At 39.2% G+C, this 141,107-nt stretch overlaps 1 protein-coding gene and 1 non-coding gene across 8 annotated transcripts; one reads left to right on the plus strand and one right to left on the minus strand.

Moving 5' to 3' along the window:
• Window positions 1–9,801: 9,801 nt before the first annotated feature.
• Mtm1 (myotubularin 1) lies at window positions 9,802–108,447 on the minus strand. Of its 7 annotated transcripts, none has more exons than XM_078034146.1 (15): window positions 108,373–108,447; window positions 87,050–87,122; window positions 83,966–84,038; window positions 81,807–81,901; window positions 67,640–67,750; window positions 62,884–62,985; window positions 43,758–43,841; window positions 41,485–41,634; window positions 36,905–37,093; window positions 32,810–32,995; window positions 26,216–26,422; window positions 24,631–24,723; window positions 23,946–24,059; window positions 18,651–18,827; window positions 9,802–11,549 (listed from the first exon to the last, which is right to left on the minus strand). In XM_078034146.1, the coding sequence occupies exons 1-15, from the start codon at window positions 108,441–108,443 to the stop codon at window positions 11,385–11,387; spliced, it is 1,890 nt and encodes a 629-aa protein (XP_077890272.1). In that variant the 5' UTR covers window positions 108,444–108,447; the 3' UTR covers window positions 9,802–11,384. The 7 variants fall into 7 exon arrangements, with proteins under 7 accessions (XP_077890272.1, XP_077890271.1, XP_005338574.1 ...); XM_078034145.1 differs by having other exon boundaries at window positions 9,802–11,552; XM_005338517.5 differs by lacking the exon at window positions 108,373–108,447 and adding an exon at window positions 104,450–104,510 and having other exon boundaries at window positions 9,802–11,552.
• Trnag-ccc (transfer RNA glycine (anticodon CCC)) lies at window positions 19,794–19,866 on the plus strand. The gene has a single exon. It is a non-coding gene; the product is annotated as a tRNA-Gly (tRNA).
• Window positions 108,448–141,107: the final 32,660 nt, after the last annotated feature.

Raw genomic sequence — 141,107 nt, forward strand, 5'->3', positions numbered from 1 at the left:
CTCTGGTGTGGTAGAGAAGTGCTCTACCACGGAGTTACATCCCCAGATCTGTGTTTTCTTTTAATGGATTCCTAATGAGAGACACTTAGGTTATGAGGGCTCCACCCTCATAAATAAATTAATGTCATTATTATGAGTGGAAAATTTATAAAAAGATGAGTTTAGCTCCGTTTTGTTTTTCTCTTGTTCTCTCTCTCTCTCTCTCTCTCTCTCTCTCTCTCTCTCTCTCTCTCTCTCTCTCTCTCTCTCCCTCTTCTACTTTCTGACATGGTGTGACACAATATAAGGGCTCTTGCCAAATGTAGGCCCCTCAATCTTGGATTTTCTGGTCTCTAGACTCATGATCTAATATATTTCTGTTAATTTTTATAAATTACCCAGTTTGTGGCATTTTATTATAGTGGCACAAGTGAACTAAGACACTCATCTAAAATACCTTCAAAACAATATCTAGAATGGTGTTTGGCTAAACAACTGGGCACTAATGGCCTAGCCAAATTGACATATGAAATTAACTAATCACAGTATACGAGGGTCCTTTGGTGAATTGAAATTCTCAATGATACTTCAAATAAGTACACCTAATTAAGTGGAATTATTAAAATTTTGCCTCCATCATCTCCATAGAAAACAACATAGATGACTTAAATTTGCCTTCAGAAGTTCTCTGGAAGGTTCTTGGCTAGAGGTTCAATTACTTTCAAGGTTGAAGGATGGCTTGGGAGGCTATTGCCATCATTCCCCATCATCTCCACTACCTATCTTGTTTTGACACTGAAATAACCATATCCTGAAATAGCCATATCCTCAGTCTTCTGTCAGGTGTTCTTCAAAGGCAGCATTCTTCAAAGGCAGCATCAAGCTGTCCTGCACACAGAAATTGCTGTGCAGGAACCCCAGACTCCAGAGGATATACTTGCCTTACTCAGTAAATACTTCCCTAAATTCCCTGAAGATAAACTTCTTTAAGCAGCTATATTATTTAAGCAAGGGGCTGAGGAAAACTCATCTACAAAGGAGTGAGAACATTCAGAAACACATGGAGGTCCAGGAGATGAGATTACTGTGCAAGACAAGGAAAAAGCATATGTCATTTTTAGATCACCAAAGAGCACTGAATCTAAGCCACAGTAGTTCCTTTAGAACTTCCATTAGGCTCCACTTTCCAGGCCCAGGGTACTTAGGAAAGTGATTTCTCTGTGCCTCAGTTTCCTCTTTTGCCAAAGTGAATGTGGACAATGTTGGGTCCTTGAGCAGATTCACTTTATCAGCTCTTCCCCATCCTCCAGCTGCTGTGAGTATTGTCTGTTAGTCCTTCTTTAGAGGGCTGCCCTCTGTGAAATGGGAGTCATTTTGCTAGAGGGTTACACATACCCGCCACTCTCTTCCACCTTGGGCAGCTTGCAACCAGTGACTGACAAGGAACAACAAAACCCTGTTCAAAACAAAACCAATCATGTGGCAGATTCCTGTTCCATAGCTCTTCATAGGAGCAGGTTGAAGTAGGACTCCTGCTGCCACCATGTCCTGGGCCAGTTCCTTCTTCTGCTCCTCTGTTGTCTCATTCCTTCTCTCCTGAGAGCCCTTTAGTGCATCTCATGTCCTCAGTCCCTGAGTCTCTGTACCTAGGGAACTTGATCAAAAACAGACATTAGTTGTCAGTGGCTTTTGGAGCTGGATGAATCTGGAAAACCATTGGCTCAAATGCTGAACTGCACCTCAGGAAGGAAAGGTACATATTGGAGAAATACCTATTGTCAGGCAGTAGGAAAACAACCAAGGTCTCAGCTTGTTCCTTGTTCTTTCTACCATATATTAAGGGGCCTCATTTTGAATACAGTGCTAGAAATACTAATATCAATATAAAAATATGAAGTCCTAAGGAAGTTCTAATTCAAGGAAATAAAACTGCAAAAATGAATTAAAAATTCAGGATCTCTTATCTGTTTCAATTTCTTCCTTCCATCTTGTCCTTCTTTTCTCTCTCTCCTCCTCTTTCTGGTTCTGAGGATCATACCTAGGGCTTCAGGCAAGTGCTCTACCATTTGGATACATTCCCAGCCCCTGAATTTCTTGCCATTAACATAGTATTATTTTATGAGAACTTTAGTACTGTAGCATTTTTAATTTAATAGAAATAGAAACTTATGCATTCATTCACTTAAATGTTATTGAAGAATTACTATATGCCAGACACTTTATTAGATTCAGTGGATGTACACAGATTACTTGCTTTCAACTGGACAGAAATTGAACTTCAGGAAATCCAGCAGATTTGGTTTGAGACCCACCAAGACCCTTATCAATGATAGAAAGCCACTCTGGTTTTGGTATCAGGAATAGATGTTTTTCTTATAACCACCAATTTAATTTGTATCTTGGAGAACACTGAATTATGTAACCATTATCATCTGTGCTTTGCTGAAAGCTTCTGAGACAAATGTATGGCACACTGCTGTAAAGTCTGCAGAATCTTGAAGCCTGGATTCTAGCTGATTACCTCATCTATTTTCCTACTTTCATTTTCCTAATTAACTCATTTATTGCTATCTTGTTTGTAGTTTGTAAGTTGCCTAGAACTTTTCTCTTTAATTATTTTGAAGATTATATATAAAGAAGTAAAAGTCACAGCTACAGAGTCTCTTTTGTTTCCAAAATCAAGAAAAACCCTGTTCTAAGATACAGGATACTGAACTAATATATAGACTCTACAGAGAGCATGCTATTATTCAGCTTTCAGTTAATCATGTGTGCCAAATATAAAAATCATCTTATAAAAATTTATGATCAGTTTTGGAATGTTTTAAATTCAGGACACGGATGCTCATCAAGTTCCACAGCTTTCTTTGATTCTTTTGTGCTTTATGGGGTACTATAATAGATAATTGGTTTCTACTGCAAACCACAACTTCCTCCTCTCAAACATTCCACAAAGAAAAGATGATTAAAATGATTATGAAACCTAGTAGACTGTCAGTCAGGGCTCAATCATGGGAAAGAGGAGTGAGAACATGCATCCTTTCTGTGCTTGGCTTATCTCAATAGCCTCTAGTATCATCCATGTCGCCACAGATGATATCGCTATTCTATCCATTTTGTGGAACTATAATATCCCACTATGTATATATACCACATTTTTATTGGTGAATATTTATTATGCAGAATGCTGAGTTTTATTGTGGAATCTTGATACATATATATAACATAATTTGATTGATTTCATTCCCCAAGGCCTCCCCTTCCCTTCCCCTCTCCCATCTCCCTGGACTTCTTTTTCTACCTTACTGGTCTCCCTTCTACTTTCAAGATGTCTTTTTTCCCCACTAGCCTTCACATATGAGAGGAAACATACAATATTTCCCTTTCTAAGTCTGGCTCACTTTGCTTGGCCTGATGTTCTCCAGTTCTGTCTATTGTCCTGTAAATGACCTAACTTTGTTTTTTTATGGCTGAATAAAACTCCATCATATATGTATACCATATTTTCTTTACCCATTCATATGTTGATAGGCAACCGGGCTGGTTTCATAACTTGGCTATTGTGAATTGTGGTATGATAAACATAGGTATGTATATATCTATAATTCTTTTAGATAAATACCAAGGAGTGGTATAGCTAGTTCATATGGTAATTCTGTTTGTGGTTTTTGAAGAACCGCCATACTGATTTCCACAGTTGGCATATGTTTATAGCATAGTTGGCATAATTTGGTAGCAATCAAGATACTCTTCAGGAGGTATGGATAGACAAAACCGTGGTGTATCCTGATAATGAAATATTATTAGGCCCTAAAATGAAATGAGCTGTCTATCATGAAAGCACAGGGATAAATCTTACATGCATATTGGTAAGTGAAAGAAGCCAGTCTGAAAAGGATACATACTATATAATTCCAACTACATGACATGCTGGAAAATGCAAACTATAGAGACAGTTAAAAAATGACTTCCAAAAGTTTAGGGAAAGGTTGGCAACATGTTGATAATAAGGAAACTGTGAGGAAGGGGAATGGTATCGTGGGGTGGGGACTCTCTGTACTTTCTGCTCTGTTTTTCTGAAACTTAAAGTTGCTTTTAAAAAGGAATATTAGGGCTGGGGATGTGGCTCAAGCAGTGGCGTGCTCGCTTGGTATGCGTGCAGCCTGGGTTCGATCCTTAGCACCACATACAAAGATGTTGTGTCTGCCGAGAACTAAAAAATAAATATTAAAATTCTCTCTCTCTCTCTCTCTCTCTCTCTCTCTCTCTCTCTCTCTCTCTCTCTCTCTCTCCCTCCCTCTCTCCCTCTCTCTCACTCTTTCAAAAAAAAGGAATATTAATTTTCAAAAAGGCACCTGAGTTAATTTTGTGCACTTAGTCCAACACCAAGTGTTTAGAGATGACTGTTTTAGACAGTACCTACATATTGGTCAAATTTCATCCTTAGGAAGATGTCATCAAAATTGTCAGTGATCCTGAGTCACATTTGTTTTAGAAGCCTTGTTATATTATTGAGACTTTGGACAGAAATTTGGTTAAAATGTAGAGTTTTCTTTCTTTGTGTCTACACCTGTAGAAGCAGTGCTTGATAGGATCTTACAAAGGACATTCAATCATCAAGTGGAATGTGGATTGGAAACACAAAAACACCTTGATTACCTCCACGTGTCTTCCAGTCCTGGAAGTCTATGAGACTCTGTACCAGTTATCAATGTATTGCATTTTTCCAGCACTTGGCTTCTGCAGAGTATGGTTTCTCCAGCTCTCAGTTTCTACACCATGTAGCAGCCAGCAGTGCCTCCTGGCCAGCAGCAGATTCCCCTGACATCTCCTCTGACAGTCTCCAATGGTATGCCACCAGTGAGGCAGCTCTCTGTGAATATCCACCCCCCCACCCCCCCACCCCCCCACCCCCCCCACCCCCCCACCCCCCCCACCCCCGCCATCCCCAAGGTCAACTTTATTATGAGTTTCAAGAAGAGCACCTCCCTGTGGTTGGCTCTGTTCAGCACATCAGAGGGCAGATTTCCTACAATCCCATCATTACAGGTACCTAAGCAATTCACCTTCTAGCAAGCCACAGAATTCCAGCCCTTGGGCTTGGGGCTGGGAGAAAACTTCTCCTTACTCACTCTATCTCAGCCCCAGGGGTAGCAGCTTCTCCCTATATCTGCTATTGCTCTATTCTTTTGAGTTTTCTTTACTTCTTAATATTCAAATTCTTGTTACTCTAATCTTCTGTTAATACTTCTGATTAAACTGCTGTTCACATGACTATGTAGTTTCTATACCTTTTCTAAAAAATAAACTGGCACGTACTATTAATACCTATTTATGGAGTACATTATTATCATTCAAAGCATGTATATAATGTGTAATGATCAAATCAGATTAATTAGCATTTCCATCTCCTCAAATATAATTTTTCTGTGTAGGTAGCTTCACTCTCATGTCCATTGGACTCACTGTTCACAATAGCCAAGATATAGAATCAACCAAGATTTCCATCAACAGATGAATGAATAAAAAAATGTGGTAAACCTGTACAAAGGTCACCTCAAAATGTATCAAGGTGTGAGATCAGAAACTTAAACTGTTAGAAGAAAACATAGGGGAAACACTTCAAGATGTAGGTGCAGGAAATGACTTTCTGAATAGGACTCCAAAACACAGGAAATAATAGTAAGAATCAACAAATTGGATTGCATTAAATTAAGAAGCTCTGCACAGCAAAAGTAACAGTGAACAGAGTAAAGAGAGAGCCTACAGAATGGAGAAATTTTTTTGCCAGCTGCTCTTCTAACAGGATTAACATCCAGAATATATCAAGAACTCAAAAACTTAACATGAGAAAAAATAAACAAATATCCCAATCTGTAAATTGGCAAATAATCTGATCAGACACCTCTCAAAAGAAGTACAATTGGCCAATCATTATGTGAAAAAAAAGTTCAACATTTTAGCCAGCAGGAAAATTAAAATTATAAACTACATTTTGATTCCATCTCACCCCAGTCGAAATGACAATCATTATGAATACAAATAACAATTAATGCTGGTGAGGATGAGGGGGGAAAGGAACACTGTTACTAGGAATGTAAATCAGTACTTTCCCTAAACTTTTGGAAGTCATTTTTTAACTGTCTCTATAGTTTGCATTTTCCAGCATGTCATGTAGTTGGAATTATATAGTATGTATCCTTTTCAGACTGGCTTCTTTCACTTACCAATATGCATGTAAGATTTATCCCTGTGCTTTCATGATAGACAGCTCATTTCATTTTAGGGCCTAATAATATTTCATTATCAGGATAGACCACAGTTTTGTTTATCCATACCTCCTGAAGAGTATCTTGATTGCTACCAAATTATGCCAACTATACTATAAACATGTGCCAACTGTCAAACATTTGTGTGAAGGTTTTTGCCTGGGTGCAACTTTTAAATTTATTTGGGAAAATACCAAGGTGTGTGATTACTGATCATATGTGAAGGCTATATTTAGCTTTGTAAAAAACTGCCAAACTGCCTTCCAAAGTGGCTGTACCATTTTGCATTCCCACCAGCAATAAATGAGAGTTCCTGTTGTTCCCCATTCTCACCAGTTTGGTGTTGCTGGTGATTTGCATTTAGCCACTCTAATAGGTGTGCAGTGGTATCTTATTAATTTGAAATTTTGTGATGACATATGAAGTGCAGCATGTTGTCATGTGCATGTTTACCATCTGTATAGATATTTTTAGTGGGGTGTCTGCTCAAAACTTTTGCACATTTTAAAATCAGGTTGCTGGGGTTATAGATCACTTGGTGGAGTGCTTGCCTTGTATGCACAAGGCCCTGGGTTCAATCCCCAGCACCACCAAAAACCAAACAAATAAAAACAACAACAACAAAACCCCTTACAATCAGGTTGCTTTCTTTCTTTTTTTTTTTTTTTTTTTTGGACACAATATCTTTATTTGTATGTGGTGCTGAGGATCGAACCCGGGCCGCACGCATACCAGGCGAGCGCGCTACCGCTTGAGCCACATCCCCAGCCCAGGTTGCTTTCTTTTTATTGAGTTTTAAGAGTTCTTGGTATATTTTGCATAACAGGATCTCATCAGACATGTTTTGCAAAAATTTTTCTCCCAGTCTGTGGCTCATCTCATCATTCTCTTGAAAGTGTTTCAGAGAAACTTTTCATTTTAGTATGGTCTACCCTACCAATTTTTTCTTCCAAGGATTATACTTTTGGTGTTGTGTCTGAAAATTCTTTGCCAAATCCAAGGTCATCTAGGTTTTATTCTTCAAAGATAATATTCATATTGATTTTATAACCTGTAGCCAGTGATGCTCTAGGGGAACTTCTGATTATCAGCTCTTTGAAGGGAAAAAATCCCCCAATCTTTGTAGTGCTTTCTGATTTCTGTGGCATAAATCTCTCTACCCTGGATCAAGGTGCCACCTTGATACCACCAAGTACAGGACTGGGAAGGGATGCTCATAGTTGGCCCATTATTCCAGGTGTGCCATCTCCAGCAAACTGACTACCTGTGCCTGATAATTAAAGTAATTTGAAGGAAGTCCTGAAGTCTTTTTTCCCGCCCTTGGCTGTTTTTCTGTGAGCTATTCATTTTCTTCAGAAAACGGCTTGTGAGAATTTTTAGAACTCTGGGGAGAAGGTGTGATACTCCAGAAAGCATCTGGGGGCATCATAAGCCTGGTGCCAGAGGACTTTGAACTACTTGAGGTAAAGTAAATTTGGACTACATGCCAGAGCTCACTCCCTGGTAAGCACCACTTCTTAGGACATTTTAATCTTCTTCCCTCTCTGCTCTGGGCCAGTGCAAATTTCCTACAGCCTTTGATGTTGGACTGTAGTGGGAGATATGTTAACAACATTGATGTCATCAGACCTGGGCCTGTTCACATTCTGTATCCTCCTTCAGTTAGTTTCTGTGGGTGCTTTAACAAATTGCTGCAAACATACCAGCTTGGACAACATAGAGGTCAGGAGTTGGAACACAGGTCTCACTGGGCTAAAATGCAGGTATCTTCAGGACTGCATTTCTTCAGGGGACTATGGAGGAAAATCTGTCTCCTGTCCTTGATTGGCATCTGGAGGCTGCTGTGCCCTTTGGCCCACGGCCAGGAGAGTTGGCACATAGCAAGACTCTTGACACTGACTGTCCTTCTGCCTCCCTCTGTTACTACTTTCTCTTCTTCCAAGTTATAAAATCCCACTGATTCTTTTTTTCAATCTACATCTCTACTTGTCTGTATTCCAGATTCAGTCCCTCTGGTGTGGTCAAATACAGTAGCTTCAAACTGGCCTTTCTGTCCCCAGCCTTGTTGCTGTATGACAGGCCCCTTCCTACCTCTAGCTCATCTTTCCCAGGCCTGGACACATTGCAATCCAAGAGTACCAACTTCCTTTGTGTTCTACACACACTGCCTCCCCTTTAATGGACAGATGCTTCTGCTCATACTGTTTCTTTCTCTAGTGGTGGTTTCTTTGCTTTTCATTGTTGTTTTGCCATTCATACATCCCTAAATGAGAATGTAGTTCATTTTTGAACTTATAGGAATGCAATACTATTGAATATATTCTTTTTAAAATCTTTTTTGTTGTTGACATTAGACCTTTATTATTTATTTATATGTGGTGCTGAGAATTGAACCCAGTGCCTCACACATGCTAGGCAAGTACTCTACCACTGAGCCACAACCCCACCTGGACATATTATTTTGTGCCTTATTTTTTTGAATCAAATGCTTTTATTTGTGTTATGTATAGCTGTGGTTTAATGATTTTTCCTGGTTGTGCAGTATTCTATTGTGTGAATATACCACAATTTATCTGTTCCACTGTAGCTAGATATGTGCACTTTGTTGTTACCTATGACAAATATGGTACCATAAATATTTGTTTACATGTCTTTTAGTGCAGAGTTTCTCATTTCTCCAGGCCATCTCTATATTTAAGAGTAGAAATGCTAGATACTATGGTAGGTATGAACTTCAATTTTACCACATAATGTCAATTATTCTTCAAAGAACTGTATGAAGTTACTACTGGTGTACAATCTTGCCAATGCTTAGGACTGCCGACTTTTAAAAGGATAGCATGGGTGTGGGGTCATATCTTACTGTGGGTCCAATGTATATTTCCCTAATTACAGATGTGGCTGAATTCCTATTTCTCCTCTCTACAGAATCTTTATTGTTTTGTTCTATATACTTAAGGCATACATGATATTTTTGATACACACATAGGGAATGTTATTATACTCAAGCAAATTAGCATATTCCTCATCTCATAGTTACCTGTTTTTAAAAATACCTAAAATCTATTCCTTGATCAAAAATACAGAATACAATATTATTAATTATAGTCCTCTAGACATCTCCATCCTATAACTTTTTTGCTCTAATGTAGAGGGACATAAAGCTCCAGAACATCCCTGAGTTTTCACAGCCAGGGGTTTCCTTTACTCACTTGAAGTGGTTACTCAACACACATACACACATGATTAGTAACTTCTTTAAATTGACTAGACTTGAATGATCCTGCCAAAGTAACTAAACGATTTGTGTCCTGTGGTTCAAGTGTCTGTACTAGGTCAGCTGTCACCAGAATGCTTTTTCCTGAGGGCCTCTACTTCTAAAATAAAGATATACTGGGTCTTCCAGTGGATAGGAAATTCAATTGGCCACTTACCAGTCAAAAATGGACACAGTGGTTGCTAGTAAAAAGAGTGTATGAAATAGATCAGAAAATAAGATGGGAACCATGCACATTTCAAACACATACACAGTCACATTCCTCAAAATAGAGTGTTAGGTTTTAGTTAATGTATTTATTACAGCAGGTCTTTAGTCATTTTTTTTTGCCATGAAAATGTTTTCATGAAATTTCACAATATCCTTTAAGCCATTAGTATTAGCTTTCTTCTTTGTATGGAGTGACACTTTGTTAATTTATGAAATATTTACAGCGTTTACAAAAAGCAAGAGAATGTCTAATAAAATTGCTTATACTTACAAAATTCATACATTATACCACTATATTTGAGATGTCTTATTTGGTAGACCAATTAAGCTATGACATAAAATAATTTACAAAGATATATTTAATCTCTTAATTCATTGAAAACAAAACCATATTAGGTATAAATAGTCCTTTACAAATCATTGTAAAACTTATTGTTTTATCTCTAGCTTTAGCTTTTACAAATATACTTACTAAATGAATTAGTTCATATATCAAATAGAACTGTGCATTTAAAATTTTACTTAATACAATAAAACAAAACAAAACAAAAAACCTGAAAAAGCAAACTTCCCGGTACTTCAAGTAAAAATTTGTAGAACCAGTTTTTATGCACACTTGCGGGGAGGGAAACCCAACAACATTTAAACCAAAATACATAAACATAATACTTTGAAGAATACGCTCAACAAATGTACATCTGGGGCATTTATCTCAAAGAATGATGCTCTAGTAGTAGCTTATATATCCAAGATGGTGAACCTACATTTTGGCAGATAAGCTGCATTTACTAGAGCCACGTTTGCTGAAATATTCACCTAAAGCAGCAGAATGCACCTGGCATTCTTAAATAGAGTTCTATATAGGATTTTCCACAACTTGAAACCCATTTCAGAATTTTAGGCAAGCTCATGAAAGAATTTAGAAAATAGAACTGGCAAAGTAAAGGAAAAATCAAATCATATTTAATGGGTCCCACTAGTTTTTTAAATATAAAAATACACTTCTCCTGGAAATTAGGGGAAAACCTTTAATATTTCAAAATTTCAGAATAAGGAAAAACTCATCTACATAGCTATTTCTTCTTAATTCACCATTTATGATGATATAAAAGTTGGCAATTATTTAAACACCTTACTTTTGAATAATACTGCGGAAGCTGAGCTCAATTTGGTTTTGGCAGTATACCCATCTTTCATATTTGGATTCATTTTGGATAATCCAAAGCAACTATTCTAAGCAGTCTGAGGAAAATCCATTTCACAAATCTCTCTCTCTCTGACTGAAAATAATGTTGTCCCAATTAAGATACATATTGTATATGTATCTTATGTATCAAAAATACATATTGTATATGTAGCATTTCTATAAAGGTAAATTAAATTTAAATTTTATCTTTCAAAAACTGCTTTTTAAAGGTGTCAGCATTTTCCAGATTTTCCTCCTCTTGGCTTTCTTCTGATTGCCATGTAGACACTGTAGTTTCTTGTAATATGTATTCTAGAAGGCACATATTCAAGAGTTTAAGATAATGTTAGTTTAAGTTCTACCTGGAGGCAAATATTTAAATCTACTTTGTACAGATGCCCAAAATGAAAGTCAACTAATTCCTTTATTCAGAGCTCAAAGGCAGTGCCAGCAGTGTTCCCCCTCAGAAGTGAGTCTGCACATGGGACATCATTTGTGAAGGACTGGACGGTGATGTTGGGGGATCAGAAAGCTTGGCAGAATTGGCAAGCTGCAATTCCTCAAGCCGCTTTATGTAATCATCACGCAAGGCCAAGAGCTCCATGTAACGCTGCTCCACTGGATTCGGCTGCTGGAGAGAACCACACACATTAGTATGCATTAGGCTGGCTACAGCACAAAAACTCATCTGCCTATACATCTGCCACAGCCACTGCCTTCTGAAGAAACCCTTATCTCAAGGGTTAACATACATGTGTACTTGATTTAAATGCTGCACCATTCACACATGCCAACAAGTAAACCAGAATCCTAAAAACACCCAGCTATTCACCACCACCACCAAGAAATAACTAATATACATATCTCCTCACACATGCATTGCCATTTAAATAATATAAACTTGGACAAAGCTCTGGCCTGCCATGTTGCTTGTCCCAGACCCACTGTCCTCTTTTGTTCTGAATGATAACTATTCTTCTTGTATGTGGCCTGCCTTCTTGTGCTGGTTTGTGACACTTTTCCTCTAAGTAAGCATCTAGATATAAGGTGCAGCAGGCATTACTTTATACTTATCAAAGGTTACATCACTGGTATTACTGTGTATTTATCAATTAACATTCTGATCCAACATTGTTTTTTTTTTCTTCTTTTTTTTTTTTTTGGTGCTAGTGTTTGAACCCAGGGGTGCTTAGCCACTGAGCCACATCCCCAATTCCTTTTTTATATTTTAAATAGAGACAGGGTCTTGCTGAGTTGATTAGGGCCTCACTAAGTTGCTGAAGCTGACTTTGAACTCTTGATCCTCCTGCCTCAGCCTCCAGGGCTGCTGAGATTTCAGGTATGTGTCACCGCACCTGTGTTTTTTTAATTCAAACTTTATTGAGTCCCTTGGAAGGAATAAACCAGTAGATCTATCCCACTGCTATGCTAAGGATTATCAGTGATTTAGAGGGCTCTTCAGTAGTACACATGATGCACATAAACAATTGTTTTTCTAAGGAATCTTTCTAGGTGTGGGATTGATGAGAAATAGAGTATGGTCTCCTCAACTTCATTGCCATCAAGTGGGGATATTACTTCTTCCTTTTGTGAGTGATGCCTGGCAGTTCGTATAGCTCAGTTTCCCCATCAGAACTTGGGAGCATAAGATTATTTTTTTGCCAACATGGGGACCAGAGCATGGTGTGTCATGATAGTCGAGGGGGTTTGCCTTGCTCTTGCTCCACTATCTTTCCACTTGCTTATTGCCTGTGTTAATACATGGCTGAAAGCAACAGCTCTGATGCTCCCCAGCAAAGCTGTGAATCCAGTTTGTCTCTTACCAGCTATGTACCTTAACATTCTGTGTGCTGTCGACCTACCTATAATATGGGGATTAAAAATAGTATGGTCTTCCAGCATTGTTGTGAGAGTAAAGTCAGTTAAATACAGTCTGTTTTGCTACATTTTCTTTAGTGAGCAAATAGGGGATCATGCTCATATAAAGGCAGAAGTCATGCTGAAGCATAATTTTATTCTCCCCAGCCTGAGCATTTTTTAAACTTTTGTTCTGAGCTATAAATCACACACAACGCACAAATCTTAAAATGTTCAGCACAATGAATTTTTATACAAGTATATACTTAGGTAATCAGTGTCTAGGTCAAGGTATACAACAGAAAAGCTTCCCACAAAGTTAATGTTTTCAAGCAATTGGAAGCAAGCTTTATAGAAGGCTTGAGCAACATAAGAACACATTAAGAAAAAGCCCCCAAAGTCTCTCAAGTATCTTTCTTTAGCATGTGTATTGGCTTCAAGAATTGCCCTACATTCCAATGCACTGAACTTTGTGCTGAAGCTGTGAGCACCAATGAGAAATCTGTGAAAGTCATGCAGTGACAAAGAAGGCTAAGGAGAGCAGTCTCTAGGAACAACATGCCTGCTCCAGGCCCTGCATACAGAGAAGCAAGCTTGGGCCTTGGGGGCTTAAGACTGCTATTAGTGTCCTGTAGCTGCCCTAACAAATTGATACAAATGTGAGAGCCTTAAAACAACAGAAATTGAGTCTATCATTGTTTTACAGGGCAGAAACCAAAAAATCAAGGTGTCAGCAGGGCCACGTGCCCTCTGGAGGATCTTCGGGGAGAATCCTTCCCTGTCTAATCCAGCTTATGATAGCTCCGGGGCTCATGAGAGCATCCCTATTGTTTCTGCCTCTGTCTTCTCGTGGCCTTCTCCCCTCTGTGTCTGTGTCTCAAATCTTCCCCTCTTTGTCTTATGAGAACATCATCACTGGATATAGCCCCCATGCTAAATCAAGGATGGATCTCACTTTGAGATTCTAAACTTAGTTATAACTGTAAGTACCCTAGCTCAAATAATTTCACGTTCATAGTTTCCTAGTGGATATATCTATTTTAGGGTGAGGCGCCATTCAATCCACTACTGACCGCCAAAGAGTGGATCCACTCAGACTAGGTGCAAATGTAACTGCACCCACATTTCTATTGGAATTTTTACCTCCATTAGTGCTCTGATTACAAAGGTCCAGAGATTTGCAGAGGTCTCCTCCTCCTAATCCTATTCTTCTCATAATCACTGCTATTTTTAGTCAGAGACTTTGCAATGTGAGGTTTTTCAGAAATGCATATATGGCCTTAGAGTAAGAATGTTTGGTGTAGCATGCAACACCCAGTAAATGCTGCTCATTAATATCCCTTGCCCACATTACTGTGTCCAATTGAGGTCCAGGTACTTGGATCAGTAAACTAAGTTTGTTTCATGGCATTTATCTTCCAGCAGGGGGAGACAGACAAGCAACAAACATAACAATCCTGTGAATTATTAGAGAGACAATGTTTGATGGCAATCAATACTAGGCATGAGGCGATAGATAATCAATACTAGGGAAAAGTAGAGCAGAATAATAGAGTGGGGAATGGGTGAGCCACTAGTTACACACTAAATTGGGTGTACAGAGTGAGTCACACTGAAGACAAAGATGACTTTGGGGGGAAAGTCTTGGAAGAGATGAAGGAGGGAGCCAAGTATATATTGGAGTGTCTGAGGAAGAGCAGGAGCCAGTGTACCTGAAGCATACTGTGAGAGAAAGAGCTCTTGTTGAGGAGGCTAGGAGATCAGAGAGGGACAATGAGGGTTACATAAGGCCCCAGTAGCCACTGTAAGGACTTTGGCCTTGACTTTAGGTGAGGTAAGCAGCTACCTGGCCAGTTTTGAATAGAATAATGGTATAGTCTGAAGTCTGCTTTACAAGGACTGCTTTGGCTGCCACTTTGAGGAGAGTCAAAGGAAGCAAGGGTAGCCTCAGGGAGTGCAGCTAGCTGCTAGAAGCCTACTGCCACCGTGTGGCCACACCAGGGTGTTGTTTAGACTCCCAAAGGGCTCTCCTGACAGATTGGACCTGGGGTGTGAGAAAGAAAAGGAGTCAAGGATAATCCTAAGGTTTCTGGCTAGAACAACTAGGATGGATGGAATTGCTCTCAAATGAAATGGGGAAGATAGGAGGAGGAGATCTTAGGGCAGGGCTTCAGGAGCTCTGGATTGTAGTTTTTGCAGTCCCAATACCATTTACTGAATGAATACTCTGTCCTTTCCTCTGTGTGCTACGATGCAACTTTTTTACTCTACCAAGTCACCACATCCACATGGGTATGTTTCTGGGCATAATTTTATTCCATATAAATCTTGATGTATAGTAGGACAAGTTCTTAATTTTCTCCCAAATTGTCTCAGTTATATTATTAAAGCCTCCCCTTTTCATATGAATTTAGAGTCAGTTTGAGGATTAGAATTAGTTTGTGACAAGTAATTAGATAAAAAAAAGAAATCAGCAGTAACGGTCATTTTTGCAGATGATATGACTGTATAATTAGAAAACCTGAGAGTAATCAGAAAAACTATTAGAAATAAAAAGATAATTCAGTCAAGTAATGGGTACAAAAGGTGTGGATGCCATTAGCCTAGAGATAAACAAAAACAACTTAAAGGACATAACAATTTAAAGACAGGTGACTTTAAGTATTACACTTCAATTTTCTTTTTGGTACAAGAGATTGAACCCAGGGGCACTAGACCGATGAACCACATACATCCTCAGCCTTATTTTGTATTTTATTTAGAGACAGGGTCTTGCTGAGTTGCTTAGGGCCTTGGTAAATTCCTGAGGCTGGGGCTGGGGCTGCGGCTGGGGCTGGGGCTATAGCTCAGTGCCAGAGCACTTTGCTTAGCATATGTGAAGCACTGGGTTCGATCCTTAGCACCACATAAATATAAACAAATAAAGTAAGATATTCTGTCTATCTACAAAAACAAAAAAAAATTAAAGCTGGGGATGTGGCTCAGTGGTTAAGCACCCTTGGGTTCAATCCCCAGCACCAAAATAATAATAATAAAGTCATTTAAAAAAAAAGAGGGGCTGAGGCTGGGGATGTAGCTCAGTCGGTAGAGTGCTTGCCTCACATGCACAAGGTCCTTGGTTCAATCCCCAGCACCACACACACAAAAAAAATTGCTGAAGCTGGCTTTGAACTTGCAATCCTTCTGCCTCAGCCTCCCAAGCTACTGGGATTACAGGCATGTGCCACCACGCCTGACTACGCCTCAACTTTTGACCTGGAAAATGAGTTATGAAGCAAAGTGTGCCAACTCAGCATGGTAAAGAAGACAGGCCATCAGCTAGTTATGGAAGTATTTTTAGGCTTCAAAATTTTTTCATTTTCTTTTTGAAGTCCATATGCCTTTTAACTTTCTAACTGAATTATTATTTTAGTATTTTCTAACTGAAAATACTATATAGGTCAGTCTATTAATATCTGACTGCTCCTGTTCTCATCCTTTAGTTACCACTACAAAATTTGAATGCGTCCAGTGGAACCCTGATTAACAGCTACATACAATGCAGTCATTCCTAAAGTACAGTATGAGGCTCCATTGGAGCTTAAATTCCAGGTTTATGTGACAAACTTTTACTTTTGCCATGAATAATTTTCTCATATCAAAAGTATCAAATCTTCTTATTGATAGCTCATCAAATGGAAGCACTGGGCTTTCCATAAGCTCTGCTGAGTTGCATGCACAGCAAGGGTTGGTGGATTTTGCTTTTAAAGACATAATAACCCTGTCTTTGTCAAAGTTAACAGCTAGGGAAAGGCTCTATATTATTTTGTGTCTTTTCAATGCTGATAGTACACCATTGTGCTGTGACTATTTTAGGTGTCCACTAATTATTGGTATACCTTCTGGGTCACACAATCAAATAATGATTTAATTTTCAAGTGCTTAAGTACGTTCTTATATGTTTATATTATATAATTTCAAAAGTCATGTAATTTTACTTTGATCTATTTCTGTATGTAATAATGTTCTACATAAGCAGATCTTTAAGAAAATCTGATGTTCTTAATTGATACCTCTATTATCAAATTCATCCTTGTGCATTATAATCATCAGCTTATGTTACTGGCTACCCCCGCTAACCTGAGGGTGTTCTTGGGGGCAGGGACCACCTCTTCCTAATCTCTGTATTACCACAGTGCCTGACACATAGGAATATTCCATACTGGGTAGATGAAAATATATATATACGTGCCTGAGAACATCAAGATGTATGTAGGATACTTCACATTCAGAAAATTACATAGAGGGGACATTTTCATTTTTGAGTAAATGTCAATGGAACATAATATAAAGCAATGATTGTCTCTAAGTAAAAACCTCTATCAGATAACATGAGCAATTCTAGCTGGCCCAGTTCCATTTTACTAAACCCTATGAAATAAAGGGGATGAATATATTATAGAAATTCTTCTAATGATATGCCTTCAAAGTTGATCTTTCAGAAAGAGGAAAAAAATAGCACCCAAAAACCAAACTTGACTTGTCATAAAATTATCATCATTACCTTTCTGTAGTGAGAAATGAATTGCTCTAAATTTCTTGAATTTCAAGAATTTTTCCAAGTACAAATAGATCAAAGAAGACTCTGTACAGAAACTGCCAATACTTTGTAACTGCCAATAATTTTTTAAAAAGCCATGACAAATATAGAAAAGGCTTATTTTATAGGACAAACACAGTGCTCATTGATTTAAAAAAGTAATAGGAAAGGAACATGTTCTCTGAACCAGCAGTTAGAACCCTGGAAAAAATTCCCATTTACCCTTTATTTGATATTCTAAACTCCAGAGCTACTGCTAAGTAAATTCCCTCAATGTACTTCTCAAATCCCAGACCAAACAAGTCAATGTTCTCAAGCCCTGGAAACTGTCACTTTTCAAAAGTATACACATTTCAACCATCACCAAATTGCAAAAGCCTTTCATGCAGTGGCAGAGAACTTGAAACAAGGGTGCGTCTCCCCAGTGAGAAGGGAGAGCACAGGCTGGCATGTGGCTAGTGTTTGAGTGGAATGAGCAACCTGAGAGACATGGCAGTCACTGGCCAGCTCCTAGCAGGGTTAAAGATTGTGCTTGTGCTAGGCTGCACTGGAGAACAGGTAGTGGACCATTCTAACCCCAAGAAAAAGTGCAGACCTTTACCAAGAGCCATCACAAACACTGAGTATTTATAATGCTTAGAACAAATCAGTAAGTGAAGGTATTTCTGAGCCTCTACAAACAGGCTTTTTTTTTTCCCTGTGGATTTGGGATGGAGTGGGAGAAAGGAAAGCCTAAATAAATGTCTTTAATAAAATACACAGCATTTCCCTTCAAACATCCTTATTTCTATTTTATGATTGACAAATGGCCAGCTGAATTTCCTATCCACTGGCAGACCCAGTATCTTTATTTTAGAAGTAGAGGCCCTCAGGAAAAAGCACTCTGGTGACAGCTGACCTAGTACAGACACTTGAACCACAGGACACAAAAAGTTTTGTTACTTTGATAGGATCATTCAAGTCTAGTCAATTTAAAGAAGTTTCTAATCGTGTGTGTGTGTGTGTGTGTGTGTGTGTGTTGAGTAACCACTTCAAGTGAGTAAAGAAAACCCCTGGCTGTGAAAACTCAGGGATGTTCTGGAGCTTTATATTGCCTTACATCAGAGCAAAAAAGTTACAACATTCACATCGGCAGAGGAATTTAATTGCAACATCCATGGTTTAGTAATTATATACAAATTAAACTGTATTTAAAAGCAAGTGTTTTTTCCCTTCATAATTATAACATCATTTAATCTCAGAAGTAAACATTTGGTTTCTAAGTCTATCTTTTAATAGTGCTACTTCACTTACTTGTTGCTTGATTCTGGGGTTCCATCTAATGTAGTAATTTACCCAGAGTTCCAAGTGACGCATGCTGGCAACTGGATATAAAACTCGATTGATTTCTTTTGTGTAGAAGGGGTTTTTGAATTTTTCTTTATTGACGTTGATTAGTGACCATAAAGAAACTGTTCTTTCTGTAACTTTCTAGAAGAGAGAGAAAGCAGACAGCCTAAGTAAACACGCACACAATCACAGAAACCATTTTGTAGCCCATGACAATCCAGTTCAGCATCAACTTGAATCGCACATTTACATTATCCCCATAATAGCCCAAAAAGGTCAAGGGCCAGTGAGTGCTCACAGCCACTTACAGACATTTGCATACATAATGGCCTGGCTTGAGAGCCACTATTTCTGCCAGAAGACAGGGGTGCAGGATGCTGCACCATTAAATGCAATTCACTGACCTAAGAAGACTATTCCTGGCTAGGTAAAACATTTATGAACAGATGGGCAGTACACTCTTTTTAATTCAGTGAAAATAAAAATAATCCTAAAATCCCACTGGCTTTTAAAATTTTTGTGTTTGTTAGAACTACAAAATCTTAACCTGTGTCTACTTGACAGCAGGCATTTAGACATTAAGTCATTTTATTATAATCAATCATCCAAATGCTTAATCCACATCATATTGACATGCAGACATTTGAAAACATCTGGATAACTGACCACAATGTCTTCACTTTTTAACTTGGTATTCATTATCTTATAAAAATTCTCATATTTTCATTGTTTTTTATAGCTTTTTACCAAAATTTGACCATCAGTTTGGGGACACAATGAAGCTGGCAAATTAAATATTTAAGAATTAAAATTACCATCAGTGAATTTTTAAACAGTTTTTAGTAATGACTTCAAATAAGGGAGAATAAATAAACTAAACCTAAAAACTAAAAAGAACACCCCTAAAATAAGTGACTAAAGGTTCCTTGGTATAGGTATTTCATTAATATGAATGATAATAATGATAGCATCACTTTGCCTTCTTCTGAATCTACCTAAAACTTCAATTGCATGTTTCTGGTACCAAAATGTATATTGCTTTGTGTTTATTTGAATTTTGTTTTTATTTTTATATATGCACATAGCTTAAAAAGCCATATACGGGCTGGAGATATAGCTCAGTTGGTAGAGTGCTTGCCTCCCATGCACAAGGCCCTGGGTTCAATCCCCAGCACCCCCACACACGTAGTTTGACAGTGTTGATATAAATAAAAGTCTCACACATTTATGTAGAAGCAATTATATTTTTCTCAGCTTTATTAAGGTATACTTGGCAAATATAAATTGTTTCTACTTAGGTTATGCAATTTATATATGATTTTTAATTTTTTTTTTTTTTTTTAAAGAGAGAGTGAGAGACAGAGGGGGACAGAGAGAGAGAGAGAATTTAAAATTCATTTATTTATTTTTTCTTAGTTCTTGGCGGACACAACATCTTTGTTGGTATGTGGTGCTGCTGAGGATCGAACCCGGGCCGCACGCATGCTAGGCGAGCGCGCTACCGCTTGAGCCACATCCCCAGCCCGATTTTTAATTTTTTAATATTTAATTTTTTGTCATAGTTGGACACAATACCTTTATTTATTTATTTTTATATGGTGGTGAAGATTGAATCCAGGGCCTCACATATGCTAGGTGAGCAATGTACTGCTGAGCCACAACCCCAGCCCCTTGATTTTTAATTTTTTAAATTTATATTTTTGAGAGAGGATTTCACTATGTTGCCCAGACTGGCCCTGAACTCCTAGACTCAAGCAATCTGTCTGAGCCTCCCAAACTACTGGGACTACAGGTATGCACCAACTTTCCCAGCCAACATAATATTTTGATTTGTGCACATTGTGAAATAATCACCACAATCAAGCTAATTACATATAGGTCACCTAACACAGTTACCATTTTTCTGTGATGAAAACACTTGAGATCTACCTTATTAACCAATTTCAAGTCTATAATATGCCATTATTAACTCTAGTTACCAAGCTGCACATTAGGTCTCTAGTACTACTCATCTCTTAACTGAAGGTTTACACCTTTTGAACAATATCTCCTCTTCTCCCCTACCCACCTTGAGCCCTTGGTAATTATCCTTCCATTCTCTGTTACTATGGGTTCAACATTTGTTTAGATTCCATACAGAAAAAAGATCATACAGTATTTTTTTTTCTGTGCCTGGTTTATTTCACCCCAGCATAATGTCCTCCAGTTTCATTCATGTTATTGCAAATGGTAGGATTTCATTCTGTTTTATGGCTGAATAGTATTCCATTGTGTATATGTACCACATTTTCGTCATCCATTCATCCATTGATGGATACTGAGGTTGTTTCCATTTCTTGGCTATTAGGAATCGTGGTGCCTGAACACGGGAATACAGATGTCTTTGACATATTAATTTAATTTATTTTCAATATATACTTCATAATGGGATTTCTGGATTATACAGTAGTTCTATTTTTACTTTTTAAAAAAATTAATCTTTACATTTTAACTGACACATAAAATTGTACATATTTATGGGGTTCCATGTGATGTCTTGATATACATGTATAATATATCACCCTTGAGACCCCTCTGCCTTTTTCTATTTAGGCCTATTGTTATTGTGGAGTGCATACATTTCAGTTGCTTCCAGAGAAATAGTATAGTATGGGAGGCACTCTTGCAGCTGTGTGTATCCAAGAATATTTCTGTTCTACCTTCAAATTTTGTTGACAGTTTGGTAGCTATAGAAAGCTAGGTTTAAGCCACTTTCTTTTAGAATTCTGAATGCAATGCTCTATGCGGTTTCTAACTTCCAATACTGCTGTTGAATAATCCAAAGTCTTCCTGATTTCTGTTTCTTTGCAAACACAGGTTGAGTATCACTTATCCAAAATGCCTGGGACTGGATTTATTTTGGATTTAGGATTTGTTCCAGATTTTTGGAATATTTGCATATACATACTAAGGTACGTTTTAGAGATGGGATCCAAGTCTAAACATGAAATTCATTATGTTTCTTATATACCAAATACACAAAAATTAAAATTAATTTTATACAATATTTTAATGTGCCCATGTTTTGACTATGGCCAGTTACATGAAAATAGATATGAAATTTTCCATTTGGGTCATGTAAGTGTTCCAAAACTGTTTAGAGTTTGAAGCTTTCACACTTTAGATTAGAGAAGCTCAACCCATAACTCATTCATTTTGTCTGAGAGAAAAGCTGTGGGATCTTTGTCCTTGGTGATCAGAAATGTCACTAAGATGTGCGTTAGTATAGGTTTCTTTTCATCCACCCTGTTTGGCACTTGGTGAGCCTTTAAAATGACTTATCTATTTCAATTCTTTGAAATAGTCTTAAATTATTATTTAAGTTAAACTTTCTTCTCTCTGGATTTCCTATTTTCTCTTTTTCCCCTGTTTTTCCTATTATTTGGATATTGGACCTTCAAGACTAATCTTTTTTTTTTTTTCCATTTCTTTTCTATTTTTCCTGTTTTTATTCCCTATTTTCTGAGATTTTTTTTTCAACTTCCTTTTCTACCTCTTCTTGGTTTTTCATTTCTGTTGATACCATGGCTTTTTTGTTTTGTTTTGTTTTTTGTGGGGGTGTTAACTAGGGATTGAACCTGGGGTTGCTTAACCACTGAGCCACATTCCCAACTCTTTTTATTCTTTATTTTGAGACAGGGTCTCATTAAGTTGCTCAGGGCCTTGCTAAGTCGCTGAGATGGTTCTTGAATTTACAGTCCTCCTGCCTCAGCTTCTCAAGTTGCTAGTGTTATAGGCATGCCTCACCATGCCTGGATGGTATCATGTTTTTAATTTCAAAGTTCTTTTCTGATCTCTAAATGTTGTTTCCAGATACTATCTCCTTATTTTCTGATGTTAATATTTTTCTTATTCTTCTGAGGATATCAGATAGTAGCTTCTTCTCTGTCTCCCTTCCTCTGTTATTTTTTCCAAGTTGTTTTTCTGAGAAAACTTAGTTTTCCCAGAGATAATTTTTTTAAACTGACGTAAAATTCACATACCATAAAACATTTTAAAACTATAGAATTCAGTGGCTTTTAGTTCATTCACAATGTCATGCAGCTATCACCTCTATCAATTTCCAAAACATTTTCCCATTTACACAAATGGAAAGCCCATACCCATGAAACAGGCACTCCCTATGCTCCCCTGCCTCTAGCCACTGGCAACTAATGTGCTTTCTGTCCCTATGGGTTTATCTAGTCTGGAAATTCCACACACATGGAATTGTATTTTATGTAATCTTTTGCATCAGGTTTCTTTTTCTTAGAACAATGATTTCAAGGTCCATCCTAATTGTGATATGAATATTTCCTTCACTTTTATGGCTGAATAATATTATAATAATATTATCATATGGATAGACCACATTTTGTTTTATTCATTCATCCTGACAGATATTTGGGCTGTTAACATTCTATTGTAAATAAATACATGTGTAGTTTTGGTTTCAACCCCTATTTTCAGTTCCTTAGAATATATACCTAGGAGCGAAATTACTGGGTCAGATGATAATTCTGTATTTCCCTTTTTGAGGAATCACCAGTTTCTCATAACAGCTGTAGCATTTTCCATCCCAGTTAGCAATTTAGGAGGGATCCATTGTCTCACCATCCTCACCAACAGAGATGGCTCTTTGGTGCTCCCATCTGAATGATGAAGACCTGGTTCCAGAACACTGGGAGGGAGTGAGGGAAAAGAAGTGGAGCTATCACAGTGCAGCACCTCTTCAAGCACCCTCTCTTGGCAGGAAACCTCTGCCAGAGTCCTTAGTTCCAGAGAGGAATGGAGGGAATTTGTGTAGCTTATTCTAAACGGCTCTTCAAGGTATCTTCCTCCTTCACCCCAGATACTTACCTGGTAGAGTTCAACCTGGAGTTGTCCAGGGTTCATGCAATTCAAAGTGGCTTGGTTCTTGGCTTCTCTACTGTTGGTGTGAGATCTTGGTTTTCTGAAGCTAAATTATTAATCACTTATCTATGGGCTTTCCAGCTTTTAAAATTTGTTGCTAAGTCTCTTTCTTTCCCCTATTATTACAAGGTTTATGACCTTTATAATACCATTCATTTCACCAACATTATCATGGATTTTGGGAGGGAAAACCTGCATGGCTTTAAAGTCATTCCTACTTTTTGTGGGCAAAGTCAGCATCTCACAAACTCTCATATTCTTCTTGATATATGGCACACTAGATACATCTTGGCAAACCTTTACAGAGAGATTAGCATTTTTACTCACCTGTCTTTCTCGAGCAGATTCACAGTTGAATAGGAAAGTACCAAATCGGCAACTGTACAGATGATCCAAAATTGTAATCAAAAACTGCTCATTGAATTCAAAAGCTGTAGGGAACTAGACAAAAACAAATAAGCAAGCAAGGCATGAATGGCTGAGACTAATATTTTATAGAACCAAAAAGACCTATGGTAGGAAGGACCAAATGCTGCCACACTGTAGGGTTCTGAGAAGGACAGCAGGGCCTGCACTTTACACAGAACTGAGAAATTTCAATATGCATCAAGTAAAGGGAGAAGATGAAAAGCTGTCAAGAGTTTCATTTTCTGGATTTTACTTGAATTCTTTAAGGCATTACACATTAGCAGACATGCCTACATCTAAATGCCCATATAGAATGATTATCAAAGACAGTTACATTGATCTTCCACTAGCAGAGATAATGCAGATAAAATTTAAACTTGAAAACTTTATTATGGGGGATTCCAGACATATGAATAGTAGTCACAATAATAAAATGAACTCCTGCATAGGCATCACTTGGATTCAACAATTATTCACACATGGCTGATTTTATTTCACCTTTATCTTGTCCTGCATATTTTGGGGGTAAAACCCAGATATTATATAACACAATATTCAATTTAAACATTAAGTTGACTGTGTTTTAATCTCACATATTCCTTACCTGTTTTGACATCTGCCATACACAATCAATAAACTGAAGAAAAATAGGAGATCGGTCAGCATCAGCGTGGTTTTTATCACCATGACCTATTCTCTGAAACGAATTGGTGAAGATGACTTGTTTAATTCATGGGTATAAAACTGAGAAAGCATATAAGCCACAAAATCTGACTATACAATTCAGCAATCTTCCTTCTAAATGCCAAGTTTATCATAGTTAATAGTATATATTTCTGTGAAAATATAGATAAATAATAGAAGGTTTTGTAATAATGGAAATTAGATATATAAACTATAAAATACCACTAAAATTGGTGAAACATCATAATCCTATGTTATTACTACAATTATTCTATATAACTACAGTTTTGTAGGAGTTGTGGACAGCTATAGATAGAACACAAGACTGGATTACCCTGAGCAGTGTGGTACAAGACATCTAACATAGTTATTTCTGTCATAAAGGGATTAAGTTCAAAGTTTCAAGGCTTGAAATCATATCCCAAACCTGTGATCATTAGAATTAAAACTTCTTTTGCTCTTAAAGATGAAATCAGCAACTTCACAATGCATTCACTTGTTAAATCACAATGTTTTCTACTTGAAGATGTTATTCATACATTCATACTACTGATAAAATGTGGCTGAAGGTTAGGAATGGTGGCACATGCCTGTAATCCCAGTGGCTCAGGATGCTGAGGCAGGGCGATCTCGAGTTCAAAGCCAGCCTCAGGAAGGGTGAGGCCCTAAGCAACTCAGTGAGACCCTGTCTCTAAATAAAATACAAAATAGGGCTGGGGATGTGGCTCAGTGGTCAAGTGCCCCTGAGTTCAATCCACAAGTATCGGGAAAAAAAAAGGTGATGTCTGGGTTCCCTTCCTGTGAATCAGTGGGAAGCTGGTTAAAACACTTATTCAAAGGACATCTTGAAGCAAGACCTGAGAATATGGATTTTAAGAGATTCTCTTGATGATTTTTAAATGTATATCAGAGAAGAATAATAAAAAGCCTAAACTAAAATCTGGCATTTCTGTAAAACACATTTGGCCTTATTAGCTATAATATTAGTTCAGAGTAAACTGTTATCTATCTTCTCTTTTTTGTAAAATTTCAATTTAAATATTTCTATGCAGACTCTATTACTTTCAAGTGAAACTATAAAGAGTGCAGATGGATAAACATGTCTCCTAAAACAACTTTTATCAACCTACGGCATCACACATTTTCAAACCTGTAAAGTGTTTCTTTATTTACATTTCTCAGATTTTCGTTTTGGTACTGAATACGTGGCTTAGCAACTAGTGTTTCAATCCCAAATGGCAGTGATTTGATTTTTTTTTTAAATATTAGTTTTATTGGCCAGGCATGGTATTGCTTGCCTGTAATCCCAGCAGCTTGGGAGGCTGAGGCAGGAGGATTGCAAGTTCAAAGACTGTCTCAGCAACTTAGCAAGGCCTTAAGCAAGTTAGTGAGACTCTGTCTCAAAATAAAAAAATAAAAAGGGCTGGGGATGTGGCTCAGTGACTAAGTGTCTGTGGGTTCAATCCCCAGTACCCTTCCCCAAATTAGTTTCATTGTTAACTTACAGATGCAAATTTATGTCCAAAACTTATCCACTCTTTTTGTACCAGTATTTCAAAGCCTTCGATGCTCCTGTAGTAGCTATCCAACATCAGCATGGCCAGGGATGTCAGCTGAGCGGTCCTGTCCCATCCGTCACTGCAGTGCACAAGCACTGAACTCTTCCCTGAAGAAACTTTGTCTGCAACTTGAATGGCTCCTGTCAGAACAAGCTGTCAGAGAAAAATATGTGATTCAGAAGGCAGTGCTAAGATACTGCTTAAATTTAAAATATGATGTTCTAACTATATACAAAGTCCTGCTTTAAAATATCCATCAGTGTCTAGAAGAGAGTGAAGAGGATGGAACACTGGGAACCAGTGGATCTGTTGATCTTCGTCTGTCTACACAGACTGCTTTTGGGTGTGTCTAGATGTTAAAAAACAGAGCCATACTGCATTTTGACAGTATTTCCATGAATGTGATTGTTATGTTTATCAAGGCTGCCATTACAGAGTTCTAAAACTGGGTGGCTTAAACAATAGAAATTGGTTGTCTCACAGTTGTGGAGGCTGGAAGTCTGAGATCAAGGTGTAAACAGGGCCATGTTGCCCTATGCAGGAGCTTGTTGCGTGCCACTCTCCTAGCATTTGTAAGTTCCTGGGCTTGTGGCAGCATAACACAAATCTTCACCTGGCATTATTTCTGTGTGCATGCCTCTGTGTCCAAATCATCCCTTTTTATGAGGACACGAATCATGTTGAAGTGGGGACTTACTCCTTAAGTCTCATCTTTTAAATCATCACAAGACTTTATCTCAAATAAGGTTGTCCTTTGAGGTACTAGGGCTCAGGACTAACATATAAATTTCATGGGCACCATTCAACCTATAATAATTATGGGATTAAATTTAATCATTGGCTAAACAGGTCTATTCTATACTTTAAAGGCCTGATACAATGGAAATAACCTTTTGGCCTTTGAATTGACAAAATATGGACTCTTATTTGGCTCCTAAGCTGCAGAAAGAATACTTATTCAAAAAATAAATATTTAATTTAAAGATATGTGTTTTAAAGATAAAAAATTGAGATTTAAAAGAACCACTAAATTTTATGAATAACCGCTATGATGTCGTTTTTGATGATGCAGGTATTTAGAGTATGACAAGATTCAGTAAATTAATACAATTGTGCTATCACCACCACAATCCAACTATTGTACTTCATCACCCCAAAAGTTTCCTTGTACCATGTGAGATCAATCCATGCTCCTTCCCTCAGGTCTAGACACCCACTTATTTGCTTCTTGACTCTACAGTTTTGCTTTAATAGAAATTTCATATAAATGGAATCATACACTATGCAGTCTTTGTTGTCAAGGCTCATCCATGTTGTAGCATGGATCAATGCTTCATTCCTTTTTATGGCATCTAATATTCCATGGTATGAAGAAACCACATGTTACTTTTCCTTCATCAGCTCAGAGACATTTGGTTATTTCTAGTATTTATTTATTACAAATAATGATGCTGCGAACTTTTGCAAACAAGTCTATGAAACGGCATAGCATTTTCATTTTTCTCAGGAAAATAGCTAGGAGTGTGATGATTGGAATCTATGGTAGAATATATGTGTCATTATCAAAGTAATTGACAAAGTATTTCTAAAAATAGTTGTACCATCTCACATTCTCACCAGTGTTTGAAGGTTTCATCTTTTTATGTGCTTATTAGCAATTTGTATATATTTGTCATTTTGACTTTTTTTTCTTTGTTTGTTTGTTTGGTATTTTGTGGTACTGGAGACTGCAGTAGTGGGTATACCACAGACTATTTCCTGTTAGCACTGAAGTACATACCTAGCCCTTTTTAAATTTTATTTTGAGACAGGGTCTAAGTTGTCCTTGCTGATCTTGAACTTCTGATCTTCCTGCTTCAGCCTCCTGAATAGCTGGGATTATAGGTGTATACAACCATGACTGGATGAAGTTAAGTTTTTAAGATTTTATGCCACAGAGCTTTCGAAATTCTAACAGCCATGCTTAGATATATATTGCTGTCATTTTAACTAATTTAAGGAAACTGAACTACTAATTTATTTAAACTAATTCAAGGAAAAGTCAGACCATGTAAAAATCTGACATGCAGAGAATTTTAAAACAAATGTAACTTTATTATTTTTACATAAACAGTAATGAGAGATAAGTAGACAAAGTAGTGCTGAGAAGGAAAGGTTAGAGGACCTAAGTATGAGAAGCCATCAATTACTTGTACAAAACTCATTGCTTATAAAACGACTGGTGCAGTCCATTTGTTTAGGCATATTGTATTCTCCATGCAATCCTGTTTACAATTTTAATTTGAGGTAATTCTGAAAAAAAAGGGCTGTTGAGAAGCATTTTCACAGAGGGCAACTCTCACCCCACATACTTCTCTCACAATAAAAGGGATTCAATCTCAGTTATATATATTATACACATGCCAGAGAAACTGCATGTCCAGCTGGACTCCCGAGAATCCTCAGATTTCCTCTTATTTCATCAGAGGACGGTGACAATTTTTAAATTTTTTTTATCCTCCTCACTGTGGACAAAACTATAAAATCTGACAAGGACTTTTTTACATTTCCACATTTCTGAAGTCCTAACTTCCCACCTTTATCTTTTGCAGATGGCCTTCTACCTAATTTCCTCAGGCAACTGAGATGTTCAATGGTCCCTACTTTGAACGAGAGTAGAGCTTACTCACCTTTCCAATAACTCCTATAACTGGACTTTCTCTTTTTAAAAAGTCTTTCTACAGGGCAGGGTTGTGGCTCAGTGGTAGAGAACTTGCCTAGTATGTGTGAGGAGCTGGATTCAATCTACAGCACCACATAAAAATAAATAAATAAAATAAATGTACTGTGTCCATCGACAACTAAAAAATATTTTTAAAAAAGTATTTCTACCTTCTTTACTGAAGTGATACGTAATCATGAAAAATGGAGCAAACAAAAGGACAAAGAAAATAAAAACAAACACAATCTTTTTAGTCTGAAAAAATACATTTTTACATATTGGTAGATACCTTTCTAAACTTCTCTATATACAAACATATCCCCTTGCCCTGTTTTTGGCATCAGGGATTGAACCCATGGGCATTTAACCACAGAGCCACATTGCCAGCCCATTTTATTTTTGAGACAGGGTCTAGGGCCTCACTAAATTGCTGAGGCTGGCCTCAAACTTGGGATCCTCCTGCCTCAGCCTCCCAAGCCACTGGGATTACAGGTGTGTACCACCAGGACCAGCCCTATCTTTGCTTTATTTGGGGTTTATGAAGCATTTTTCACTTTTATATACTGAGCATTTCCTCATGTACTATATACTAGATTACATAATTTTAATGGTTATACAGTATTTAATTATATAGATGTTTTCCTGCTTATTTAAGTACATTTATTTTATTTATTTATTTTTATTTATTTTTATTCCTATAAACATCCTGGTATAACCTTTTCAGATCTGTGTGATTATTTCCTTAAAAAAAAGCCTAAAGTGAATCTTTTCTTTTGTCCACAAAACAGGCTGAAGCTTCCCAAGATTTGAAAAGTCCTTCCCCTAATCAGATGATCCTCAACCCCCAACTATCTAGCTTTCTGAAAGAATAGTCTATGTTCACTATCACTATTTTTCAACTCTTGCCCCACCCCACTGCTAGACACCTGTGCAGGTCTACTTCCAAAGTCATCAAGGATCTCCCCAACAAACTTTGAAGTATCACTGTTTCTTCTTGGGTCCTTTCTTGACATTCCAATACGCTCTCTTCATTCCCTAGTATCTCTCTTTTGCCTCCTACACTGAGCTCTACTTCTCACCTCTTGTTCTGAATACAAATGTGATCAAGGCCCTGTTACGAGGATTCTAATCTTCTCATTCATCTTCTTCCTCAGCTTCCATACTAAAGGGCTTGACATGAGTACATTGCCTCACAGCTGATTCCCAAACCAATATGTCAGCCTTAACCTTGGAGTTCCACTTTGCATGAAAACTTGCCTATTAGATATCACCAGGGGATAACTGCCACTACCCCAAATGCACATATGCCGACCAAGGTCCTGATGAGGACTATCCTTCATTTGCAAATGGTGGCATCATTCTCTCAGCTAGGCTCACACTCTTGACATTGTCCTGCATTTCTTTAGGAGAATCACAAGTCCTTCCTTGGTGTTATGGTTTAGATAACAGGTGTCCCTCAAAAGCTCATGTGTGAGACAATCCAAGAAAGTTGAAAGGTGAAATGACTGGGTTATGAGGGCTAAACCTAATCAGCGACTTAATCCCCTGATAGGGTTTAACTTGGTGGTAACTGTGGGCAAGTAGGGTGTGGCTCAAGGAGGTGGGTCCTTGCAGGCATGCCTTTGGTGTGTGTGTGTGTGTGTAGTACTGGTTAAGCAGAGCTGTCTCTCTTTCTCTGCCTCCTGGTACCATGTCCTGACCTGCCTTCCTTTGCTACATTCTTCCGCCATGGTGCCCTGCCTTACTTCAGGTCCCAAGGAATAGAATCTGCAATGGACTGAAACTTCTAGAACTGTAAGCCCCCAAATATATCTTTCCTCCTCCAATTGTTCTTGTCAGGTCTTTTGGTCCCAGTGGGGGAGGGGGAAACTGACTAAAATACTTGGCAACATCTTGAGTCTATCCCTTTTCTAGTCCCCTCAGACCTGCACTGGTCATCATTACCCCTTATCTTTGCACTATTGAGATGGTTCTGTTTTCTCTGTCTTCATGTTCTTCCCTTTCCTGTCTATTCTATAAGTAGCTACCAGAACATTTTCGTAAAGTACACAGCTATTCTCAAACCTCATGAGTCTCCCCACAGTCTATGTTGACAGTCAAGGCCCATGACCAGGTCTCTGCATTCATAGAAATCCTCAATCTTGCTAACTTGAATTCAGCCATTTCTATTTCTGGATTTGACTGTATACTTTTTCTAGGATGCAGTCCCCTATTCCTCTTCAAGGACCAGATCCAGTCCCACTGAATTTCAAAGGGCCTGTCCCTTCCATTGACTTTGATGTGAAGGCCCATTTGGTGTGGAACACATGGTACGCTAGAATAGTAGAATATTATGCTCCTCAACCACACATGAACCTCCCTAGAAGCAAGAAATATATCTTCTCCTTGTTCCCATTAACAGGGTCTGAAACAATAAGCACATGAGCTCCACCTCCATGGGTTTTTTTTTTTTTTTTTTTGGTACCAGGGATTGAACCCAGGGGCACTCAACCACTGAACCACATCCCCAGACCCTTTTCATTTTTTAAATTCAGACAGGTCATATCAAGTCACTAAGGGCATTGCTAAATTGCTGAGGCTGGCCTTGAACTGTGACCCTCCTCTCAGTCTCTTGAGTTCCTGGAATTATACATGTGCAACACTGCATCTGGCCATATGAACCCTTTTACAAAATAAACATTTTAATTTTAGAATAGTTTTAGGGTCTGGTGATGTAGCGCAGTGATAGAGACCTTGCCTAGCAGGGCCCTGGGTTTGACCCCTAGTATCTCAAAAAAAATAAAAATAAAAGAAAGTAGAATAATAAATAAATAAATAGTTTTAGATGTATAGAAAACTTAGAAAGTACTATAGAAAGATAGTTTCCATATAGTCAACCCAATTTCCAGTCTTATTGACATAGTACAGATGTTACAACTATAGTGTATCATATAATATCATATGTTTGTCACAACAACTGAACCAATATCAATATACTATTAACTTATTATTAATGAGTTTATTATTAACTTATTTTAAAAGTTCATATTCAGATCCTCTTAGTTTTGAACCTTATGTCCTTTTTTGTTCCAGAATCTCATCCATATACCACATTACATTTAGTTGTTACAATTAATTTTTGTGCAATTCATTTTTTAGGAAAAAATTTTAAAACTGAAAATATAAGAGGTAAAATTTTAAAAATTTCTATTAAGTAGGAAAATATAATTTCACTAGAGAACAATTCATCTTAATAATTCACCTCTTTTTTTATAGAATTAAATGGCTTCAAGTGTTAGTTCCCTTAGATAGCTTCAAGTACTTTTTAAGAATAGAGGGTTTTTAGGGCTGGGGGAGTAGCTTAGTACTAGAGCACTTGCCTACCATATGTAAGGCCTCAGGTTCAATTGCTGGCAATGAAAAAAAGAGAGAAAAGGATCTTTGATGCTGTATCATGACGAAGAATTGGACTTTATAGAAGTATAAAACTAATTCTTTAAAATTATTCAATTTGAGATCATTTTTTAAAAAAATTACTTCTTTGGAGGTCCATGGGGGCCATACCCAATAATGGCTAGATAATAAACTGGTTATTCCTAAATAAGCATGCATGACAGACTGAACTATTTACTATTGACAAGACTGAAAGACACATCTTTCCAAACTCTAAAAATAAGCTAGAGTGATGTTATAAAATCTTTAATTTTGGTAAGCAAACTATAAAGAAACATAAAACTATCAAATGTAAAGTCCTCTAGTATGAATAGTTTCACTGTTCAGTTTTTAAATATATAAGGAATGTATCCTGTTCCACTAAACACGTTTTATTTTACATATACAAATTTTTAAAATATACTTGCCTTGATATGTTCCAACCAATGAGTAGACTCCAAACTGGACAACCAATGAGATTCTTCTATGTTAGGATAAACAATGTCTTTCACTTTTTTTAAAGATTCCCGCATAACATGAATATTATGAATGTCTAAGAAGGAAAGTTCTATGTTATGATATGCATCATCACTTTCATATCCTCCTCCTGTTGCCTAAGAAACAAGACATACAAAACAATAAGTTAGGTTTTATATTCTATCAGTTAAGTTGCACAACTATTTCAAGAGTTATTTTTCTTTCAAATCTCAACACAAACCCCTCCAATTTAAATAAATAATTGATGTGAATTGACTTCCTAACCAATAGGAAGCCTAAACATTAGTCATACTTTGAGTTAGAAAAAAAAAGAAAGCAAGCAATTTTCTGGGGATTTCATGAGTCAAAATTCTTAAAAGTACACTGTAATTACTGGCTGTTCTTCTAGATCTGGAAAGAAGTTCTGAAAGATCCTTCCCCTCTATTATCAGCTTTGTAGCTATAATATTACTTACTCGTCTGGGGAGGTGGAGGCAGTGAAATTGAGGTAGCAACAGGCACCCCTGGCTGTGTCACAACACTCACATAGGACAAGATAAGTTAGAGGAAGATGACAGGCTTTGAAGTCAAACAGACCCAGGCCAATAATGAGAAAACAAACTGAGAGATGCTATTTAAAGCTAGTGGAATTTAAGTCTAATGTACCTTCAAAGCTGCATCTTTTCTATTACATCATGACTACCTCTCTGCTATGCAAACATGAAGGACAGAGCACTGCATGTAGTGTGATCTCAAATAACACAAAGTTCCTGAAGGTGACAAGATGGCCTCTACCTAACATAGCACCTGCAAGTATTAACTTGTCAGGGGAGGCTTTAGTTCACTTCCAAAGCATGGTGAAGAGTGTCTGTTTTCCACATTGACAAAAAGAACAGTAGTGGTTTTGTTTAGGAACCTGGCTGTACTCTGCTTAAATGTTTTTAAATGCCATAGGACACATGGCCTCAGGCCCTTTAAGAAAAAGTTGTGAGACTTGAAAAGAAAGCAACATTATGCTAAGTTCTGACAGCTTCTAGAAGGAGAGCAGGGAAATACCTGCCTAGGGCCAAAGAGGAAAGAGGAAGTCCCCAGACAAATGTGCCTTCACTACAACATGGTTTTTCTTTTTCTTTATGACAGTGGAAGGAATATAAGCTTGTATCCAGGTTGGGAAGGGACAAAGTAACCTACAGTTTTGTTTTGGAGTTTGGGTAGTTATAGAAAAGGCTTCCTGCAGTAGAAGGAATGTTCCCACTTGAACTTCCAACATGGAGACCTATGTAGCCATCCAGAGGCCTTTGATTTCTAGACTCTAGGTGAGGAAATATATTCAGGCAAAAATATCTCTTTAGCACTTACTCTAAGCAGCATCAGTAGTAAGTAGACAATGAATCTTTGCCTTGCTGTTTTTAAAGAGTTATTAGCTAATAAATAAGCAGACAAATGGACCAATTTCCTGGCCTCTTGGTTATCCAGGCCTCAGGGAAGAGTGTAGGGAGAGGCATTCCTGTCCTCCTGGCAGTCACTTTTGTAAAATGCAGGCAGAGAATGTGGAGGAAGGGGCGGGCCTATGTTTTGATAGCTTTGAAAGTATATAAATACAATGACACATGTCAACCTCCCAGCAGAGGACTTGCTTCTTCTGCATGTGTGCCTTTTAAATAATTATGGTGGTTTTCAAAGAGATCCTTGACACTAGTGTTCCTTTCATAAATAACTGAAAATGTTATGTTAAAAAAAAGAAAGAAAAATACACTTTTTACTCATTGTCAAAGCTTCTGACAAAACAGACAGTAATATGCTTCCACTTTAATTCATCATGATGTATTGCCACAAAAATAGAAGTGGCTTGGTGCTACATCTTAGCAACACCTGAGTTTTGTTTGTTTGTTTGATTTAAAATGATGTGATGTTGGGGGCTACATCTTGGATTGTAATTTCTATATATCCATGAGGGAAGAGCAATTAGGGTCAAAGAGAACAGAAGTCAGAAAGGGTAAAAATCAATTAGTCAAGCAGAGACTGAGTTACCCAAAGTTCAAATTCTCCAACTCTGGTTACTTTTGAAACCTCTCTTTGGTTTTCCTTTCTTTGACAGAAAGAAACAACCTAAATTAAGTAGTACAATGGTATGAAGGTTCAAGGGCCTGTTACTATAGATGTACATAATAAGGGGACAGATATGGCTTGAGGAGGAGGGGAACCCAAGTGTGGTTTCTGAAAGAATGATCCAGAGCTCTTTAAGGCTTAGTTTTTTTTTTCTTAATATTTTGCTTCCATTCATTCCTAGGAGGACTAGAAACAGAGGCTCATTTCCCAAATGTTAAAAGGGCACTCAAGAATTCAGTTGTCATATAGTTAATATAATAAAAGCATGCATTTCACACATTTTAGTATCTTAACATATTCTTTCTAAACACTCATTTTAACGCTACATAATATCTGTTTCAGGCCAAATACATGGAAATATTGCATTTGTACATGTATTCAGACCTAATTATATATGAAAGCATTTACATTTAACTTCCTAAATATTTTGTGATTTTATTATAATTTATATTATATTATATTTTATTATAATTCCTAATTGACTTATTTAAACATCCTGATTGCTTTACATAAAAGTTAAAAATAATTTCTAAACAAAAAGTAACTGTGGTAACACTTATCTAAAAGTACATAAGAGGTGAAGGGTCTCCCCAGGACTAAATGTATAGGATAGATGATGCATGTGCAAATAATGAAGAGCTGAGCCCCACACTCAACCACAGTCTGGTACACCCTAGTGGAGAAAGATGTCACAGATTCCATTTAGGAAGCTGCTGATCAAAAACTTGCTTTGCTTTCAAGTTCTTGATGTGTGTTCTGAATAATTGAAGATGCCATATAAATGACCTTGGAATAAGCAAAGTATTAAAGATGATGAAATTTAAGCCTACAGCTGATGAGAAACAATAAATCTGAAAGGCAGAATGAGAGTGGGTAACTCAGGGCAGGCCCACTGTGAACATTTGTGACAGCTGGCAATGATAGGAGGAAAAAAACAAAAAGGAGAAATCAAAGGTAAAAGGGCCATTTAGTACAGAAGCAAACAGCCTTCCACCATGCAGCAGCTTCTGAGGTAATAACAGGCAGTTACTGATGTTCAATGATGACCCTAATCAATTTCAAGTACATTTGGCATATTCTGCTTAAGCAGGCAAAAAAAAAAAAAAGATTGACAAAGATTTGTTTGAAAATATTAAACTTGTATGTATGTGTGACAGGAAAAATTCATATGTGTGGATCTATTCATTACTTGAATTATATTAATAAGAATGTACATTTGAGTGTGTGAGTGTATGTGTATGTACAGTTTGGACAAAGCTACAAATTTATGATTTTAATAATTGCAGCTTTCCACAATTTCTTACAGATGCCCCACTAGTACAATGAGAGTGATAGACCACAGCCAAAGAGCACCAAGGACATTCTAACTTGGCTGAGATTCAAGACAAAACTCAAGTTCATTATAGTTTATAGTTCTAGACATGCCTATTTACCTAAAGTTTATTTTCCTTTGATTATACACACACACACACACACACACACACACACACACACACACGTGCGCGCGCGGTTGTAGATGGACACAATACCTTTATTTAATTTATTTGTTTTTATGTGGTGCTGAGGATTGAACCCAGTGCCTCATACATGCTAGACAAATGCACCATCACTGAGCTACAACCCCAGCACTTTCATTTGATTTTAATCTAACTTTTAATTAATATTATTTTCTATTTAAGAATACTAGTTTTCTTAACTACCAATTTAAACTCATGTGCTTATAGTCCCAGCTAATTGGGGGCTGAGGCAGCAGGATCATTTGGGCCCAGGAGTTCAAGGCTAGACTGGACAACATAGGATGACCCCAACTCAAAAAATAAATTAATTAAAAGTAACAATAAACTCATGTGTTGATATACCATTGCAAAACCATTCAAAGAAGACACTGCTGCACACTATGTGAGCTAAGTTTCCATCATATCATCAAATGCACTCACCTTGTTGGCCACTGCATTAACACTGGGTCTTGCATCATAGATTGTGAGTTTAGAAATCTGTCTATTAGTTTCCCTGATCACATCGAGATATTTCTCATCATCTTTATTTCGTTTACCACTCATACCAACAAGAGGCTGACTGCAACGCACAATGACCGTCTTGTTTTCTGGATGAATCCATGACAGCACCTATGGTTATTTCAAAAAGTTTAAACTATCAAGAAACCGAGTCTCAGGAAAATAATTAAAAATGAAAAAAATAAAATACTAACCATTATAAAGAAGTGAATCTGTTTGAAATTTCACTGTGTAAGTGCCCAGAAACACATGTTGAACACTGAGGACTATTTAGAATCAGACAAACCAATTGTCTTACTGGTCCCTTATTAATTAGCACTAAGAAGTTACATGTTTATCTCAAGAAAGTTTTATCACTTAAAGGTAACAGAAAGCTTCTGATATTATTTTAATTCCACAGCTTTCACTAGATTTGTTATCATATGGAAACAACTTCAGCAATAAGTGACAGAGGAAATAGTCTCTGTTATAATAAGTTGCTCTTGATTTTAATGCACATCTACAGGTCATTTCCCCAACAGTTGCAATTGCAGGAAGAAGAAAACTTAAGGAAGCAAAGATCTTGGACTGCCAAGAGAGCAGCCAGTCTTTACAATGCAGTTTGGAAGATTTCTCTAACCCTTTTGATGCCCAGCTTCCTAGCTTACAGCTCATGAGAAATGAAACACGTGAAAAGAGTTAATAGCATAACATCCTGAAAACTACTGAGCTGTACACCTAAGCTTGGGAATGCTCAGAGGAAAGTAGATCTCTTGAAAGTGGAGAGGCCTATTTCTAATGTTCTCTAGGACCACAGGCTAAATAAAATGGACAATAGTAAAATATTTCAAAATAGCTACTAGAGAGGATATCAAATGTTTCCAGAACAAAAAAATGATAAATTTCTGAGATGCCAGGCCAATTAGCCTGATCTCATCACATTCTACACACATATTGAAATGTCACACTGTATCCTCTAAATATGTACAATTACTATGTGTCAATTAAAAAGGAATTATATGTATAGATATAAATGGATGTGTGTATGTATATACATATTTGTATCTATACATATATACACACATGCATGTGTATATATGTATAGATACAAATATGTATTTACATATATGTATATGTATATATAAAAACAGAGAACTGCAGAAGTATGGCATAGTATAATATGTGGGCTTTGTGGGCTTTGGGGTCATGTGCCAGCTCTAAACTCAGGCACTTAACTCACATCCTCTCTGGTTTCCTTCTCCTCTTTGATTAAATGGGAAGAAAATCAGTGAACACAGAGGGCTACAGGGAAGACTGGAGAAATGCCTTTAAGGTATGCAATGTTTAAACACAGACTCAACATTAGCTTCCAGAGGCAGGGCCAGCAGCTAATAATGTCATGTCCAAATATGAAATGCAGACACAAGAATAAAAGAAGCATAATAATTTGGGCATACTTAATATAAAATCAAATACCAAGACATTTCTGAAGTTGTCTCCCTATGATGGCAAGTGGCAAATATAAATGTTCATAAAAATTGATGTTTTATTATGACAATGGGCTTCTAAGGGGAGATTATATGATGATAATATTCATTCATTCTCAGAAACAAATAGCTAAGTCCTTCCACGATGCTAGAGGCCATTTAGACACCACTGTATCCCCTGCCTAGAAGTGTGCAGAGGCTCAGGACCAGGGATCTTCAAGAAAGGCACTGACCTGCCCTGAACCTCCCCCTCCTAACCTACAGTGCGAACATGAGCCGAGCCCTGCCCTGCCTAACTCCTATAGCCCATGTAACAAGAGACGTAAAAGACATAAGACCTCCTTTAAAAAAGCAAATTACTACATATTTGAGAGATTTACTATTTGAGAAAATCTCTCACCAAGTTTGAATTTAACTCGGTCAAAGGTAATGGCACTGTCCTATGTCAATGCCTGCTTTTCCCCCCATCACACTTGTCTCTGTGGTGCAATGTTAGGAAATTCCACTCCCCAGAGTTGTTTTACCTCACAAATTCTTTTGGGGGCATTCTGATTAGATTTTTTTAAAGAACACTTATTATAGAGTTGAATGGGTACAAATAATGCTCATTCCACAGTATCACCTACTGTGTCATGTTAAAGTGTATGGTACTATATTATTCTTATTAAAATTAATATTTTGAATTCACAGATAACTAAAAATGTACACAAAAATTTATTGACTAAAAGATGTTTACCACAGCATTATGTTTTTTAAAATTTTAGTTGTAGATAGACATAATACCTTTATTTTCTTTCTTTATTTTTATGTGGTGCTGAGGATTGAACCCAGTGCCTCACACATGCCAGGCAAATGCTCTACCACTGAGCCACAACCCAAGCACATACCACAGCATTGTTTAAGAAGCAAAAAGTTAAAAAGAATCTAGGTATCTCACAATTGAAAACCAACTAAATAATACATCTACATACTAGAATATGAGCAGATCATATTTATCACTATGTAAAGGTCATCAGGAGATATTGCTGGGAAGAACAAGTAGATTGAGATATGAAGCATAGGACAATTCCATTTTTTGGATAAATAAATAAATGCATGGAAGGAAGCCTGGAAGTATATATAACCAAAATGTCATTGCTCTCACTAGGTGGCAGACTCCCTTTTGCTTATCAGTATCCTCTAAAATGTCTGAAATGAACATGTACTACCTATTAAAGACTTCCACAAAATCAAGACAAACGTGTTTGAGAACAAGGGAATATGTATTCCTAATGGAAAAACTAATGCATTTCTACAATTTCATTACCCACTGATATTTTATTATACTTTATATCTTATTTATATGCAAAAGAACAAGCTATTTTTCAACCACTTTATATTTTTATATGGGCTTTTAAAAAGAGCTATCAGGTCTGGGGCTATAGCTCAGTAGCAGAGGGCTTGACTAGCATGTGCAAGGGTTTGATCTTTAGAACCTCATAAAATAAATAAATTAATTAAGTAATTATATTAAAAAAGAACTACTAAAAACTAGTGATTTCACACTAAAGACACATAGGTTTTGAGTGAAAGCTCTTAGACTTACATTCAAGAGTCAGATAGTTAGCAAGAATATTGGAAAGGGCATATTACCAGGTAAAATAATACTTAATAGTAGAGCATTATAAATATGTAAAGGTGAGGGGCAGCATTGCCTTAATATTTGTTTTTAGGAAAATAAATGGGTAGCCACTATCCACAAAGTAAGAATAATTAATAAAATGGCTATATAAAAAAGGAGATTTTATCTGTTCTGCAGTGGAGTCCTATTCATTCATTATGATGGGGACCATTGGATCAAGATCACAGAACAGGTACAGTGGCTTGGGCACAGTTGTCTCATTTCGTCTCCTGCCCCATCTCCATGAAATGTACATAGATACATACACACAAATATTTGATATAGTGGATGTGAAATAAATACTGAATGAATAAGTGACAAAACCAATCCACATTACCCTTGCCTGATTGTCCCTATGGGTAAAGCATGTACCAGCAAGACAACAGGCTAGAGCTAGGATGTGGTCTATGGTTCTGGCACAGAAAAACATTTCCAAGCAGAGCATAAGCCTACTGAACCTGTAACCTTAGCTTCATGAGCACTGATTTCTAATAAAATAAACTGAAGAACATACTTTGAAGTATAATATATAACACAAAGATATGAATCCTCAGAGAATCAAGAGAATTTTAAAAGTTACGACTCATTTTAGGTTGACAATATACCAAGGTTTCTCACAAATAATCCTTTTAAGGACAAGAATGTCTAAAATTAGTAGTTTAAGGTAAGATGATATTAAATCTTAATTTCTTCAACCTTTGTTTCTAAAAATCTACTATTTTGAAACAAAACCCACTGTATTTATTATGACAGATCCTTACAAATTACTGAGGAAAAAAATCTCTAATTTTTTAGTGAACAAAATGTATGTACAATGGAGTCTGACATATCCATGAATATTTAAGGACTAAAAGGAAACTTTGTGAACAAGGTTCAATAATGTGTTACACAAATAATCTGTACTTGACTGTACCTTTAATAAGGGTACCAAGGCAGCCTACAAATGTGATAAGGACAAGCTCATCTTAGTAACCACATAAGAGGTTGAACTTATATACTCTACAACATAAGATAGTGTGTTCTTTTCATCATGATTCATCTGACTTTTATAAAGAGCCTATGACAGGTCAGGTATCGTGCTACAAAGAAGACACCACAAACAGCCTTTGTGTACATCCTTCCTTCCTTCCACACAGCACTTGGTTCATGTGCCCTCTCCCACATAGAGCTCTTTACCTCAGTTCCTTTTTAACCCTTGATTTCAAGGTGTTGTCTTGTATCTTTTTCCTGTTTGACAAGGTGTTTTGCATTCAGAAGGCACTTGATAATTATTAAATGAAATGAAATTTCAAAAAAGTGTTTGTCTGAATTACCTGATTACTGTTCTTACAGAATAAAAGGCATTCATTGACAGGAATGTTAATCAAAGTACTCACTGGAATCCGATTTCGGGATCTAAAAGTTGCAACCCTCCTGAGGTCTTCATCTGAGGCACGATAGGGAACCACCAAAAGAGCAGGGTAAGTATCACAGAGCTCATAACATTTATTAATAAAAGTTATCCTCCACTGGTGATTGGGCAAGCCCTGGAGGAAAAAAAAAAGCCTCAATCAGCACAGCATGACTTCATCTCTGGATTTGACTTTGGACCTCGTTTCTCCTTTCTAGCATTAGGTGCACATGCCTCTTTGATCACAAGATGATGATGACCTACCTATTATTGTAACAAAGGTGTCAAATCAATAATCTAGACAATGTAAGAACACAAGACAAAACACTGGTGATTTCCATGATTCTAAACTATCTTTTTTAAATACAGATTGTTTTGAATTTGAGGTCTTCCTTTATTTCATGACAACATATTCATTATTACTTAGAGAACCCAGATAAACCCAAGTTCATCCCCCACCCATGCATCCCTGCCCCAAAGAAAAGTACCATATGCAATATTAATCTCTGTCTAATTGATGAAAGAAAAGAAATCAGGCAACTTCCTCTCCCTGCTCAAAACAGAGAGAATACTTCAGTCTGCTCCCAAGAGAAAAGAGGCTGGGCTCATGAAGAAAATCACAGAGGGGAAGTAAAGGAAAACCTCTCTGGGGAGGCTCATTTCGCCACCTCCAATGAGTTTCTTAAATCAAGTTGTTTGGGATTGATGATTTGCGCTCTCTCTCTCTCTCTCTCTCTCTATATATATATATATATATATATATATATATATTGTGTGAGAAGCAGAGTCATCTGCATTTTAAGCACACTGCTAATGTGATAGGGAGACTCAAAAGACACCTCCCATCTATCATCTCCCCACAAAATTGTGTCTACTATGGACAAGATGCAGAGGTGGTGGAATATTCTCTCCCCATACTCACAAATGCACAAATACACACATGAAAGTGAGCTAGGTGGGTGTTTGCTTTGCGGACAGACATTGTACCTTTTCTTTAGGTCTGGCCCTATGTACCACGGACCAAACAGATGTTGAGTCTGATGCTGAGTCCAATTAGAGAGTTTTAAGTCCCATCAGAAAGTTATAAGAAAAAAAGATTGAATATAATGGCAGTCTAGAACAAAATATCTTCAACAGTTCATACATGCATGCAATCTTAAAAACAGGAAATGTTTTTTTTTCCAAGCTAGAAGCTTTGAACTAAAGAAAAGTCTTAATATTGTCAATAATGCTCCAGAAATAAGGTAAATTATTTTAATACTTAAAGAGGTTTCCAAAACATGCAAAATGTTTTAATGGTCTTCCTTCTACCTCAGTAGCTGGTCCAGAACATAGATCATTAATAAGAGGTATACACAGCTTTCACAAACTCAACAGTCTCAAACTGATCTATGGAAAGAATAGGGCATATTACCTCACCTGAATAAATAAAAAAATGGAAATCAACCCAGGTTCATGGTGGGATAAGTAGTGGTTAAAGGCTCTTCTCAAGCCTATGGCTCTGCAGTTTTGTTTTACATTCACTGCCTTTTCAAACAAACCATGGGGGCTTGATCTGATTCTTCAAGTTCATTCAACAAAATTTTCCAATTATGTGAAGAGCTTTGTAGAAGAACTATGAAAAAATCCATTGTGAAACTCCTAGCTACAGATTTGGTTATACCAGAGGTCAAATTGTGGCTCTTGTTACATAATATATTCCCGATCTTCACAAAAATGCTGAGAGATCTTTGTCCCTGAACAGCAGCAATGTAATATCATGCCTCTTTATTATAGAAAATAAACATACATGTAGGTGAGGTTTACATAGGAGAACAGTATGATAATTACAATATCTACTCATCAGTGTTCTTGTGGAAGTTAGCCTTATAGGAAGATAGTACGACTTCATTTGAATCTTTAGTTCAGGATGAATGTGATTTAAATCTAATGGCCAGTAATAGTTAATCTCCCCTAATTAGAAATACATAGCAACACAAATCCAAGTAAGGTATAGAAGTTTGATTTTTTTAGACTCTAAACATACAATTCATTTCATAAACAACAAAAAACTGATGTTCCTCATTTAGGGAAGGAAACAGTTGGAATGTGGCAGTGGAACAAGCTTATAAGTTACACAGTGATAGAATGAGCTACATGCCATTAAAAAGATATTTAGCAAGGATGTTATTGGTTCTCAGAAGGCATGACTGATGACATTGTGTCACTATGCATGTTTGAGATGCAAGACATACCAGATAACAGTATCTATCAACTTACCTGCCTTCTGTATTCTTCCACTGGATTATAAACAGTCCACCCATCCACATTAAACTTTTCTTCATTTAAAAATGCAAATAATGGCTAGAAAAGGCAGAAAGCAACAACAATAAAAAGAATTTAATGTTCAGTATGAAGGAGCAGTGTATTAATAGTACATCCTTTGATTTTTTCACAAAATAAATTTCACCAGATTCGTTGACCATGAAATTACAACCAAAACTGAGATATATAACAAACAACCATGAAAAATTCAGACCAGGCTTACACTATTTCTATCTTGAGTAACAATTACTTTTGAATCCTCAATTTTCTATGGCTGCAAATAGCTCTTTTGTTTTTTAATGCCACTCCAAAAAAAAAAAAAAAAGATTTCCAGACCAAATGTCCATATTGATTTTAAAGAGTATTAGCGATTGATCAGCAAAAGAAGAAAATGAAATTCAAAGTGAATTTTAAGAATTTTAAACAGTGCAACTGTCTCAAGAGTACACTGACACAGTTAGCTATTTAAAGAGAGATAGGACATTAGGAAAACTCTTAATTAACTGCTGACTGAATTTTGAATCAATGTGTTGGTCTCTGTGAAATGACAGGACACAGACCTCTCATCACTTCTCTCTCTATGATCACTCTCAAGGTGCTATTGATGGATTTCCTAGTTTCAAATACCATCTGTACCCTAGTGAACACTGTCTATTGCTCTCCAGCATCCCCTCTGAACTCTGGACATAGCTATCCAAGTGCCAACTTCACAATCTTCCAGACTGCCCTCAGAGGCATCTGGGGAATTCTGAAGCTAACACCCAAAGCCAAATTCTTGACTCTACCTTACCAATCCTGCTCTTCCCAGTTTCCCCCATTTCAGTCAATAACTCCATCTTTCTAGTTGACTGAGCCAAAAGCTGTCGAGTCATCCTTGTTCCTACTCAGCTACCAACCTGGTCTAATCCTAAATCATCTCTCACTCGGATTATTACAATAATCTCTAACTGTGCCTATCTTTATACCTCTAAGGTCAGAGTAACAGTGTCATAAGTCAGATCAAGTAATTCCTCTGCCAAAATCCTCCTGTGGCTTTCCATCTGGCTTAGAGTAAAAGTGGAAGTCCTTCCAATGGCTGACGTGGCTGTGTGCCATCTGGCCACCAACCCCCCGAAAGACATGGTTTGTCTTTGCTCATGACCCTATTTACTCACTCAGCTCCAGCCACATTGACTTCCTGTGCTACTCCCTTGAAGGACCAAGCACGCACCAGTCTCAGGGCCTTGGCACCCACTGTTCCATCTGCCTGGAATCCTTTTCCCTCATGGCTTACTCTCTTAATTCTTTCACATGTCTGATCAAGAGTGACCATAATCAAGACCTTCCCTGACATAGAAAACCAACACACTACCCTTACAAGATCAACCCCTATTATCCTTCCCCTGTTTTACTTTCCCCTATCACTTATGACCATTTGACTTATTATCTAAGTACTTATTTACTATTGGACCCCACTGTCCCCTTATGTGGAACATGGGCTCCACATAAGCAAACACTTGCTTTGTTCATCTCCTCTATGTCCAATAATGAGAACAGTATCTGGTCCCTGGTAGGCAGCACACATATGAATGAATGACAAAATGAAGCCCTTTCTCTAGACGTGCCAGGTCTGGGTACTTTTCCTCTAGGTATCTCCTTCTCTTTTCCCTGCTAGCCTATTGTTTTGCCTACCAGTATCCTCTCCCTTACATCACAAGGATTTTCTGGAAAACCATTACCTAGCAGCAAAAGTTTTCTATATTTGAATGACAAGCTTATGGTAAAAACTGATCAAGAACATGCTGGAACCTATTTTCTTCTCAAATACTCCCAAGCATGCAGCATCCTGAGCAGGTCTCAACTTGGGCAGTGCTAGACCTGAGTGCTGTGTGCTCCTCTGAGGCCCTCGCCTGATACCGAGTCCACAGCAATGCTCAACTACCCAGTACCACTGGGGAAAATAAAAGATTCCTGTTAACTGAAGTTTAACTCAGGGACTCTTGGTGAAAACAGCGCTAAAACATTAGATGTGCTTCTTTATTCATAAACAGAATCTATGGAGCACACCTAAACATTCTCTTGGTGACATACCTTTGCTTTGAATATTTGATAATCTACTGGTAAGTACCTGGAACAGGTAAATGCTCAAAACTGCTGAGTGCTATGCTGTTGACATAGTTGTAGATGGCGGATGGTTTGAGATATAAGGATACACAGTCATTCACTTTAGAAGACTTCAACATAAATTTTTTGTTCCTATGCTTTTAGTTATTTGCATCTTTGGCCTGGAACTCAGGAGAATATTGCAACCTTTTTAAAAAATTCCTGTTCCTAAATCAACAGCCTAGATAAAGGTTTTCTCCAGAAAAATCATCAAATATAGTAATGGTATCACTATTCTTTAACTTGCCAGCTGTATCTTCAAGGTAAATTACTATTTCTCAATTGCTCATAATAAAATGTGTTTGTATCCTGTAAGAAACTTACCAATAAGTTTACAAAACTGTTATCAGAAGATGAAGGCTATATGACCCAAATCAAAATTATCTCCATAATGTCCTTAATATGCTTAAGAGAACTTAAGCACAAGCAACATTAAATTGTTTTTGTCATTAGCATGAGAATGAGACAGTATCCCTATGGTACCTATGTATCAGGTGGCCTTTCTCAGGAGATTACTTCTACAATGACACTTCATACTGTGAATGAGGTTCACAGGAGGCAATGAACTGGCATCCTTTACCCCTGGAACATGCCTATTACAACTTGGTGACAGAAACAGCTCCCAGTTGACTCTTCATGCTAAGAGCCAGGCTTGAACCTCAATTATTTCAGGAAAATTTATGAGTCACATATCAAATATTTCTCATTGTGAAATAATATGACAATACATCTAACATTGCATCAGAGCTCAGGATGGAAAAGACCAGATGCATAAACCAATATTTCTACCATCCAAATAAATTCACTTCTAATTACTGAAAACCATTTTAAAAAAGCATTACTGGTTAGGGTTTACATGGTGGTTTTTCTTTAAAAACTAGGCTTTCCATACACTACTTGGCTCAAATGAAGCAAGCATTAACAAAGAAGTAATGCTGAGATTTTCTAAAGTAAAATGTACCAGATATTTTAATTTTCCCTCTTTTTCTTAAAGACTCAGAAAAGAGAACAAAGCAAGAATCTTCAAATACAAGCTGTCAGTGGAGTAACATAAAGGTGGATTATTACAAAAAACAAAACAAACATTAAACATTAAAGCAAGGCTAACAATATCCATTCATCTGAACCTCATTATTAAACAGTGCAAAGCTCCCTGCAAGTAGTGACTCGTGACAAGCCTAATTAAAGCTTCTGTCTGAAAACTATTCAAACCTGAAATTAATGAGTTACATGTCTTGAGGTTTTTAGCTGTCATTTATTTTCTTTCCAGACAAGACATTTTTAAGGCTTTCGGGTTTTTTTTTTTTTTAGTACTTTATGAATGGGTTGACATTCCAACAATTGTTCCTAGATATAGCCTCGGGTGGGTCTGTTTTGACCCTCAGTTCACATGGACAGAGCTGGTTCTAGAGCATTTTCCATTCCAGCCACCAAGCAGGAAGTCTTATTTGCCAAGCGGGTAATGGTAAAGTCCACCCATGAACCCTCTAAGCACTGATTTCATCCCCAACCTAGTAAAATCTTAGAATAGCGAGGGTGTTGGGTTGAGTGTTGGTGATCAGTAGATGATCAGTGTCACCTTTGAAACTTCCTTCTAGGGCCTACTCCTTGCCCACGGCTCTGCCTCAGAATTGGACTGGGGTAGGCCTGGTCCCTCTTTCAAGATGCCATAGGATGCCTGTGCCTTGCCTCACTCATACTGAATCAGAATCTCTAGGAGGTGACCTACCCATGCCCTGGACTTTGGATACACCAGAAACATTAGGAATCTGTAGTGAAGCTATTAGGGGGGGGGGTGCTGTTTTACTTATATTTAGAATGATTTTGAAGTAATCATAGATTTGCAGGAAGTTGCAAAAAAAAAGTATGAGAAGAACACATGCACCCTTCAGCCAGCCTCTCCCATTGTAAACATCTTTTATAACTAGAACACAGTATCAAAACTAGGAAACTGGCATCAGAAAACACATTCTCAAATGCTTAGCCCTTGGCTTCCTTGAGTGAGCAGGTCTTTCTTTATTTTGCTATTAATGTTGGGGTATGTCAACAATTATGATACTGGCTAGTGTAGAGATACCATGCATAGAGACTTTAAAAAAGCAATCATGTGCATTTTTCCCTGATTAAAAATAACACAATGTAACATTTGAAAAATGTTAAAGGACAAAGTTGAGATGAAAATCTCTGATTTCACACTAGGGATTAAAAACAGCTCTGACATAGGGAATATAGCTTGTCATTTCTATTTAGCTACATTTAGCATTGTTGTATCTTATAGGGGAAAAAACTCTGAAATGACAACAGATTTTAGTTTTTACTTAATTATCTATTATTTTTAAATAGCACCTTTATAAAGATGCACTGATTTGTTTAAACATCTACAGTGGAGTTTTTTGAATTTACAGAATCTTTAAATCTCAAACAACTCCTGAGTTGCCTTTGAGCAAGGAGAGCTATCTATCAGGATTATCCTGTCAGCTCAGGATTCCTCCATCTCACACAGCTCCTTCCTCAAAGACATGTAGTATGGGGTACAGAACTGGAGGTTTGAGAATTAGATTGGTAAAAAATCAATATGATTTCAAATGAGAGACAGTTCAGAAGAAAATCATTTTTATAGTATTCAGAGGAATAAACTGATCAGCTATGTACATTTAAAAGTGTTTTCTTTCAAGGGATGTTACCATCACATAGTAGCTACTCATCAATGGGCATGATTTTCAAGAGGAATATTACCCATTTTTCATGAACAAACAAACTTGTCTCTGAATACCTAACCTGAAATTTTCAGGGAAACACTCACTACTTCTTTTCTAATCAATCTTTGTTATATATGAGCAAGAATTTATGTGAGTTTTTTTCTAACTTAATTTCTCAAATTGGAGACATTCACCTTTTGAAAAGCTTCCATCTACAATTTAAAGGTGCAGCAATGTATAATTACCTCATTTTCATCTTTTAGATTATGCTTAAGAAACAAGAACATTTAATCTAAGAAAAAAATTACTTTCATTGAAGTTGAGGTAGCTAAAATTTTTAAGAACCTGAGGAGATATTGAATTTGAGAAAGTATAATTCTAAGATCTTAATGCAAGCTAATGCCTTCAGTATAAGTATTTCAGATGACTTGACATAGCAAGGTCATTTACATTAGTGTGATGCACTTATTCCAAAAATCTGACAAAAGTTTCATAGGTCAAAAGAAGCTAGCACATAAATTATCATTTATACTTCCATTTGCATAAATAATTCTCCTGATCCTATTTCTACCACTGACAAAATCTATAATCCTAGGCAAAGTGGTTTAATATTCCCGGTCAGTTACTTTAAAATATATATGTGTGTGTGCGTGCATATGTATATATGAAAGGACCACAATCACAAAAGTACATTTGAAATGTCACTTGAAAACATCTACAATCGTAATCATTTAAGGCTGACATTTATCAGGGTCTGCACATTGCACCTCTTCTCACTGTAATTCTCTCTCCTAGCAATTTTGGCTACATTTATGAAAATGTCAATGATTACATTCATTCCTTCCAAGTAATCCTCTCCCCATTTCAGAACCCAAGGTCTATGGAGTCACCTACCTCCTAGATCTGTACACCTGGTTGTCCCATAGATACTTGTGGCTCAGCAAATGTGAAAGGGATATTTCCCATCTTGGTCCCTGGCCCCACCATCAGCTTGGTTATCCAGGCTGGACTCTATCATTCCATTCCCTTTCATAACTATATTCAATCATCAAATTCTACTGATCTTACAATCTAGATCTTTCTGAAATCCAGTCTCTCCTGTTCCTTTTATTGTTCCATTTCATCACAGAGCAAGGTGACTAACAAAGATCCCCAGAAATGGTCTCTTTCCTGCCTCCATTCTTGTCCTTTAATAGACTACCCCTGCACATAGCAGCCCATGTAATCTTTTTGAAATAGAAACCTAATCATGTCATATTCTAGCTTAAAATCCTTAAATAGCCAGGAGTGGTCTGTAATAGTAGCAATTCAGGAGGGTGAGGTGGAGGATCTCAAGTTTAAAGTTGCTTCAGCAACTTAGCAAGGTCCTAAGGAACTTAGTGAGACTTAGTCTCTCAGTTAATAGGGCTGGGGATGTGGGATGTGGGTTCAACCCCTGGTACCAAAAAGAAACCAACCAATCAAAAAACCCTTAAATGGTTCCCTTCACCTTAAGATAAAAAAGCAACACTTCTTGATAAGGCAGGTTGAGCTCTGAAAATTTTGGCCAAGCCTTACTCTGCCCTATTTCTTTCTTTCCACCATGCACATGTGTGTCCCGGGCATCAAATCCCTTGCAGGTCCAGTCTGGCTTTTCACATTTGCACAGACTGCTCCTTCAGTTTGGCATAACATTTCTTCCTAGTGAATGCTCATTTTTCCCCCAGAATTTTCCTCCTCTAAGCTTTCCTTTAATACTCCAATGACATCCCATGTGCCACCATACCACACTGATCTGTTTGGCCACATCACCCAGGAAAATGGGATTCCTTGGGGATAAACAGTAGGTATCAACTCTAGATCCCTGAGTTTAATTGTAATGAAGGCTTTCTGTAAATGAAGGCTTGCCCTCTCATACAGTATAACATCTTATAAGACTTCAACAGTTGGAATAGTGCATGAAGAGAAACACTTAGAAATCAGACCAAATTTGCAGAGGAATTGTGTGTGAAATACGGTGTATTTTATATTAGTGAAGTAGTCAACAAATGTTGTCATAACACATGAGAAGAGAGAGGTCCATATATACATTTTAACTCTGAATAAATTCCAAATTGATAAAATATTTAAATTTTTAAAAAGAAACCAGAATACTATAGGAGCACAAGAGAATTCTTATATAGCTCTGATTGGAGAAGACTTTCCTAACTGGTATACAAAACCCAGAAGCTATAACAAAAAAAGTGTGCATAAAAGCAATAACATCACAGGCCTGAGACTGCTTTCTTTTGGAGGGCCTGCTTACATGATTGGCCCTTGGCTGACACCTGGGAATCTGGATTTTGGAACTGTTCCCATCATTCTCTGATAAGAGTGGTTTACTGTGCCTGAGCTGCTCATATAAACAATGTGGTTCATGATGAACCCTGCATTCCCTTCTGGAAGTCTGGAATTTAGGTTACGTGCAAGTCAGTGGGTGCCTATGTAACTAACCCCCAAGAGAAACCCCAGACACTTTCTGACAAGATTTCCTAGTTGGCAACATCTCAAACATGTTGCCACAACTTGTTCCTAGAAGAATTAAGTACATCTTGAATGACTCCACTGAAAGGGAATTCTGGAAGCTTAATCCTGATTTCTCCTTGACTTTGCCACATGTACTTTTTACCTTTGCTGGTTTTGTTCTATCATCTTTTGATGTAATAAAATATACCTGTGAGTTCAACTGTATGTTGAATCCTGTGAGTCTTCCCAGTGATTCAATGCACCTAGAGGTGGTCTTTGGGACCTCAATACTAACAGAATAAATTCTACCAAATAAATATTTCAAAGATTCTTCATAGCAAAACCACCACTGAGTATGGTCAAAAGGCATATGGGAAAATATTTGCAACACACAAGTCAATGTAGCTATTATCATAAAGAATATCTTTATTAACAAGAAAAATTAACCCCCTAAAATACCAAAAACCCTGAATAAAAACAGGCAGAAGATAGAGAATGTAGAAATAGAAATACAAATGGTTTACACCAAAAGATATTCAATTCTATTCAAATAAGATAAAAACAAAATAAAACTATGAATCTACATTTTCATGTATTAGACTGGCAAAGATCAAAAAAATTAGAAAATAGCCAGATATGGGGTACATGTCTATATTCTCAGTGATTTGAGAGGCTGATGCAGGGGGGTTGCAATTTTGAGGCCATAAGAAACCTGGTGAGACCCTTGCTCAAAATAAAAAAAAAATTAAAAGGGCTAGGGATGTGGCTCAGTGACAGAGCACCCCTGGGTTAAATCTCAGTACCAAAAAAACAAAAACATAACAAAACAAAACAACAACAAACAAAAAACAAACAAAAAACATTGAGTCGATATAGTAGGAAGAATAACAGCCTCCCAAAGATGTCCAGGTCCTAATCCCTGGAACCTGTTATGTTACTACACATAGCAAAGAAGAATTGAAGTTCCAAGTGGAATTAAGATTGCTATTAGTTTACATTGAAATGAAGAGAGTACCCTGGATTAGCTGGGTATGCCTCATGTAATCATAAGGTCCTGAAAGTGGAAGACAGAGGCAGAAAAGTCAGAGTTAGAAAAGAAGTGATGATGGAAGCAAAGAGTGATTCAGTTGAGAAGGCTTAGACCCACTACTGCTGGCTCTGAGGATGGGGCAAGGAACACAACTGGCCTCTGGAAGCTGGAAAAGGCAAAGGAGAAGATTCTCCCTTGGAGCCTCTGGAATGAATGCAGCCCTGTTGACAAGTTCATTTTAAACTAGTGAGACCCATTTTGGATTTCTGACCTACAGAACTGAAAAATGAGACTGAACCACTAAGTCTGTGGTGAGTTGTTAGAGCAGAAATAGGAAATGAATACCTTGGCAAGGATGTCTGGGAACAGGCACTCTAACTGCAACTGCAAACTATGAACAAAATATTAAGTAGAGAAAAAGAAAAGTAAGACATGGCTACCCTCTTTAAGGAGTTAGAAATGCTTCCAAGGAAAGAGACAAAGAGGACAAAACTATGGATCATGTTGAAAGGAAGGCAGTTAAGTGTCACAAGTGAGAGAGGAAAAGAATGTTGGGACTGTGCCAAGGTTTACTTCCTGACAAACAGGCCTAGGGAGACATTGATGACATTTGAGCTACTCTGAAGGATGTCATTAAAAGTAACTAAACAACAAAGAAGAGTAGTTTGGGGGGAATAAGAGAGAGTCATTTTAAATAAGCATTTGGTGTCACTTAAAGTTACATAGCAGCTATGGAAAAATATGAAGCTATAGATTTGGAAACCATGTTCAGAAAGGCAATGCTTATAGACATGAGAGTGAGAAGGACTATTGAGGGGGTAAGATGGGACAAGTGGAAGCACAGATTTTCTAAAAAAAAAAAATCACAACTTGAAGGAAGCAGGGGAACCAAAAAAGAAGTGAGAGGTAGAAGGAACATGAGATTAAGGTCTCAGAGACTATAGGGAAAGATAAGTTTAAAAAAAAAAAGAGGGAGAAGCATCTGGAAATATGATAGTCTAAATGGTATCTGAAGACTTCTGCTGAACACATTCAGAAGTGCTAGATACAACAGAAGTGTTTTTTTTTTTCTTTTTTTAATGCACTAATGGGTCTGTGATGGAGGAATAAACACCCAGAAGCAGGAATGTAGAGAGCAAGAGAACATACTGGCTTTCCCCTTCAGGGTACTCACAGAACTGGTTTTTAATGGCCTCTTGGGGTACTGGAGATAGGACATGAAGTCTCAGGCCCCCTAAAGATGGAGTCAAATTAGAAGCCTGGCCTCCTAAGTGCTACTACTCAGGAAAGGGATGAAGGGGGAAATAACCACCTTGAGGCTCCAAGAGAACTTACCTGTCTAGAATTTTGGGGGTTGAGGAAGGGAGGAAACAAATCTCTACCACTGTCTGCCACCAGGAATTTATAGCCACAAATCAGCCTTTAAGTACTTTATAGCCCAAATCATAAAACCTGGATGGACCCCAAAACATCAAATGTAGAGTTAATTTATAACCTTCCCAAGTTGGTGGTGCCCCAAAATGTCTGGCATAGAAAAACACCAATCTTCTTTCAGTAAAACTGCCTTCAATTTCAGCCTGTAAGTATTCTGCAGATAAAGTTCCAAGGAACAGAAGTTTCCAGGTGATAATCAAAAAACACACGAGGAAACTAAGCACCACTTTTTGTAGGAAAAGGCCATAAAGATATTGGGTATTATATTGATCAGATGCCTACCATAAGCTCTGTTTAATATGCTTGAAGAAATAGAAGGGTCAAGATTAAGAGTTTATAAATAATGGACATATAGATCTAAGAGAATCAAAAACAACTTTTATAACATAAAAACATAATAGTGGATTGTCATGTATGTAAGAAATAAAAATAAATAAATAAATAAAAACATAATAGTGGAATGAAAAACGCAATAGATCAGTTAGAGTTGTAGTAGAAGATAAAACCAGAAGAAATTACCCGGCATGCATCGCAGGGGTCAAAGGATGTTCCTTTAATCAGTATTCTTCATATTTTACATGTTTTGTAAATGTTCTTTGATGTCTACTCAACATTAAAATGATATAACTTTGAGAGGAAGGAGTGGTAAGAGTCAAATAACTGCACAGTTGAAGAGGGTAAAACAAAGGGACTAAAAGTTTTATAACTTTCAAGGTATGAATTCACATTCAGAATAGTTTCCCTGGAGCAGGAGCACTAGAGATCTGGTTCCAATGTGTTATGGAGTAGATTCTGTGGGGGTGAAGGTGGGCAGGGACCTGATGCTTCTGTGGACAAATGAGACAAGAGCTCCATGAGACAGGCAGTGAGGAGAAGAACCAATCATGTTCAAAGGCTTAGAGGGACACGGCAGAGGTAAGAGATCAGAGAATGGAGGGCCCAGCCTTGAAGGAGGCAGGAAGGGAAGATATTCAAAAGCATGATTAGTTCTTCAATTAGCCAAGTTCACTGCTTATTCAAGGAAAAAAAAAAGACCTGACCCCCAATAAAGCAGACAACTAAGACATGCTTTAGTCTTAAGGCCTCATCTGGGTAGAAAGAAGGAAGTGTGTGCAGGTACTTCTCATTTCAATCCCCATGTGAAAATGAGTTTTTTTCCATTTACCTATTAATTTGGTAATAAGCCCCAAAAGTAATGGTCCATTCAATTTCAGCTTCATTTATTTTTTAAAGATTATTTCCAGTATTTTATTTACTTATATATATATATGTGGTGCTGAGGATCAAACCCAGTGCCTCACACTATGCTAGGCAAATGCTCTACCACTGAGCCACAACTCCAGCCCTTTAGCCTCATTTAAAATGCCAGTGCAATCTTTAGTACTTTTCCCATTTCTCAGCAAAGCAACAAAGACACTGGAGGTGTGGAAGACTTCCCTCTCATCCTTTGGATGTGGGACACAGTGCAAAACCATCAGTCCCTGGAGGGCTACTTGGCACAGCAAAGGCCTTGCAACCCAGTTGCTTCTCTCCTGAAATTCAAGTCAGCAAGAACAAGGTCCCTCATGTAAAGGTTAAATGTACCACCCTCCAAAACAAAAACAAAAACACCACTTTCACGACTATAATCACCTTGTAGAAGATAATGAGCAGGAAATACTGCAACACTAAGGAACTCAATCCAGAATGTCACAGAAAAAGGCAAAGTGCATAAACACAAACTTGACCAAATCATGTTCCCCTGAAAGCACTAAGCCTGAATAGTCAAATATGGAAGGAGAAAAGGGAAAATTATTAGTGAAGAATTTTATCCATTATATAGCTCTGCTTCCCACATTTCCCATTTCTAATTCAGTTGTTTTCTGGACTTAATACTGTGAAATTGAAGCATTTCAACCAATACTTTCTCATAAGTACAACCTGTGGTTTATTTATAATACTACTAATCTTTATGTAGCATCTTTCCTTTGAAGGGCTTAAAGTGTTCCACATATTATCACAATTACTATATTAATAGTCTTGGGGGAAAGTATATTGAGGTAATCATCCTTATTCCTTATACCTGCTGGGAAAATGGTGTGCTAATAACAGAACAGCTGACATTTATTGAGCACTTATCACATAGCAGGTAGTGTCATAAGCACTTTACATTTAATCCTTACAAAACCCTATGGAATAGGGACTGTTATTATCCCCATTACAGATGAGAACACTGAAGTACATAAATATTATGGGATTTCCAAGGTTGCAAGCAGGGATGTGAGTGAACTGGATTCACACATGGGCCACTGGACTCCATGGTCCACACTAGTAACCACAAACTGCAAGGGCTCCTAAACAAGTCCCTTCAGGAGTCTCCCAGGCAGTGGCTGCTACTGGGTCTTGGGCTTCATTCTTCTAGCTCTAGACTTCCTGTATGTGAGTGTGCATCCCATATGTTTATTCACAAACACAATCTTCACTTCAAATTCAAGAAAATCCATGTATGCCTAGAGCTGTGAAGATAGGTTTGAGCTTATTAATGCTGATATTAACTTAAAATTAATGTTATTCTACCATTATCTGAAATAGTGTTTTTCAAACTTTCTTGACTATGATTAACAGTAAGCAATGCTCTTTAACACTATGAATATATGAATATATATATATATATATACACACACACACACATACACACCTGAAAGAAATGTTTCATAAAACCATACTTACCCATATTAGGTTATGCTCTTTATAGTTTCTACTATATTCATTTTAAAAATTCTGGTTGCAATCTAGGACACTGATGTTTTTTTTTAATTTTTTTTTTATGCTGGCAGTTGAACCCATAGGTGCTTTACCACTGAGCCACATCCCCAGCTCTATTCATTTTTTTTTTTAAATTTTGAGACACGGTCTCACTAAGTTTCTTATGGCTTCATTAAGCTGCTGAGGCTGGCCTTGAACTTGTAATTCTCCTGTCTCAGCCTCCTGAGTCACTGGTATTATAGGCAGGTGTCGCTGGGATTACAGGTGTATTCTGCCACACCTGGCTCTAGGACACTGATTTTATGGGTCACTAATAGGATGGTTTAACAAACTCTCATCTAGAATTTATACTATCTCTGTCCCATCTGAGTACAAAATGAGCAAACTATAATAAAGGAAAGCAATGAAAGAACTTTGCTCCTGAATACATCACCCCAACAAACTCTCTTTTTTTTTTGCAGTGCCATAAGGTCCTGCTCCTGTGTGCACAATTTTGGTTTATACCTTTATAAAATGCCACAAATCAGGATTTCAAAATTTCTTTTACCTAAAACTCATATTGAGTTACATGCCATTTATGAAAATTCAGTACAATTTCTGATTGAAAAGCAAAGCAAAGATAATTCAAGAAAAGAAAAGAAATGCTTTGGTTAAAATAGAAAATATTATCAAAAAAAATTCAACAATCAAGTTAATGGTTTGGAGTGGACTCTGTGTTGCTAAACAGCTCAAGTTCAATTTGGAGTTTAAGTTCTGACTCAAACATACTGAGTGGTGAAAATACTAATGGGGAAGGAGGCAGAGAGAGCCAAAGGGGTGGTCTGAAGTAAGAAAGCCCACTCACAATCCATTCATCCCACGGCTGGGTTTGGAGCCCAGCTCTCTTGGCCTCCAGACACCATTTCATGGATACAACAGCAAGTTTACTTCTGCCTTCAAATGGCAGTAAAAATCACTGCAATAATCTGCAGCTGGTATAACAGTTGCAATAATATTCATGTAGTGATATTTTTCATGCAGGGACTTTTGTATTGTTCAATGCAATCGGGCTTAGAGCATGCTTCCAGGAAATCCCTTTTTGGCACATTCTCACATTCCCCACTGTGGCAGTTTGGAAACTTTTCTTCCCCTCCTGTCTCAGAGGAATAATTGTCCCTTCTCCTTTCCAAAACTGCCCTACAAATGGGGTTTAATCCCATCCCCCTCTGCCTTCTCCAGGATCTTGTTTGAGAAAAGGTCCCTTCTCTCTTGCCTTGAAAAGTGGCAAGATTTCTTTTCCCCTTTCCACAAATACAGTCATTCACTGTTCTCAGATGCCAAGGGAGAAAAACTTCTTCCTTGGCTATGGCTGCTACCCCTACTTTTTATTTCAACTACCTACTCTCCCTTTAAGCCCCTGCAAACTGTTTGGCTTCTGTCCCCTCTCTGAGATCCTTTCCTGGAGTCCTAAAAGTTAAACAAACTTAAAGCAGGCCATGGCTGAGGCACTGGGGATACAAAGATAATGAAAGAACATTTCTCCTCCCTTCCATATGTTTCCCCAATTAAATCCTTTTCTGAACTCCCTACTGTCAACAGCCTCTCATCCTTCCTACCACTCAAGCTCCAAACACAATGACCAAGGCAAATTCATCCCTCTTCTCCGACCTCTCTGATGAAACTGCTGCCCAAGTCTGTGAAATCCTTGTCCTACCCCTTTCCACCTGCACATTGGTTCAGGCCCTGCAGCCCTCTCATTTGGATCTCTCAGGCATCTCCCCCACTTCCTTGGCTCTCCCTTCCCATGGGTTCTACATAATGTTGTCTTCAACAGTATCACTATTTCTGAACCTTCAGTATGTCTCCATTACTTCCTGAGACACAAGCTCCCCACTCTCACATAGCCTTTCATCAGGTGACTCCAAACCTCCCACTGCAGCCAAAAGCCATGTGTTTACCTTCTTAAACCCCTTGCAATGCTGTGAGCTCTCCCTCCACTGTGTGCAGAATCAGCTTTTGTCTCTATTGGAAATTCCACTTCCTCCACCTCCCCTGCCCAATGGAAATTATATCCATCCTTCAAGGCCCCACATTAACAACTATCAATCCCATGCAGGTTTTTCCAGTCTCCTTCCTGTGAGCCCCCAATGAACTTCCTTTCCATTTCTCCCACACAACTGCATGCAGAGTATCCTACATTAGGCCATGCGTATTTGTCATATCACTTTCCCTATACCTCACATCCCCAAATGGAACTAGGTATCATTTGTCCTGTACTACTTTCTCAAACGCCCTCACTGCTTCCTGACACAGCTCAACACAGAATTTCAAAATGGAAATCCATTTCTGAAACAGTTGCACCTGTTGACTCGCTTATCAGGGACTGGCATTCCCCAAACAGTGTCAATATCAATCTGTTTAGATCTGCATCTTGTATTGTTTTGGTGACTGGCTTAAACATTTTTTAAGCATGAATTTTAGTGGTTAAAACTTAAGAGAATGCAATTTCCAAAACTCTGTATGAGCAAATTGGGTCATTCCTTTTCTTTAGTTCATTACTTTATTGACATCCTAAAGGAAGAGACAGGGATTCTCAGCATGGATATGAAAAATATAGCCAAGTGCCACAGCCTGGAGAAAGCAAGCCCTCTGTGGAGGACTGCAGTAACAGCAACACAGAATCCCAAGCTCTGGTACTAGATCCACAATACTCAGAAACTGTCATCATCCTACTGGTTTCCATATGAAGATTTTCCATCATATTCTACTCAACATGAGTAATTAAAAAGCCATCATTATAAAATTCCCATGCAGTGGCTAGGTGTGGCTCAGTGATATATCACCTGCTTAGCGGGTCTGAAGCCCTGGGATTCTATCCTCAGCACTGCAAACAAAAACACCAAAAACAATAGCAAACATTCTTCCCATACAGAAGTCATTATGCTAAGTGTGGAAAGACAGATAAAAGGCGATCCCTGACTTGATAAGCTCACAGTATAGTGGCTGTTAGTGACAGCAATTACAACATAATTATTACATAAAGCAAACTGAGGTTAAGTGTTCCAACAGAAGGACCTGCAAACTCTAAAATGTGAGAGGTTAAGATGAACCCACCCAGAGGGTACACGCATGGCAAGGAAAAGGACCCTGGACTGAGCAACATATTGAAAAACTAGTGTGTGGAGGATGGGCATTTAAGAGACAAGGGGGATACAGGTAAAGGTAATAGCAAAATCCAAACTTGGAAAGCACTGTGTGTGCCCGAGGACCACAGGGCAGTCCTGCATGGCTGTAGTGTAGGATACAAGGTATGAAGAGATCACTAAGTTTTTGGAGGTAGTGGGCTGGGGAGGTAGGGACACAGAGACATGATTGTTTAAATTCAAAACAAAACAAACAGAAAAAAGGGAAACCAGGTGGAGAGCATTGCTAGATTTGGAAGCCCAAGGAGAAACAGGAAGAAACAGTTGAATTATTAATGAGCAGAATCTATAGGAGTTGGAATTGATGTGCCTATGAGACATGATGCAGAGCAAGAATGAAAATAAGTGACTTCAGATTATGGAACTTGAGCAATTAAGGATTCTTGAACTTGCAGGACTTAAGAGGACAAAGAGCAGGCTTCCTGAACTGCAAAGAGGTTAGGGCACCAAGGAGCTTACAATTCATATGGACTTCCTAAGGAATATTTTTTAAAAATTTTTTAACTTTATTTTTTTATGTGGTACTTAGGATCGAACCCTGTGTCTCACATGTGCTAGGCAACTGCTCCATCACTAAGCCACAACCCCAGCCCTTTGTATTTGGGGGGGCGGGGCTATGGAGGCCACTCAACCACTGAGCCACATCCCCAGCCCAATTTTGTATTTTATTTAGAGACAGGGTCTCACTGAGTTGCTTAGCCATTGCTAAGGCTAGCTTTGAACTCATGACCTTCCTGCCTCAGCCTCTGGAGCAGCTGGGATTACAGGCTTGCACCACTGCACCTGGCTCTAAGGAAGATGTTTGAAGGTTACACTAGTTACACTCACTCAAGGACTGTAACAGGGCAAGATTTAGAAGTCATCTACACAGCAGTGACAGCTTAAATCATAGGAGTAAATGAAGTCGTTGAGGTGCAAGTGGGTAACTCAAGAAGAGGGCTGAGAGTGGAACACTGACAAGATGTTTACATTTAAGGAGAAGGCACAAGCAGTAGACTCTATGAAAAATATTAAGATGGTGTGGGAACACAGAAGCCAAGATGTTCAGGAGAGTTTTCAAATTTGTTGAATGCTAAGGAGAGATGGCAGACAATTAGGATGGAAATGAGCCACTAGATTTGGCCAGTAAGAGGTTTTGAGCTTTAAGAAGATATCAGCAATACAGATGGATACTGATGATAAGGACAGGCTAGAATATTCTTCTCAGAATTTTGTCACTAAAGTGAGAGATGAGATAGTAGTTTAAAGAAAAAGCTAGCCTAATAGTTGACTTTTTTTAGGGGAAAAGATAGAGAACATGCCAGAGAAAGGGAACTGCTGATGATGCATGATTTCATGGAAGGTGGAATAAGGTCTCAGTGCCAAACCTGCTATGTGAGCCAGTCCTGCAATATCTGATAATGAAGGGCCAGGTATATATAAACCAAGACAGAACCTATTTCCTAACCAAACTTTCATAAATCTCATTCTCACTTTCAAAATAATTTAGAAGATGTGTTCACATAAACCATTATATCCTAATAAAGTTAGAAATGTTCCATATAGAAATATTTTAAATCATGTTAAATCAGAAACTTAGAGAAGGCTGAAAATGGATTCAGTGATAATGCTATCAGTGAATTTGTTTTCAAGCATTACATTTTTATCTACAATCAACATGAGACTCATGGTGAGTACTTCATATCCTTCTAAACTCTACAGCCTCCATGAATGGTTCCTCCTCTCCACCACACATGAACTTCCTGTGATTGGAACAACTGCAGGTGAAAGGGAAAAAGAAACCTTATCTCATTAGATTTGATAAACCTCTGACATTTATTGCAAGAAATACAATAATAAAAACTTAAAACAAAAATCCCCAAACATATTAAAAGACAGCTAAAGAGCTATAGGAAGAAAAGCTAGAACACAAAACAGCTCTTCTACATGATCTCTCTCATCACCTTCAGTTTAGTCTGCAGTGTAATTATCCTCTACTTAAAATATAGGTGTAATATATCCTCTACTTAAAATATTTTTTGAAGAATTATGTCCTTGCCCTCTACTTAGCAGGCATTCACCTCCAAGTGTGCTTAGCATCAACCAGAAGAGGAGAGGGATAAGAAGATGCAAGCAAGGCATGACAGAAAAAAGGAAGCCAAGACTGAGACACAATATAATGAAGAACTGAGGGCAAGACTCATGGAAAGGTTTAGCTCAGTCACATGGTCAACACAAGTGTTCCTGGATTGTTTGGTAAAGAAGTAGGAAATGTTTTAGGTAGACATAACACTGGATTTCTGTTATAAATTGAATCTAGAATGACCTCCAAAGGCTCAGGTATTGAAGGCCTGGTCCCCAGTACAACCATGTTCAGAGGTGGGACTTTTAGAAAGTGACTGGATCATGAGGCCTCTGACTTCATCAGTGGAATGTTAATTTGATTGAAAGTGGTAGAAGCTGTAGGAGGTGGGACCTAGCTGAAAAAGTGGGGCCTTGGGGGAATGTTCTAGGGAACTATATCTTGTCCCTGGTCCCTTCCTCTCTGCTTCCTGGCTGTCATTAGCTGAGAAGCTTTCCTTTACCACACTCTTCCACCACAATGTTCGGTTTTATCAAGGTTCAGAGCACAGGAGCTAGAACCACTAAAACATGAACTAAAATAAATCTTTAAGTTGTTCATGTCAGGCATTTTGGTCACAGTGATGAAAAGCTGACTAACACACTGTATTTCCTTTTGGACTAAGTCATAGATTATAACTAATTAAATGTGAAATAAATCCACCCTGCAAATATATACTAAATGTTATGAAATGACATTTGAAATGTCATTATTTTACAAAATAAACCTGTCTGCTTATTCAGGTGCTGGATGTAGTACCTATATAACACATATGTATTTTAAAAGTACATTTGTCTAAATGGCATTTGGGATCAGAGGATATGTTCCCATTTATAGGAGGAGCCACAAAAGCTTGATAAACATTCTCCATTAGCACCAAAGTGAGGAACAATGAACTCCAAGAGCAGACCTCATAGTGATACACAGAGCCACGCCATCCTCTATTCCCTACATTTAAAAGGGCATAGTCAGGGCTGGAGAGCACAAGGCATCCTGGGTAAAGCTCCTGTGCTCAGGCAGGGCTCCTATTGGCCTCCTGGCACTGAGGTTCAGTCACCTGGATCAATTCATCTTGCAGACTAGCAGGAGAGAGACTTACTCCTCCTGGAAGTGATTAAATCATATTTAATAAAACACCCCCACATATAAATCACACCAGGAAACACAAGGCAGTGAGTGAGTAAAAGAGAATCCCAGCCCACAGGCAGTTTACACAGAGAAAGCCTGAGAACCTTCTGATGCTTAGGAGAGCCCTAGAATTTACCAGACTGTGGGCCAGAGGAAAGGCGAATCTCGTGAGGATCTCAAACATATCTCTTCTGCTGTGGCCTTCCTGTTTCAAAGCAAACCTCAGGTTTCTCATATCCTAGGGGGCAAAGGAGAAATTTGACATTTCAGTCTACCAATAAAGTCACATGAATTAGCAAAAAATCTTCCATTCAATTAAGGGATTAGAAGATTCACTTACCTAAAGTGACAATGAATCTACACTAGTAAAAAATTACTTTACTTTATGTGGTATTTTGAAATAACTCATTTAAGAACACCTGAAAATATTCTATTATAGACATGAAAGTAAAGATAAGACAAAGGAACAAGCAGTAACAAGAAGACAGAGCTAAGCATCATTTGATTAAAAGAAGGAAAACAACCCCTGCACATCTTCTACCATGTCTACATTTACTGGTTTCTAAGAGAATTTTTAAATTATCAAACGACATTCTATTCATACAAATTTTCAAAAGAGTACCTGCTATCAAAGATAATCTCAACATTGTTAAACATGTCATTAAAATACAGAAGCTCTCTCCCTAAATGATTGGCATTTTAAGCTCTCATACAAGTAATGGAGTAATATAATTTTACTATCCAATACTGCTTTCATACAGTTTCTATATAACCACACTAAAGTATCTCATATTAGTAATAACTTTACTTTCAGGAATTAATAATGATAACCAGATTTTAAAGGTAGCTTCCCACTATGTGTAATTATAATGCACCAATGAAAATAATTAAAATATCTTCTAATACACATCTTTTTAACAGGCAGGAAAACCTTTTTTGAATCCAAATGAAATGAGCTACTTTAAATTTCAATTTGTATTATGTATAAAAATATAATACTCTTATCGTCAAGGCTGAATTGTTTTAAGGCTGTCTCTTTAAAACAATCAATCATGGTGCTGGGGATAAGGCTCAGTGGTAGAGCACTTACCTAGATACATAAGGCCCTGGGTTTAATCCCTAGTACTAAGAAAAACAAACAAGAAAAAAAAAAGCTTAACAAGCAGTCATGGTGACACTGAAAACATTATACTTTGCAATAAACTCTGAACTGTCATTTCAGAAAAATAAGCACTGTGCTACGCCCTGCAGCTACCTCAGGAGTGAGTCAGCCCCAATCCCTGCCCTATTGGGCATCGCAAACTTTATACTGTTCAGAGTGATTTTTTGTTAGTTATCCCCAGGTACTCTTAAAGATTCATAAGTTGTCAGTCTGAAGGACCAGAAAAGGCTTCATCATCTAGAAGACATCCCAAAGGGTAAAGGAAGTATGAATGAGACTCTCAGATCTCTAATGAATACCCTGAGATCCATCACTCTCTATACAATAACATCTACTGGGCCTTACCAGCTCCAGGATTTTGTGCTTTTTTTTCTCCTTTCTATCATTCTTGGGATGAAACCTACGGCCTTGCACATGCAAGGCAAGTGGTCTACCACTGAGCCATATCCCAGCCTTTACTTTCATTTTTAACAGCATGTAACTGAATAAAATCCAACAACCAATTTAAATCATGTCCCCAATACACTGGGATGTTATTGTCAGTTCATGACACAAAGCAATAATCATCTGAAGGGAAAAATCATTTCAATGGGATGAGATATGCTAAAAGGTACAGAAATGGAGACTTGCAAACTCTGGGCTCAAGGACCTGTGAGGAACTTTCTTCCTAATAGCCATGGGTCAATGATAACTCTGCAGCATCATACTTTTAACTGTTTGGTCAAGAATTAGACTATCTCTAACTTAAATATTTATTCTGCTCTCTCAGGGATTTAAACAAGTATTTTTCATGTGCCAAAGCACAACTGATTCAAGCAACTTCTTTTTGCCATCTGATTCAGATGTAATTAAAGACACTTTCTTGCCAACAAGAAAATTGAAGTGGAAAAGGCAAATGACTCACAGGCAGTAGATCACCAAATCTGTAACAGAAATAGGAGCATACACTAACTGCTAAGTTCTACCTGGCCTCCTCAGAGTTTGACTCATCAGGGCAACTGGGAAAGATCTCCCAGTCAGACCTTCAATCTATTTATTAACTGGGTCTTATGTTGATATGATTGATTTAATGAGATGCCAATTTCTAGAAAGCATTTCCAAAGAAACAACACATATCACTGCTGTCTTTGAGTCAAGTACATGAGAATGAGGAAGAGAAAGACAGAGAAGGCTCTGTAATACTATGGTTTTGCTCTATTTTTTTTAAAAAAGATTCCAAATATTGAGCAGGGGCTACTATGAGTCCTGCAGGGCAAAAATTCGTATATGCAGAGCTACCTTCTCCCCTGGTACTGGACAAGGTCCCCTAGGACTTATGTTCACCATGTGAACATTGCTATTGGCAAGTATAAACCCTTACACGCATAGTTGGGATAGCTAAATGTGTAGGGGTTGTTAGACTTGCTTTGGAAGACAAATGCAGTTGTACTATGGTTATTGAGTGCAAGTGCAAGAGAACCTATGAGTGAGTCTTGATACCACTGCAGCAGATTTCTCTGTAACAACATAAGGTCTGTTACTGACAATATGAGGTATTACTCTTGCAATTTTGGTGCATCTGGGAGATAATTTAGCTAAAAACCTATGCTACAACATTGTATACATATGTGTGTATGTTTGTGTGTATGTATGTGTGTGTATACATATATATTTGTATAAGTAAATGTAAAAATAAATTTTTTATATTTTATAAAAATATACATATATTTATCTGTACATATGTAAGATTTGAGAATTATGCCTAATGAGTGTTACTAAGCCTTTTGTTCTTATAATAAACAAAGGGTAAGAATGTGCTTTTGTTTTATTAATTTGGGGAAATTCATATTTAAGTAAGTTTTCCTATTGATAAGGCAGCAAATAAAAATTTTAAAAATTCCTCCTAAAATTAGTCACTCCAAAGTCTTCAAAATATCAACCATGGACTGGGGCTATGGCTCAGTGGTAGAGCACTTGCCTGGTATGAGTGAGGCCCTGGGTTTGATCCTCAGCACCATATAAAAATAAACAAAGTAAAAAATCCATTAGCAACTAAAAAATATTTTTAAAATATTTTAACCATATTTTTCCTTGAGTGCTTTAATGCATCACTCTACTTCCCAAAAATCCTTTTATGCAAAACTCAAAAAAAGTCCTTCAAAATAAATCTCCATACTTCTAGATTCCAAAGAGTAGACAGAAACCAGGATAATAGATGAGGCACAAAGGTAGTTCAGATAAAAACAAAAACCAGATAAGGTGGGGAGTAGTGGAGAATTTCAGTTCAAGCTTGTTTCTAGTAGAGTGCACTTGTTTTGATCATTTATAAATAGAGAGAAAAATACTGTATTGGATTCAGAGTCCAAACCTAAGGAGAAGAGGTTGGTCTTTAGAAATCACAATGCAAAAAGCCTTGGAATAGAAGACTTGGGTTTTCATTCTGGCTCTTCCATTGGCTCCTTGGACAACCCCAGGCAAGTCATGTTGTTGATCAAAGGCCTCATTTCCCAATTCATGGAATAAAGAACTTAGATTGGTCAGCAAACTTCAGCCCAGGTCACTTTTTGTATGGGTTCCAAGCCAAGAATGTTATTTTATATTTTAAAAGTGTTGGAAACAAAAACAAATTTAAAAAATTAAAAAAATAAAAGTGTTGGAGACAGAGAACACAAAAAAGAATAGGTGAAAAGAAATCCTATGTTGCCCACAAAGCCAAAAATATTTGCTATCTGGCCATTTAAAGATAAGGCTTGCTGACCTCTGTGCTAGAACCATGGGATGATTCACAGTCACCTGACACAGCTGGAAGCATTACAACCTTCCAGGTCCCAACCTTCAGAGATTATCTTAAAGTAGGATCTGGGGTAGAACTCAAAGACCTACATGTTTTTAAAGTTCCCTAGATTGTCCTGATGCATATCTAGGTTTGAAAACTACTGGGACAAATGACTTCCAAATCCCTTCCAACTCTTTCTAGAATTCGGCACTATGCTACACATAGTAGTCTTCTGATACCCAATAGCTGGAAAATGGGTTTCTTTGCCAGAACATTTGGCCTGCTGTTTACAAAATGATTGATTACCTTACTGTCTTTGGAGTCCAGGTTTGGCAATTTGGGGGAAATTTTAGTAGTCACCAAACTCTTTGAGCCTTGGGTTTGCCATCTGCAATCTATCCACCTCTATGTGCTATGCTGAGGACTGAATACAAATAACCTTGCCTGTTTTTGGATGGACATGGTTGCTCAATAAACAGTTACTATTTTATCTAAATTTCTCCCACTTACCACCCTAAAATTCAATAGACCACTATCTCTGAAAACTAAGCAAAATTAACAAAGTTCATTGGAGGTAAGGGCACATCCCATTTAAAATCTCTTGTATTCCTTTTTCCTTTCATGGTATAAAGATGTCTAAGCTAGTAACACATGACATGAAGGGTCATTCAGAACAGACTAGAGCAAAAACCAAAAATGTTTAGATTTCATCTACAAAGTTTTCTTCCTACTCAGTCACGCCAACAAACGGTCCAGTTCTTCTAGTCCTCATGCACGGTAACCACAGAGGGTCTCATAGATGAGAATGCACACTCAAGGCATTTCTGGAAATCTCAAAACATAAGGGGAGAACCATTTCTAGAACCTTACATGAACAAGAGATTTTGGAGTTTTAAGCCCACATTAAATTTCTACTATCATTTTCAACACTTATGTGTCTCTTTCTTTGTTTAAGAAAAGTACTGAATCTCTTACTTTACAAGTAATATCTAGACCATAGGAATTTTCTCCTCTACTTGTCGCGCCTCCCATTTTTTCAATTCTTGAGATCACACCCAGAGGAACATCAAGTATTAGAGCAGAATCCTGTAATGGACAAAAATACAAAAGTCAGTATTTCTGTTGGTATAATTAAAATATCAAAAACATGTAAAAATAACCATAAGATTTCAAGGTGGGTTTCTTTTTTTTTTTAAGAAACCAGGCCCTTTTACCACTTTCTGAACAAAAATATGACATAGATCACACATGAAAGAGCAAGCATTAAGATGGCCATATATGCAATCAAAATGCATCCCTAACATTCTCCATTGCACATTGCCTACTGGACAGAAACTAAAATCCTAGGTACATAATTCCAGGCCATGACATTACTCACAGTCTGTTTCTGTAGCTTCTCTCCCACAACATTCTGCCTCCAGCAAACTGAGCCCTCCCACATTATTCAGACACTCCATCTATCATCAAGACATATATATGCTTTGCTTAAGGCATTTCTTTTGCCTAGAATGATTTGTCTTCCCCAGCTACCAAAATTCTCCCTATGGGTACAGCCCTGGCTTAGTAAGAATCATCTCTAATGAAACCTTGCTACCCATTTAGATCAGGCACAATTAACCACTTCCTCCTTCAAAGTTTCCACAGCACTTGAGACAGACTCCCATCACATCATTTGCTTCGCGCTGTCTTGTTACCATGACTTTATGTCTTTATTTCCCCATTAGAACCTGGAAGCAGCACTTGTCTCAAGCATGAGTGCACTTCCCAAAGCAGAAGGGCCCAAATACACAGCAATGCTTCTCTAGCATTTGCTAACCAATGCTGGGTACAACTGGTCCATAAAACTGCAGGCATGATGGAATCGGGTTAGTGAAGTAATACCACAATCATAACAAGAGCAGCAGCCGCCACAGATGAAAACCTCATCTTGCCAAGTACTACCATAGGGACTGTTGTATGCATTTTCTCATTTTCTCCTTACAACCATCCCAGGTTGAAGATGGAGGAACCATATTTCTGGCTGTTGCAACCAAAGTTTTAAGAACCTTCAATAACTTGCTTAGTGAATATGGGGTAGGGTTGAGATTCATCAAAAGAGCCATAACAACAGCATTACACTTTGACCCAATCATTTCACTCCTAAGAACTATAGCTATCCTTCAACAGGAGGAGAAAAAGATACATGCATGAAGATGCTCTTTGGAGCCAGAGGTAGCTATCAGGGTAGAAAACGTTAATCAACTCAATGGAATGAGTTGTGGTACATGATCAAACAAGTCCAAGTGGAAAAATGCAGCATATCAGTATATAAAATTCACTATAACAATAACAATATAAAATCTATATTCATATGGTTGAAAGCATAAAGGCTACATAGTTTTTTTTTCAAATCTTCATATGTTACATAGTTTTTAATCCAAAAATTTATTTGATGTTGTGTTAAGATGACTTTGACAAAAAAGAAAAAAAATTAAAGTTTTTAAATTTTTGTTCCTTAAAAATATTCTTTTGTGGGATATAAAAAAGTATTTCTTTTATTTTAGATGCTTCTCCTTAAAAGATCATATAAACACTAAGTTTCTTCATAAAATATAAATATAGCTCTAGATTATCTGGATTATCTAGAAATTAAAAAAGTATAACACATAGTATGCGTTGCATCCATACTATGGAATGATACTCAGCAACAAAAATGATTGAATTAGCCAGGTACAATGGTGTACACCTGTAATCCCAGGAACATGTGAGGATGAAACAGTAGGATCACAAATTTGAGGCCACCCTGGGCAACTCAAATTTGCCTGTCTCAAAATGAAAAAAAAAAAAAAAGTGAAAAGGGCTGAGGATGTTGATCCATGGCAAAGCAGCCCTGAGTTCAATCCCTGGTACTGGAAAAAAAAAAAAAAGCAGCAGCAGCAGCAGTAGTAGTAGAAGAAGAACCAAAGATATATGCTTCTTGGATGAACTTTGGGGGCATCATGCTGAGTTATTAAAGTCAACCTCAAAAGATTACATACATAAAGTGAATACATAAAAAAATTAGTAAAATTCAAGTATGGTCAGAGTCTAGTTAACTGTATCATGACAAACAACTTCTTGGTTTTGATAAAGCAATATAATTATTGGGGGAGCTGGGTAATAGGTAGAGGTAATCTCTCTATACTCTTTTTGCAAGTTCTTGTGAGTTCATAATTATTTAAAAATAAAAAGTCAAAAGAAGTGTAAGTATAGTTATCATGTAGAGAAAAGAGCACAAGCTCTTAACATGGACAAAATTGGAGTTTTGACATTTATTAACTGCACAATTCTGGCAAATTACTACTATCTCTAGGCCACATTTACCTGTAAAGTAGGGATGATTAGAGATAATGGATTTAAAGTACCTGGCACAGTGCCTGTCAATGATAGCTAGAAAACAGTGGAAGTCATTATTATTATCATCATTATCAATGATGACAAAGAACATCTTAGTATTTGGAAAATGTAACTGTGCTCTGCAAATATAGCAGATTGGTATGCTCTAGCAAGCAACTGACAGATCTCTCTGTAGTTATAAGGAGGCATTTTAGCTATTGTCATGGGGCCAGACACTTCACCACATATCTTAAATCGAAATGCTCAAAAGGAAAAACACTACTTATTAACAGTGTGCATACACAGGTGCATATGATGCTGTATTTACTTCTCACTACAGTCTAGTTAATAAAAACATTTTGTTATGCTTAGATTATATTAAGATTTATGAGTGTGAACTGTATCTAAATGTCAAATTTACACACTAAATATATAGACTAGTTGCTAAATAAAAGTTTGATACTTTAATATCAACATGGAAACAAGAATGTTTAAAAGTGAAAGGAAACCTTGCTCTTCTCTGTCCTTTCCTAGAGAAAATTATATAGCTCAGACTGCTCTGGCCCTACACAAAAGGAGAAAACAAGACCATGAGGAGAACCAGCCAGGTCCTAACCAAAGGCACCTACAGTCTAATAAGACTACTTGCCACATTTTCCCTGAATGACACATTCAAGATCTGATAACTCAGCAGGCCAAACAGGAAAGTCCAGGAATAGGAAAATTAGCCTGTCTGGAAACCTGAGTCATCACTATCTAAATATCATTCAATATTAAAGAAGACTCAAAGGTCTGCTCTAACTTAAAATTCTGTGCCTCTATACTTCTATCTAAAATAGTTTAGAAACAAGTATAATAAACAAGCTAAAACAGTACATTAGTTTCCTCCCTCCCTTTCTCATGTACAGTAAGTAACAGGAATTGGGTAATGGGGCTCATGAGGATAAGCTGCACAATGTTATGGTTTGGAAATGTATTGTTCACCAAAAGCTCATTTATGAGACAATATAAGAATGTTCAGAGGTGACACGATTAAGTTATGAAAGGTATAAACTAATGAGTGGATTAATCCATTGATATGGATTAACTGGGTGGTTAACTATAGACAGGGTGTGGCTAGAGGAAGTAGGTCACTGGGAACAAGTCTCTAGGGTTTATATTTTGTCCCTAGTAAGCAGAGCTCTCTGCTTCTTGGTTACCATGTCCTGAGCTAATTCCCTCTGTCACATCCTTCCATCATGATGTTCTGCCTTACTTTGGGCACCAAGCCATGGAGTGTGTCGACCATGGAACCTCTAAAACCGTGAGCCAAAATAAACTTTTCCTCATCTACATTGTTCTGGTCAGGTCTTTTGGTCACAGAGATGGAAAGGTAACTAAAACACAGAATTGATCTCAAGGAACTCAGACCCTACCTCTACTTGTTATTTCAACAATGTTACATAAATGGAATCAAACAGCTTGTGACCTTTTGAGATTGGCTGAGCATGATGCCCCTAAAGTTCTATCAAGTAGAGAAGACGTGTGTATCCAAATACACATGATACAGTTTATATCCACACAAATTCCCTGGGGAGTATGGCAGGGTTAGGCTCACAGTGAGAACCACGGAATGCTTTTTATACCTTTTTTTCTTGGTAGTATGGATGAACTCAGAGCCTCACATATTGAAAGCATATGTTCTTGCACCAAGCTGTATCCCAGCCCTTACAGAAAGCTTTTTGAAAAGAGGAATGCCAAGATCAAATGGTGTATTATGAAGATAAGATTTATCTAGCAGCACCAAGCATTCTGGACTAGTAGAGAGAAGATGATACCCACTCCTTGATATCATAGAGGCTCATGCTTTAGTACAAGTGAGAGACTGAGGATCTAAGAGTGGAGGGCAACTGAGGTAGAAAGCAGAGAAGGAGATTAGCCTGGGAAAGAATCAAAATGACCAGAATTAGGCCCAGATCTCTGGGATGGATGAAAATGGTTCCACAAAAGATGTGAAGAACATAGGAAAGGGTTTGGCAGAAAGATTGAGATGATCAGATGTAGACACAGAGTTTGAGATTGTGATGAATTAACCAAATACAGATGATTAGGAGGTAGCTGAAACTATAGAACTGAAAGAGATCCCACAGACACCTCACACTCAAAATGTCCAAAACCAAACATATGATTTTCCTTTTTTCAAACAAGGTTTGGAGAAATCTTCTCCAAGGTATTCTACCTCGGTAGCTGGCACTACATCCCTTAATCTCACAACCACCGTTTCAAAAGCTACAAACCAGGGAGTCATCCTTGACATTCCTTTCTCCATTAGCCTTGACCTAATCACCATGTTTAGCTTGAATCAATCTCCATTCTGTCAAACTCTCTCCAACTCTGCAAGCAACTTCTCTGGACCACTGCAATAACCACAATGGTTCCTGAATCCATCATGGTTCCTATTATTATCTGCCCTGACATAGCATCCAGGGTGATCTTCTGGAGAAGCACATCTGATGCTATCATTACTCTGCTCATCCCCTTTAAAGCTTCTCATTGCTGAATTCTAAAAGCCTAAACCCCAGGATTGGGGGGGCTCTTGGTCCAAGGACTCAAAAGTTCAATTAGGTAGGAGGAATCAGTTCAAGAAATCTAATGTACAACATAGTGACAACAGTTAATAACATATTGAATTCCTAAAAAAAATCACTGAGAGAATAGATTTTATGTGTTTTCACCACACAAAAAAATAAGTTTATGAGGTAATGTATATGTTAATTAGGTTGATTCAGCTGTTTCACAATATATGTTCCAAAACCTGTTGTCCATGATAAAGGCAATTTTATCAATTTAAAAAGTAATTAAAATAAAAAATAAATAAAAACTAAAACAGAAATCCTTAAGATGCTTGGTAAGACCTAGGTCATCTGGCCTCCATCTACCTCTCCCATCTCATGCCTCTTGATTCTCCTTCCAGTGCAGCTACAATGTCATATTTCCGTCCTTCCTTTGGTCTCGGGTCCTCCCACATGCTGCTCTCTCAGCTTCTTTTCACCTTCCCAGACCCTGCCTTGAATCTAGGTTTAACTCGCATTCAGTCTTCAGACCATAAGTACAGTACTATTTTCTCTAGAAAATTTCCCAGGCTCCTCAAACTCACATGAGTTCCTATATTACTTTCACAAGACATGCTCACAGCTAGTTATTAGGCATTGCTGTGATTACATAACACCTATCAATCCCATTGGGACCATAAGCTCTGTGAGGGAGAAGCCACATCTGTTATGCTCCCCACTAGATCCTAGTGCCTGGCACAGTGCTCAACATGCAGCAGGCTCTCAAACTTTCCATGAATAAAAAATAAAAGGTTAGGACTGGAGCTACAGGATAGGAAAGCAACTGATAATTGAGAAAAAGGACAGAACTTGGGGGAACCTATAAGTTTAGGAGGTCAGAAGGAAAAAAAGAAGCTGTATAGAAGGCAGAAGTGGGAGAAGAACCAAGAATGCAAGGAACCAAGAATGCTTGGAGAAAAGAACAAGAAACGAGAAGTGAACCCTAAGGATCACTGCAGAGAAGTTAAAAAGTCAAGTACTAAACCAAGGCCTTTGGAACTGAACAGTGAACAAGTAGTTTCAATAGGGAACAGAGAAGCCAGACCACAAGAAATTCAGGAGTCAATAGTCCCGAAGTGGAAGTGGCATGTGAGGATTATTGTTTCAAGTTTGGCAAAGAAATGGAAGAAAGAGGATGATCATATCAGGAGTAGCATGGATATAAGAAGTTGATATAAAAATAAAGACTTGAGTAGACCTGCAGAGTTGGAGGCAGATCAAAAATGATGAAAACCAAAAAATGTAAAACACAGAATAACCACTGGTTACTACAGCTCCAGAGGAGCTAAAAAGAGAAATTTGGGCTGGAGATACAGCTAAGTAGAGACTGCCTGCCTAGCATGTACAAGACTCTGGGTTCAATCTCTAGCACTGTGGGGGTTTTGGGGGTGATTCAAAGAAAGGGATTTGCTATGGAAAAGAAGATATCTAGTTCATCCCTCTCAAATTGGAGGGAAGAAAATGTGGGTGCAAACAGATATCATAAGGTGGTGATGAAAGAATATATGGGAGCTCAGAGACTGATCTGTTCAGTAGTACAAAAGATGCGGTCAGCTACAGAGCAAGGAATATTTGTCATTGAAGTGATGCAGATGGTAGCCCATAAACTCTCCATTGAGCATAGGATAGGAACAAGGGCTAAAGGAATCCAGGGTATTGACAGGAAGTTTTTAAAAAACTTTTTTTAAAACATCATGACAGATTTCAAAGTATTTCAGATATTAGATTAGGAATGTTCAATCTGTAGCAAGGATCCTATTTTCTCAGAGAAGTGCCCATTTATGGACACATTAGGATGTCTTATTATTATAGTCTATCTAGCATTATTTCACTTCCTTTAAAATGAAAAGAGGTACCAAATCCACTAGACTGAAGAACCTAAAAAAGAAAATTTTTAAAAAGTTTTCAATGTATTTTCTGAATGAAAATTAATACAGGAATCCTTTTAGCTTATGATGAATGGGCTGGCCTTCTTCTGAGAAAAAATGTACGTCTGGCTTTTAAATTCCCACAATGGAAAATAAACTTTGCCTCCCCTCTTGGTCTTGGTGGTACCCAAGGCTTACAGCTCCAATGGCAGCCACTGAAGGCTATAAAGGAAATGAAGCTCTGCTGTGCTTGTTTGATATTTTTAAGTAGCATGATACCCAGCACTTGTTTGAAGGCTATTTTGAAACCAGGTATTTTAAAGACAGAGTTTCACATATATACAAGCTGCCCATCTTGATCCTGTAAGTTCTGTCTCTACACTGAAACCCAACAGAAAAGCAAAATAGTATGCACTGGCCTAGTCCTTCACTGAAGCAACTATAACAAGTAAAAAAAATAATGTTGTAAGCTCTGTTTTTATTGAGGGTGTTATTCACCTTTTCATCACCGTGACACAAATACCTGATGCAAACATCTTGGAGGAGGAAAGGTTTATGTGGGCTCATGGTTTTAGAGGTTTCAGTCCACAGTTGTCTGGCTTTATTGCTCTGGGCCAGATATGAGTTGGAACATCATGGGAGGACAGGGCAGAGTAAAGCTTCTCAGCTCATGACAGCTGGGAAACAGAGAGAGGGAGGGGAGAGGACCAGGGACAAGATGTAGTGCTCAATGGAATGCTCCCAGTGACATAGTTCCTCCAACCAGGCCCCACCTGCCCACAGTAGTCCATTTGAATTATTTATCCATCAAACAGATGAATCCACTGATGAGGTTAGAAACATCATGATCTAGTAATTTCTCCAGTGAACACTGGTTGAAGACTTGTCCCCTAATGTGAAATGGGGACCAATAACACGAGTGTTTTGGTGACATTCCAGATTCAAACTGTAACATAGGGTTAACAAAAGAACCACATAATTAAACATGATTTGAAACTCTTTTGGTAATACTCTACCTAAAGAATTGACTCACTGTATTCATCCTTTAAAGAAAAGTTAAACAACAAATTTCTCCTTGAATTTAGTCCAGGAAGAAAATGCTGTTTCTGACATTGTCAGAAAATGAAAGCTGTCTACCAAACATGGTTCTTATCTTGCCAGTAATCTTAAACATAAAGCCAAATTCTAGTGCCCAAGAGTAATAATCAGCTCATCTGGAAGGCCCCCAGTCCTTTCGTTTCCTACACATCTCCTATATTCCATTCTAGCTTCAAGAGATATTCGAAATAAATCTAGAGTGAGAAACACCAACTTTAGGAAGGTGATTACTTCAGGAATAAAAGGGAAGAAGAGGATGGCAGTTCTTCAGCTGCATACTGGATCTTTATAAGGAATGCCATGTAGGTGGGGCAACAGCACCAGAAAGGATGGGGCAAATACAAAGAAGACTGCAAAAAAATGAGGACTAGGATACAGATTTAACTCCAGGGTAACAGGATAAAAAGTAACACCATTAAGACAAATAAGAACACCTACGGAAGGAACTAGGGGAGGGAGAAAGAGTTAAATAGTTTCCACTTGACCCTGAGTGTGAGACGCCAGGAAGAAAGTCAAGAGAACTCTAGCAGGTGGTAAAAAGTGAGAAATTTGGGTAAAAAGGTTAGCACCAGGAGAAAAAGGAAGCCACAGGAATGAGCCCAGGTAGCATCTGTTTTGCCTGCCAGTTGTCAGGCTCAAATGAAAAAGTGCACAGAAAAGGGCTTGGTAAACCCTAAGGAGCTTTGTCAACACACAATTTTATATTCAGAGAAGTGACTGAAGTCAAGGGGAGAGATGAAGCCATAGGGACAAGAATCAATGAAGAGGAGCTTGCTGAGGCCTGAAAGCTGCACAAGCTTTACAGCAAGGACAAGGAGGAAAGGAGATCAAGAGAAACCAATTGGACTCCCCTCTGCATGATCTTTTCCCAATGGGGCTCCTCGGGGACACCCTCCCTGACCTATTCTCATTCTTTACCTTTCTGACCCCTGCTCCATTTCTGCTCCCTTCCTTCCTGAGATGCTAATCTCCTCCTGATTTCTACCACAGCCTGTTCTTGGGAGCTTGTCTGTGGCTGTCATGGCTCCTGCTTTGTTTTCTCCATGTGCTCTTCTTTCTTTCCTCACCATGGAAAAAGGTTTATTTAGGCCAGGGTTTTCAGCTCACCCACGTCCCTTTTCATGCTACTTACTCTTACAAAGTGATCTCACAGACTTAGGTCATTTTCTTCATTCCCAATATACTATTAACTTCTGAAGCTTCAGAGTCATGTTTCCAACTGTGACTGAGACATATTCACCTATAGCTATATAGCTGTAATCTTCACAACTATTTCACCACTGGGCTAATATACAACATACTCCTTTCTGCTGTAATGTCTTTTTTGATAAATGATAGCATGTCCAATCATTCAAGTGAAAAACCAAGGGAGTCATTCTTGATTGGACTCTTTCCTTCAACCTCTACCTTCAAATGGTCACCCACGTTTCCCATGGCTATTTCCTCCTTTATATCTCTACTACAACTGCATCAGGCCCTTCTCACTTACTTGGAAAACCAAAACAAATTCCTAGTGGGTCTTCCTGCTTTCAGTCATCCCTGCCACTATTCCGTTATCTATGCTTCAACCAGAATTCTCCTTCTGAAATGTGTATCTGGTATATCATTCTCCATACAAGATATATACTGCTTAACTATGACTTATGCCAGGCATGGTGGTGCACACCTATAATCCCAACAACTTGGGAGGCTGAGACAGGAGGCTTGCAAGTTCAAGGCCAGCTTCTGCAACTTAGCAAGACCCTTAGTAACTTAGTGAGACCCTGTCTCAAATTTTTTAAAAGATGGACTGGAGATGTAGCTCAGTGGCAGAGTGCCCATGAGTATAATCCCCAGTCCCAATGAAAAAAATTGTGACTTATGAGACTCCTGAGGTTGCCTCTTCTTCTAGCCTCATCTCCTGTTGTCCCCCACAACTCTCTCCTGAGTTTTCAGCTCCCATAGAGTACTCAACCATCCCCATAGTATAGATACCTGTATATCAACATGGAAAAAGCACAACATGGATACGGAAACCCTCTACCTGCTATGTTCATCCTGTTCAGTTGTTACCATTTTTCCACATCTCAGTTCAAATTTCACCCCCTCTAAAAACATTCCATGACTCATCACACTGGAGTGACCATCCTCTTCCTTGTTTCCTCACAGCATTATGTGTACCACTGTGGGTGGGTTGTGTTGTATTTCATGTGTCATCTCTATGTCCCATAAAGCTGTGTGGGCCTGAAGGCATAGTATTATTCACCTGGCACAGTATATGATTCATCATGATGCTCAGTGAATGCTACTGGTTGAACACATGAATATGTGAATGAGTACAGGGTTTTCTTTCTCATCCACTGCAGGACCTAAATCCAGTGTGTTCCTGTGTAGGAAATCTAGAAGCAATTTTTTTCATGCCAGTCTTCCAGATGGGTATTTTGTCCATAGTAGTCCCTTTTAGGGTCACAATATTAACCCAAAAGCAAGTTCCTTGGCACCTTCAAGGTCAAAAAATAGCTATGGGATTTCTGAACTCCAGAGGCAATGTTGGTATGCAAGATGCCACAATTTGGTAGGGTCCACACTGTGGTCATCCCAGTGACTAGTCCTTCACAAATGTCTCAGGAACACCAACAACTAGAGCATGTTCCCTTATGGGTTCACTTGAATATACATTTATTAAGCACCTGCTGTTTACTGAATGCTACACTAGCTAGGCCTGGAGGCCCAAAAGGACTAAGCATTTGGTAAGGCCAAGACAGATCAGCAAGCAAATAGAATTCATTTGTTCAACACATTCTGACTGAGCACATATGCCAGGCTCCATCCTAAGAGCAGAGAGAACACAGTGAACAAACAGATAAGCATCTCTGTCCTCAGACAGACAAACAATAAACAGGAGGAACCAGAGATATAAAATAGGAGGAAGTAACAAGTGCTCAGGAGAAAAACAACCAAAGATGAAAGAGGGTATTAAAAATGTAGCTAAGGTGGCCAGGGAAGGTTTTATAGCAATAAGTATTAACAGAGGCTGCAGGGTTGTAAAAAGGAAGTGAGTCCTTCAAGGAAAGCTGGAGAAGGCTCTAGAGAAGACAGGACTTTTGAGGTTGGTTCTCAAGGACAAATAACAGCTTTTGAAAGGGACAGAGAAAGGGACATCTGGGTTTGGTTAGAACAACACATGCATGATGGGGAAAACGAAGGGGCTTTGTAGGGTGGGAGAATAGTGTGTTTGGGGAGGAGGGACGTGAGTCAGAGCTACAGAAATGAGGATTTTATACCATATCAAGAGAAGTGATTTTATTCTATAGACAACAGGAAGCCAATGACAGTTTCAGAACTAATAAACCAGTTGGTTAGCCTGGCATAAAGGAGGATCACTGTGGAGGTAGTGTTCAGGGCAGACTATACAAGGAGAGCCAGGTAAAAAGCAGCCACTGTGGCAATAAAGCATGTACCACCATTCCTTGACTTCCCAGGGAAAAGGGAGGCAGGGAATCTGTCCGTTACACCTTACAAAATAGGAAAGCTGACATTGAAATCAGACTGCACACATCTGCACTCATCTCTCCCACTACGGTGTTTACATACCTGCAACAAACAGGTGTCCACTTCAAAATGCCAGTGAGATGACAGCTTTTTGTCAAACACACACAAAAAAAATTTTCACATTTTACAGCAGAATCCACAATTAACGTTCTTGTTTAGGACTTTAAATGAAGAAACACTATATGTTGATTCTTTTTAGGCATCGAAATAGCATTCATTATATGATGATTTTCCGCTATTAGCTGTTTTCTTTTGTACTTGCATTAAATGTTATGGCCAATTGCTTATAATGCTCATGTCAAACTTAGTGGAAGAAGAAATATGTTAGCAATCACTGTCACACAGGCATTTGATTTACCCACTAAATGCTAATCCTTATCCTGAAGTGTGCCATATGAAAACAAAATAAACAAAATTTGTTAAGTGATTTCCCAGCTAAAAAAGTGATACATACTCATTCTAGGTATTTTGAAAAATATTGACAAGTAAAAGGAAGAAAACAAATCATGTGCAATTCTACTCTGGATATCCCAAGTGCAGAAACTTTTGGTTTATTTCCTCTTAGATTCTTCTAGACATTACTTTATTTGTTTTATGTAGTTGAGATCACACTATAGTTACGATCCTGTCATAGCTCCACAGTTTAAATTAATTTTCTCAGTTTGTCACCAGTGGCAATATAAAATGGAACTAGGTACTGCTCATTTCTCTGTCCCTTCGTTAACCTGGTTCTATTTGTCTGAACTCTATCTAGAAAAGCAATGTCCCTCCTAAAATGTGCCACCTGGACTTGAACCCATCACTTCAGATGGGGTTACCATCTCATTTTGTGCAGGCATTATAGTATACTTCTGTTAATTTACCCTCCAGATAAATTAATTTTTAATCATTCATATCCCATAACTATTTCAAAATCACTTAGACCCATGTCAAGAAAGAACTTCTTCATCCTTTAATGACACAAATGATTTTTACTAAGTAAATGTTATCTATGCTGATTTTATATTATAAATTTTATATAGTTTTGCTCTAATATGCCAGCTGATTAAGATCAATTCAAATCCCAAATCTGTCATCTACCACCTTGACTAATTTGCTGCTTCTGACATGCTGGCCATGCATTGCATTAGGGGCACTGCAGAGGAAAGGCCTTGCACAGCAAGATGTTAGTGACCATCCTTCTTGGCTGGCATTAAGCCTTTAATACACAGTCTATAACCCCATGTAAAATGCACTGCCACCACTTGGCCCAGGTCTAATAGGGGTTGTTGTATGCCTTGAAAATATGTTCATACCACTCCCATTGGTTTCTTTTTCTTCTAGGTACTTAAGTCATCTATTTAAAATGATGAACTGTAGAATTTTTACCAGTTGTTGGCAAAGGTTCACATCCATCTCATTGCTGTGAATTTCCAGAATCTTCTTTCCTATTCTGGAAAACTAAAATATTCACTTATCTCTGGAGTCTTACCTAGAAGTCTGACCCAATTCACAGAAATAAAATGCTCAGTCCCAGGACCCTGTGGCTTGCTCCATGTACCCATCCCTATGACTACCTTGCTCATAGGAGACACAAAACTTTACAAGTAGACTCCCATAGCTAAGGTAATATGGGTAAGAAATAGCACTTTTCAGAATAGAGACATAATAATGAGCATAATAAAAGAATTAAAAGTTACAAACAATCTAGATATGAATTATCTGAAAGAAAAAGTGGGCTAAGAATAATAAAACAAAAGCTAGATTTTCTCCACTGATGGACTACTCTCTCAAGTATCCTGAACCTATGTGCCCTAAGTCCATCCCATGGAAGTGTACCTACCCCTTCAGGCTAACATGAGCAATGACAATCTGCCTCATCTGATACAAGTTCTGTGAGAGCCACAACAGCTATTCATTATCTCTTCTCCTTCTAGGGCATCTCTGTTCCCCATCATTATTCCATTCCTTGAAGTTTTGTGGCCAAAAATTGAAAAGGTGCCAATGGCAGTAAGCCATACCAAAATGACCCTAATTCTACAATGCTGCCTAGTTGCTTTGTAACTAAACACTTGGAAATCTCCACAGTGGTGGGCCTTCACCAAGGATTCATATTCAGCATACTCCTCTGGGATGTTTTAGAAAATACTACTGTTCCTGGACTATAGGCCTCAACGTTCTGAGGCAGTAAATCTGGGGTATCTTTACTACTTGTAAGCTGCACAAGTGGTTCTCATCTATGCTCCTGGTAAAAACCACTGTTCTACACCAAACTAACTTCTCCAAACTACAAAAGGGTTATAGTTGCCAACCTCTTCCCATTACTATAAGGGAGATAAAGTTAATTTTTTAGAGACAGAAAAAGTTTTGAACACGTAGTATGTGTTGGACATATGTTAAACATTTCTGCATAAATTTTCCTATTTAATCCTCACAGTTACTCAAGGAGGTAGGTACTATCTACATGTTAAAGAAGAGGGAATTGAGGCACAGAAATTAAAAACCTGCTCATAAAATGTATTTTTAATATTTATTCTATTCCCTACATAAAAAGATGTTAGTGTGAAATGAGTTTTGCATAAGCAAAAAATTAAGAGTTGAGAAGCAAATCTATCCCCCATGTTAATCTGATCCACAGTCAATCTTGCAAGGTAGAAGAAACACAGTTTAGTATTATCTTTAACAGTTAGGGTCATCTTTATGGTCTTATAGTCTACTTACCATTTCCAAACTTCTTAAATAAAGACGATAATTTGTGATGTAAACTCTTCCCTTAATGGGGCCATTGAAAGGACATATGTAAATAACTTCTTTGTCTAGTAAGATAAAAAAAGTACCCTAAAATAATGGAAATATATACCAAGATACACAATAAATGGTACTAATTTAATATAAACTATTTGGCTAAGAATAACTACAATAAAAATTACTGAAAAGGTTGAAAGCAAGCACTGGCAATGTTTCCACATTACCACGCTAGGTTGTATCAGGACAGTTGGGGAACTAGTGGGGCCACTTCATTTCCAGGCACTAGCAGTGCTTCCCTGAGTTTTCCCATAATGCCGTCACTATCTGGGGCAAGGGGACAACAGCTAGTGAAGCAGAAGTAAATAAGGGTATCACTGCTGCAACCCTCAGATGATTGTAAAATAATTATGCACACTACTTCAATCAGAGGATGGCAATTTATATAGGATAATCTCATGGAACTACCTCTGACTACACAAATATCATGTTTTTAATAAATGAATGCTAATCATAGAAATCTATCTATAGTCTATTTTTATTTTTTAATAGTCCAGAGAAGAGCTTAGCTATATTCTTTTCAAACATTTAAGTCATATAAAACAGATGGACAAAGGAATAGCACATCTTCAGAAGAATCAAACAAGGACAAACTTAATCAAAAGAGTTAATTAATGATAAAGAAATATATCATTCTCTTATACTTCAAGGATGTCCTTGAATGTGTTAATGATCTTTAATTTTTTAATGAGTTTAAAATCCCTTTTCCCTCATGTGCTAAATGAACAATACCCAGTAAGGCTACTTCACACCAATTCAGTTGATTACTACCTTGATTTAGGTTTGGGCACTGATATTTAGCACCAACACTTTACATGAAGACCACTGAAAGTGAAAATATCTTCTTTTCTCTAATCCAAAAATTGAAATGGACACATCCTGTTGGTTTCTATTTCAAGACTAGAATTATATGTGCAACTCTATAGACACAGAATAGTTTCTCATGGTGCATGGCTAATTCACAAAAGTATTTTTTGTCTAGGATCTTCATCTAATTAGTGCCATATTTTAACCATTTAAATTAAAAACCTTGATCTTAATGAATTGAAATGTTCCTTGAAACAATGGTAACCTATGGACTCTAAGTACACTGAAATGTGAGAGGTGGATATGAACCCTAACATACATTAGCACTTGGCTCAGAAGATGCGGATGCTTGTGCATTCTTATGTCAGAATGATCTGGCCCTTCCAAAGTAGATACCCTCCTCTTGATATAAATTTATCTTTAAAATACCCACATACATCAAAATGTTACCTCGATATTACTAACTTCTATTTTCTGACAAATTTAAATGTGTGTGTGTGTGTGTGTGTGTGTGTGTGTTTTGTACCAGAGATTGAACCCAGAGGTGCTTAACCACTGAGATACATCACAACCTTTTTTTTTTTTTTGAGACAGGATCTTGCTAAGTTGCTGAGGCTGGCTTTGAACTTGCAATCTCCTGCTTCTGTCTCCCAAGTCATTGGGATTACTGGCATGCACCCCCATATCCAGCTACAAATGAATATTTTTTTTAAAATACTCTTTTTTACAAAAGATTTTGATGGACCTTTATTTTATTCATTTATCTATATGTGATGCTGAGCATTGAACCCAGTGCGCCTTGCCCATGCTAGGCAAGCACTCTGCCACTGAGCCACAGCCCAGCCCCTACAATTTAAAACAAAAAAGATCTATTATCTCACAGAGGAGAATCCATAAGCCTTTAAGTTCATCATTTTGAAGCATATTATCACAGACTATAAACCTTAATAGTATTTTGTTCTTATAAGTTTAAACCATGAGCATGTATAGCTCGGGTAAAAACATTCAAGAAATAATCCATGTTTTTTTTTGTCCAAAATCATTCTCAGTCTTTGGTACTGACAGAAGAATATCACTATCTCTATGAGCACAAAACTTCTGAAAGAACTCTGTTCAAGAAAGGAATGTGGAGCATTCTCTGTGTTAAGGCTTTTAAACAAAGCTAGTCTATTTGTCTCTGATTTGTACAGAGTAAACGGGACTGAAGCCACCTGATCCTGCCGCACTGCTCATCCAGTTTTGTAACCCTAGCATCCGAGGGTTCTTACCAGTAATTAGCATTTCTCCTGGGAGTCTAGGAACAGTCTCACTGAGATCCCGATTCACTCCATCTTGAGATGCCTGGAAAGGAAGGAGAGGAATCAGAAATAATAACATGACGTGCACAGGGTCTTAAAACAGCCAGGAATACAGCAACTAAAAATATACTTTTCAAAGGAAAAAATTAAGAGATTTAGCATGTGAGAAAATTAGCAGAGAAAATTCAAACTGAAAATTCATACTACAGTCTTGGCTGGGGATATAGCTTATTGGTGGAACACTTACTGAGCAAGTATGAGGCCCTGGTTTCTATCCCCAGCACTGCCACCAAATAAAACCAATCTGGCATCAACATTTATTAGATGTGCTAACTCTCAGCATACATTTAAATACAGTTTACATGATTTTGAACGATACTAATTTTAAATTTTTAAAGTCAACATTTTTCAGGAAAATGATAAAATATAAATATGATGTATTAGTTATACATTGTATACCACACCAGCTTTCTTTTTTCATATAAAATATTCAGTCATCTTGGTCATGGGCTTACTCAGTTGGTAGAGACTCATATAATCAGTCATCTTTTGTGAAGGGTAGGAATGAAAATTTTAATTCCAGGGACTTTAACTGAACCACAGGACAGTGATTGGCCAGCATCTTATTACAATGTCAGAAAATAAGTACCATGATCTTTTTGGTTTCTTGTTTTACTAAGACCCTTTCTCACTTTTACTTCCTCGCCTTTATTAAAAGCCTTGTCCTAGACAAGAGGAAGAATGTTCTGTCAGAGGATTTTGTTTTTGTTTTTTTATGTGGTGCTGGGATTGAACTCAGAGCCTTATGTATGCAAGGCAAGCACTCTACCAACTGAGCTATATCCCCAGTCACAGAGAACTTTTGAGCTGATAAGGGCCTTAAGAACCATTTTAGGGGCTGGGGATGTGGCTCAAGCGGTAGCGTGCTCGCCTGGCATGCGTGTGGCCCAGGTTCGATCCTCAGCACCACATACAAACAAAGATGTTGTGTCCACCGAGAACTAAAAAATAAATATTAAAATTCTCTCTCTCTCACTCTCTCCCTCTCTCTCACTCTTTCTTAAAAAAAAAAAAAAAGAACCATTTGAATTCTCCAGTGACTTTCCTATTCCTCTAGGCTTCCCATTTTCCAGGTATTCCCTTCCAGGCATGGCTCATCCACTTCAGAAGCTCTGCCAAGCAGGGAAAGTATTAACCACTAAAATTCACAGGCAACTTCTAGGAGTCTAGTTTACCAAAGATATCCACTGTGACCTGCTTGCCCAGTAAAGGCACCTTTCAAGGTATTCATGCCATCTAGTATAATGATCCATTATAATGTGGCATGCATTAGTTTTATGATGTATGAGGCACATTGATAACATCTGTTTGGGCAAAAGGATTTTTCACTACTATTTTTAATTCATTTTTTTCTAGTTGTTCTCCAAAACCAAATGTCATTTCATGGATAAAGTTAGCTGTGCTGCCCTCAGAGGTGTTTTTTGTTTGTTTGTTTTTGGCAAATATTAACTGAAACAAAACACAGTAGTGCACCTTTATGAACTATTAGGGGCTATGCAAATGGAAAGATTTATTATGAAATAGGAGAAATGTGCATTGTATATTTAGATATGAAAGTGAGGCATTTGCTGGATTTTTAATGGTTCTATCTTTTCTATTCAGACATAAAATTAAAATTGCTAGCCATTTCTAAACATTTTTACTACTTGTAAGTGTCTTAATTGGAGGGGGGCAGGATAAATTGTTCCCAGCCAGGAATTCCTTCAATGAGAAACAAAACTACACACCTTACATAAACGAGAAAACTGGAAAGAAATTATTATCCTTTAATACTGCCTCTAACTAAAAACAAATTCAAGGGGAAATGTTCTATTCAGTATGCTTTTTAAATACCACAGTTCAGGATCAATAGGATAAAGCATAATCCAAGCCCAAAATGAGAAAGTGAATGTTTGATTAACACAGAATAACATGGGATTAATACTTTATATCAGAGCAGTATTACCTAAGGACTTATAATTATATTCTTGAAGGTAGTCTTATATTTAGAACTGATTCTTGTATCAAATACCAAAATAAAATATGATAAAAATCTATAATAATCTGGGAGATGAAGAATGTCCTCATAGATAACAAAATAAAAACGATAAAGATTGACAGATGTGATTACATAAAACTTTGAACTCCTATATTTCAAAATCAAAACAAAATATCATAAATTAAAAGGCTAACAATAAATCAGAAAATACGTGCATATTATAAAGAGAGAACTATCATAATATAAATAACACTCAATAAAAAATCCTCTCAAAACACCCCAAAGCAAACAGGCAAAAGACACAGTCATGTCACAGAAGAAATGGATGATAAACACAGTTTTCACCCAAAAGATCCATATTGTTAGTACTGAAGGAATACAAATTACAAGACAGCCTTTGGCTCCCTCTGATTGCTTGAGCAGCCTTATACACTGATGGATGGGAGTAGAAATTAACCTTTCTGGTGGATAATCTTAAAGGCTGACAGGGCCATGAATAAAGATGACTTTAAATTCACTCCCTTCTTTTCAATATATGTTCCCAAATCTCCCACTAATTGTACAATGTTCCCCTGGCTATTCTGAACCATTTTTCTGTTAAAGTTGTATTTGTTTTGATTATGCAACTCTTTCTTCATCATAATTAGAAAATAATGCCAATATTTAGGAAGGCTAGGTAGCCTGCTCAGTCGGCCTTGGCCTTCCATTACCTGCTTCAGAAAGCTTTCTGGGACAGAGGATTGCCTGGTACCTGAAATGTAATGTCTGACAGAAATTCATGAAACACAAGTTCTCAAAATAAAGGTACAACTTATGAACTTAAAAATGTAAAAATCACTTAACACATAGAAGGTGTTCTATCTAAAATCTGTCCTTAAATGAGGTGGGGCAATAAATAAGACCATATTTACACTATGTGAATGAAGAATGAAATTCATAATTCAATAAACCCCAAATGATTACCTAATATCATGCAGAGAGAGAAAGATACAGATAAATCTGGAAACTCAACTTACCCTCTTAATGGATTCATTCTCCAAGGAGTGTGAATTATACTTAGAAGTTGATGCAGAGGCCATAATGGAAACTCTACCAAGAAAGACAATGTTCTATATTAATTGAATTTGTATTATAATTTCAAACACAAGTGACATTAAAGATTTAAATATTTTAACTAAGACCAGTACTACTTTACAGGCTCTATTTCCTTACTAGGCCCCAGTAAAACTAACCAAAGCACAGGTAGTATGGGAAAGAGCTCTAATGAGGTTTTAGGAAACTTAGAAGAACAAGAAAAGTGGAACTAAATACAAAAGGGTAAATTCTATGGAAGACATCACACATACTCCAGGAATTTTTGTTCATAGTGTTCAAGTAGTTACAAAAAAAAATGATTTTTGGTTTCTTATTACTAGACGTTGAACCTAGGGTCTTGCACATGCTATGCCAGCACTCTACCACTGAGCCACAAACCTAGCCTGATCTGATGTTTATCAATGGACAACAGGCCTTAGGTTTCCATACTTCTTAATTTTGAAAGATAATCTAGAGTCAGCCAAACAGAATGATAAAATGGTGGGCAATTTAACTCATACTATTTTCCCCTTCAAGAATTCTGTCTCCCCAAATTAAAGCAATTTAATGTGGCATGGACTTGATCAAAACCAAATTTACAAGATTTGATTTAATCAGTATTTTCTAGGGAAAGTACATACTTCATTTAAATAATGAATATTTATAACAATTCAGACATAAATGAAAGCATCAAATTCAGAACATACACAAAAGCATTTTAACACAAGTATTTAATTTAGACTTGACAACAGGAAACTAAATAATGTTTTGGTTATTTATCAAAAAAAGGTTTGTTTAGGCTGGGATTGTAGCTCAGTGGTAGAGCACTTGCCTCATATGTATGAGGCACTGGATTCAATTCTCAGCACCACATATAAATAAGTATAAAATAAAGTTCCATCAACAACTAAAAAAATATTTTTAAAAAAGGTTTGTTTGTTTTTTGGTACCGGGGACTGAACTGAGGGGCACCCTACCACTAAGCTACACTCTCAGTTCTTTATATTATTTTGAGACAGGCTCTTACTAAGTTGCTGAGCCTGACCTTGAACTTGAGATCCTCCTGTCTCAGCCTCTGGGATGACAGGCCTGTGCTATCACATTTGGCTTTATTTATCAAAATTAGTGGCACATAGATAGATATGAAATGACTGGGAGGTAATCCATATCCAATTCAAAAAGGTAACTGTGAATATCCCAGGGCTAACTGCATTAAAATAACATCACTCCATAAAAAATAAGTATGGAAAATATCAAAACATTTTGGCACAAATCCTAGTAATTTGATAGTTTTACAGTCCTCAACACTGTCCTTAAGAATGGCCTGCAAGAGGTGACCAAGATGCAGGTAAAGAAACCACGAGGATGTGGACTAGTGGCCACCTGACAGCAATCTTATTATTATTAGGACTGTCAGGCTGCCCCCACGATAGACCAACTATACAAATAGAAGACTTCTGTCCATTTAGTTCATGGCCGTACCCTGGCACACAATGGTGCTCATAATTAGTGAATGAATGGGTATGTGGAAAATATACAATATCATGAAACATTATGATAGGACCAATTTCAATACTGGTTTACCCCATCACAGAATACTGGACCTAGAGAACTATTATTAAAGCTTAAAATGAACAATTAGCAGGGCACAGTGGCACTTTCCTGTAGACCCAGCTTCTCAGGAGGCTGAGGCAGGAGGATCAATTGAGCCCAGGAATTCAGGGACTGCTTGAGAAACATAGTGGGACCCTGTCTCAAAAAAGGTGGGGAGGGAATGAACAACTGAGGACATACTCAAATTAAAGAACTTAAAACTGCTCAGAGTAGGACAACTTAAAATTAAAATAACTTTAAGAAGAATTGTGAAAAGCTGAAAAATGAATTAAATTCAGACAAAATAGTGTATGATATTTTGAAAACCCCCTCTAACCTTAATTTCATGTCCAAGTAAAATAATCCATTCTTCTCAGAGACAGCAGAAATGGATGAGATTAACTAGATAGAGGTTAGATATATATGCCCTGAAATTATTGTATGGAATAAACAAGACTATATGCTAGGTGGGATTTTTCAGTAATGGATATGAAATTAGTTTTTTAGCAAAAAATCTACACTAATATCTAATAAGTCAATGTTTTAAAACCAAAGAAATCCATCAGGTCAATAGAGAATTTTTTAAATGTCCAGTAATATGGTCCACTCAGTCTTCACCTTCCTTTTCCTATTTGTTCATAAATCATAAAAGAATGATGACTCCTCTTGTTTTCATCAATTCTCATGAAATAATTCAATTGAAAACGAATATAAAGGAAGAAAGCCCTCATTTTCCTTTCATTTAAAACTGTTTTATTGAGATATAACTTACATACCATCTAATTCACCTTTTTAAAATGTACAATTTATAGGATTCTATTTATCCAGAATCGTGCAACTATAACCCAAATCAATTTTATACAATATTTATCACCTCATAGAGACACTGCATACCCATTAATTGTCACTCATCATTCCCTAATGTCCCAAATCCCCAGCAAGCATGGATTTACTTTCTCTCTCTCTCTCTCTCTCTCTCTCTCTCTCTCTCTCTCTCTCTCTCTCACACACACACACACACACACACACACACACACACACACACTCACCCATTCTGGGCATTTTATATAAATGAAATCATACAATGGGAGGCCTTTCACACTTCTGGAGTCATACCAGACACTCCTACTGTTAAAAGGATGATGATTAAGTATGAGCCTAAGAAATTGAGGGTCCAGGTTACATGTGCCAATTCCATGATGAGCCATGCTTTCAAATCTCATCAATAAGCCTTTCTTTTTTTTGAGAGAGAGAGAGAGAGAGAGAGAGAGAGAGAGAGAGAGAGAGAGAGAGAGAGAGAGGGAAGAGAGAATTTTAATATTTATTTTTTAGTTTTTTGGCGGACACAACATCTTTGTTTGTATGTGGTGCTGAGGATCGAACCCGGGCCGCATGCATGCCAGGCGAGCGTGCTACTGCTTGAGCCACATCCCCAGCCCCATCAATAAGCCTTTCTGTTGAATGATTTCAACTAATTGCTGAAGTCTGCAGAAGCAGAACTACCTGATGTGGAGAACTAGACACCAGATCTGGCTCCATTCAAATCTCAACTGCAATGCATGAACCATATGACCCTGGGCAGGTTATTTAACTTCTCTGACTTCTGTTGTTATTATCCCCTATTTTACTTCATCATTGTTTGGCAAAATGAATGAGTTAATACATGTGAAGAGCTTAGAGCCACTCCAACTATCTGTTAACAAAGTATCAGCATTTTTAAATTTAGAAAGGATAATTATTGAATACCTACACCATAACCAATTCTTCTGCAAATTATTCTTGACCTTAGAAATACTGGGGAGAAAGTCCAATATTACAGGGATTTTGCACAGCTGATTGTGACTGCATTATAAAGCTTTTTTTAAAAGTAATATAATGGCTGAAATAGGACAAGAGGCAGCAGAGTGGCACTGTGGAAAATGTGCTAGTCAGTTGACTACAGGCCCTGAGACGTCTGTAACTCACCAAGCAAGGGAAGTTCATTATTAGTATCTTTATCTATAAAACAAATATGTTGTGCTAAGTGCAGTTTGATAATAATCAGAAACTATAGTGAAGTTTACAAAACACACACACATACACACACACACACACACAAAAAAAAAAACAGCTGCCCTTTTGGTTTACAGAGCATTTTGTCCCAAACCCCTATTAAGTTTTAATCCATTTTATTTTAAAAAAACATTGATTTTTCGCTATCCTGGCTTTAAAGCAAAAATTGAAACTTAATTCCCTATATATATGCTAATTACAGGAGCCTAAGCAAAGGTAGACTTCTATTATTTTTGATCCTCCCAAAAAAAACCTTTGTGATGATTTAAGCACAATTCTCTCCTGTGACACAGAAGACAAGGCCCTGATACAAGTTATTGGCAGGGCCAGCTCAGGACCAGGTCTCCTAATGCTGTGGCATCCTTTCCTTCTAGAAAAGTCTTCCAAACATCCTTTTAAAGAAACCAGGTGCAGATCTGACTGGTCCCAATCCCAGCAGAGGAGTTTTCAACAAAGAAACACGAATAAGAGAATTCAAGTCAACCAGCCAAAAGCAATCTTTGGGGCCTCTTAGCCCCTTCAAATAAGGCTACATAATAAAGCTATAGCAAATAAACCAGATTTTTGAAAAAGACTGAATGTGGGAGCCCCTCTAAACCTGAGCAGTGTCTCCTGCTGAGAGTAAAGGCTGAGGGGCAGCTACCTGATCCTCCAGCAGACTGTTTGTCTATCACAGACTAAAAGAATCTGCATATGTATGTCCTGCCTTTTGTTTCACTTTGTCACCTGACTCCTCTGAAAGCTTTGCTTCCCCTTCTACCTTCCTTCAAAGGTGGCTTGGAATGAAACCTATTTTCCTAACAATTTCACTGTGAATATTTCTGGAACTGTGAAATCCCTCCTCTCCCACTTGCAGGAATTAGTGCCACCCAACAGCATTTTTAAGTCACAGCATGGCCTTCATTTTCTCTGTTTAAATTCAAGACCATCTCAACCTTGGTGGGCCTTCCCTCCCTCCTTCCTTCTAGCACTTAGCACCTTTCAGATAATAATAGTGGTTACTGCCTACTTCCCCCCAAGGAAACAAACTCTCAAAGGAATACAGGCCCCATCAAGATGGATACTGCAGATAAGGATTCCTGTCTGCTTTATTTACTGCTATATTTATAGCACCTGTAGCAATGCCTAGCCCCTAACAATATAACAATAACCTACCCCTAAGGTATCTGTTAAATAAATGAAGAACTGAGTATAAAGACTTTAAAGACTTTGCCAAGGAACTTAGTGGTTGTTTACCCAATATTTCACTTGAGTCAGGAATTCAGGCAAGCATATATATATATATATATATATATATATATATATATATATATATATATATATATATATATATATATATATATACACACACACACATACACATACACACAAGTCCTTGGCTAATCAGGATGTTGTTGTGGGTATGGGCTCTGGGCAGTTGAACTGCAACATTCATTTATATCACTTTTAAAACATTTGCACCAAAAAGAACTAGAACAATACTAGCTTCCACTATAAACTTTTCCCAGGAAGCAGACATTTCAAATGAAGGTAAAAGAACATCTTCTCACACACAAAAAAACCTGTTTTTCCCTTTCTGTCCTATAAGAAACACAGATTACAAAAAACACCTAGAGTGGACATAATTAGAAACACTTTAAAACAAATGTGGGCCTATTTAGCCTTATTTAAAAAATCTAAAAGCAGAATTAGAAAGTCATTTTGACCTCTGCCTCACAGGGCCTTTGCTAGCAAAATCTGAACACCTAGGGTAGTTCTATTTTCTACAGTCACCTGATTTGAGATCAATGGGCCTTGCTGAGTGGTTTTGCTGAACTTTCTTGTGTACAGACAAAACAGTAACAAGAAGTATGCAGGCTTTCTCTTTTGAGCCTCCTTAATGTGGTTTATTAATTTAAGTCAATTTGAGCATGCTCTTTCTTCTGAGGCTCCCCTGGTGGCTGTGGAAAACTAACCTGACTTAAAGTCTGACTTCTACAGGTTGCTACAGAACAAAAAGGTCTGAACAAACTGCCTCAAACAAACTGCCTCTGAATTCAAAGTTATGGTCTTTCACAGACTGCTATCCTTACTCGGAAGTCTATTTTGAAAAAAAAAATTCAAAATACTTAGGGCAGTGATGCTTAATACAATCAGGCCTGATACTCCCTTTGTTATAAAATAAATTTCTGTAAAACCTCTTTTGCTATATTGAAATGAGAGTCACAGATACTATCAATCTAAATACAATTTATTTAAAAATCAACATACTGCTTTAATTCCAGTACAAAGGAGAAATAAAATAGTGATTTTTTAAAAATGTATTTTTCAATACATTACACTAAAACCCAACACCCTTCCATTTCTGATTTAGCCTCTAGGGGGAGCATTACCCCCAATGAGGACCACTCTCAAAGAGTTTCTCTGCTCTGTTCTTGAGTGCCAGTAAATGCAGGATTTACAGGATTCAGCGTATTCTGACTTTGTGCATTAAGGCACTGTTGACTGTAGCCCATCTAGGAGGCAAGAAAATGAAAACACAGTGTGCAATGTACACAATCAAACCACTCTCTGGACAAAAAGAGAAATTCTCAACATCCCAGCCTTGTTGAGATCATGAACACCATCAATTTAGTGTCTACATTTGCTTAGCTGAGTGGAGGGGTGCTCAGCCCACATGAAAATAAAGTATGATTTGCAAGAGTAGGAGTGTATTTCATTTTTTGAAATCCAGTTTTCTCTGAAGCAGGGGTTGGCAAACTTTTACTGTGAAGGGTCAGATGGTAAACATTGTAGGCTTTGTGGGCCCTAGGTCTCTGCTGCAACTACTTAAGTCTGCAAGGTAGCAATAGATCAGAGAGTTGAATGAATGTGCTGGAGTCCAATAAAATCATATTTACAAAACAGGCTGTTACCCCCTGCTTTAAAGTATTAAAAGAAATTATTTCCAAATGAACTTTCTTCATCCAAAGCAAATAATAATCATGCCCTCTTAACTTCAAAATAAACAATTAACTCCAACATTCATCGTTTGTCTGGATGCCACTATGCCCAGCTGTAAAACAGTGCGATCAGATCAATTTGAGATTCCAATCCCAATTCTGTCACTTAATAAGAAAGGTCATGCAACTCTGGACCAAGTGCAGTTCCCTGTCTTTGAAATGCACACGACACCATCCAACCTCATACAGTGTTGAGGGAGAACATGAGAAATGATAATACAGCAAAAAGTGTTCAAATACTAGTTCCTCTCCTCATACTATTAAGTGTTTTTCATGTTTTCTGAAGTTACTTGTCAAACTAGTGCTAATATACAAGAAGGCTGGATGGCCAGAAATGGCAGTCTCTCCAACTAACCAGCCATTCTGCAGACATGTTTTCTATGATCAATCTAATCTTGATAAGGCCCTGAGCAGCCAGAAAGCACTTTATCTTTAAAGTATGTCTACTTCCACTAACACACACACACACACACACACACACACACACACACACACACACAAACTCCCATCCCACAGAAACTTTCCATGGGATCCCCATCACAGGGATCTCATCTCATTACCTTTTTCCTGGCTCTGGTCATCTAGAAATAGACTTACTTTAAAAATGTTCTAGGTGGGCACGGTGGTGCAGGCCTATAATCCAGGCAACTCAGAGGCTGAGGCAGGAAGATTTTGAGTTCAAAGCCAGCCTCAGCAACAGCGAGGAGCTAAGTAACTGAGTGAGACCCTGTCTCTAAATAAAATACAAACAAGGGCTGGGGATGTGGCTCAGTGCTTGAGTGCCCCAGAGTTCTATCCCCAGTACCAAAAAAAGAAAAAAAACTTCTAGTCTAACCCCTTCAATTCAGTGGTTTACAAATAGACATATATAACCCATATGTATTAGAGTTTCTCTGTTTGTTTTAGACACTTCAAATCTCAAGGTTGAAGGTATTTGGTTTGATGTTTCTTTGGAAATTACAAAATTTTAAATAGTATTTCATTTAGAAACTCATATTTCATATCATCTTGATTTTTGTGATTTCTCTCAAAGATACATTGACTTTTACTTCTTTAAATGCGCAAAGACCTTTGATTAAAACCAATATAATCCAGACCCAGTGGAGAATGCATTTTGAATTAGTGATAGTTTGGGATGATCCATTCACCCTATTTCTTGGTCCCCTCATGATAAATGGCACATCTTCAAGACAGCTGATTGGCTTTAGGGCATAAGCTGTGGCCATGGAAGAGGGTAACTTTAGAAATCCTTCATAAATTGAAATTGCTATAGTGAACATATTATTTAAAAAGTCAACTACCATCAGGGTATATTATTTAATGTAAAAAGCTACCTAGAGATATAGCAGACAAATCATTAAATTCACCAATGGATTTTGTAACAGTCAAATACCTGCCAGTAAACAGTTTTAAAATAGGAACAAGATCAAATTCCCATCCACCTGTCAATTCCCAAACCCACAAATCCAGCTGATATGCTCCATGACAAAAAGTCTTGTTGATTTTCCCCAGTGAGAATTATTGCCAAAAGGGGCATCTAAATTTTTAAGAGGTGCCTTCTTAAGCAAAAGTTAAAATGATAATTGTTGAGGAGTAAAAATGTAAAGTTCTAATTATTACAATAATGAATATGGCAGTTCAAAATATCTCCTTATATTCTAAGAGCATTCATCAGCTCTGGACTATGGGACCCCAAAGAAAAACCAGGGATTGGGCAGTAATAACAAATATTTAGTGGTGGTGGGGGAAGAGATGAGAGAGGAACCCTCAAGTAGATATGCAGAGTTTCCTAGAAAAAGGGGGAAGGGCGAAGTTGTAGAAGGTAACCTACCATTTGAACCACTTCCCCTAGGGTTTAATTCAAAGGTAGAAGCAGGCACTCAGGAAGCTTTTTCAGCCTACTCATGCATTCACACACATACACACACACAGAGTCATACTTCATTTCTCTGGATGCTGCTCACATTTGCAATAGTTCATGTCTCATGCTGAACTTCTATGACTGTGGAGAAGTTCATCTTCACCCATTACAGGTATTTCCAACCTACCTCCCTAGGGTGGATTTTTATATAACTCCCTTGAATATTTTTATCATTTTCTACATATATATGTCACTAAATAGTATGATGATTTTACTGGTTTCTTAGCTTTTATGTAAATAGAATCATTCAACATTCTTCTGCCCCTTGCTTTTCTCCGATTGTTGGGTCATAAAAGTCGATGCATATTGTTGAGCTCCACTTATTTCCACTGCTGCATACTAGTTCATGGCTCCATACTTCTCTTTCTTGTCTTTGTGGTTACCTGAACTGCTTCCAGGTTTTGCTATTATAAATAATGCTGCAATAAGCATTGTTGGAAATGTCTCCATTCCTAGCACATAGGTGTAAGAACTGAAATGGTATTTTAGGGTCAGATTTCCCAATATCTTTGCCTGATCTAGCAGCAAATATATTTTGAAAATCAGAGTATATGGAGAAGATTGATAATAGTCAAAAATGTAGACAAATCCAGGGCTGGGGTTGTGGCTCAATGGTGGAGTGCTTGCCCAGCATGTGTAAGGCACTGGGTACAATCCTCAGCACCACATATAAATAAATAAATAAATGTCCTTTGACAACTAAAAAAACTTTTGTTAAAAAAAATGTAGACAACTCCACCACTTGAAATAAAAAGAAATCACAGGTTTGTCAACACTCTAATCCAAGCAGTTGGGTACTGTATTAGTTTCCTAGGACTGCTATAACCAAGTACCACAATCTGGATGGCTTAGAACAACAAACACAGATTTTTCTCATGAATGTGGAGTCCAGAAATCTAAAAGCAAGGTGTCAGCCAGACCAAGCACCCTCTGGAGTCTCTAGGGGAAGAAACTTTCTAACTCTTCCAAGTCTTGGTGGTTGGTACTCCTTGGCTTGTTGTTGAATCACTCCAGTTTCTCTCAGTGCTGTCACATGGAATTTTCCTTATGTCTCTGTTTGCTCCTGCTATCTTCTTCGGAGAACACCTGTCATATTAGATTAAGGAACCCACCTTCTCCACCATGACCTCAGCTTACTAACTACATCATAACAACATTATTTTCAAATAACATCACATTGTGCAATACTGGGGATTAGAACTTCAATAGAGGTCTTTGGGGAACACAATTCACCCTCTAACAGGGCAGGAGGTTAGCTACAGAAATAAAAAACTACAAATAATCATATCAATATATGATTACATTCAGAACAATTCAGTTTGTCTATCTATAAGCATTCAGTGAACACATTAAATTTAAATAGTACCAAAATATTAATATGGCTTCTTAGAATAATGAAATTACACCAGGGCAATAATTTCTTAATTAAGCATATGTAATTATTTACTCCTGTTTCCAAAACAGTTCAAAAATCAGCCAATAGATGTATCCTAGAAAACCACTCTGGACCACAACGGCAGATTCCCAAAAAGTTGAGAGAGGTTTTCAAAGAGCCAACAACAGTGTTGGGGAGATAATGAACAAATACAAGTTAGATGGCAATAAAGATAACTCATAGACATAAAAAATAGGAACAAATATGATAACAGAGGTGATATAATATGATTGAAGCAAAACTAAGCTGGGTGCAGTGTCACATGCCTGTAATCCCAGCAGCTTGGGAGGCTGAGGCAGGAGGATCGTGAATTCAAAGCCAGCCTCAGCAAAAAGCAAGACACTAAGCAACTCAGTGAGACCCTGTCTCTAAATAAAATACAAAATAGTCTTGGGTATGTGGCTCAGTGGTCAAGTGCCCCTGAGTTCAATTCCCAGTAAACCCCGCCCCCAAAAAGAGCATTTGATTATGGATCCTGATCATAGTTTCCATTCGCTGAATATCTGGGGAGTGGTGGTATGGATATGGATGTGGTAATATAATACAATCAACTGGGCTATTAATACCATCTTCCTGAAGACTGCATCTGAGACATAATTTCTATAAACATAATTCAACATCCAATCATGACAACAAAAAAAAGCTTCTAGAAAATTAGAAATAACAATATGAAAACTTATAGCTGACATCACACTTAATGGTAAAAATGAAATGTCTTCTCACTGAGATGTAAATAAGGCAAGGATGGTCACTTTTATCACTTGTATTTAACATTTTAGAGAACCTAGCAAGTTCAATAAGTCAAGAAAAAAGAAATAAAAAGCATAATATACTGTAAGGAAGAAATAAAACTTTATAGATTATGCATATGATAAATCATAACAATACTACAGGAAAGCTACTAAAATAAGTAAATTTAGTAAGGTCACATGCTACACAAGATCAAAAGAATTATACACTTACTGTCAATAGTGAACAAACAGACATGAAAATATTAAAATGCCACTTGTGATAATGGAAAAATTAAGGTATTTGGGGATATAGTTAACAAAATATAATAAAAAATCATACACTTAAAATGATACAATACTGCTGAGAGAAATCAAACAAGACCTAAATACATGGAGAGATATGCCATGCTTAAAGATCAGAAGATTCACCATTGTCATATCAATATTGATCCTGAAAGTCAATGCAGTCCCTGTCAAAATCCCAGTGGATTTTGATTGTAGGAACTGATAAAATGATTCTAAAATTTGTTTGGAATGGCAAAGGAATAAGAATAATTAAAAACCATCTTGGGGGAAAAAAGAGGACAAAGTTGGAGAGTACTTCCAATATCTGATTTCCAGAGTTATATAATACCTCAATAACCAAGACAATATAGTATTTGTATGAGAATAAATCAATGAAATGGAGCAAGACCATAATTAAGCACACTTTTTGGAGGTCCTAGCAATGATCACTTAGCTTTCAACAAAAGTACCAAGGTGATTGATTGAGTAGGGAAAATGATAGTGTTTTCTATAAATGATGTGGGGACAATTTAATTTCTATTTGGAAGAATAAATGAACTTTGATCTTACTTCACATAATACAAAAAAATTAAGCTGAAATGGAACACAGGTATATTAGTTGAAGGTTGCTGCATGACAAACTTAGTAACCGTAAATACACATTTATTATCTTACAGTATCCATGGGTCGGGAGTTGGGGCCCAACTTAGCTGGGCTCCCTGTTCAGGGTCTCATAAGACTGCAGCTGAGGTGGTGGTAAGGCTTCATTCTCATATGGAGGCTAAAGTGGAGAAAAGTCTGTTTCTAAGCTCATTCATATGGTTGGCAGAACTCATTTCTCTAAGGCTGTGTGGTTGAGGGCCTTGGCATTTTGCTAATTGGAGGCTACTGGCAGTTCTTAGATACCATAGCCAGATCACTTTCTCAACATGGCTGCTCACATCAACAAGCCTTTGAGGAGAATCTTTCATGTCAGAGAGAACCAATTTACTCAAACCCAACTGTTTCTTAATTACAGCTGTAGAATCCTTTCCATGTTCTATTGGTAGAAACAAGCCCTAGGACCCACCCATATCAAGGCAAAAAGATGGAAATCAGGGTGGCCACCGTGGGATAAGTCTGTCACAGTAGATCCAAACATAAGACCTAAAACTAAAAAAAAAAAAAAAAAAAAAAAAAAAGGTCTAGAGGGGAATACAGGGGAAAATTTTTTTGTGAATTTAGGTTAGATGAAGATTCCCAGAAGACAAAAAGCATACAAACTATAATATCACAGAGAATAAATAGGCCTCCATCAAAAGTAAAAATCTCTGGCACAGTTAAGAAAATAAAACAGCAAACCATAGTTGGAGGGAGAAAGTATTTACAAATCACATATATGATAAAAAAAACTTGTAACCAGAATATGTAAAGAACTCTCACAACTTAATAAAACAGACAATTCAATTTAACCAGAAACAGGCAAACGAACCTGACAGACACTTCACCAAATAAGATAAGCATAATGGCCAATAAGCAAATGAAGATATGGTCCCTATAATCAATCATTAGGAATATGTAAATTAAATCACAAGGAGATACCATTTCCACAACTACCCAAATGGCTAAAACTTAAAAAAGACAATGAACGGGGTATGACAGTGGTGGAGCAGTTGCCTAGCATGCATAAGGCTCTGGGTGCCATTCCCAGTACTGAAAAAAAAAATCAGACCTTCAAAAACAAGCCACAACACAACAACAGGTATTTATTAGGATGTTCCAGAGGAACCCTCTTACTTTACCAGTGAGAATGCAAAATGGCACAATGGAGGGACCACTCTGGAAAAGAGTTTGATGATGCCCAGTAAAGTTAAACATACACTACACATAAGACCCAACAATGTTTTGCCTAAGTACAGTATTTACACAAGGCAAACGAAAAACCTGAGTCTACACAAAGATGTAAATGAATGTTCATAGTAGCTTTACTCTTAATGGCTCAAAACTGAATCAACTCAAACGTTCATCAACTAGTGGACATTATCACCATACTAGACTACTATTCAGCAATAGAAGGTAAAGAACAATTGATATGGGCTGGGGCTGTGGCTCAGCAGTAGAGCACTCGTCTTGCATGTGTGGGACCCTGGGTTTGATCCTCAGCACCACGTAAAAAATAAATGAGTGAAATAAAGGCATTGTGTCCAAATATAAAATAAATATTAAAAAAGAACAATTGATACATGCAACAATATAAAAAAGAATATAAAAAAAATTATGCTCAATGAAAGAAGCCAGCCATGAAACACCCCAGAAACCTATCCGTGACAAATTTGAAAGAATGGCTATAACTGACCCTATATTCTCTGGCCATGATGAAGTTAAGTGAGGAATCAGTTTTGAAAATTCATAGAAAATATACTTGCAAATTAAAAGTATACTTCTAACAGCTCACAGTTGAATGAATTAATTACAATGGGGATTAGAATATAGTTGATAATAAAAATAAAAATGAAAATATTATGTTTTGAAACATCCAAACAGTGGAATAAGTCTAAAGAGACAAGAAGCAAATGAAGAAAAGTGATTTCTGGGATATATATACATATATTTTTTTTAAATTTATTTATTTTAAATCTTTATTTTTTATTTGTAGTTGGACATAATACCTTTACTTTATTTATTTTTAAGTGGTACTGAGGATTTTTAAGTGGTACTGAGGGCCTCACACATGCTAGGTGAGTGCTCTATTGCTGAGCCACAACTCCAGCCCCACGTGGGAAATATTTTAAGTGAAAAAAATCAGGAGTGTGAATAGTATGTGAAATTCAATTTTCTGTATATAAGAAAAGGGAGGAATGCAAATACATGTGTTTTTATGCCTGCTCAAATTTGCAAAAGAACCCACAGAAGAATGAACTAATAAACTGATTATGCCAGTGAGTAGTATGTCTGGCTAGATAAGGAAGCAAGACTCTTCTGAATATATCTTACTCTAAATTTGACTTTAAAATCATATGAAGTTCAAGCTCATTAAATTTTTACTTAAAAACTGTAAAATACATGGAAACAAATGAACAATCATTATCAAGTTGATCCCATAATTACAAATGATAAACTTCTGGTAAGAGTAATTAAAAAGAACAAATGAAAAAAAGAAAAAGAAAAAGGCACAAATAAACCATAGTAAGATGCAGGAATTAAGACATCACTACAGATATGGCAGACATCAACTAGTAGTTTCAACTCTTCCAGGCCGAGATGGATCTATGAGCAAGTTCTATTAACATTCAAATAACAGATAACTCCAATCCTACAAAAACTTCTGGAGAGCACTTACTTTATAAGGGTAGCATAATCATGATACTCAACTAGACAGTGACAATACAAGAGATTTAAGGCCAAATCTCACTATCAAATATAGATATGAAAACCCAGAAGAAAACTGTATGAATCAAATCCAGCAGTTAAGAAAGATCATGGCCACAGTGGGTTCATTATAGTGACACAAATTTAGTTATAGCTACAAAGTTGTATTCGAAATCCCTTAAAATGGCCCACATCAACCATCTCCTGCATCAGAAACTTGAGGCATGATGTCAGGGAACTTGTAGTGCTGCACAAGCACCTCACGTGGTTCTGATATGGCTTGCCACTCAAAGTGGCACTCAGAGCAGCCACCTGGGCATCATCTGGGAGCCTGCTGGAACTCAGACAAGAGCACTCTCCTACCTCATCCCAGACCCACTGTCAAGGTGGTTCATACTTAACACAGAGAAGTGCTCTTAGAGCAGCTGCTCTCAACCTGAGTTGCAGGCCACCATCACCAGGAAGCCTTTAAAAAAAAATTCCCATGTCAGTGTCATCCCAGATTAATTAAACACAAATGTCTGTGGGTGAGGCTCAGGTGGCAAGTATTTTAAAAGTCCCCAAGTGGTTCCAATGAGCAGGAAGCATGGCAAACCACTGCTCTGTAGTATTCCCAAGAAGAGGAAACTTCTATTCAGAGACTCTGCACCCTCTCTGAAGAGCCAAGAAAGACAGATACACTCCTCAAGCCCTATGGCTTTACCCCCAGAAGAAAGCACGTGTTTGTCACACATGCCATGCCAACAGGGCTGTCTTCATGCAGCTTACAAAACTGACACAGAAAGAGAACTTGTAGTCCTGAACTCTGCAGAAGCTACAGCCCAGACTATGAACCCAGAAGTCAGACTCCCCTGGGTTTCCATCCTCTCGCAGCTGCTTCAAAGTGCATCACCTAGACCTAACTTTTCTGGAAGAAATTCCATAGTGATGTTAATACTTTCTACCTCAAAGCAGTGTTTAAGGACTCAAACAAGACATTCTGTAGAAGCAGAGGGCCAAGGGCTTGGCAAAGATTACGCCTAATGTTAATGTACATTACTACTGAGGCGGCTGGTCAGGTATTGGCAACAACTCTAAATGAAATCATCAACAAATCCAGGCCAAAAGATAACTCTCCACACCATGCTAACATGGTAGCAACTAGTACGTGCAACTCCTGAACACATGTGATATGACTACTCTAGATGGAGATGTGAGGCAATAACAAAACACATCCAGGATTTGGACAACCTATTACAAAAGGGGGTCATCTCATTAATTATGTTCACTACCTGTTAAAATGACAGTATTTTGCACCAACTAGATATATTAAAACTGACTTCACCTGTTCACTTTTTTTTTATTGTGGCTAAAAAAACTTTCAAACTTCACATGACTCACATTACCTTTCTTTTGGCTAGTACTGTCTCAAAGGCTTAGGAAGCCAGGGTGTGAACTGGTACTCTCAGATTAGATTGGCCTTTTATAACTTTAATTTACATATGGCCGCCTGGTGGGGGTCTCATTAAAATGCAGATTCTGATGGAATATTCTGCAGTGGTTCTAACTGAATGTGGGACCAAGCCTGAGATTCTACATTTGTCACAAGCCCCCAAGAGTGGCTACTGAGGAGTGAGGGCATCCGGACAGTATCAACAACAACAAAAAAATTTTATGACAGAAGTGATGGGGGCCTCTGGGGAAAATTAGAGCTGATAACAGGAAGAAAGTAAATGTGCTGTAGGATCAGACTGAGCCTCTCACAGTGAGGAATACAAAGAAGTGGGGGCCCATCTTGAACAGGTTGCCCTTAGAAGCCGGCAGCAGAGAAGGGGAGATGCATGCTTTCCTCTCCCAGGTCAACTCAAAATGGACCACTGGCTGGGGTTACATCCAATGTCACACAACCAGTGTCAATGGCAGCACCCTTCTAAGATCTTACTGAAATCAAGAGCAAACTTTCCTTCTTGCTGTTGCCCACCAATAGTAATGACCACCTCTGCACCGTAGCCTGGGTCACTGCCATACAGGTATATTTATTATCGCACTTAAACAGCTAAGGCCAATTCCAGGCCTGCTAAAAGTAAGGGCAGTCCCCATTCTCCTGCATCCTCACCTGAGTAATCTCAGAGCCATAAAGGAATTTAAAGCACCATCATCCGATGCTAAGAATGTCCTTTAAAACCTACCTCTGCCTCAGTAGCTCCCATGGAGGGGAAAGGATGACACTGACCTGATGTTGCAGCCTATTCCATGTTAACAGGCTCAGAAAATGGATTGATTTCTTCTCACAGAAAGTCCAAGGACATGATATCAAAATATAACAATTACCACATGCTACAGAAAAGGCACCACTGTGTATTGTCAAAATTTGTACAGGGCTGAAGAGCTGAATGTATTACAAAAAAGTTCATTTTGTTCTTCCTTTCAATTCTTAATCTTTGACTTCCTCCTCTACCCCCCCCCATCCCAAACATAACAGCAAGCAAAGCAAAAACCTATACTCAAAGCGTTCATGATGACACAGTGCAAAGATTAAAAAGCTGGGAGGAAAGGGGTGTTAAGCCAATGTGAGAGATCTGTCCCATCACTGGATTCTAAGAACCTTCTTATCCATTTTTTATTTGCCCATGGAGAGAAAGGCTAGGTACAAGCTCCATTTCATCTCACAGACAAGGAGCACAATCTTCAGAAGGATTAAAGTGAACATGTCCAAACAATGCTGTGCCCCCCCATCCAGTGCAAGTCAATGAATGTTTACTGTTTACTGTGTGCACTGGGCCATGTTCGGTTTCACACACCCAGAAAAATGTCTCTGACCTCAGACCTCTTTATTACAAGTTTGGAAGATGAAAAAAATTAATACTGAAATATGTAGGAGTTGCCTATAAAGAAAAAGAATCAAGGACCAATCATATAAAACTAGTGTAAGTATGTGGAATTGCAAAGTTAGGAGTCCTTTCAAGATACTGAGAAATGAATTCAAGGGCATTCAGGCCCAGGCCTGAGGTACTGACCTGATGAGCAATCAAGTCTCTGGATCTCTTCTCCAGGGCCCGGATCACTTTTCATCCTAACCTAGGAGCACAAGAATCCAGTCTATTATGGACTGAGGAATGCACAGGGCCTGAAGCTGACTGAAGAGCCAAGGTTGGGTCTTGATCAGAAAAATGTAAGACTTCCATTCTGAGACACTTGGGAAAGGGGCAGGTAAAATTCCCTAATGCAGGAATCACCTTGCTATCACCCTGTAATTGTTGGTTATACAGTACTACCTTTTAGGGAAAAAATAAAATGAAAACTCATAAGGTAAACAAATGGCTTCAGGCCATTTTCACTAGGCACTAAAACATTTGCATATTTTAATGCTGACAGCTGTGAGAGACTGAGGCAGAGAGGCCACACCTATGGTTAAGGAGAAGATGAGCTAAGAACAGGAATGATGGTTGCCCTCACAACCAGTTCTCCAAACAACTATGACTTGTATAACACTATAGTGCAATCATGATAATGGTGTACAGCTTACAGAAAGCTCTGATGCACATCTGATTCTCTGAAGAACTCTGAAAGCTTGGGTGTTATTAGCTCTGTCTAACAAATGTAAAAGCCATCAACAGTGAGCTAAAATGACTTGTCCAGTGTCACAGAGTTAAAGCAGAGAAATGAGACTTGAAACCAGCTTCTGGAATCCAAATGCAGGAAGTTTCCTATCACATCACATGGACAACATGTTCGTTTACCACTTGTTCCTGTTAGAAATAGGAAGAAAGCACTTGTACATGATGCCAATTTTCTAAAGAGATGCTTCAAATTCATAAAAAGAATAATTGTCAAGGTACTGGCTATGAAAAAACACACAGCAAACATTTCCAATGAAAGCTCGTCTTCCAGCTACATGAGAAGGATCACAAGGAGGCATTCTTTCTCTATGGCTGTTGTTTGTGGTAACGAAAAAAACAAAACAACAACAAAAAAAAAATTTGGCCCCAAGTAAGCAAGGAATTTTTAAATCCAACTAGTAAAGGAAATTAAGCTATGCAATAACAGAAGACACTGCTAACAATGTCATCTGAAATCAAAATCTCACACCAACAATGAAATGCAAAAGAAATGTCTAGAATATCCAGCTTACTGGATTTCTAAAATTTTATTAGGACATGGCTAGGAACATTTTTTTCCTCAAAAATAAGAGGTCCAAATAGTTCAATTTAATAACAGCTAAATTTTCTTGAGTGCCTCTATGTACAAAACTGTCCTAAACATTACACACACACACACACACACACACACACACACACACACAATATCTACTCAGTCCTCCAAACATCCCTTTGAGAAGGTACTATCATTATTTTCATTTTACATATAAGGAACCCCAGGGACAGAGGCAAGTCCCTTGCCCAGGGTCACATAAGTAATAATAAAGCCAGGATTCAAATCTGTGGAGACCACCTAATCCAGAGCAATAAGCCCCCCATCTGCCAAAAAAAGGAATAAATGAACTGAGAAACTAGAAAATAAAGAAAGCAGAACTCTGAAGGGGTCAGAAAGAGGGAAGGGAAATTACTAAATGATGAAAACAACCTATTATTCTGTTATAAAATTGAATAAACTTTAGAAATAAATAGAAACTCAAATCTTTGTAATCCTCTGGCCACTGGTTAAGAATGTCACCTACTGAGCTTTGAAGAGTCTCTGCTTTTCTCTTTATTTTGGAGCCTTCAATAAGACCAAGAGCTGTGTGTTTTCAGTGGTTTCTAAAGTAAGTACATTTTGTTAATCCTTTTCTCATTTTGGAGGAAGACTACTGGAGTATTTTTTGTAACTTTATCCATTTTCAGAATATGTAAATTTAAAAAATTTGCTTTGAAGATACTGGACATACAGAATTTGGGAGGACTGAGTGGTACCAAACAGATGAATTTTTACAGTGAGTTCTCACTAATGCCATTTTATTAGTGAGTGCTCTTGTTACCAAGAACTTGAGTGCTTCTTTACTCTGGAGCTAGTTCAAAATGAACTGGTTTGTCTTTACAAATCACACAATACAAAGATTGAGAATTATTTCAGATAACAGGTTCACAGTACAAACCAGCATGCAGGAAGAGGAACTATGGTATAAGGTGGCCTGAGAATCCAGCAGAGCCTTCTGTAGTTAGAGTCAGCTATCTACAGAAATGGGGATTTGAAAACCACCTTCCCAGGTGTATGAAAACACTGTTGCATGTAAAGAGGAAAAAAGCAAGGTTGTGATAAAGTTATCTAAGAGGCACTCTTGGGAAAAATGATGACTCCACAGAATCTGTTGGATTCAGACAGATTTGCTTTTGGATTTGTTTGCTTTAGTGGCGCAGCAGCTGACAATCTAAAACTAGCAGTTCAAAGTGATGTCCAACTCACTCTCGATCATGCCTGTTTGTTTTACTGTCATTGTAGAGATTTAGAGTTCATTTTTTCAACATTCAGCTCTGCTGGAAAATATCATTGCTTATTTTTTTTTAATTGTCTGAATCCCCACACATAAATTCCAGAAGGCCTCCTCAGTAGTGCGCTGTCCTTAGGACACTGTGGGAACTGTATTTAATGAATGAAACCACTAACAATTTAATAAATGTAAGTTAGAAGTTTAAGGTAAGGAGACAAGTCATTTAATAACCATAGTAGCTTCTATATGCCCGAATGAAGGTATTCACCTTCAAGCACATCAGGAGCACCACCACTTTGAATTATTCTCCATGGTATGGAATCTCTTTAGGGTTTGATTTTGTTAAATAGCCAGAAATCATTCAGTCAAACGTGATGAATACCTGTTTTGCCCAATAGATATCCTGGATGAAAGCAAAAGGTGTCTAAAGTAACAAGCCCGATCATCTCAGCTAGTTAGTAAACTGGTTTTGAAGGAAATCCAAAATGGTCTGAACCACAGTAAAACTTCTGGCTCAGTCTCACGACTATAAGATAGAGACTTCTATCTTAATAACACGGAGATGTAGTACAAAGAACCCAGAATAGACATATAATATACTCCCGATACCTAGCTTGTGATACTAGCTTTGCTATCTATATTAGTTAGCCTCTCTGGGACTCAGTTCTCCCATACAGGAAACAAATTATGTGAACTTCGAGGTCTTAGTCAATTGTAAAATACTACAATTCCGCTCTTGCAAAGACCTGTCTTAAAAACTAGTCACAATCCACTTCGTCTGATATGTTGTATCCATCCATAAAGTTCATAATATAATTTTGTGCAACAGATTCACTTTATAATACTAATTTTTTCACTTCCTGAGCGCAGCAAAAGGCACCCCGACCGAGGGCGCTTGCTCGTGCCTGTGCATACTTCCGACTGCGTATCAGGGAACTAACCGTTCCTTCTCAGACCTTCCCTCAACTGTTGCAAAAGCAGATAAATCTCCCGTGCATACACAGAAACACTGGACCAGAGCGACGATTATAGTTTCTCATTCAGTGCCAGGCTGAGTCCACTCCGCAGAGCCCACGGGGGATGCGGCGGGTGCCCACCCCACGCAGAAGGCTAGGGCGAGGACCAGCCGCAGCGCGTCGCGTCGCCGAGGAGGCAGGGCAGCCGCCCGGCCCGCTCGCCTCCCCGGGACAGGGAAGCAAAGTACAGGCAGCACCTACGACATATGCTCCCCGCCTCCCGGCGTTGCACCCCCAATTCCTGTCCCGACCTTCGCCCGCCGTGAGCCGAAGAACTGGGGGAAAACAGAAGCACCTGTCTTCTGCTCCCCGGCCTCAGCCCTGCCCCGCGGGGACAGCGAAGAAGCTCGGGTGAACCCCACCCCCACCCCAACGGGTGCGCTGACGCCCCGCGCGACCCGGCGGCCCGTGGAGTCCCAACTTCCCGCTGCCAGTCTCCCCATCACAGGTCCCCGCAGCGGCCGGCTCACAGCCAGGCCAGCCGTGAGCGCGCACCCACCTTGGGCTCCCGGCGCCACCGCCGTTGCCAGGCTGCTCAGCTCCAGGGCCCTGCTCCGCCCCCTCCGCCATCCGCCCCGCCCCGCCCCCGTGGCCTCCCCGCCCCCGGCCACCGCCTGCCGCCCTCCTCCGCGCACCGGTTGGCGGGTATGAATCACGTGACAGAGGCGGAGGCGGACGGAAGGCTCCGCGCAGACCTGCGGAGCCGCTCTGAGGGGCGGAGCTCTTCACCCCCGAGGCTGCTGGGAAGCCTTCTATGAAGGGTCCAGCCTGTAAAGGCAGCTGGGAGTCGTAGTTCGCGACTTTGTGCCGGGAATGGGCAGGGCCAAGATGCCAGGGGACACCCCAGTAAGGGAAGTTGGAGTCAGCGCCCAGCGGAGGCAGCTGGGAAGCGTAATCACAGGACTCTTGGCTGGGTCTCACTGTTTTCCTAAAATAAGAGGGAAAACTTCTCTAGAAAAAACTTTTGCAGATGTCACCAAGGTAAGTCATTACCCAGTACATCGAATTGGCTGAATGAAGTTAAGATACCATAAGGGAAAAAGGAAATTTTCACTGCTGCAAGATCTGCAGTTCACAAACTCAGCTAATATAAACATTTCAGGTCAAATTTTCTTCTAATTTTTGAGGTTTTGGACAGATGACTATTAATATAGTAAATGGAGACAGAAAAAAAGTTAAGGGAGACAGAGTTCAAGAAGAAAATTCAGAGTGTAATCAAATAAAACAGTCTTGTCACATAGAATAATGGATATAATGTCCCTTGTGTGGTATAATAAAAAGAATACATATGAGCACTTCCATTAAATGAAATTACTATATTTTGATCTTTTCCTCTTATATTTGTTAGTTCTCCAGTATGTAAAAACAGCCTGTTTTGCCCTGTACCAATATGAGACACACATAACATATCCTAATATCGAAGTCCCACCCTTATCCTCAGTTTCACTTCCTGTAGTTTTTAGTTATCCATGTTCAATATGGTAAAAATATTAAATAGAAGTTTCCAGAAATAACAATTCATGTTTTAAGTTTCACAGCATTTTGAGTTGATGAAATTTCTCAATGTCCATCTCTTCTATTCCACCTGAGACACGAATCATCCCTTTGTCCAACATCTCCACACTGTGTAAACTTCCTGCCTGTTAATCACTTAGTAGCTGTCTCTCTTTTTTCCAGTGCTGGGGATTGAACCCAGGGATGCTACATCCCCAGCCCTTTTTATTTTTTATTTTGAGACAGAGTCTCACTAAGTTGCCAAGCCTGGCTGTCAACTTGTGGTCTTCCTATCTAAGCTAAATTGTAGGGATTACAGGTGTGTGCCACTGCAGATGGCTAGTAGCTATCTTGGTATCAGGTCAACTGGCATGGTATTGCAGTTCTGTGTACAAGAAACCCTTGTATTACTTAATGTCCTCAAAGCCCAAGATTAGCAATACTTTTCATTATAATTGTTCTATTTTATTTTTCATTATTACTGTTAATATTTTACTGTGCCTAATTTATTAAGTAAACTTGATCATAGCTATGTAAGTATAGGGAAAAAACCTATTATGTATACGGTTTGGTACCATCCAGAGTTTCAGGCATCCATTGTGGATGTTAGACTGTGTCCCCCAATGATAAGGGGGTCTTTTGGATATATACATATATACTCTACTAAGGATCTCAGACTTCTAAGGAACAAAAATGCCCTTCTGAATCCAACCAAACCCATGCATCTCCCAGTATACCTCTTCTCTTTCTTCACCCCAAGTTCTGGTCTAGTCACAAGGAACTTCTTTCTATTCTATGGATATTCCTGGTCCTTCTTTTCCCCCAGAATAACAGTACTCCTGAAGAGACAGCAGAATAGCACTTGCTCCTGGGCCTTAGTCTTAGAAGCTCCTCCCAGAGCCCTTCTCATTGTACTAATGTTATCATTTCCTTGCAAGTCTGCCCTGCCAGCTCCCCTCCCCAGACTATGCACGTATTTGAATAACATTCATATTTGTGCTGGATTTCAAAGCATTCTCATTAAATCTGCATGTCAGAGAACCTCCCTGATGGGCTGCTGAATAAATGGATTCCCAATATCTGTGAATTTGGGGGCAGAGGAATAGAGAAAAATGTGGGTGGGTACAGGAAAGATAGCAGCTGGATGGGAGACATTCTATACAGTAGGCACGAGTATTGGGGGTAAAAATGGGGGTTCATAACCCACTTGAATCTAATGTATGAAATATGATATGTCAAGAGCTTTGTAATGTTGTGAACAACCAATAAAAAAATGCTTCTCTTAAAAAAAAAAGAGTTCAAGGATGAAGCTGAAGCCCTTTGCTTGGGTTGAGCATTAGGGACTGGGGAGGTACAGAGTAGAGAGGGTTCTTTTCCTAAGGAAATATGTTAGTCAGTTTTTCATCACTGTGACAAAATACCTGAGAAAAATGGCTGAGAGGAAAGTTTTATTTTGGTTCATGATTTCAGAGGCATCTATCCATTGTCACTTGTCTCATTACTTTGGACCTTTGGCAAAGCATAAGATCATAGCAGTGAGTACGTGGTGAAGCAAAACTGCTTACCTTGTGGTAGCCAGGAAGCAGAAAGAGAAAGGGGCCAGTAAAAACTATAGTCCCTAAGTAGTCACTCCCTCCAACTAGACCTCACCTCATAGGTTTCAATCACTACCCAATAGCCCATTAAATTATGAATCCATTGATAAAGCCCTCTTGATCCAATTACTTCCCCAAAGGCCCTACCTTTGAACCCTGTTACCTTGGGATCAAGCCTAAAATGTGGGAAAAATTTAAAATCTAAACCATAACAAGGTAGTTGCTAGAGAAGATTTCTTCAGGGTCCACCTGGGTCCAGCCCCCACCCAGCTCCATATGTGGAAGAATGGAATCTAAGAAAGGGGCAGTAGAGAAGACTGGCCTCTGGTCTGTGGTAGTGACCCCACCTGTGCCTTACAGTATAGGTGGGGAGATCAAATGACCTGAAGAGATGTGGAAACTCTTTAAAAATTATAAGGGTTATGTTTTCTAGAGGAGTAACCCCCGTGCCCTTTGCAAAATCACTGTACCAAATCCTCCCCTCCTTCAGGTTAGGGCTGCATCTTAGAATTCATTGTGTGTGTGTGTGTGTGTGTGTGTGTGTGTGTGTGTGTGTGTGTGTTTTGAGGGATTCTTTAGGCTTCCCTGCACTTTACACACAGTCCCCAAGATGCAGGCACCTGTGGGGAGATAGTTGGCCTCCTAACTTGGAGCTCATGGACAATAGGGTGAGGTAGTAATGGATGTGACATGAGGCTGATTCTTCAACAACCTTTCTGGGCTGCACATCTTACACCTAGTGCCTCCCTCCATAAGTTTTTTCTGCTTCTGCTAAGACACATTGGAAGAGACTCTTACCCTCCTTAGCTTTATTCTTTTTTCTGAAAATGGAGGAGTAGAGTAGGAAGGATCAGGAGGAGCCTGCACAATAATTCTGGCCAGGCATACCTTTCCTTCAAGAAGCTGACCTGAGAGAGATAATGCCAGCTTCCTGTTCCCTGCCTTAGCATGCCTAACACCTCAGCTCCTGAGCTCTAGGGCTTTCATCTCTCAGTTCCCACACTATGCCTTGGAAGGAATCCAGGGGTAGGGGAAGGTAGAGGAAAGGGAAGGGTATCTTAATGCAGGAAGGAGAAGTCTGAAGAAAGAAGTATTTGGGAATAAAGACAAGAATGTAGCTGCAAACCACCATGCTGTAGGAGGCTGCACTTGGATTTGGGAAACCCAATTCAGGTCCCAGAAATTCTACTGACAAGCTGCTGGACATGGGAAAACCACTTCACTTCTCTGATCATTAGCTGCTTCCTTATGCCATTTCTCAGGGGTGTTATGTCCTTGTATAGTGAAGATAAATGTGTCAATTTGGCAACATTTCAATGCTACCATAATGGTCACTGGGCAGAGAGTGGGAGAACACAGGGGATAAGTTTCTGGGCACTGGCACGAAAGCCCCAGAATTCAAATCCTAGCTCTTCTATTTGCAATGTGAGTGACTCTAGGAAATTCTGTCTCCCCAAGTCTCAATTTTTCTCAACTATGAAATGAAGATATTAGTATCTACTTCGTAAGTTTGTGATAAAGAATGAAGAACAGTGGATGCCAGGAGTAGCTTTTGCCTTAAGGAGAACAGTAAGAGGTCCCACACTTCCTCATTTCAAAACTTACAACAAAGATATGGTAATAAAAATTTTATGCCAGAGGCTATGGCTGTGGCTCAGTTGTAGAGCACTTGCCTAGCACGTGCGAGGCACTGGGTTCTATCCTCAGCACTCACATATAAATAAATAAAATAAAGGTATGGGTCCATCTACAACTAAAAAATATTTAAAGAAAGAAAAACTTTATGCCAGACCAGTGAAATGGAATAAACCCTCAAATTATATAATGCAATGATTTTAGACAAGGGTACCAAGACCATTCAATGGGGAAAGGAGACATCATTTCAACAAATGGTGATGTGGAAACTATATAGTCACATGCAAAAGAAGGAAATTGAACTCTTATACCATATATGAAAATTAACTCAGTATTAGAGTGCTTACCTAGAACGTACCTAGTCCTGTGTTTGATCCCCAGCAACACACACACACACACACACACACACACACACACACACACTCACACACTAACTCAAAATGGATAAAAGACCCAGTACAGGAGAAAATCTTACTTTCTTTTCTTTTTGTAGTACTGGGGATTCAACCCAGGGTGCCCTACCAATGAGCTATATTCCCAGCCCTTCTATTTATTTATTTATTTTTAAATTTTGACATAGGGTCTCGCTAAGTTGCAGAGTTGAAAAGTAAATAGCTCAAATTTCCATCATGAGAGAATGGCTAAACAACGGTGGTATATGCATAAAATGGATTATTACATATAAATATAAAGGAAGAATTACAGATTTTTGCTACAGCATGAGTAAATCTCAAAAAAAATCTAAAAAGTATAAAACTGTTGCTATAAACTAAAAATAAACTATACATAAAATATTATGGACTATATGATTCCACTAATGTTATATTTTATTTTTGCAATGCTGGGAATTAAACCCAGGGCCTCAACATGCTAGGCAGGTATTCTACAACTGAAGTACACCGCAGTCGCTTATTACATTTTGGAAAAGAAAAAATGATCATGATCAAGAAAGCAGATTTGTGCTTGATTTGGGTCAGAAACCAAGATAGAGGTGTGGGAGAGAATTGACTCCAAAGGGGCAAGAACAGTGTTTTGGGAGTGGTGGAAATGTTCTATATTTTGATTGTGATGGTAGTTATGCAACTGTATACAACTGCCCAAGCTCATAAACATGATGTGAGTGAAGTTTATTTTAAATAAGTTTTACTTCAACAAAGTTGAGGTTAAAGTGTGTTTTGAGGGGTAACCTCAGTTAAGGTTCTGAAGCTACACAGAAATTGCCAGTTTCTTTTTGTTTGTTTTCTAAGAGTCTTGGGACCTTGAAGAAGAAAGGATGGTGAAGCTTGTCCCATACATTACCAAGGATGTGCTACACCAAGAGTTTGAATGGGGCTAGGGAAAAGCATCCACCAGGAGAAGAGGAAACCCAGTCACATAGCAGTCGCACAGAGAGTGCCTACCTGAATGAAGGAGACCAGGGGGCTGTATCCAGACAGAGGAAGCATCACCCTATTGGGCTTCAAGAACTAGAAATTTCCCCTACCTTTTCTCTGGTCTCCTGAATGCCATGGCAGCCAACCAGGACTCTTTACAGAAAATATGGGAGCACTACTGCTTCTCCTGGTATTTCACTTGTATTTTCTCATAGAACTGATGCTGGGTTGGGGCATCCTTGGGGAGGCCCGTCAGGTCAGCAAGTTCTATTTTCCCAGGTGCTAGGTGGAAGTTCAAGCCCAGTAATAAGCTATGAAAGCTTTCACACCCAGAGAAAAACCCAGGTTCTTTGTACAAGGCATTCTTGAACGTGGGGGCTAGGCTTGCTGGGCTTATTGTTGTGACATCACAATGTTTCCAAAGATCCGCCCTATTTACTTCCTTCATCACTAGGCAAATCTAGGGTGACCATGGAGAACTTTGATGTCTAGTCTACAAGAAGAATGGGGAGAAAATTGCCCCAAAGTTCAGTCAAAAATCAAAGACACTGAGAAGAAATGCCAGCTCTCAAGATTCCCTCTCTGTGCCTCCAATTGTGAGATTGTGGTTCTTAAATCTCAGTTTCTTACACTATTTTTTATAACTTTATTTGATTGATTGATTTATATGCAGTGCTGAAGGTTGAACCCAGTGCCTCACACATGCTAGGCAAGTGCTCTAGGCAACTGAGCTACAGCCCCAGCCCCACAATATCTTTATTTTATTTATTTATTTTTATGTGGTGCTGAGAATTGAACCCAGTGCTTCACATGTGCTAAGCAAGCACTGAGCCACAACCCAGCCCTTTCAGTATTTTTTTTTTTGAGGAAGTAAGCCCTATAAGTAAATGTAAAAACACAGATTTGAATAAAGGCTTTATATTTTTATTTTACCTATTTCATAACGATGTGAATGTAGGATGCTGCTTCCCAAACACAGAATAATTTGGATATTCAAGATTAAAATCAAAAGAGAATGATAAAAAAGGAAAAAAATAAATATGAAAAACCCAAATGTCAGCAAGTAGTCACTGTACCTGAGTGAAACTGTTTAAGATTAATCAAAAAGTAAACTAGGTATAAACTTAATTAAGGAGGAAAAAGACTTGTACACTAAAAGCTATTGATGTTTAAAGAAGTTTTAAAAGACACAAATAAATGGAAAGGCAGCCCAGTTCATGGATTAGAAAGCTCAATATTGTTAGGATATCACTAATCCCTAAAGTAATCTACAAATCAATTCAATCCCTATAAAAATACCACTATTTTTTAACAGAAATAGAAAAAAAACCTATCATAGAATTCACATGGAAATCAAGGGACCCAGAAGAGTCAGTTTCAAAAAAAAAAAAAGTGAAATAAGCTAATCAGAAAAGCTCAAATACTTAGGATGTTTATATGAAGGACATAGAGTATTCAAATTTATAGAGGCAGAAAGTAGAAACTTGGTTGTGGGGCTTGAGGAAGGGGAAAGGGGGTTGTTTTTTAGCGGGTATAGTATCACTTTTGGAGGAGAAAAGAGTTCTAGAGTTTGATTGCACAATAATGTGAATGTACTTAACACTGTTGAGCCATACACTTAAAATTGTAAAAATGTCATTTTTAAATGTTATGTGTGTTTTACCACAATTGAAATAAAAAAGGATTAAGCCTTTCCAAGAAGCTGGAGCTGAGGAGACCAAAACCTCAGACTCATTGACAATATTCTCTGTGTTTTGTCTCAAGTGGGATTGTACCTTTCAAGGTCAGCCTCTACCCAGGACGAGAGGTCTTATGTCCTGCTTCAGAAACAAAGCCTCCCACAGGGAGCCAATGTAACTAGGACCCCAAGACCCAGGCAACCAGAAGCATGAGGGAACCAAGAACATGTGTCCTTCCCAAAACAAATACTACCCACTCTTTGTTTCACTGCCAGAAACTCCTGAGAGTTGTGAAGGGGATCCTTTCCCAGAATATCTTCCCAGACCCTCCTCTCTTCTCAGGAGAACAAACACGGGAGAAAAGGCCAGCAGCATGTGCTGGTGGGGGTGGGAGGCAATGGAATGGCCCTAGAAATGGCCTGCTAAGGACCTCACCTACCTTCAGGAAGCGGGCATTGAGTGCTCCTCAGACAGGTTCTGATGAATGTACTCCTTTTCCCATTAGAGCTTCCAGGGATCATTTCAAAGAGGTCACTTACCAGTAGGGCACATGAGCACCCTTCAAAAGAAGCACATAAACCCTGAGTGTTCATGTGGGGGCTTTCAGGGGTAGCTTTTTTGGGGGAGGGATACTGTAGGTTAAACCCAGGAGTATTCTACCACTGAGCTACATCCCCAGTCCTATTTTGTATTTTGGGACAGGGTTGCTTCAAGTTGCCTAGACTGACCTTGAACTTGTGATCTTCTTGTGTCAGCCCCCGTGAGTTGCTGGGATTACAAGTGTGGGCCCCTGTGCCAAGCAGGGTGACTATTTTTAATAGAATGGGGTCTCAGCAGCCTCCTGAAGCCTTTACCCTGCTCTATTGGGGCCCTATGGAGTTAAAGGTGTGTGTTTAGTGGCAGTGTTTCTACTGACAGTTGTAACACCACCCACTAACCCTTGCTTGGACTGTGGGGGCTCATGGGAACAAAGCTGAAGTGCTAGGGAGTGGGAGTAGTAGCAGCTTTTCAGACTGCTGATAGTTTTCCAGAAGAGCCTGGGGATCCAGGAGTGCACCTGGAAACACACCTAGGCCCAGCTCCCAAAGCTGCCACACCTTCCTTCTCCCCTGCCCCTGACACAGATCATTGTTTTGAGCCCCTTTTTTAACAGCCTTATTGAGATATCATTTACACAATATGAAATTCACTCATGTAAAGTGTACAACTGAAAGATTCTAAGTATATTTGCAGAACTGTACAACCATTGCGTCTATGTATGTCTAAAACACTTCATCATCTTCCAAAGAAATCCTGTATGCATTAGTAGCTGCTCTCCATTTCTCCCTCCCAACTACCCCGGCAACCACTTTCTCTGTGGATTTGCCTATTTTGGACATTTCATATAAATGTAGTCATACAATATACAGAGTTTCGTGCCTGGCTTCTTTCACCTAGCATCATATTTTTGAGGTCCATCCATATTTTAACAAAAAGCAATGCTTCATTCATTGTTATGTCTGAATAATATTCCATCATATATACATACAAACAATCGTTTTTTGTTTGTTTTGTTTTTGTTTTGTTTTGTTTTGTTTTTTACTGGGGATTGAATCCAGAGGCACTTAACCACTGAGCCACATCCCCAGCTGTTTTATTTTGAGACAGGATCTCACTGAGTTACTTAGGACCTAGCTAAATTGCTGAGGCTGGCCTAGAACTAGTGATCCTCCTACCTCAGCCTCCCAAGCTGCTGGGATTACAGGCATGTGCTGCTGTGCCTGGCACTGACAATCTTTGGTTTATCCATTTATCTGTTGATAGAAATTTGGGTTATTTCTATCTGTCAATTATTATGAATAGGAGTATTTATGTATAAGTTTTTGTGTGGACACAGGTTTTCATTTCTGCTGGGTATATAGCAAGGAGTGGGGGTTACTAGGTTATCTGATAGGTCCATGTTTAACTTTTGAAGGAGCTACCAGACATTTCCATAGTGGCTGCCCCACTTTAAATTTTCACCAGCAATGTATGGGGGGTTCCAATTTTTCCACATTTTTATCAATATTTATAATTATTCATCTTTTTATTATAGAAACTTTAGTGGATGGGAAATGGCACCTTATTTTGGTTTTAATTTGCATATCCTGATAAGTAATGAAGGTGAGCAAATTTTCATTTGCTTAATGGTCATTTGTGTGTCACCTTTGGAAAAAAGTCATATAAAATATTTTCCTGCTTTGTTAAACTGTGGAATTCATTCTTTATTATTGAGTTGTATGTGTTTTTTATATATTTTGGATACAAGTGCATTATCAGATACTTGCAAAAATTTCCTCCCATTTTGTTGTTTTGTTGGTTTCACTTTCCTTTCTGGATGGTTTTTATTGAAACACAAATGTGTTCATTTTGATGAAGTCCAACTTATCTATTTTCTTATTTCATTTTCTGTGCTTTGGGTACCATTCTTAAGAAATCATTGTCAAATCCACACTCATGAAGATTTATTACTATGTTTTTTCCCAAGAGTTTTATAATCTTATTTAGCTTTTATATGTTGGTCTATAATCTACTTGGAATTAATTTTTGTGTCTGATGTGAGGAAAGGGTCTAACTTCACATTTTGCATGCAGATATGCAGTGTGTCAGTCTCACATGTTGAATGTTCCTGTATTTAATTGAATTGGCAACTTTATCAAAATTTGACTGACTACAAATGTGAGGATTTATTTCCAGATTCTCAATTCTATTCCTTTGATCTATACTGCCAGTACCACACTTCTTTCTTCTCTGAGTTTACTGGGAAGGCCACTTTGGATATTTCGAGAATATTCGGTGTTTTCAAATTCCCAAAGCACTTTCAACCCCTCCTATCTGACTCACACAATAGCCTTACAAAACAAGTAGAGTAATCATCCCTCTTCTACAGATGAGGAAACCAAGTCTCACAAAAGCTGTGAGTAGCTCAAAGTAGTTGTGCAATAGATGGTGGCACTGGGAGCATAGCCCCATTTTTTTTTTTTTACCATAAACCCAAGCTCCCTCCTAGAAAGCGGACTTTTTAAAGTATGAGGTATGATTTAGACCTGCATGAGACCCTAGGTTGGATCCCTATCACCAAAGAAATTATGACTTTGTGTATACACAATGGAATACTATTCAGTCATTTGTACAAACATGGATGGAAGTAAGCAGATGCAAATACTGCATGATCCATTCATATGTGGAATCTAAAAAAGTTGAACCCAAGGAAGTAAAGAGTAGAAGTAGAGAGTAGAATGGTGGTTATCAGGGAAACAGGTATGGCCCACACTGCCACTGGCCAGAAGCAAGTGATGAATTGCCATAATAGATACAAACTCCTCCAAAAGCTCATTGCAGTCCAGGTTATAGTTCTTGAAGGAAGGAGAGTCCAGAGCTCAATGAGAGCAGTGAACAGAGCCCTAGCCCTAGTGAGGAATCTAGGGAACCTCTCCAAAGAAAGTCCATTTGAGTTGATGTCATAAGTGCTGTAGGTTACAAGTGTATAAATTGCTGTGGAATTCAGAGGATGAACTGATGAATTCTTAGGTGAGGTATGGTATATTTCACAGCAACATTGATGTTTGGAATGGGCTTTGACGAAGGAGTAGCAGGTAGAAAAGGAGGGGGTGGTCGCTCTAAGCTGGAGTTAGCACAGACAAAAAATTAAAGTGAGTGCTAGAGTTGGGGCTCATTGGCAGAGTGCTTATCTAGCACATGTGAGGCACTGGGTTCCATTCTCAGCACCATTAAAAAACTAAATAAAATAAGTTCATAAAAAAATTATAGTGACCATGGAATATATAGTCTAAAGCAGGGCATTTTGCTGGGAAAACAGGCATCAACTTAGGTGGCCCTGATTGAGTACGATAAGTGGTCACCCTAGCAAATACACACAATGGAGAGTGCCGGAAGCATTTAGGGAACAGAGCAACAGGTGGGAGGAGGGTTTGGGATGAAAGCTGAGTGCATTTGTTTTCTGGACATCTTCAACAAAGCACCCCATATCTCTATGGCAACTTAAGTAACAGGAATTGATCTTCTCACAGCTCTGGAGGCTTGAAGTCAGAGATCAAGGTGTTGGTAGGGGCAGGCTCCTCTGAAAGCTACTCTCTCAGCTTCAGGTAGTTCCTTGTTTTATGGTTGCACAACTTCTGTCTTCTCTAGATGGTCTCCCTATGCCTGTCACTGTGTTCAAATTTCACTTTTTAAAAATTTTTATCTTTTATTTTTTGAGGAATCTCTATGTTTCTCAGGTTGGCCTTGAACTCAAAACTGCCCTGTCTAGTCCTCCCGTGTAGCTGGGATTGTAGAACTGTACCACCACAACTGGCTTGAATTTCTTGTTTTTATGAAGACACCAATCACATTGAATTAGACCTCATCTTAACTTCAACATCCCCAAAGAGCCCATTTTCAAATAAGATCACACTCTCAAGTACTGAGATTAGGACTTCAATATCATTTTGGGGAGACACAATTCAACCCTTAACAGTGAGGCAGAAGATAGTTACAGCTGTGAAAGAAGGATACACTGAAGAGTCTAGACTATGCTGGAGGTCACAGGCAGTTGATACCAGTTGGTAAACTTGATTGCAGCAAGACTTGTTTTGAAACAGTCACCCTAGTAGCCCAGCCCTTACATTTGGTCCAATTAGAGATAGACAAGGCTGCTTTCCCCTCTCCTTTTGTTTGCTCCTCATAGTTACAAAATTACCCTTTTTAATATTATGCTTCCATTTTGGAAATCAAAGAAAGAGAAATGTACATCCCCAAAGCAATGGGATCCCTCCTCACTCTACACTCATTTGGAGCACCCTCACCTATGGGATGACAATGGCTTTCTCCATTATTGTACACAGTGTAGACTGATTCCCAGCAAGTGCTCCTGCTGTTTCTGCACCCTCCCTGGCATACCCCAACAACACAGCTGCAGGAGCACAGCAATTTGCTGCTTTCTTGCTGCCTTGTCCTCTTTTTCACCAGCTCAGCATGGTCTGACCATAAGCCTGAGAATGCCATTGGGAGAAGTCTAGACAAGAAGGGGCAAGTCTGACCACTTATGCTTCTCCACCTTCTTTCTTAAGACTAAGATGTCTCTCAGTGGTTACACAGTGATTACAGCAGCAGCTCAGGCCCTTCTTACCCTGACCAGGCTGGGCAACACAATTTTTGTGGACAAACATTAACCAAAGCAGCCCCTGCTCCATGCCTTCTTCCTTACATCCACTCTGCATATTCTCTTGTACATTCTCTGATAGGCCAACAGGAACTTGGGGGTGGTCAAGCCCATGCAGATGAGTCTTGGTTGCTTCAACTGTAGGATCCATAGTTTGGAAACCCCTTTTGATAAATCCATGTCAGTGAAGCAAGAATAGTAGTCATTGTGTGAATGAAATGCCTCAACCTGACTCACACCCTTCACTGTCTCAGGGCCATTTATTTGCTCCAACTGCCCCAAGAGTGCCCATTTCCTGGGCACCAAACATACCATATCTTCCTATATCTAATCTTGTTGATTTCCCACAGCTGCCCTGCAAGGCAAGGATAATTATTATGTCCAGTTTGAAGATGAGGAAACAGAAGTTCAGAGATGTTTATGGACCTTCCCAGCACCACATGGCTCTTAAGTGGCACAGCAGTTTGAACTCAGGACTGATGGGCTACAGAGCCTTCATGTTCCCTCCATGCCTTGCTATGCCTCTTGTTTGCAGATAGAGAATGAGCTTCAGCAACAACCACATCAACCCAACCCATAGGCAGCAGCTTTCCTTCTCCTTTTCCTTCTTCTTCCTATTTTTGTTTGTTTGTTTGTTTTGTTTTGTTTTGCTACCAGGGATTGAACCCAAGGGTTTTTAACCACTGAGCCACATCCCCAGCCCTTTGAAAAAATATTTTGAGACAGGGTCTCACTAAGTTGCTCAAGGCTTAGGCGAAGTTGCTGAGACTGACTTTGAACTTATTATCCTCCTGCCTCAGCCTCCCGAAACAGTGGGATTACAGCAGGCATGCACCACCACATCCAGCTTTTGCATTTATTTCTATTTCTAAGACCAATGGGCTGCCTCTAAAGCCTTCTAATTCTTACAGGAAATATATGGACACTGAGAAAATGGCATTCACTCAACCCTCCTTGGGGGTGCCTATTTCAGAGAGCTTAGTAACTTAAAAATAAATTTCCTTAAATGCCTCTAACTTATGTAAAAGCACAGAATCATTACTAGTTTGGAATTTACTTCTTATTTACAGCAGTGAGCATGTTCATTTTAGGCCAAATTAAGTTCCACTTTTATGTGGACTGTGTATACTTGTGTGTCTGGGGCCCTTCATAATCCATGTCCACAGTTAATTAGTTCTCACTGATGAACCCTGGTGCCCCCTCCTCCCTATTTTTGGTGATTCTGGAATGTGGTGGTTGTAGCTATGGTTTGCAGATGTTAGAACCTCAACTGAGAAGCCCCAATGTGGGAAAAGTTCAGGCAGCTCTTTCACAGACTGGCCTTCCCAGTTTGCACTGCTGCTCCTTCAGATAAGTGCTCATAGGGAAAGCCTGGCAGGTTTTTTCAAGATACTCTCAGAAGAAACAGATAATGAGACACAAGCACCAACCATACTGCCAGATGGAACTCAGCCTCATGTAGAAGTTCTTGGGGGCCATGCCTACTCCTCAGGAGCCCTGAGATGCTGTCTGAACTGAACCAGATTAGGTTCCCCTCCTCCGCTGAACCCAGCCACGCTCTAGCTGCACGTTTCCTGTCTCTCTTTTCTTTGTCCTCAGGGTCTTCACAGCTCACTCCCATGGAGAGGCAGACAGGTAACCACTGCCTTGCCAGGCTGGGGAAAATGATGATTCCACACCTGAGAGAGTTCTCAGGGCACTGTGTCTGTGTGTAGGCCCTGAATGCCATTTAGAATGCCTGGAATCATCTGGCCACCAGCCTTTTTCCTCAGGTGAGGGACAATCTTTCTTCCTCTATTCCTCCCTCTCCTGCTGGAAGCTTCCCTCCTTTGTCACATAGGTTCACTCCCGCAGGAGGATTGAACAAAGAATAAATTGGCCACCAATTGCCTGCCCTGGATACCAAGACACATTTTCATCGAAGGAGCCAGGACTGGAAGAATCTAATCAACAGGGCCCTTGCTCTTACCAGACAAGTTCACCTCAGCCCATTCTCCTTACCCCACAAAGTTGCCCAAATTGGAAAATAAAAACACAGGGTACCCAGTTAAATTTGCATTTCAAGTAAACAATTAATTAGTTTTTTAGAATAAATATGGTCCATGCAAAGTTTGGGCTATACTTATACCAAAATGATTTTCTGTTTGTAATTCAAATGTAACTGGGCATCCTCTGTTTAATCTGGCAGCCCTCCTCCCATGCCCAGCCCAGCAATTCACCGTTCTCTGGTGTTTGCACAGGACAGCAAGTCAGACTCCCAGCCCAGGTTGGAGACCAATGCAGCCAGCTGTCACGTCAACAAACATATTTGAGCTTTCCTGCCCTTCTCCACTCTTGCTCTTCACAAAATGCCTGGCCCATCTCAGACTGCGTAGTCTGCTGAGCCCACAGAGTCATGCCTGTGGCACAACCCTTACTGCCTTCCAGTATAATTATTACTTTTCATGTCTCATTCTCCACTGGGATTTGAGGTTTTTTGTTTTTTGTTTTTTTGTTTTTTAAAGAGAGAGAGAGAGAGAGAGAGAGAGAGAGAGAGAGAGAGAGAGAGAGAGAGAATTTTTAATATTTATTTTCTAGTTTTTGGCGGACACAACATCTTTGTTGGTATGTGGTGCTGAGGATAGAACCCGGGCCACACGCATGCCAGGAGAGTGCGCTACCGCTTGAGCCACATCCCCAGCCCAAGGTTTTTTGTTTTTTAGTTTTTGCAGTACTGGAGATTGAACCCAAGGGTGTTCTCTCACTGGGGTACATACCCAGCCCTTTTGATTTTGTTATTTTGAGATAGGGCCTTGTTAAATTACCCAGGCTCACCATTCTCCTGCCACAGCTTCCTGTGTTGCTGGGATTACAGACATGCCCACTGCACCAGGCTGCCTTTGAGCTTCTTGAGGGCTGGGAGTGGAACTGACTAATCTTTCTTCCCCTCCTTGTGGTGTCCAGCAACATTCAGGACCCAGGATGGAAAGAGGTCAAGAATAGCTGGATGAGTGAACACATGTGTAAATAAATGAGCAAATACTTATGGTTGCATTTAATACAAAGGGGCTGACTTGTGAAAGGAAAGGCCTGATATGTCTTGCTTTATCCACTAGAACTGTAGGTTTCTAAGGGCAAGGTTTTGCTCCCTGATCTATCCCCAGCACTTCTCAGGGTGCTGGCACCCACCAGGTGCTCAGCCTACACTCATTGCATGAATCAGTTGTTTTATTAGTAGATGGCTGACCCTAGAGTGTGTCCTACAGTGAAACTCTTTTCCCACCACCATTAACATTTCTGAGGTGCCTGATCCTCATCTCCCACAGAGCCAATGAGTTGAGTGGACAGTGAATGGGGGCAGAGAAGTCCAAAGGACAGGGAAGAAAGCAGAAGGGAGTTGCACTGTCTCTATTGGGGGAGACTACAGGAGTGACTGGGGGGAAGGAGAAAGAGGCTCACTTAGAAATGAAGCAAGCAGTGACTCAGGCCAGCAACCAAGTGGAGCCAGGGCATGGGTGCCAGGGAAGCAGCTGAAGTCCAGCTTTCCCAGGTCAGCTTTCCCATGAGGTGGGAAAGGGATGACACATAGTTCATACCCAAGCTGATGGCAAGGATGCCAGGATCCTGGGCATAGTGGTGGCTCTGTCATTGGCTGTAACTGCAACTGAGCATGTGACCTACCTGGTCAATGGGACAGGTAGTTTGGAACCTCATCTGCTGCTGGAATAGGCTGAGGTCTTATGGGATCCTTGCCACCCCTCAGGTCCTAGGGAAGGGGTCTAGGTGCCCTGCTCCACCTCTGTAACCTACTTGGGTTAAGTCCTAACCCAGGAGGGTCAGAGCTTTTCACTGGTTGCTGTGTTGGTGGGAACAAGCAAGGTAGTGACTGCCAGGAACCCAGCTGAGATTCCCCCTAGAACCTAGTCCAGAGGGCCAAGGACACTCCCTCAGGCCTGCCCAGGGGAATTCTGGGATGGGTACATGTTACCCTCAGACTGCCACTTTCCAAGGCTCTGCATTGCCTCTCTTTCTAGGAGCTCTAAAGGCCCACCTCAGGTTATGGCAGGAACCAGATTCTGAGTACCCCTCCTTCCTTGTTGCAGCCTGAAGGGCACTTGGAGAGATACCCAAGCCCTGGAGGAGGGTTATGAGAGGCCCCTATGCCATCTGCTATGAGGGCTGGGCTATTTCTTCATCCCTACACTCATTCCTAGCCTACCACACTACCTCACAGCTAGTAAACACTTAGAAGTGTTTGCCACTGAACAAGTGGATGAAGGTGTGGTACCTGGTAGCTGTTGCTGAGGGTGAGGTCTGGTCCTTTGTGGGGGCACCTCCTAACTGTAGGTATCACCATCTGGGTGACTGTGACAATTCTCCAGTGCAGGGCCATGGGAGAGGAAAGTTGTCCTCTACTAACAAAGTGGGCCTTAAGCCAAATAACTGCAGTGCCCACTTTGGGAAGTGTCACAAGTTTGAACAATGTGGTAAAAGAAATCTTCTTGTCCCAAGTCCACTACTACTAGTGCCTTTGTCCTTTAGCAGAGCTTCATTGATTTCCATTCTGGGAGCACTCCATGGGCCCCTACTCCCGTACCTCACACCTCATTGCCTTAAAGGTCCTTTAGTTCCACCAAGGCAACTGCCTGTACCTCTTTCTGCAGAAAGCCACCCACCTCCTTGCACCAAAGGCAGCAGTTCCTTCCCTCCCCAGAATATCCCCAGAGTATTGTGTTGTGTGTGGTTCCACCCTCTGAGCACTTCCCATTTCCTGGAGTCTGAGAAATGTGGATTGGAATACATCCCCACTTCCTAGCTTATATTTTTGAGCCTTTTATCTGCACCTGTAAAATGGGATGATCCAAATATCACTGAGCACAATGACTTGTATAAAGTGTCTGACGTAGAAGTGGTTCTTGAAGAATGGCAGGCTTACAGCTCCAGGAGGATAGGTGCTATATCTTGTTTACCTCCATATCACTTTCTGGTGCCCAGTAGACAGCCTGGTGTGTGGTAGGCATTCTAAAAAAATGTATTGAGTGAACTATTGCTATGTTGTCTTGCTTGGCCAGGAGTGGTTCCCAAACTGGGCAGGGCTGAGCTTGCAGGCTACTGATGGTGCTGGGGCGGGAGCAGGGGCTGAGAATCCCAAGATGTAGTTAACAAAGTACCTTTCACTTAGACCAATTATTTTAAAAATTGGGTGTAGAGAGGGATCAGCTTCCTTTGGCTGACTTCATGGCCCAGCACTGAGAGTTCTTACTGTGCCTGGCTGCCTCCCTAATCAGTGCTATCCACAAGATGGCTGCTTCTGGAGGTCTGGGCAGAGCTGGGCTGAGCTTAGGGAGACTTTCCCCCCTGCAATTTGCCTAGTAACCCAGATTTGTAGCCAGACACTGGTTTAACTCCTGCCTGGTTTGTCTGGTGCTAGGGTTTCCAATTTTAGCAAATAAAGATACTGGATGCCTGGTTAGATCTGAATGTCAGCTAAACAATGAATAGTTTTGTAGTATAAGTATGTTCCATGCAATGTTTGGAACATACTTATGCTATGAGATTATCTGTTGTTTATCTGAAAAACAAATATAACTGAACTCCCTGCATTTTCTCTGGCAAGCCTAGCTGGAGTTCGTCCAATCGCTGGGGATTGTAGGGAACCAACCTTGGGGGAGTGGAGTGGGAGGGAACTGCTCCCACCAGAAGCACTTTGAATTGATGTCAGAACAATGGCATGGGTTGTTTTGTTTTTCTTTGCACAGAAACAGAGCATTCCATGTCACTCAAAAGAAAACAGAACCAGAACGGTGAATTTCTGCTCTCTGCCTTACTCCATTGATGTTGACCCAGAACATGCCTAGGTTCTGAAAGAGATACTGACTGTTAGACAAGTGACTCTTTCATTTTTCTCTGCAATGCTCCTTCTAATGCTTGGTGTCCACTACCCTGTGTCCTGTTTGCAATATGCTCGGGATGAGATGAGTAGTGGCCATTTGCCTCTCCCGAGGGTACTGTTCTACTTTGATATTTAGGTGTTCCAGATACAAAGGCCACTTAGTCCAGTGGCTTGATGTGTGAACTAGGGAACAGATAGATATTATAGCTACACAGTTAATTTTCCAGATTTCAGTTTCCATATTTCACAACTTCTAATACTCATAATGACTCTGACTGGCCATATTATTCTTCTGAGGACCAGGGAGGGACATGTCTTGTGCATCATCATACAGCAACTGAGTGGTGACATGGCATTTCAAACTCTGTTCTCTTTGAATCCAGTGCCTAAATGCTCCTCCATTGTTATTCTCTGTGACTCTTGCACCAGGTGGCTTGCTCCCTAGTTTTCCCATTTGTTAATTGAGGGGGACAGACAAAGTGATCTCTGAGATCTCTGAGCATTCATGGCTTCCCCCTTCCCTTTTTTCCCCTGCACTAACTCCGGTCCATTCTTTAAATCCCTGCTCAGGGATCCTTCTCTGTCCCCACTGGCTCATGCATATAAAGTTCAGCACCTGCCAATGGTTTCCCAGGTGGTCTGTGCCTATCCCTCTGGGATTGGTTATTTTGCAGTCTCTTAGCACATCTGTCTCCCACACTGAGCTGTGACAATTTCATCCAAGGCTTTTGCATCTTGTCAATCTGGAGTGCTCTTTTTCCTGCTCTTTGCATGACTAGCTCATTACTTCCCAGTCTCAGCTTAAATGTCACCTCCCTGTCTAGCCCTTTATTGAATTCCTTGCCTAAAACCAGCCCCTACCTCACCCTGATTATTCTCTTCCAATGTCTATATAGCAATGATCACTGTGAAAAATCAAATGATGTGTTTGCATTTTTTTGAAATGAAATTCATAGAACATAAATTTAACTACTTAAAAATGTACAATCAGTGGCAGTTATTACTTTTCTAAAGCTATATAATCATTATCTCTATCTATTTCCAAAACATTTTCATAACCTCTAAAGGAGACCCTTACTCATTAAGCATCACTCCTTATTCCTCCTTACCTCAGTCCTTGGCAACCACTAATCAGCCTTCTGTCTCTATGGATTTGCCTTTTCTGGATAATCCAACATAAATGAAATCATCTAATATATTTTCTTTTGAGACTGGCCTTTTTCACTTAGTGTAGTGTTTTCAAGGTTCATCTGAGATATATTATGTATAACTACATACTTATTATTCCATTGTATGGTTAGACCACATTTTGTCTGTCCATTTACCAGTTGACAGATGTTTGGATTTTTTTTTTTTTTTTTGCTTACTTTATCATGAACGCTGCTTCTAAGAACCTGGATGCACAAGTTGTGATGTGAACATATGTTTTCAGTTATTTGGGATATATACATAGGAGCAGAATGGCTGGGTCAAATGATGACTCAATATTTAACTTTTTGAACAACCACCAAACTGGTTTCCATAGTGTCCAACACAGTCTTTTGCATTCCCACTAGAAAAGCACAAAGGTTCCAATTTCTCCACCTCTGTGCCAACATTTGTTATATTATTTATCATTTTGATTACAGACATCCCAGAGGGTGTGAATGGATATCTTGTTGGGGCATTTGCTTTTATTTCTTTCTTGTTTTTTCCTCCTGAATATGGGCTCCATGAAGTCAGGGGTCATGTCCAGCCTATTTGGGACTGTCTCTCTACTATCTCTCTTGGTACATGGTAGATTTTTCATACATAGAAGTTGAACCAATGCCTAGAATAATGCATTCTCACTGAAACCTTGGCTTCCAGTCCAATGCCTTCTGCAAAGAAAGCCTTCTGTGACTGTGTTGTGTGTCCCAATGCAGTGGTCCCAAGGGGAAGAGGCTATTATGACCACCCAAATGTTAGGACCTCAACCCTGTGGGTTGGGGCTCAGAACAACCATCCTTCTTTCATGGGACCCAGAGAAGAGGCTCAGTCCATGATAAGGACACTTATTCTAAGAGGGGATTTGGAGCGAGATGGGTAAGCAAGTCCAAAGCATCCCTCAGTTGCACTGGCTCCCCCTGTGTGATACTCCCTGTAGCAACCTCTTAAGAAGTTTCATCTAGCCTATCTGCACTGTTACACTTATCCCTTTGGGATTTTGAGACAAGAGACTGGGCTAACAGCCTGGAAACTGAACCTCTTCAGATGCAGCTGCTGGTAATTGGCCCTCAGTTGCTCAATCATGGAGGTGGGAAAGGGGACAGTTTGGTGGGGACTGCTCATGCTGACACTCTTCCTAGCCTACATGGATTAGCTCTTCTGTGCTCTGGCATGGAACATGGTAGAGCCTGAAGATTGCAGACCTCAAGTCTCTGGAGCTTTGCTCCCTAGGCACTGCAGCAGGCATCACCACGCTGTCAAAAAAAAAACAAAAACAAAAACACTTTTGTGTGTTCTCAAAAAGTTAAGCATAGAAACACCATGTGACCCAGCAATTCCACTCCCTAGTACAGGCCCAAAATAATTGAAATAGGTATTCAAACAAAAATGCCCATGTTCATAGAGGCACTATTCATAATTATCAAGAGGTTGAAACAACCCAAGTGGTTATCAACTGATGAATGGATAAACAATACATAGTATTGTCACACAATGGAATATCATTTAGCTATAAAAGGAATGAAACAATGATAGATACTAAAACATGGATGAAGTTTAAAACATTATTCTAAGTATGCAGGTCAGCTTTTTGTCACTGTGACAAAATACCTGAGGGAAGAAAAAAACTTGAAGAAAAAGTGTATTTGGCTTACAGTTTCAGAAGTTTCAGTCCATGGTTAGATGGCTACATTTTTTCTGGGCCTGTGATGAGGCAGAACATCACAGTGGAAAAGCATGGCAGAACAAAGTGGCCCACCTCTTGACAACCAGGAAGCAAAGAAAAAGAGGAAGGGACCAGGAACAAGACATACTCTCTAATGGCAAACCTCTATACTCCCTTCACAAGGTTCCATCTCCTATAATTTCCACTATCTCCCTATTGTCCTTTCAGCTATTAGTCCCTTAATGGATTCATCCATTGATGGGATCATTTCCCCAAATCCCCATCTCTGAACATTGCTGCACTGGGAATAAGCCCTCAGCACGTGAGTCTCTGTCATAATGTGAGGTGTCCCTCAAAAGCTCATGTGTGAGACAGTGCCAGAAGTTTCAGAGGATAAATGATTTGATTGTGAGAGTCTTAACCCAATCAGTGAATTAATACCCTCATAGGGATTAACTGAGTAGTAACTGAAGGCAGGTAGGATGTGGCTGGAGGAGGTGGGCATTGGGGGCTTGGCTTTAGGGCATTTATTTTGTATCCAGCAAGTGGAGTCTCTGTTTCTTGATCATCAAGTAAGCTGCTTCCCACTGCCACACTTCCATCAAGATGGAGCCAGCTGTCCATGGACTGAGACATCTTAAACTGTGAGCCCCTAAATAAACTCTTCCTCCTCCTCTACAATTGTTCTGGTCAAATCTTTTAGTCACAACAGTGAAAAAAGGTGACTAAAACAACTAATTGAAAGAATCCACATACAAAGGACCACATAATATATAATTCCATTTATATGAAATAACCAGAATAGACAAATTTATAGAAACAGATTAGTGATCACCAAAGGCAGGAGGGTGAGTTTGGGAGTGATTGATTAATGGGTCCAGGATGTCCTTCTGGGTGATGGAAATGTTTTTTAACCAGGTAGAGATGTTAGTTGCACAACATAGTAATTGTACAAAATGTCACTGATTATATACTTTAAATGGTAATTTTATGTTATATGAATTTCACCTCTACTTTTTTAAAATGAAATCAATCCTCTCTACTTAATGCCTATTTAAGCCTCAGGATTGTAAGTCCTCATTGGGGATCAATTTCAGAAAAAAGGCAGACAATGGTGGATAGCTTTATGCTCAAAAATCACTGGGCCTGGGAATAGGAACCCACTCAATTTACCTGAGGGCCCATTGTCCAACTCCAATAGAATTTTTTGGCATTTTTTTCTCTGGAGATGGATAACCAAGTCAATATCATTGACTGTATCCCTTCTGAGTCAGTGTCCAGAACTTATATGATTAGAGATTCCTGTGTTCCTTCACATCTGGGTAATCCCTAAGAGACTTCAGGGGCTGACACTGAGCCAAAGTGTGAGAGGTCTTGTACTCAAATTGGCAATGGGAAATAGCAAAAGAGAGTTTTTGCTAGAAGGTGGACAAAATCACTTCAGAGAATGATTTCTGTTTCAGGCCCAATGCCGCAGTCTGGCTGGGCACAATTCAGGAGCCACTTTTCAAAAGAAACGAACTTTATTTTTAGAACTACACACGCGAAGCAAAACAGCTCCTCAGGAAAAACCCTCAGAGCCCAACTGCCACCACCAGCTTCCCACAAGCCTCTCTCCCAACTGCAAGCCTCTCCACCTCCCACAATCCTCCTGCTCTTGAGGCCGATTGGCTGGGTTGCGTGGGCAGAGCCAAAATAGTCCCCCCATGAGCAGCTCCATGGTCTGAAAGGGCAGGGAAACAGCCCAATGAGCATCACTGCAGAGGAGCCAATCAGCTAGATGTTGCTAGGGCCGCTGTGAGCCAATCGTCAGCTGGCAGTCTGAAAGGGCGGGAAAACAGCCCAATGAGCATCACCGCAGAGGAGCCAATCAGCTAGATGTTGCTGGGGCCCCTTCGGCTGTGGCTCTCAACAGCCCACAACATGGTGAATGATGCAGAAACCTGGTCTCAACTACTGGGTAGGTATTCAGATGAGTAGTGTTTTTAAGTTAGGTCCTGCTGCTCCCTAAGGCTTCTATAAGTGCAGAGAGCCTGCAGAAGGCCTCAAAAAGAGCAGTGAGGCTTTCAGCAGCCACACTACCTTTATAGAGAAGGCCCCAAGAGATTCTTTCATTAGAAACTTGAGCCCAACAGTATCCTCAGGTCAGCTACAGTCTCACAAGGCTGGGCTGGTCCTTCTGACTGTGTGAGGATAGGCGGGACCCACCCATTCAGCCCAAGTCTGCTCTAATTCTGGAACTCTTCTTCAAATCCAGTTTTGAAGCATGTATGGACTAATTCATATGAATTAGTCCTAACAAGGCTTCAATCATACCTCTAGTGTCAGAAAGGTCTTTCTAACACACAAATCTAAACATGTCTTGCTTGACTCTGCTTAATAGACCCTGGGCCTATTCATTGCCTTCTGGGTGAAAATGAGAGCTCCCTACTTGGCATTTTAGAATGTTTGTAGATTTCCAATCTCTCATCATCTCCCACCACTTGCTTGACACTCTGGCCACCAACCTCTCGCACACCTCCCTTCTACCAATTCACCAATTGAGTGTGGTGATGTTTCAACCAAGGCCTGCCTTCCAGAGTGGAGGGTCTGGTGTTGGCCTTGTTGAGCCAGGCCCTGGAGTCCAGAGGGGACAGTGAATCATGAAGCTTCTGGGGGATGCCACCAGTCACTTAGACATATGTCCCAGGCCCCAAGACAGGAAGCTAGGTTCCAAAATCCAGAGCTGGTGTGCTCCAGGTGTGCCCTGAGCTTCCCTCAGTGGGCTGGAGGTATCTCCTGGCTTTTGCTTTGAAGTATCTTAGAATTGCCACCCAGGCCCTGTCATACAACTGAAAATCCAACCCCATGGAGTCTTTTCTGATCTTTGTCAGGAAATTCTAGCCTTGTGTATCACTTCAGCTTGCCATGCCCTCATGTCCACTTTTTAAATTTTAAACATAATAATAAACATTATTGACTCATATAATAGGAAGTCCAAACATAGGGCAGACTCAATTATCATCAAGCCAGGTTTTTTTCTGGCTCTCTTCACTGTCATTCATCTAAAGATTGAATTCTCTGTATCCTAATAAGGCTACCAGTAGCAATTCTGACTATATAATTGTTTTGTTTAAGTCTTGTTTGGGCAAGAGAGCCAGTAAAGGTCTCAGTGGACCAACTCTGTTCACCCTGGATCAAGGACTGTCACAAAAAGAAATGCCATGTGTCATTCAGCTAAACCTAGGTTCCTGCCCTTCATCAGGAACTATGGGTCAACAGGCCCCATCCTTGCCTGCACCCTTAGACTGAGTCAGGTAGACTCCTCTCATGACTCCCCCAGTCCCCATGCTTCCTCTATCACAGCACTTCTGCCACTGTGTGGTCATTGAGGTATTTTTACTGTCAGCTCCAGGAGGACAGGGCCTGTCTTGGTTGTTCTGTGGCCTCAGAGCTCTCTGGCCCAGAATAGCTGCTTCATAGTACTTGTTGAATGAAGAGAAGAAGGAGTGAATGAATGAGTGGGTGGATGTAACAGCTGAGTAGTGTGGTCAAGGGACTAGGGGTCAGATGGGGTGGGTTGGGGAAAGCCATTTCTACAGGCAGGCTCCTGTGTGCAGAGGCTGAGTAAAACAGGGCGTGCCTATGTTTGAGTGCCAAAGCAACCCAATGTCCCAGCTCCTCCTCCAAATGGGAAGCTCTGACATCAGGCACAGGGAGCCAGAGGCAGGCTTGCCAGCTCCTTTAAGCAGCAGGGCTCACACAAATTCTGAACTATCTTCCCTCCCTCATGCTGGCCTTTCCTGGCCACTGACTTCATCCTCCTCTGCCTGTCTGTCCTTGCCTCACCTTCTGGATTTCATACACACTGGTGCCCTCTGTCTGGTTATTAATAATACTCGAGAGTCATGCTAATAGTGCCTGCTCCCAGAATGCTTTCTTAGTGCCAGGCCCTGGACTGGAGCTACACTAGGCACAGGATCTCCTTTCCAGCTCAGTGACAGAAATTACCCAATATCCAAAGGGGCATTGGTTGGGGTGGAGGCAGTCTGATCCTACCCAAAGGGTTGTGGCATCCTTATTGAGCCAGAGGAGGCAGGACCTTAGCTGAGGCCCATGTCGGGGTGCAGTGCAAAAGTGGCAGATTTCTTTTTCAAGGGAAACATTAGGTCAAGTCCCCATAGATGAATGAGTCACAATGGAACTGCTCTGGCTGGGATTTGGGGGCAGGAGTTGTACCTCCTCATCTTCCCATCTCCTGCTCAGTGAACCCTGAGATGTAACCTGTGCTCAAACAGCAGTTCTATCACTTACCTGGTACCCTGAGCAAGTGGCTTTACCTCAAGGCCCCAGTCGTCTGTACTGAGGGGACGGGTGCTATGAGAGTTGTCACCTCAAAGGATTCTGTTGAGCTTTACATGAGACAGTGAGGCATGAGGCATGTGTAGTTCCATACACAGGAAGAGTTTGGTATTTGCCTGGTACCCAGTCATTGTTCAGTGGGATGCCAAAGTACTCTCCTGCCTCCCAAGGACCCATTCAGAATTCAAGGCCATTCTGCAGCTCTTCCTCTCATCTTTCAACATGCCTTTTATTGCCCCAATTATCTCCCCACATCTATCTACCCTTTCATTTATTCATGGGAAAAGTATCTATTGGGCACCTACTATATGCCAGGTACCACACAGAGACAGCAACCTAGGCCTCTGCACTCATGAGACAGTTTTGATAATTAAATGTCAGGAAAGCTGGACTAGGCAAGCCAAACACCATGAGATAAATCCATTCATGTCTCCCCAGGGACCTCTTCAACTGAAGATTGGAACACAGCCCCATCCCCTTCTCTTTCTACAGGGGAGGTTCTGAGGTACTCTCTGATGATTCTTGGAGAAGGCAAATGATGTGATGCCAGCCTTCTGCCCACCCTGCTTGCTAGACATCTCCCAGAATTCTGCTGGAGCCTTCAGACATTCAGTCATGGAATGGGCACACATGCTGGAGAGTCCTGAACCCAGGAGGCCCTCTTGGGGCCACTGTGGGTAAACTGTTTTGTGCTTAATTCAATTAGCTGGAAAAACTCTCCCTCCATCATGAACCTAAAATCTTTTTGAAATTTTAGTCATTGTAACTGAAAGGAAGTTACAGAATCCCACATATACATAAACTACTTTCTAGGAATGTGCCACAGCTTTGAGTCATTTTCTGAGCCATTCTTGCTTTGTCAGCCTCTTCTGCCATGGCCATGGACCTGGGTGGAGGGAAATGCTCCATCAGTGGGACAGTCACACTCCCTCTTCTTCCCCCAGATCCTTCAACTTGGGCTAAGAGATCCTTGCTGTAATAAGCTGAGCTGATACACTTACAGGTGCTTACCCCCAGGCCACCTGCCTCATGGAGGCTCTTGAAGACCCTTAGCTAAAAAGGGCAATGAATTTTCTGATTGTTATAAATTTAGTGTTCCAGCAAAAGCATGTGTTTTTAGCTTCACCTGGGATGTTCCTCCTTCCTTACGGTCTCTCAGGCCTCAACAGAGACTTTACTTCCTTGGGGAGTGGCGCCTCCCTTTTCAGCCCCTGCCCCTGGTCAGGCTTGGCCTCCTCTCTAGTGGTCTTACAATTTCCAGAGCTACCCTTGGCCATGGAAATTACCATTCTGTGATATCACGTCTTTTCCTTCGTGTCCCTGTGAACACTTCCTGGCATCACTTACAAGTACTTGACATACAACAAATGCTCCAGTTAGCAATCCTCGATAGAGAATATCAAGGTCAGGAGAGACGAGTCATGCTGATCTCACCCAAAGCCTCTGGTCTTCCACTGTCTTAAGTGGTGGTAGGCAGGGCCCGTTGCCAAGCATTGGGGCATGGAGAGGGCTGGGTACTGCATGGCAGAGCGATGCAAGGTCCTGAGGGGCAGAGAGCACACACACAGCCTGCCAGGGATGGCATGGGGCTGACTGGAGAAACAGGTGCCAGCTCTGGGGTGGGGTGGGGTGGGGTGGGGTGAAGAGTGAGTAGTGACCTTCTTGGCTTGAGCCTTGAAGGCAGTGTGCAGGAGGTAACTCCTGCTCCCTGGGGAAGGATAAGCGGTGAACACTTGTCAGTGCTGAATGACAACTTGGTAGAACGCCAGGCCTCTCCAACTGGGATCTCTACAGCCTTTGACTCATCTTCCTGGAGGGTTAATTTTACTCTAAAATTAAGGGAAAAGAGTTACTTTAGCTGGTAAGTAACATAAAGATTATTATATTGTATCAATAAACACAGATGTATTGTATATCAGAATGCAAACTTCATATGGGTTTTTAAGCTGAGTATAAAGTTTGGGCTATAGCTCAGTGGTAGAGCACTTGCCTGGCACCTGTGTGGTCCAGGATTCAATCTCTAGCACTGTAAAAACAAACAGACAAACAAACAATCCAACCACAACAATGATAACAGCAACAATCAGGCAACTTCAGCTGTGCTCAGACTATTAGCATCTCATTCTTCTCACCTGTTAGGGAGACTATGCAGAAGAATTTGAGAAGCACTAGCATGTTAGGGAATAAAGGGGTCTTTGGCACACAGATGTGAATCCCCATCTCAGCTCCCCATCAATGAGCTGGTCTCCCCATCAATGTGCTGGCTGAGATCTTGAGCTTTGAATGCTTGCAAGTGATGGTTCCTGCCTTGGAGACTGGCATGAGGACTAGAGGCTAAAGAGGAAAGGAGGGTTAGCACAAACACCTGCCTGAGACCACAGACCAATGACTCCCCATGTGGAGAGCAGGGTGCTCGTGTGGCCTAGTGCTGGATGTGGACTGCGCAGTGGCACCTTGATAGCCTGGTTCTGACTGCCCCTCTTGTTGGCTGGTAGGGGTGGGCGTTCTTGAGCCAGTCTTCACGAGGTGTTCTCCCTGTATATCTTTCTCTGCCTCTGGTCCAGATTTCCCTTTCTTATGAGGATATTAGTCATACTAAAGGGCCCAACCTACTCAAGTTGGACCTAACCTACCCAATTTTATGTGTAATGACCCCATTTCCAATAAATACCCATTCTGAGTCACTGAAAAGCTAGGACTTTACCATTTAAATTTGGGGTGGGGGACAAAAATTCAACCAATAAAAGAGATGGAAGGGAGCTTTTCATTTGAGGCCAAACTCCAACATGCTGATTGTTTTCAAATTTTGCTGCTGTGAGTCTGCCTAACACCTGAAGATAAAGAAATGCAGCCCCCCACCTGCATCCACGAGAGACCATGGGAAAGGGACTTTGAGCAATTGCCTCCAGTGCCACCCTCCCAGGACATCTTTGCTCAGGACTGCTTGCGGCTGTTTTGCATACCTTGTTCTGCTTCCTATAAGCTTCCTTCCTACACCCCTGGCCAAGTCAAAAGTAGCTTTAAGCTAGAATCCTAACCTTGGTATTCCAGCCCTTCTCCCAGAAGGAAGCCTGTCGAATCCCATGGAGAAGACCCCACATTGGTCTATTTCAAAGAGCCCCAGAGTACCTTGAGTGGCACCCAGGTTCAGTTGCCATGGGCACTCTTACTCCATGTCATTGTCCCAGTCATTCGTGGCATTTTCTAGACTGGGAAATATTTTACTTTGGCTTGGGCATCTGGGTTTGTTGGCAGCCTCCAGATTGCGTCTTGAAGAATGATCGCTTTGGGGACCATGTGGAACCTCATTTGCCACCACCAACGTCAGTCAGAGCCTGGGGTTTCTATTATTGCTATTTCTGCATGCTAACTGCATGCTTATTTTAGACTCCTCTCAGGAAAGCCTGCTCTCATTTAATTCCTTTTAGCCACACTTTCATATTGCACTAACCTATTTATATTTAACAGTTTGAGCACTGAAGTGCCTTGATTAGAATAATCAATTCTATATCAAGAAACAGCCTCCCTGGGAATGCAGAATCCAGCCAAGTGCCCAGATGCTGAGCAAACAGCCCTCTTATTCCAGCCACATCCTCCTAGACCTCAGGAAAGCTGTATGGGGGGCTCTTCAATCCCCAGGTCCTGCTGGCATGGAGAATGAAATCGATTTTGATTGGATTCTTCTGAAAGGATTTGTGAACAGGAGGCTGCCCTTCCTCCACAGCAGCTTTCAGGTTTATTTAAGTTGGTCAGCATTTGTAGTGATCCTGGTGGTATGAGATACATTTAAGGACAAATCAAGAATGTGTGCAGATAAATTGCTAATAGCTGATGCTCATTGAGCACTGACCTCATGTCAGGCCCAGGGCTAGCTACTTTCCCTATAGTAGGGAATCTCACTTGATCATTGCAGCTACCCTCTGGGGTAGATCTTATTATTATACCAGTGTGTCAGTGAGCAGGCTGGGGCTCGGAGGAAGTAAGTAGCTCTGAGCTCCTGCAGCTAGTAAGTGACAGCAGTCAGATTTGAACTCAGGCAGTCTGGCTCTAAAACAGAACCACTCTCCTGAACTAAATGCTGTCACTAGAGGGAACTCCCCCATCTTGGGGGTTGGGAGTTGATGCATAGGAGGGAAAGAGCCCTACCCAAGTTCATAGAGCAAGTTGGAGACAGCTGGAGCAATTTCACAAGTCACTACAGCTCGGGGTTGGGGCATGGGTGTGCTGATGAAGGGACCTTGTGATTAGTTTGGCATGGGACTCTACCGCTTTGGTGAAAGTCCATTTTGTTGATGCACTTCTATGGCCTGAGAGAAACCCTCACTGCTGTTCCTTCAAGGACACCTGCCTCCTACTAACTAGTAGTTTGGGCATGAAGTAGGTCATTGGTGACTTCTGTGAGAAGTCTATGCCAGTGGACTGGCATGATGGGGATGGAAATCCAATTGGCATGAGTTGGGGAGATAATGGGAATGGAGGTATAGTGGTGAGAGCCTCTGTAGATAGTTCTTCAAAGAAATTGTCTGTGAAGGGAAGTGAAGAAGTGAAGGAATTAGCTTGAGGGAGGGGGACACGATAAGAATGATTTGGAGAAGGCAGGAATTGATCCTTCAGCAGTGACTGGGCAGAACATAGGAGCAAAGCTCCCCATGCAGGTCAAGTGTCTGGCAGGCAGGGTGTGTCGTGTGGAGGGACTGGCCTCCTGGAGGTACACAGATGAATGTTGGATGGCTATAGGAGGAAAGGCAGGTGAGAGATTCTTTGGTAGGTTTGGTGACCTGTGATGAGACAGTTCTGCTATCTTTCTACTTCCTCATACATGGGCCAGGGAAGAGTTATGAGTTGGCAGTAGAACAGGGAGTAGGTTCAAGGAGAGATGAGAAAATGTGAATCATGTAGGGAAGTGTAAAAACACTTGGATTGGGGAGTGTAGTAGGATACTGGGTGGTTTTGAATGCCCATTTAGGATCTGCAACTGAGATCACGTTGGGAAGCCAGTTACCAGAGTAGAACCCCATTCCTTCAGGTATTTCCAAACTGAACAAAGCCAATGTACCCTTCTTTCTCTGTGTCTTCAGCCTTTCCTTTATTGGCTCCTTCCAGATGGCTCAAGTTTGTACCCTCCTTCAGTTATAATATCATCCCATTCCTCCCACTCATAAGCTTCTAGAAAGAGTTGCCTACATTTGCTGTTTCCACTTTGGCACCTCTCACTCACCCCACATCTCACTTGAGTCAAGTTTTTGTCTTTAATCTCATACTCAAATAGGGTACATTTATGATATTAAATTCAATAGCCATTTCTGGTCCCAATTCTACTTAACTTCTTGATAGTATTTGACTTGAGACTCTTTTTCTCTTGCTTCCATAAAACCACATTCTCCTTGTTTTCTTCCTTCCTTGCTGGCCAGTCTTCTCTGCTGGCTTCTTTTCTCTTGGGTCATTACATTGTAGAAGTTTAAGGCTCCTTCCTCCATCCCGTTCTCTTCTCATTCTCTCTCAGCAATCTCATTCTCACTTAGCTTTAATCTATAGCTATATGCTGATGACTCCCAAATTCTGATCTCTGGTGTGGACATTGCCTCTGAAGACAAGCCTACAAGTCTATCTGCATACTTAATATCTCATATGCAATTTTAACTGGTACTTAAAATACAACACCACTTAAACAAAACTCATGATCTTCTTCAAATCTGGCCCAACACCAGCATCGCCTCTTGGGTGAATGGGCACTGAATTTCATGCATTTTTGTAAACAGAGCCATTATGCATTTTTCTCTCTTATCCACTTATATGGATAATAGGTAAGCTAAGCTCATTTTCTCCATGGTCTCGCTCAAATGAATCCACTTCTCTGACTCCATCCTTTTCATTGAATGCACCAGTGTCTCTATCTAAGACTACTCCCACAGCCCTTTAACTGATCTCTGCTTCAACTCAGGTGTCTTTTCATTCTATAGAGAGAATACTGTTTTAATGTATCAATCTGGTTATGGTGCTCCTTCTTGCTTGAAACCCTTCAGAGGTTTCCAGTTGCTCTTATGATAAATTCCAAACTCCATACCATGGTCTGCCAAGCCCTGCATGGTCTTATTCTGCCTCATATTTAACCTTTGTCTGCTCCAGCCATACTGCCTTTCTTTCATTCTCCTACACTTTCCATAGTCATTTCTACCACAGGAATTTTGCATATATGTTCTAGAAAAAGTTCTGGAATTCATGTTTGTTTCATTTCCTTGGTAATTACTCTTCATCATACATATTACAGCTCAGATGGTCAGCTCCTCAGGGAAGTTTTCTTAGATGTTCCCCTGCCCACTGGTCAGGTATACTTATTGTATGCCATTGGATGCCTGTGCTTCAAATATTGCAGCATCATCAAAATTGGTACTAGCAAGCTCATTCTGGAAGGTGTTTTTTAAATATATATTTTCTCCTCAGCAGCCTGCCAGCTCTGTGAATATTAAGATCATGTCTGTTTTCCCACAGTGTTGCTACAGCACCTAGAACAGTGCCTTGCATGGTCTGGAATAGGCACTCACTATTCATTAAGTCTGGTTTCATACAAAGATTTTACATGTATACACACATAAGTATATTTACATATACATATAAGTATATTTATACATAGTCACACAAGATACAGACATTTGTATGGACATATACCATCTAATGCCCATGTATTCTAAATTAATTAGTCAATTTCCACCAACTTGGAGAAAAAGAAAGGAAGAGGGTCTTAGGCTGGGTAACTGGGTCTAAAGATATGGACAACATTTTGCCTATGTGGATACTGCCTGCTTGCTATTTCTTCCTGTATTTAAATTTGGCCTGCCTCCCCCAACCCCTGGCCCTGTTCAATGGTACAGTTAATTCTGGATAAGGAGACCAGCAAGGCCTTATCACCTTGTCTTGCATGCCTTACCCCAGTTCCACAGATTTTGTCTTTTGAATGGCTTTATGAGGGATGCTGGGTTTCTTTTGCTAAGGGGTTGGGGGTAGACCCATTATCTCTGCTATCAGCCCTTTCTTGTGGAGTTGGGATCAAGAAGATAACAGCATGTCAATATCACCAGCACCTCTCTTGACCCTTGTTTTACCCTTGTAGAGAGAGGTCTGGCCAACAAGTTCTTGTCTTCCAGAACTTTCTGAACACTATACCCCTATTCCATGGGGCATTTACGAGGGGTCCCCTTCTCATACCCTCCCTTTCTG

This window comes from Ictidomys tridecemlineatus, chromosome X (assembly GCF_052094955.1).
Source record: "Ictidomys tridecemlineatus isolate mIctTri1 chromosome X, mIctTri1.hap1, whole genome shotgun sequence".
Classification (NCBI taxonomy): Eukaryota; Metazoa; Chordata; class Mammalia; order Rodentia; family Sciuridae; genus Ictidomys; species Ictidomys tridecemlineatus.

What these genes read in the sequence shown, in the direction of transcription:
- Mtm1 (XM_078034145.1), bottom strand. Translation starts at nt 108,443, where the DNA reads ATGGCGGAGGGGGCGGAGCAGGGCCCTGGAGCTGAGCAGCCTGGCAAC. An exon ending in AGGAGAAATGCTAATTACTG is followed by an intron (nt 81,902 to 83,965) that starts GTAAGAACCCTC and finishes TTATCTTACTAG; the next exon opens with ACAAAGAAGTTATTTACATA. An exon ending in TTGGACATAAATTTGCATCT is followed by an intron (nt 24,724 to 26,215) that starts GTAAGTTAACAA and finishes AATTCGTTTCAG; the next exon opens with AGAATAGGTCATGGTGATAA.